General features: G+C 50.5%; 2 long non-coding RNA genes and 6 pseudogenes across 5 annotated transcripts, besides 30 other annotated features; 6 read left to right on the top strand and 2 right to left on the bottom strand.

Annotated features, from left to right (window-relative positions):
* ENPP7P9 (ectonucleotide pyrophosphatase/phosphodiesterase 7 pseudogene 9) lies at positions 4,095–4,722 on the top strand (annotated as a pseudogene).
* On the bottom strand, positions 6,014–15,358 carry LOC105374358 (uncharacterized). Its single transcript, XR_925069.3, has 3 exons — positions 14,170–15,358; positions 11,601–11,662; positions 6,014–7,966 (listed from the first exon to the last, which is right to left on the bottom strand). It is a non-coding gene; the product is annotated as an uncharacterized LOC105374358 (long non-coding RNA).
* Positions 6,176–6,739: an enhancer, noted in NCBI's record as "H3K27ac-H3K4me1 hESC enhancer chr4:3966743-3967306 (GRCh37/hg19 assembly coordinates)". NCBI's record gives its function as "activates a minimal SCP1, AML or CMV promoter by ChIP-STARR-seq in primed H9 embryonic stem cells {active_cell/tissue: H9 hESC(primed)}" and the evidence as "EXISTENCE:reporter gene assay evidence [ECO:0000049][PMID:30033119]".
* Positions 13,319–13,613: a silencer, noted in NCBI's record as "tiled region #9760; K562 Repressive non-DNase unmatched - State 23:Low". NCBI's record gives its function as "represses a minimal TATA promoter and a strong SV40 promoter by Sharpr-MPRA in K562 cells {active_cell/tissue: K562}" and the evidence as "EXISTENCE:reporter gene assay evidence [ECO:0000049][PMID:27701403]".
* Positions 15,369–15,438: a silencer, noted in NCBI's record as "silent region_15212". NCBI's record gives its function as "represses an Ori minimal core promoter by ATAC-STARR-seq in GM12878 lymphoblastoid cells {active_cell/tissue: GM12878}" and the evidence as "EXISTENCE:reporter gene assay evidence [ECO:0000049][PMID:35858748]".
* Positions 15,689–15,768: a silencer, noted in NCBI's record as "silent region_15211". NCBI's record gives its function as "represses an Ori minimal core promoter by ATAC-STARR-seq in GM12878 lymphoblastoid cells {active_cell/tissue: GM12878}" and the evidence as "EXISTENCE:reporter gene assay evidence [ECO:0000049][PMID:35858748]".
* Positions 16,189–16,628: a silencer, noted in NCBI's record as "silent region_15210". NCBI's record gives its function as "represses an Ori minimal core promoter by ATAC-STARR-seq in GM12878 lymphoblastoid cells {active_cell/tissue: GM12878}" and the evidence as "EXISTENCE:reporter gene assay evidence [ECO:0000049][PMID:35858748]".
* On the top strand, positions 16,327–29,995 carry FAM86EP (family with sequence similarity 86 member E, pseudogene; annotated as a pseudogene). Of its 3 annotated transcripts, none has more exons than NR_130741.1 (4): positions 16,327–16,431; positions 18,582–18,644; positions 23,535–23,665; positions 28,383–29,995. The product of NR_130741.1 is annotated as a family with sequence similarity 86 member E, pseudogene, transcript variant 2 (transcript). The 3 variants fall into 3 exon arrangements; NR_130740.1 differs by having other exon boundaries at positions 23,535–24,611; NR_130742.1 differs by lacking the exon at positions 23,535–23,665 and adding an exon at positions 20,536–20,616.
* Positions 23,796–24,296: an enhancer, noted in NCBI's record as "H3K4me1 hESC enhancer chr4:3949186-3949686 (GRCh37/hg19 assembly coordinates)". NCBI's record gives its function as "activates a minimal SCP1, AML or CMV promoter by ChIP-STARR-seq in primed H9 embryonic stem cells {active_cell/tissue: H9 hESC(primed)}" and the evidence as "EXISTENCE:reporter gene assay evidence [ECO:0000049][PMID:30033119]".
* Positions 25,618–26,118: an enhancer, noted in NCBI's record as "H3K4me1 hESC enhancer chr4:3947364-3947864 (GRCh37/hg19 assembly coordinates)". NCBI's record gives its function as "activates a minimal SCP1, AML or CMV promoter by ChIP-STARR-seq in primed H9 embryonic stem cells {active_cell/tissue: H9 hESC(primed)}" and the evidence as "EXISTENCE:reporter gene assay evidence [ECO:0000049][PMID:30033119]".
* Positions 26,707–36,309, bottom strand: ALG1L7P (ALG1 like 7, pseudogene; annotated as a pseudogene).
* Positions 33,321–34,066: an enhancer, noted in NCBI's record as "H3K27ac-H3K4me1 hESC enhancer chr4:3939416-3940161 (GRCh37/hg19 assembly coordinates)". NCBI's record gives its function as "activates a minimal SCP1, AML or CMV promoter by ChIP-STARR-seq in primed H9 embryonic stem cells {active_cell/tissue: H9 hESC(primed)}" and the evidence as "EXISTENCE:reporter gene assay evidence [ECO:0000049][PMID:30033119]".
* Positions 37,548–38,387: an enhancer, noted in NCBI's record as "H3K27ac-H3K4me1 hESC enhancer chr4:3935095-3935934 (GRCh37/hg19 assembly coordinates)". NCBI's record gives its function as "activates a minimal SCP1, AML or CMV promoter by ChIP-STARR-seq in naive H9 embryonic stem cells {active_cell/tissue: H9 hESC(naive)}" and the evidence as "EXISTENCE:reporter gene assay evidence [ECO:0000049][PMID:30033119]".
* Positions 38,179–50,372, top strand: LOC124900652 (uncharacterized). Its single transcript, XR_007057998.1, has 3 exons — positions 38,179–42,213; positions 47,488–47,684; positions 49,973–50,372. It is a non-coding gene; the product is annotated as an uncharacterized LOC124900652 (long non-coding RNA).
* Positions 38,388–39,229: an enhancer, noted in NCBI's record as "OCT4-NANOG-H3K27ac-H3K4me1 hESC enhancer chr4:3934253-3935094 (GRCh37/hg19 assembly coordinates)". NCBI's record gives its function as "activates a minimal SCP1, AML or CMV promoter by ChIP-STARR-seq in naive and primed H9 embryonic stem cells {active_cell/tissue: H9 hESC(naive and primed)}" and the evidence as "EXISTENCE:reporter gene assay evidence [ECO:0000049][PMID:30033119]".
* Positions 42,050–42,887: an enhancer, noted in NCBI's record as "H3K27ac hESC enhancer chr4:3930595-3931432 (GRCh37/hg19 assembly coordinates)". NCBI's record gives its function as "activates a minimal SCP1, AML or CMV promoter by ChIP-STARR-seq in naive H9 embryonic stem cells {active_cell/tissue: H9 hESC(naive)}" and the evidence as "EXISTENCE:reporter gene assay evidence [ECO:0000049][PMID:30033119]".
* Positions 43,726–44,563: an enhancer, noted in NCBI's record as "OCT4-NANOG-H3K27ac-H3K4me1 hESC enhancer chr4:3928919-3929756 (GRCh37/hg19 assembly coordinates)". NCBI's record gives its function as "activates a minimal SCP1, AML or CMV promoter by ChIP-STARR-seq in primed H9 embryonic stem cells {active_cell/tissue: H9 hESC(primed)}" and the evidence as "EXISTENCE:reporter gene assay evidence [ECO:0000049][PMID:30033119]".
* Positions 44,564–45,401: an enhancer, noted in NCBI's record as "NANOG-H3K27ac-H3K4me1 hESC enhancer chr4:3928081-3928918 (GRCh37/hg19 assembly coordinates)". NCBI's record gives its function as "activates a minimal SCP1, AML or CMV promoter by ChIP-STARR-seq in naive H9 embryonic stem cells {active_cell/tissue: H9 hESC(naive)}" and the evidence as "EXISTENCE:reporter gene assay evidence [ECO:0000049][PMID:30033119]".
* Positions 45,402–46,239: an enhancer, noted in NCBI's record as "NANOG-H3K27ac-H3K4me1 hESC enhancer chr4:3927243-3928080 (GRCh37/hg19 assembly coordinates)". NCBI's record gives its function as "activates a minimal SCP1, AML or CMV promoter by ChIP-STARR-seq in naive H9 embryonic stem cells {active_cell/tissue: H9 hESC(naive)}" and the evidence as "EXISTENCE:reporter gene assay evidence [ECO:0000049][PMID:30033119]".
* On the top strand, positions 47,481–50,123 carry EVA1CP2 (EVA1C pseudogene 2; annotated as a pseudogene).
* Positions 61,787–62,287: an enhancer, noted in NCBI's record as "H3K27ac hESC enhancer chr4:3911195-3911695 (GRCh37/hg19 assembly coordinates)". NCBI's record gives its function as "activates a minimal SCP1, AML or CMV promoter by ChIP-STARR-seq in naive H9 embryonic stem cells {active_cell/tissue: H9 hESC(naive)}" and the evidence as "EXISTENCE:reporter gene assay evidence [ECO:0000049][PMID:30033119]".
* Positions 62,288–62,788: an enhancer, noted in NCBI's record as "H3K27ac hESC enhancer chr4:3910694-3911194 (GRCh37/hg19 assembly coordinates)". NCBI's record gives its function as "activates a minimal SCP1, AML or CMV promoter by ChIP-STARR-seq in naive H9 embryonic stem cells {active_cell/tissue: H9 hESC(naive)}" and the evidence as "EXISTENCE:reporter gene assay evidence [ECO:0000049][PMID:30033119]".
* Positions 69,215–70,249, top strand: OR7E162P (olfactory receptor family 7 subfamily E member 162 pseudogene; annotated as a pseudogene).
* Positions 81,590–89,260, top strand: OR7E163P (olfactory receptor family 7 subfamily E member 163 pseudogene; annotated as a pseudogene).
* Positions 90,882–90,941: a silencer, noted in NCBI's record as "silent region_15209". NCBI's record gives its function as "represses an Ori minimal core promoter by ATAC-STARR-seq in GM12878 lymphoblastoid cells {active_cell/tissue: GM12878}" and the evidence as "EXISTENCE:reporter gene assay evidence [ECO:0000049][PMID:35858748]".
* Positions 91,140–91,695: an enhancer, noted in NCBI's record as "H3K4me1 hESC enhancer chr4:3881787-3882342 (GRCh37/hg19 assembly coordinates)". NCBI's record gives its function as "activates a minimal SCP1, AML or CMV promoter by ChIP-STARR-seq in naive H9 embryonic stem cells {active_cell/tissue: H9 hESC(naive)}" and the evidence as "EXISTENCE:reporter gene assay evidence [ECO:0000049][PMID:30033119]".
* Positions 91,696–92,253: an enhancer, noted in NCBI's record as "H3K4me1 hESC enhancer chr4:3881229-3881786 (GRCh37/hg19 assembly coordinates)". NCBI's record gives its function as "activates a minimal SCP1, AML or CMV promoter by ChIP-STARR-seq in naive H9 embryonic stem cells {active_cell/tissue: H9 hESC(naive)}" and the evidence as "EXISTENCE:reporter gene assay evidence [ECO:0000049][PMID:30033119]".
* Positions 98,009–98,973: an enhancer, noted in NCBI's record as "H3K4me1 hESC enhancer chr4:3874509-3875473 (GRCh37/hg19 assembly coordinates)". NCBI's record gives its function as "activates a minimal SCP1, AML or CMV promoter by ChIP-STARR-seq in primed H9 embryonic stem cells {active_cell/tissue: H9 hESC(primed)}" and the evidence as "EXISTENCE:reporter gene assay evidence [ECO:0000049][PMID:30033119]".
* Positions 102,994–103,507: an enhancer, noted in NCBI's record as "H3K4me1 hESC enhancer chr4:3869975-3870488 (GRCh37/hg19 assembly coordinates)". NCBI's record gives its function as "activates a minimal SCP1, AML or CMV promoter by ChIP-STARR-seq in naive H9 embryonic stem cells {active_cell/tissue: H9 hESC(naive)}" and the evidence as "EXISTENCE:reporter gene assay evidence [ECO:0000049][PMID:30033119]".
* Positions 105,989–106,929: an enhancer, noted in NCBI's record as "H3K27ac-H3K4me1 hESC enhancer chr4:3866553-3867493 (GRCh37/hg19 assembly coordinates)". NCBI's record gives its function as "activates a minimal SCP1, AML or CMV promoter by ChIP-STARR-seq in primed H9 embryonic stem cells {active_cell/tissue: H9 hESC(primed)}" and the evidence as "EXISTENCE:reporter gene assay evidence [ECO:0000049][PMID:30033119]".
* Positions 106,930–107,871: an enhancer, noted in NCBI's record as "H3K27ac-H3K4me1 hESC enhancer chr4:3865611-3866552 (GRCh37/hg19 assembly coordinates)". NCBI's record gives its function as "activates a minimal SCP1, AML or CMV promoter by ChIP-STARR-seq in primed H9 embryonic stem cells {active_cell/tissue: H9 hESC(primed)}" and the evidence as "EXISTENCE:reporter gene assay evidence [ECO:0000049][PMID:30033119]".
* Positions 107,872–108,813: an enhancer, noted in NCBI's record as "OCT4-NANOG-H3K27ac-H3K4me1 hESC enhancer chr4:3864669-3865610 (GRCh37/hg19 assembly coordinates)". NCBI's record gives its function as "activates a minimal SCP1, AML or CMV promoter by ChIP-STARR-seq in primed H9 embryonic stem cells {active_cell/tissue: H9 hESC(primed)}" and the evidence as "EXISTENCE:reporter gene assay evidence [ECO:0000049][PMID:30033119]".
* Positions 108,814–109,756: an enhancer, noted in NCBI's record as "OCT4-NANOG-H3K27ac-H3K4me1 hESC enhancer chr4:3863726-3864668 (GRCh37/hg19 assembly coordinates)". NCBI's record gives its function as "activates a minimal SCP1, AML or CMV promoter by ChIP-STARR-seq in naive and primed H9 embryonic stem cells {active_cell/tissue: H9 hESC(naive and primed)}" and the evidence as "EXISTENCE:reporter gene assay evidence [ECO:0000049][PMID:30033119]".
* Positions 112,743–113,243: an enhancer, noted in NCBI's record as "H3K4me1 hESC enhancer chr4:3860239-3860739 (GRCh37/hg19 assembly coordinates)". NCBI's record gives its function as "activates a minimal SCP1, AML or CMV promoter by ChIP-STARR-seq in primed H9 embryonic stem cells {active_cell/tissue: H9 hESC(primed)}" and the evidence as "EXISTENCE:reporter gene assay evidence [ECO:0000049][PMID:30033119]".
* Positions 116,336–117,053: an enhancer, noted in NCBI's record as "H3K4me1 hESC enhancer chr4:3856429-3857146 (GRCh37/hg19 assembly coordinates)". NCBI's record gives its function as "activates a minimal SCP1, AML or CMV promoter by ChIP-STARR-seq in naive H9 embryonic stem cells {active_cell/tissue: H9 hESC(naive)}" and the evidence as "EXISTENCE:reporter gene assay evidence [ECO:0000049][PMID:30033119]".
* Positions 117,772–118,490: an enhancer, noted in NCBI's record as "H3K27ac-H3K4me1 hESC enhancer chr4:3854992-3855710 (GRCh37/hg19 assembly coordinates)". NCBI's record gives its function as "activates a minimal SCP1, AML or CMV promoter by ChIP-STARR-seq in naive H9 embryonic stem cells {active_cell/tissue: H9 hESC(naive)}" and the evidence as "EXISTENCE:reporter gene assay evidence [ECO:0000049][PMID:30033119]".
* Positions 120,142–121,129: an enhancer, noted in NCBI's record as "OCT4-NANOG-H3K27ac-H3K4me1 hESC enhancer chr4:3852353-3853340 (GRCh37/hg19 assembly coordinates)". NCBI's record gives its function as "activates a minimal SCP1, AML or CMV promoter by ChIP-STARR-seq in primed H9 embryonic stem cells {active_cell/tissue: H9 hESC(primed)}" and the evidence as "EXISTENCE:reporter gene assay evidence [ECO:0000049][PMID:30033119]".
* Positions 134,320–134,988: an enhancer, noted in NCBI's record as "NANOG-H3K4me1 hESC enhancer chr4:3838494-3839162 (GRCh37/hg19 assembly coordinates)". NCBI's record gives its function as "activates a minimal SCP1, AML or CMV promoter by ChIP-STARR-seq in naive H9 embryonic stem cells {active_cell/tissue: H9 hESC(naive)}" and the evidence as "EXISTENCE:reporter gene assay evidence [ECO:0000049][PMID:30033119]".

Here is a 136,723-nt window from a genome sequence, read left to right as displayed (position 1 = left end):
AATAAGTATTAGAGGATTTGCAAGTGAAAGCAACCATAGAAATTCTATCATCAGGAAGGAAAATGTATTACCTGCAGAGGTAACAGATAAGACGCTAGAACCCAGAAGAGAAAGAATCTCTGTAAATATTTCCATTAAGTTAATCAAGAGTGGCTGGGTATGGTGGCTCATGCCTGTAATCCCAGGACTTTGGGAGGCCAAAGAGGGCGGATCACGAGGTCAGGAGTTCGAGACCAGCCTGGCCAACATGGTGAAACACTGTCTCTATTAAAAATCCAAAAAATTAGCCGGGCGTGGTGGTATACACCTGTAATCCCAGCTACCCAGGAGGCTGAGGCAGGAGAATTGGTTTAATCCAGAAGGCAGAGGTTGCAGCTAGCTGAGATCACACCATTGCACTCCAGCCTGGGTGACAGATCATGGCTCCATTTTGAAAAAAAAAAAAGAAAGAAAGAAAGTTAATCAGGGTGAGAATAGGATGAGTTTTTCACCCACAAAAGGAGATGAGATTCATGCATTCTTTCAACATACATTCCATCAATAGTGAGCACCTGCTCTGAGCTAGGCCCGTTCTAGGTCTCAGGAAATGAGTAACCAACCAGACATGGCCCCTGATTTGGAGCTCACATTTTAGAGCAGCTAAATGGACAGTAAACAAGTAAGCAAATTAAGATCATCTTAAATTGGGGGAAGTTCTTTAGAGAAGCACTTCCATAAAGCTGAATCTCATCATAGACTATGACTGCCAGGTGGTAGGGAAGGTAATATCTCACCTGCTTATGGATAGCAGAGCTTCTGAGGCCTTGCAAATTATTTAGTACTAAGATTTCTGTCTTAGGTCAAGTTCCCTAAAAGCAGAGCCTGAGGCAGGGATTGAGTGCATGTAATTCATTCAGGAAGAACTCTCAGGAGATAGGAGTAAGGAAAACAGGATATGGCAGGGAAGGAGCTAAGTGAAATGTGGTCTCAGCTGGAGACTGGCTCCAGTCTGATCTCACAGGGAGCTCCAGAGGATCAACTGCACCACCATGTTATCCCAGACTGAGGTCTTTTGTTCTCCTGTGTCAGCCGGTCCCTGGCCAAGGGCTGCAGACTCTCTTGGGGCCCCAGCAGGCTGGAGGAGAAGGAGCATGGTCTGTGGTCTACTCTTTTGTGCACACACACCCACCTCTTTTCCAGCTGACACTGCTGGAGGAGGAGAGGGAGAGATGTCATCTCCTCCTATGGCAACCTGTGGGATAGCAATGGCCCTTTTCCTGCTGGGTGTAATCTGCTGCCATCTCTTGCTGTCTGCAGCCTGACAGAGAAGGGTGAAGGTCACCAGGTTCCACTGACAGGGGTCTTTGTCTCTAGCAGCAACCCTAGGACCGAGGGTCCCTTGCAAGATTCAGCCACATTTCATGACTGTCTGCAACACACCCCATGCCTCTGATGGAAGGAACACAATGCCCCATGCTGCACTCATTTCTGCCAGACTACAGTCCCTGATCTCAATTTCCCTCTGCAGTCCCCAACTCTGGGGTCTGCAGACACATTTCAGATCCCTCCTTTGTACCCCCCAGGAGGCAGAAGCCAGAGGAAATAATCCTTGTCCCAATGCACCTGACCATGCCATCTCACTGCATGCTCTTTCTCCCTCTCCAGGAAAAATCAAGCTTGTTGAATACTTACCAATATGCCCACATGCATTTAGTCCCCATAACCACTTCTTGGGGCAGCATTGCCGTCCCCAAGTTACAGACGAGGAAACTGAGGAGAGCATTTATATAACATGCATCTAAGTGGTGGACAAAGGATCTAACCAGGCAGTGCGGCACCAGAGCACACATTTTTGTTGTTCAGAGAGATGGAGTCTCTCTCTGTCCCTCAAATTGGAGTACAGTGGCCTGATCATAGCTCACTGCAGCCTTGAACTCCCAAGCTCCAGAAATCTTCCCGCCTCAGCCTCCCGAGTAGCTGGGACTGGACGCATTCACCACCAACCCAGCTAATTTTTAAAAAACATTTTTCTAGAGATAGGGTCTGATCCCAAACTCCTGACTTCAAGCGATCCTCCTGCCTCAGCCTCCCAAAGTGCTGGGATTACAGTTGTGAGCCCCCGCGCCCAGCCCAGAGCACACTTTTTTTAATTTTTTTTGAGATGGAGTCTCACTCTGTCACCCAGGCTGAAGTGCAGTGGTAAAATCTCGGCCCAGAGCACACTTTTAACCACCATATCATTCTGCCTCTGGGTAGGTTAGTCAAGCTCTGTAGCTGATCAGATGTCTGTAGAGAGAAAGAGACATCAATCTCCCCTTCTTCCAAACACCCCCAAATTTTACAAGTGATTTTCTCAGATCCCTCAGCATCAGGAATGGGGATGAGCAGGGCAGCCTGTCCCCTTCCCAACAGCCCAGCAGATATCCCAAGATTACATCTCATTGGCTCTGACTAGGACATGAGCCCAAAGCTGAAGCAGTTGCTGTAGCCATGGCATGCAGCACCCTCGGTCCTCTGGCCAGGCCAGAGCTACATCCCACCTCTGGATCCTCGGGTTGAGTCAATAATCTTGAACCAGGCGCGGACTGAAGCTCAAGGAGGAGTCAGAGTAATGTGACCCAGCCGACCAGGAAGTGGGTGCTGAGCAGGCAAGCACTCATCACCCACTGCACACACCAGGGAAGGCTTGTGATGGCTTAGTCCCACCTGGGGGCAAAGAAAAGAGTGCCTGCTCCATGCCAAAATGTGATGCCCAACACCGTATCTTAAAGCCAGCTGGCTTTGTAATCCCAGCTACTTGGGAGGCTGAGGCAGGAGAACCACTTGAATCCAGGAGGCGGAGGTTGCAGTGAGCCAAGATCACGCCATTGCACTCCAGCCTGGGTGACAAGAGAGAAATTCTGTCTCCAAAAAAAAATAAATAAATAAAAAATAAAATTAAAAAGCTAGCCTGCTTAATCCTCACAAAGATGCCATCTACTTTTTGGCATTCTACAGGTAGAAACACTGAGACACTGAGACACTGGGAGATTTTAAAACTCACCACCAGCCGGGCATGGTGTCTCATGCCTGTAATCCTAGCACTTTGAGAGGCTGAGGCAGGAGAATTACTTGAACCCAGGACTTCAGGACCAGCCTGGGCAAATTAGTGAGACCTCATCTCTACAAATATTAAAAAAAAAAAAAATTAGGGCAAGGCGCCGTGGCTCACACGTGTAATCCCAGCACTTTGGGAGGCCAAGGCAAGTGGATCACTTCAGCCCAGGGATTCGAAACCAGCCTGGCCAACACGACAAAACTCTATCTCAACTAAAAATACAAAACTTAGCTGGGCATAGTGGCACATGTCTATAATCCCAGCTACTTGGGAGGCTGAGGCACAAGAATTGCTTGAACCCAGGAGTCAGAGGTTGCAGTGAGCTGAGATTGTGCCACTGCACTCCAACCTAAGTGACAGAGTGAGACCCTGTCTCAAAAAAAAAAAAATAGGTGTGGTGGGACATGCCTGTGGCCCCAGCTTCTCAAGAGGCTGAGGTAGCAGGATCACTTAAGCCCAGAAGTTCAAGGGTGCAATGAGCTATGATTGTACCCCTGCACCACTATGTATACATATATATGTATATATGTATGTGTATATATACACATATATACATGTATATGTATATATGTATGTATATATATGCATATATATATACATGTACATGTGTATATGTGTGTGTATATATATGTGTGTGTATATATATAAAAAACACACATGCACAAATTCACCACCAACAACTCAGAAATTACTGTCTCCTTCTATTCGAAGGAACTATTTTTCATTTTGCCATCTCTGAAGTTGGAATACACCTTACAATCACTGGAATGTCACGGTCTCGTTGGCAGCATTTTTCTGCTTAGTAGCCCATAAAATAATAGCACATCTTGTAACTAACAGTGTTGTAGATGCTATGAGATCCTGGGGAAGCCCAGAATCTAACTCCACCCTGTCTGACTTCAAAGACCACATATTTTCTATGCCTTTGGACTGGGGCACAGATGTAGACATCTTGAGCTTTGCTGATTGTGAGAAAGGTATAAGAAATGGCCCTGATGGAATTTTCTTCTCGTACTTGCAGGGGAACAAAGCGGCATCATTCCACTATTCCAAGGGAGGTGCTAAATTCGAGGGTGAGGCTGTCAAGCGGTCCCTTGTGGAGTCCTACACTCACCCAAACAGCAACGAGACAGAGCGGAGGGAGAACGTCGATACCGTCATGAACTGGTTCACCAAGGAAGACTTTGGCTTTGTGACTCTGTGCTACAGAGAGCCAGATAACGTGGGACATCGATTCGGGCCAGAAGCAGAGAACAGGAAGTTGATGATTCAGCAAATCGGCAGGACCATCGGGTATCTAGTGGGAGCCACAGAGAAGCACAGCCTGCAGAGCACCTCAGCATCATCATCACATGAGACCATGGGGTGACCACCGTGAAGAAGAGACCCAACGTCAACAAGATCCCTTGTCCAACTACATCAAGTTCAGGGACTTGGTCAAGTTTGATATTGTGGGCTACGTTGGCTTTGGGAAGCCCCTGCCCAAATGGGGGCAAGAGGAAGCCCTTTACCAGGCACTGAAGAATGCGTACCCTCACCTCCACGTCTACAAGAAGGAGGAGTTTCCAGAACACTTCCATCTCACTAAACATGACCGGGTTCTGCCAATCGTGATGTATGCCAACTCTGGTTACACTATCAATGGGGTAAGTTCATTCTAAAATGAATAAAGTCACCTTGGATCTAGGAGACAACCATTAGGGAAGGGTGGTTCTGCAAAAATCAAACATAAGTGCACAGCCAGGCACGGTGGTTCACGAATATAATCCCAGCACTTTGGGAGGCTGAGGCAGGTGTATCACCTGAGGTCAGGAGTTTGAGACCAGCCTGGCCAACATGGTGAAACCCCATCTCTACTAAAAATACAAAAATTAGCTGGGCGTGGTAGTGCACATCTGTAGTTCCAGCTACTCTGGAGGCTGAGGCAGGAGAATCGCTTGAACCTGGGAGGCAGAGGTTGCAGTGAACCAAGATCATGCTACTGCACTCCAGTCTGGGCAACAGAGTGAGACCCTGTCTCAAAAAAATATAATGTAATATAATATAATATAATATAATATAATATAATATAATATAATATAATATAATAAAACAAAATAAAATAAAATAAGCGCACACACTACGAGTTGTAGCCCACAGGGTCCTAAATGTTTCCCACCCTCTGCCCAACCAATGCTGCCCCAAATTACTGTTATACAAGATTAATGACCAATTCAACTTGATAAGGCTGATTTAAAAATAAAAATAAGGCTGGCCATGGTGGTTCACACCTGTAATCTCAGTGCTTTGGGAGGCCAAGACAGGAGGACTGCTTAAGGCCAGGAGTTCAAGACCAGCCCGGGCAACATAGGGAGACCCCATCTCTACAAAAAACAAACAAATAAATAAATAGCCAGACATGGCGATGCATGCCTGTAGTCCCAGCTACTCAGGAGGCTGAGGTGGCAGGATTTCTTGAGCCCAGGAGGTCAAGTCCGCACTAAGCTGTGGTTGCACTACTGCACTCCAGCTTGAGCAACAGAGCAAGACCCCGTCTCTAAAAAATAAATAAACAAATAATAAAAAATAAACACCAACTTCATTATTCAAAATTGTGCACAGCGCTTCACTAAACATTGAATAACAGTTCTTTCATTTTTGTCTTCCCAACAACCCTATAAAATAGATGCTCTTAGTTCCACCACTTTAAAGAAGAAATCAAAACCTAGAGAGAAGTGACTTGAGATTAAAAATGTAAGCTTGGGCTGGGTGCAGCGGCTCACACCTGTAATCCCAGCACTTTAGAAGGCTAAGGTAGGTAGATTGCTTGAGCCCAGGAGTTTGAGACCAGCCTAGGCAACACAGTGAAACACCATCTCTACAAAAAATGCAAAACTATAGCTGGGCATAGTGGCACGTGCCTGTGGTCCCAGCAACTCAGGAGGCTGAGGTGGGAGAACTGCTTGAGCCCGGGGGTGTTGAGTCTGCAGTGAGCCATGATCACGCCACTGTGAGATAGGAGGCAGGACTTGACTCCACAGGCAGGGCTTGGACACCAGACCAAATTGAGGACTAGCTAAAACAGGGCTGGGGCAGAAGCAGCTTTCCATCAGACATGCCCACCAGTGTGCCATGTGAGTTTACTATTGTCAAGGTAACACCCGGGAGTTACTGCCCCTTTCCATGGAAATGACCCAATGACTCAAAAGTTACTACCCATTTTCTAGAAATTCCTGCATAAACTGCCCTTTAATCTGCATGCAATTAAAAGTGAGTATAAATGTGATTGCAAACTCTCTGCCGCTACTCTCTGCCTCCAGGGTAACCCTGCCCTACAGGAGCAGTCACAGGGCTCTAATCCTGCCTCTTCAATAAAGCTGTTTTCTTCTAAACCTCCGGCTTGCCCTTGAATTCTTTCCTGGGTAAAGACAAGAACCCTCACGTGCTATTGAGAGGTGACAGCATGCTGGCAGCCTTCGAACTCACTCTCGGCGCCTCCTCTGCCTGGGCTCCCACTTCGGCGGCACTTGTGGAGCCCTTCAGCCTGCCGCTGCACTGTGGGAGCCCCTTCCTGGGCTGGCCGAGGCTGGAGCCCGCACCCTCAGCTTGCGGGGAGGTGTAGAGGGAGACGTGCTGGCAGGAACCGGGGCTGGGGGTGGTGCTTGCAGGCCAGCGTGAGTTCCGGGTGGGCATGGGCTCACTGGGCCCTGCACTCAGACTGGCCTGCCACCCCACTGGACCCAGGCAGTGAGGGGCTTAGCACCTGGGCCAGCAGCTGCTTTGCTCAATTTCTCGCAGGGCCTTAGCTGCTTCCCTGCAGGGCAGGGCTCGGGACATGCAGCCTGCCATGCCTGAGCCTCCCCCCAACCCTCGTGGGCTCCTTCGTGGCCTGAGCCTCCCCGATGAGTGCCAAGCCTCCCCAATGGACACTGCCCCCTGCTCCAGGGCGCCCAGTCCCATCGACCACCCAAGGGCTGAGGAGTGCCAGCACAGGGCGCAGGACTGGAAGGCAGCTCCACCTGCGGCCCCCGTGAGGGATCCACTTGGTGAAGCCAGCTGGGCTCCTGAGTCTGGTGGGGACTTTGAGAATCTTTATGTCTAGCTAAGGGATTGTAAATACACCAATCCACACTCTGTATCTAGCTCAAGGTTTGTAAACACACCAATCAGCACCCTGTGTCTAGCTCAGGGTTTGTGAATGCACTAATTGACACTCTGTGTCTAGCTAATCTAGTAGGGACTTGGAGAACTTTTGTGTCTAGCTCAGGGATTGTAAACGCACCAATCAGCACCCTGTCAAAACAGACCAATCAGCTCTCTGTAAAACAGACCAATCGGCTCTCTGTAAAATGGACCAATCAGCAGGATGTGGGTGGGGCCAGATAAGGGAATAAAAGCAGGCTGCCCCAGCCAGCAGTGGCAACCCTCTGGGGTCCCTTTCCACACTGTGGAAGCTTTGTTCTTTTGCTCTTTGCAATAAATCTTTCTGCTGCTCACTCTTGGGGTCCACGTTGCCTTTATGAGCTGTAACACTCACTTCGAAGGTCTGCAGCTTCACTCCTGAAGCCAGCGAGACTATGAACCCACCGGGAGGAACAAACAACTCCAGACACGCCACCTTAAGAGCTGTAACACTCACCATGAAGGTCTGCAGTTTCACTCCTGAAGCCAGCGAGACCACAAACCCACCAGAAGGAAGAAACTCTGAACACATCCGAGCATCAGAAGGAACAAACTCCAGACAAGCCGCCTTTAAGAACTGTGACACTCACCCCGAGGGTCTGTGGCTTCATTCTTGAAGTCAGTGAGACCAAGAACCCACCAGTTCTGGACACACTATGCTCCACTTCGGGGCTCCCCTGCCCTGCGTCAACTGCACTGTGGCCTGAGTGGCAGAGAGAGAGACCCTATCTTAAAAAAAAGAAAGAAATGCAGGGTTAAGTGCTGCCCCCAAGCCTGAGTGGCTGATCATTATACAGAGTACACGAAGACCACCAAAAAAGTCACCACAGAGGCCCCCTGCCGCTGGTTCTCATTTGCCCATATCAAAAAATATGCAAGCCTGTTCCTACAAAGACACACACAGATGCTCGTAGCAAAATTATCCATAATTGTCAAAAGGTGGCAACAACACAAATGCCTATTAACAACAGATGAATAAGCAAACAAGTACAGTCCACCCGTGTGATGGAACATTAATCAGCCACAATATGGAATGAAGGGCTGATTCATGCTACAACCTGGATACACCTTGAAACCATTAGGCTAAGTGAGAGAAGCCAGACAAATATTAGATGATTCTATATATACATATATATGCCCAGAATATGAAAATCCAAAGAAACAGAAAGTAGATTAATGGTTGCCAGGAGCCAGGGGTGGGGATAGTTGGAGGGAAATAAGGGGTGACTGCTAATGGATACAGGGTTTCTTCTGGGGTAAAATTTCTAAAATTGATGGTGATGATGGCTGCAGAACTCTGTGAACATATTAAAAACCACTGAATTATACACTTTATTTATTTATTTAGAGACAGGGTCTGGCTCTGTTGCCCAGGCTGGAGTGCAGTGATACAATCTCAACTCACTGCACCATCCACCTCCCAGGCTCAAACCATCCTCCCACTTCAGCCTCCTGAGTAGCTGGGACTACAGACACACACCACCATGCCCAACTAATTTTTTTGTATTTTTGGTCGAGACAGGGTTTTGCCATGTTGCTTGGGTTCATCTCAAACTCTTGGGTTCAAGCGATCCTCCCACCTCAGCCTCCCAAAATGCTGGGATTACAAGTGTGAGCCACCATGCCCGTCCAAATGATACACTTTAAATGGGTAAATTGTATGGTATATGAATTATCTTTCAATAAAGCTGTTATTAAAAAGCAGCTTTAAGGGCCAGACATAACGGCCATGCCTGTAATCCCAGCATTTTGAGAGGCCAAGGCAGGAGGATCACTTGAGCCCAGGAGTTCAAGACCAGCCTAGACAACATGGCAAAACCTGGTCTCTACAAAAAATTTAAAACTTAGGCTTGGAGTGGTGGCTCACGCCTGTAATCCCAGCACTTTGGGAGGCTGAGGTAGGTGGATTACTTGAGGTCAGGAGTTCAAGACCAGACTGGCCAACATGGTGAAACCCTGTCGCTACTAAAAATATTTTTTAAAAATTAGCCAGGCATGGTTGTGGGTGCCGAGGCTGAGGCAGAAGAATCGCTTGAACCCGAGAGGTGGAGGTTGCAGTAAGCCGAGATTACACCACTGCACTCCAACCTGCTAGGCGACAGAGCGAAACTCCATTTCAAAAAAAAAAAAAATTAAGAATTAAAAATTAGCCAGCGGTGGTGGCTCATGTTTGTAGTCCCAGCTACTCAGGAGGCTAAAGTGGGAGGATTGCTTGAGCCCAGGAGGTTGAAGCTGCAGCGAGCCAAGATTGTGTCACTGCACTCTGGCCTCAGCAACAGAACAAGACCCTGTTTCACAATTTTAAAAACTATTAAAAAGCGAGCCTAAAGAAAACACAAAAACCAATGCTAACTATGAGACAAATGAGGTTGTCTATTTTTTGTTAACTACCAACTAACAATTCATGGCAGAAACAAAGTTTAAATGATGCTATAGCCGGGCGCTGTGGCTCACACCAGAAATCCCAACACTTTGGGAGGCTGAAGCGGGTGGATCACCTGAAGTCAGGAGTTTGAGACCAGCCCGGTCAACATGGTGAAACCCCGTCTCTACTAAAAATACAAAAATTAGCCAGGTGTGGTGGCGGGTGCCTATAATCCCAGCTTCTCGGGAGGCTGAGACAGGAGAATCGCTTGAACCCCGGGGGGGCGGAGGTTGCAGTGAGCCAAGATCGCACCATTGCACTCCAGCCTGGGCGACAGAGCAAAACTCCGTCTCAAAAAATAAATAAATAATTAAATAAATGATGCTATAAACCTCATGTGAGGGAAGACTGTCCCAGGTACAGCTTGAAGAACCCTTGCTGTGAATAGGAGCCAAATGCGATAATTTTGTTTGCAACTTGCTTCATGTCAGCTTGTTGCAACTCCAGAGTGTAACAGGTATGAGAAAACTCATGCGGTTACTGTTTAATGTTGGTGGAAATATTCACATTAAAATACAACAGTTTATCACCTAAGGTATATTTTATCCCTCAAGTGGCCCGGAACACTGATTACTGCACACCAATCGCACGCCCATAGCTAAAGCCTTGCCAAGGAGAAATTCCACAGTCACCTGGCCTATTTGTAAACGTGGTTTATGACGTTTTGTAACAGGATATCTTGACAGTAGCATGAGGACATTTAACGAGACAAGAACATTCCCCACTGACCAACCAGATGGTTTCAGGGAGCAGGATGCTGTGCTCAGTTTAATCTTCTGCTGAACTGACCATAAGGCAGAAAATCCTTTCGGTCAATGCCTCTCACTGAATCCACTTCTCAGATCCCTGTACACCTGCTTGCTTTGCAGTGCAGAGTAAAGTGGGCCTTCCTTGACTCTCTTCAGGGACCAATGTGCTTGAGGCCATCATGAGGACATTCTTTTTTTTTTTTTTTTTTTTTTTTTTTTGAGAGAGTCTCGCTCTGTCGCCCAGGCTGGAATGCAATGGTGTGATCTCAGCTCCCCACTGCAACCTCTGCCTCCCAAGTTCAAGTGATTCTCCTGCCTCAGCCTCCTGAGTAGCTGGGATTACAGGCACGTATCACCAGGCCCAGCTAATTTTTCTATTTTTTGTAGAAACAGGGTTTCACCATGTTGGCCATGCTGGTGTCAAACTCCTGACTTCAAGTGATCCACCTGCCTAGGACTCCCAAAGTACTGGTATTACAGGTGTGAGGCAACGTGCCTGGCAGAGGGCTTTTATTCTTGATGGACTGCTCCATAGCCTCGGAGACAGTCGGACTTATTTCTTCAACCAGAGCAGAGCAGACAGGCAATTTCTGTATCCACCAGGCCAAATATTAGACCAACTCTTCAATGTACAGAGAGCATAACATTTCTTATATGCTAGAATATCTGTTGGTCCAAAATATAAATAAATAGTATTGTAGCCAGCCACAGTGGCTCACACCTATAATTCCAGAGCTTTGTGTGACTGAGACAGGAGGTTCGCTTGAGGTCAAGGGTTCGAGACCAGCCTGGACAACATAGAGAGACACCCCCACACCGCCACCTGCCATCTCTACAAAAATTAAAATAATTAGCTGGGCATAGTAGTGTGGGCCTGTAGTCCCAACTACTTGGGAAACTGATATGGGTGGATTGCTTGAGCCCAGGAATTTGAGGCTGCAGTGGGCTATGACTGCATCACTGTACTCCAGCTAGACCTTGTCTCAAAAAAAAAAAAAAGTGCTGCAATTGACATTATCATTTGAAAAGAGGGACAGACAAGAAAGGTATTTGGCATTTACCAAGCAATTACCCAGAATCCTCATCCCATCCTACCCCCACCCTTCCCCTAAAAATGTATGTGTATGTTTTTATACCATAAAAAATACATCTATTTGCCTCTGGAACCAGATTGCTTGGGTTCAATTACCTGATCTAGCATTTGCTCCTGATGATTCAGTGCAGAAAAGCTCTGTAATTCAGTTTCCCCAGCTGTAAAATGGGGAATGGCGCCTTTACTGGGCTGCCATGAGGGTAAAGGAGGGAACGTATATTTATGACGCATTCAGAACAATTCATGATACATAGTAAGCTCTATATATTTGAGCTTATTATTACTGTCAGTACGATTATCATCATCTTGCTGTTTCCAATGGGTACGATTTCTACATTCTCTTTCTTAAAGACCTTTAAATCCTTGGTATTCTCTCCACCACCACAGAGAGCAGTGTCCTTGTAGTTTAAATTTTCAAAGACTTCATGGATCCAATAAGCACGACATTAACTAAGGGACAGTTTTCTTTCAGTGGATTGGAATTTAAAATGGCTTTTTTATTGTTATTATTGGCCAGGCTGGTCTCGAACTCCTGACTTCAAGTGATCCCCCCACCTCACCCTCCCAAAATGTGCTGAGATTACTGGCATGAGCCACCATGCCCAGCCCTCATTCTCTTCTTTTATAAGGACACCAGTCATTGCATCTGCCCCCTCACCAGCAGCCCCCAATCCAGGATGACTCATCATTACTTGATTACATCTAGAAAGACCCTATTTCCAAATAAGGTCACATTCCTGGGTACTGAGGATTAAGATTTCCAATTTTTTCCCTGACTCGATTTTTTTTTTGAGTCAGGGCCTCACCCTGTCACCCAGGCTGGAGTACAGTTATGTGATTATAGCTTACTGCAGCCTCAAACTCCTGGGCTCAAGGGATCCCCTGACCTCAGCCTTCCAAGTGGCTGAGACTACAGGTGCACATCATCATGCCCACGTAATTTTTTTGTTTTTTTGTGTGTGTTTTTTTTTTGTACAGGTTAGGTCTCACTCTGTTGACCAGGCTGGTCTGACCTCAAGCGATCCTCTTGCCTTGGCCTCCCAAAGCACTGGGATTACAGGCGTTATCCCATGCCTGGCCCTCTTTCTACACCTCAATAATTGTATCATTAGCCTGAGCTGCGCATATTCCTTATTCTACCCATCCCTGACCAACCTCCTCCTTTAACATAACTTCCATCTCGATATGATGGGGCCTGCTGGGCACTGCAAACAGCCTAAGGAAAGTGGAAACTTTACTTAACCTTCAATTCTATTACAAAGTCTACATTGAACGTAATTCATATTTGAACTATAAAAATTTTTTGTAAGTTGACACATGACCTATAAAGGTCTCTACACCCTGAAGCAACGTTTTAGTAAGAAATCAATTGGTCCTTTTCTGCAGAAACCATTAACCATAGAAGAGATAAAGGAAAAACTTCAATGTACTGATTGAACTTCCATGCCCATAGCTTAACTTCTAAAAGGCAACCATTCCATACTGTTAAACTGACTTAGGTTGCTATTACTGTTATTAAAGAGACCTCAAAGCCAGAAGTTGAATCTTGACTGTAGCTCTTGCACGTACACGCACACTCTTGCAACTGAAACCACTCAGATTGTCCTAATGCTGCGCCCCATAACAACACCACCTGGAATTTTACGTTTGTTTTTAAGCATCAGTCGTAATCTTCACTTGCACCCGAACACACTGCACCTGTGAGAGCCACGTGACATTAAAAAAATCCCTTCAGTGAGGCCGGGCATGGTGGCTCACGCCTGTAATCCCAGCCCTTTGGGAGGCCAAGGCAGGTGGATCATGATGTCAAGAGATTGAGACCATCCTGGCCAACATGGTAACACCCTGTCTCTACTAAAAATACAAAAATTAGCTGGGCGTGGTGACGCGTGCCTGTAGTCCCAGCTACTCGAGAGGCTGAGGCAGAAGAATCGCTTGAGTCCGGGAGGCAGAGGTTGCCGTGAGCTGAGATCGTGCCGCTGCACTCCAGCCTGGCAACAGAGGGAGACTCTCTGAAACAAAAAAATCCCTTCAGTGCCTTGATCCTTCCAGATTCAGATCCAAGAGAGATGACATTTGTCCCTCACCAGAGACTGCACACCAAGATAAAGATTTCTTCTGGCCAGGCGCGGTGGATCACGCCTGTAATCCCAGCACTTTGGGAGGCAGAGGAGGGTGGATCACCTGAGATCAGGCATTTGAGACCAGCCTGGCCAACGTGTTCAAACCCTGTCTCTACTAAAAATACAAAAATGGCCCAGCATAGTGGCTCACGCCTGTAATCCCAGCTACTCAGGAGGCTGAGGCAGGAGAATCGCTTGAACCTGGGAGGTGTAGGTTGCAGTGAGCCGAGATCGCGCCATTGCACTCCAGCCTGGGCAACAAGAGAGCAAAGCTCCGTCTCCAAAAAAAAAAAAGAAAAAAAGATTTCTTCTGTGTGCATGGCTCAGCTCTGTGGTCCACTAGCGTCCTTCTTCAATCCGCTTCCAATCTACGGAATCAGGAAAGACTGAACAAACCTAGATTAATATTTTAGTATAACATAATACAGTGTTACTTACTATGGAATTGACCGTATATGCCCTTTTGCTCCTTGGAGGAAAGACAATTAATAGCTATTATGTGAGTTAATAAAATAAGCCCAGGATTTATGAGTATAACTAACCTGTTCCCATTGGTTTTCCTTGTCTCCTGCAGGCAGAGAGCTGATCAAAACAGCAAAAGCAAAGCAGTGCCCCTGGCCCAGTTCTGAAGCCAACCTTCCTTAATCACCCAGACCCATCCCTGGTTAGGACTTGCTGTGGATTCTCAGGTGACTCCATCTCAGGATACAGGGACTGAGAGGGTGTATGCAACATCTCAGACCCAGAAACCGTTGATTCTGCCTAAAAACACAGCAATAACCACATCCCACCCTCTTGATTTAAATGAAAGGGTTTGGGGGAATAAAAGATGAACCTCTTTTTTTCTTTGTCAGATCTTGCGTTCATTTGGTTCTGGTGTGGAACAACAGCTATAAGAGAACAAGTGTATTCAATTAGAATTAATTCCCCTCTCTTATTCTCATAGCTGAGCAGGGCTCAAGTGCCTCTCATCTGAAAGAGGTAATAAGATTTTATCTGTCTCCTCATCTACCTTTTGCAAGTATACTTAACAAATTCGCTCTCGGGACTCTTCCAAATGGAGTTTTATGAGGGATTTGCTAAGGTAAACGTTTTAGACTTTGAACACAGTTCAGATTTCAGGGGCAGTACTGAAATCTGAACTGTGTTGCTAACTGCCCTGCCTTTCAACTCAAGACACAATAACTTTGAACTAAAATAATTATATTTTTGTTGTTTTCCACTCTGTCCCCACGTCTCTATCACCACCACCCCCAAGCCCACCCCGCAGGAACTAAGTCCTCCTTCCTATCCCTGCAAGATCAAAACTCCTCCTGCAAGCCCCGCTAGCTCTGTCTGCTCGCCTTCGTGGCAGATATCGCTATTGTACTTTTATACTCATTTGTGTGATAAGTACTTCAATGTCTACTTCTTCCACGAGCCCCTGAGCCCCTGGAGGGCCTGGACCACACCTAGTTTTTCTCACTGTTACATCTCCCTTGCCAGACACATGGTAGGCGCTTAATAAGTATTTGGTGAACGAATGGCTTGTTTGGTGACAGTCCAAAGGCTGGGGGACAGAGGGAAATCTCCCTCCTATCGGGCCCCAGACGGGTGGCGCTGATGGAGAGGAGGCTAGGATAACGCCTCCAGGACCGAAGCGCGCACCCGTAAGGCCCCTGCCAAAAAGACCTTCCTGAAGGCGGAGGAACTGCGAGAGTGCCTACGTTGGCCCAAGGCCTGACCCGATGATCTCGGGGACCCTTGCCCTAACCGGCCCCGCCTCCCGGGCCCCAAACCCGGACTCGGCCCCGCCCGAAGCTCCGAATCCTGGGGCCCGCCCCTGGCCCCGTGTCAGCAGACCGTGGGCTCGCTCCTGGACCTGCCTCAAACCCTCCGCAGGTAAAGCCTCCCGAACTTGAGCCACACTCCAATCCCCTCCTCAAACCCCTCCCCGTTTCTCACACCCCGGACCCCTCGATCTGTCTCGGCCCCTCCCCAAGCCCAGCTCCCTCTCGGCCCCTGAGCCCAGCCCCGACCCTCCTCCCAGTCCCTTGGTCCCTCCCGACACCGGCCCCTCCCTAAGCTCCGCCTCCCAGGGCCCGCCTCCTGAGTGCAGCCCGCAGCCCAGACTCGGCCCTGCCTCCCGGACCCTGGGCCCCTCCCCACGTCGGCCCGTCCTAAGCTCCGCCTCCCAGAGTCCGAGCACCGCCTGGCCACGTGCTACGACATATCAACGCCCCACCCTGGCCCCGCCTCCTGAGCCCTTCTCAGGGTCTGACCTTAGCCCCGCCCTAAGACCTGTCTCCTGGGCTCTGCTCCGAGTCTCACCTCCTGAACCCAATCATCGTTTACCCCCACCCTAACGCCCGCCTCCAGGACTCTTATCCTGCCCCCACGCAAGGCCCCGCCTCCAGGACCCGCCAACCTGGACGCTTCCGAAGCCCCGCTTCCAGGATCACCCTGTCCCGACCCCGCCCCAGGACCCGCCAACCTGAACTCTCCCCAGGACCTGCCCCAACAACGCTTATCCTGGCCCTCCCCAGGCCTCGCCCTCATGACGCTCATCCTGGCCCCACCTTAGAAACGCCACCACCACTCTCCTCCTGACCCTGCCCCCGGGCCCCGCCCCCTCTCTGCCCCTGCGCACTACCCTGGGCCCGCCCCCTCTTCAGTCCAGGCCCGGCTTCCGCCCGGTCTCCCGGCAACGCTGCGGCCCCGCCCACGCCATGGCGCCCTAGGAGAACGCGGGGACAGAACTCTTGCTGCAGAGTTTCGAGCGCCGCTTCCTGGCGGCGCGCTCACTGCGCTCCTTCCCCTGGCAGGTGGGCGGCGGGGCGAGCGGAGAGGCCCGCGGGGCTCGCGGGAGTCCAGGGGCAGACGGGATGTGTCTCCGTGCTGAAGCCCCCGGCGCTCCCGCCACGTGAGTGCCTGGGCTCCCGCCGGTCAGGTCGGCGCGACCCGGTCCCCGTCCCTGGGGCCTGGCCAGAGTCGCTCGCACCCCTCCTGCCCCGCGGGCTGGCGGCGTAAGCTGGGGGCGTCTCCACCGTCTTGGGGGGCAGACGCGCGCTCGTTGTGGGGTACAGTTCACGATCATTTTCACGACTTTTTAAAGGCAGTAATCGTTCTGGTCACTGCGACACAGCTGCCCTCGCCCATTCTAAAAAGTCAGCGCCCTCAGGACCGCAGGTAACCACGTCCTCCTGAGTGCGGTGACCAGGTCACAGGCTGTCCCTCGTGCCTCAGTGTTCTCATCTGTATGTCGAGCACTGCACAGAATCGGCTCATGCGCTGAGGCTCTCACGCCTGTGATGGAAGAGACAGAGAAGGGGGTGGCCTCTTGTCTCCCTGGGGACCTCCCATTCTCAGCACAGGCGCATGGCAGGCAGCAGCCTCCCTTCTGCCAGCAGAGGAGCTTAATGCACCCGGACACATTTGTAATTCATGTGCGGTGAGCTCACTGGGATGAGTCAGTTTGGATATATATTCCTCCCTGGGTCTGCCCCATTTTATGGGGTGTTGCTTAATCGTTTGCGTTATTCCATTGACATGAAATATTTGCACTCAGAGATCATTTCTGGTCAGGAGAAATTTGTGCGTTTTTAACCCTAAATAGAAACCTTCCTAAAAGCATCATAGGTCTCCATTCAATATTGACTATAATTGTTCACATGCCCACGCTGAATGCTAACTTGGGCTCACCCTCAACACCCACGAGGTGGGTACTATTATTATCACTCACATTTGACCAGAGGGATTGTTTGATTAGGGTGCAGTAGTTGAGAGTTCAGACCCAGGAGACAGCCTGTCTGCTTCCAATCCTGGCCCAGCCCCTGGCCCTGTGTGACCTTGGGCAAGTGACTGCATCTCTCTGTGCTGTTGTTTTTTTCTTAATAAAATGGGGGATATAATGATAGCTACCTCTTAGGGTTGTTGTCAGGGTTGAGTACAAAAGCCTGTGGATCAGTGCCTGGCTCATGGTAAATGCATGTCGGTGTTAGCTAGTGTTTTTATTCAGTCTCGAAATGTTTAATAAATGCCTTCCGTGAGCCTGGCACCATGGATCAGCAGTACCCATGACAGATGAGGCTCTGCTTGCATGGGAGAGCCAGAGAATAAACAAAGAAATGAATAAACAAGAAAAGACCAGATGAGAGTGGCTCTAAAGCCAATAAAACAGGGAAATGGTGAATGGAGCAACTGGGGAGAAGAGTCACCAAAGTCGGGGAATCAGGGAAGCCTTCCCCAAAGAGGTGGCATTTAAACTGGGGCCTGACTGGTGAAGCAGCCAGCCATGGGAAGGGCTTGGGGAACAGGATATGCAAAGGCCCTGTGGTGGAAACAAGCCAGCTGTGGTTGAGGAACAACAGCAAGGCAGCCAGTGTGGCTGGAGTGGAGTGAGCAGGGTGGGCCAGGGGTGAGGGAGAACAGGCCAGAGAGAGGGATTAGGACCAGGTCTTGTAGGGCCTTTCACAGCATGGAAGGAGCTCTGAAGCAATGAAGTGCCTTGCCCTGTGTCACATACCAGCCGAGACAGTCTGCCTAAGTCGGGAGCCCAAGTTCGCTGCTGGGCTTGAGGCCCCTGTAAGAGGACAATGTAACCCAGGCTGGTATGGGCACATTCTGCATTTCCACTTAAACTCAGATGGCAAGCCCATCAAACCTTGGTGCCATGGCTGCCCTGGTAATTCCTGGCTGACCAGTGCAACCAGGGAGCTGGCCCATGACCTGGGTGGCAGCTAAGTAGCCAGGACTAATGCGGCCAAGAGTCACTCTTCTAGCCTTCTTCCTGTGACTCATCCAGGTGCACCCTGCGGCATCTGAATGTCAGGCTTTCAGCTGCTGTGGCTTCCACTTCCAACTGGCTCCACGTCCCCAGGGAGAGATCACACAGTGCTTTGCCAACACATTCTATTGCGTGTTTAATGTTCTTGTGAATGCACCCTTGAGATTTCTCTCTCTCCCCTCCACACAGAGCTTAGAAGCAAAGTTAAGAGACTCATCAGATTCTGAGCTGCGGCGGGATATTTTGCAGAAGGTAAGAATCCCAGAGTCCCTGGGACTCATGACTCTGCCTCCTGAATCTCTCCGGAAGACCTGAGAGAAGAACCGCAGGTGTGCTTGTACCCTTTAAAAACACCCCTGTTCAAAGAACAAAACCATTGAGTCAGCACTGCAGGTGGGTGTGGGCACCTCCGACGGCTCCAGCTCTTTCATTTTCTAAGACTTAGACAAAGACATCAGAATATACAAAAATCTGCATGAGAGGGGGGAATCTAGGGAAAGTTTTTTAAACCATCCACAGCAAAAACAGAGATGACAGGTGCAAGACAGCTTCTAGCATTTGGTAGATGCTCAGAGACTTTCTTTTTTGCATTCATGAGGCCTGTCCTGCCCACTCCTGTCTCTTCTAAACCTAAATGGGCCCTTGCTTTGCCCAGGGTGGGGTTTGGACTCAAGAGCATCTGCATGCAGGTGAGAGGCAGGATCACCACCCGGCCCAGCCGCAGCCTGACCTTGGCCTTGAGGGCCAAGTGCAGATCACCCTGCATCCTGGGTCTTCACCTTCGAAGGGCCATCAGCCCTTCTGAAAAGACAAAGCAATAGACTCCCTCCCAGAAAGAAGTGCACCAGAAGAATACATTTTCCATACAAACTCAGGGGAGGCAGACATCCTCCACCCTCACCCACCCAGCCCATCCTAGGAGCCCCGGGGAAGAATTCCTGTGCTAGAGGTGAACCAAGATTATCCACGTGGAAAAGATGCAGCCACAGCAGGGAAGACTTTCGGGGCAATACAGTAGGTCAGGGCTTCAAGCATGGAGATACCTGAAGTTATCTCGCACCCTGCTCTGAGTTTCACCCTGAGCCTCACTCTCGTAGGTGGTGAAGCATGAAATGTGGGGAGAGCTGCTTTAAAACCCAGCACAAGGCTGGGTGCACTGGCTCACACCTGTAATCCCAGGACTTTGGGAAGCTGAGGTGGACGGATCACCTAAGGTCAGGAGTTCGAGACCACTCTAGCCAACATGGCAAAAACCCATCTCTACTAAAAATACAAAAATTAGCTGGGTGTGGTTTTGCACGCCTATAGTCCCAGCTACTCGGGAGGCTGAGGCAGGAGAATCGCTTGAACCCGGGGGGTGGAGGCTGCCATAAGCCAAGATCGGGCCACTGCACTCCAGCCTGGGCAACACAACGAGACTGTGTCAGAAAAAATGAAAAACCAGCACCAGCCTGAAGGGCCTGTGTATTGCGTGGGGTACTTTTCTGCCCTTGGGCAGAATCTGCATCCCTCCCAGCCAGCAGGTGCTGCGGACCATCTCCTCCCTCTCCCTCCAGACTCCTGTTTTCCCACCGTCCCCACTCCTGCTGCACCAGTCCCTCTGCCCTCCTTTCCATGTGCTAGGCCGTGGATACCTCAGAGCTTACACCGGCTGTTCCCACTGCCTGGAACTTGCTCGTCCTGCACTTGGCTTCTCTTGGCTTTAGCTGGAGTGTCACCCTGAGCGTCCCTTCCCCTCCATCCTGTCCCCAGGGACAGATGCTCCAAGAGAGCAGTTGCTGAGTGGGCCTTCCCGCCTCTTCCATAGAGCCAGACAGTTGGCGACTGTCCTTACTGCAAACCCTGGTTCACACTGGCTCCCCTGGGAGGGAGGTGGTTTGGGCCCACATGCCCTGTGTTCCTGCTCAGAATGGGCATTAGAAATGCTGCCATAGCCTGTGCCACTGCAGTGGAAGCATTTTTAGGAAACGGCTTATATCTTAAGACAAACTTCAGATGCGTGGGGCCAGAACGCTGTGTCCATCTACATCTTTGCTGAGGGATCGGGTAGCCTGGAGTTTGCCCTCTGCTGTGTTGGCTTGAAGCTCATAGGAGACTTCAGATGGGCTCTCCCCAGCAACCAACGTTCTGTCCTTTGCCATAGACTGTGAAGCATCCTGTGTGTGTGAAGCACCCGCCGTCAGTCAAGTATGCCCGGTGCTTTCTCTCAGAACTCATGAAAAAGGTCAGTTATGGGCAGTGTCCGCAGAGTAGTGGGACAGCATAGCCACCTGCGTGCTGGAGCCCCCGTCCTTCCCAGTCTCTGGGCCTGCTTTGCAAACCCCAGCATGGCAGGGGTCTCCCCAGGCAACTGGCTGCAACTGCGTGTGACCCATGGGAGACAGTGCAGGGCGGGAAGAAGGGGAGGCCAGCGTCTCTCCCTCACTCTGCCTCCTGGGGTTTCCGCAGCAGCTGCTTCTCTGGAGCCCCAGCTCCTAGCATATGGATTCTCATTCCTACCAGGCTGGCCCAGCAAACAGCACTGGAACCCGCACCCACACCCTCTGTCCTGCCCGCCAAAGGGTTTGGAGTTTCCTGCTCTTGTCCATCTCTGGGTTGCCCCACAGGCCCCTGTTGGAAGGTTTAGCTCTTGCCACACCTTTGGAACTAGTTCCTCTGGTGAATTCTCTGCATTGATCCTGCTGGAATGAGCTCTTTCCTGACTGATACAGGATGGATTTTATTTTTTACTTATTTATTTATTTTTTTGAGACAGTCTCACTGTGTTGCCCAGGCTGGATTACCATGGCATAATCTCGGCTCCCTGAAACCTCTGCCTCCTGGGTTCAAGCAGCTCTCATGCCTAGCCTCCTAAGAAGCTGGGACTACAGGCACACGCCACCATGCCTGGCTAATTTTTGTATTTTTAATAGAGACAGAATTTCACCATGTTGGCCAGGCTGGTCTCGAACTCCTGACCTCAGGTGATCCACCTGCCTTGGCCTCCCAAAGTGCTGGGATTACAGGCAAGAGCCACTGCACCTGGCCTAGGATGGATTTTAAAGATGGGCCTGAACATGCAGGGTTTGACATGAGGATGTCTAGAGGCCGTTCCTCACTAGGCAGTAGCAGACCTGCTGAGTGAAAGGGCCACACTTTTAGCAAATAAACAATCCCCTGCTTCTCCAATACCTGCTTTCTCCCTAGTCCTCCCCAAAAGGCTGCATCTGTGGTCACCAGCAGGTCTGCCCTGTGCCACCAGGAGAGGGCAGCGGTCATCCAGTGTACCCTGTTGCTGCCCTGTGAATCTTAGGACGGGGCCAGCCGTGGAGAAGCAGCCTGCTGACAGCCACAGCCTGCAGCATGGGCCGCCCTCACAGTTCTGCCTGGGCTCACTTAAAAGCACCTTTTGTTTTCCTCCTCTCTGTGTTTGATCCAAACACAGAGCTCTCTGTCATGGTCAAGTGGCAGCTCTCATGGAATTCTTGTCTCCTGCCCTAGACTACACCTAACCCTACCCTCTCAACACCTCTTGTTGAAGGCCCTCCCATCCAGGTTTCCCTACCAAGTGAATTTTTTTTTTAGAGATAAGGTCTCTTGCCCAGGCTGTCCTCGAACTCCTGGGCTCAAGCAGTCCTGTCATGTCAGCTTCTAGAGTAGCTGGAACTATTCGGCACACACCACCACGCCCAATGAAGTGAATATTTTATATGGCAGCTGGCCGGTATTACACCATTCCATCCCAAATCTCCCCTCCAAACCTGGCGAAAATCATCTGGCCATTTTTACAGATTAGAACGAAAGCAAACAAGCTCTCACTCAGCCTGCCCCCAGCACGAGGCTGTCCACACAGAGCCTTTGGACGAGCTGTACGAGGTGCTGGCGGAGACTTTGATGGCCAAGGAGTCCACCCAGGGCCACTGGAGCTATTTGCTGGTATGAGAAGGGCACCCTCCTCCCCCTCACAGCCCAGATACCCTTCCTGCACAAAGTGAAAACGTGGGTGTGGGTTCAAATCCTGACTCACCCATTCTGCAGTCTTAGATATGAGGTCCATTAACCTTCTTTAGCCTCAGTTTCCCTGTCTGTAAATCAGGCACTTCAACAACAACATCATGCCTCGTGCGGTTGTTGGGCATTTGTCCAATGGGTGGCACACACTACCTGCTTCACAAGGACCTGGTGCCCAGTCCTCAAAGAACACCTGACAGGGCTGGGTGTGGTGGCTCACGCCTGTAATCCCAGCACTTTGGGAGGCCGAGGCTGGTGGATCTGAGGTCAGGAGTTCGAGACCAGCCTGGCCAATATGGTGAAACCCTGTCTCTACTAAAAATACAAAAATTAGGCTGGGCGTGGTGGCTCATGCCTGTAATCCCAGCACTTTGGGAGGCTGAGGCAGGGGTATCACCTGAGGTCAGGAGTTTGAGACCAGCCTGGCCAACATGGTGAAACTCCATCTTTACTAAAAATACAAAAATTAGCAGGGTGTGGTAATGAGCACCTGCAATCCCAGCTACTCTGGAGGCTGAGGCAGGAGAATCTCTTGAACCCAGGAGCTGGAGGTTGTAGTGAGCCAAGATCGGGCCATTGCACTCCAGCCTGGGCAACGAGAGTGAACCTCTGTCTCAAAAAAAAGTACAAAAATTAGCCAGACATGGCGGCACGTGTCTGTACTCGCAGCTACTTGGGCGACTGAGGCAGGAGAATTGCTTGAACCCAGGAGGCAGAGGTTGCAGTGAGCCAAGATCATGCCACTGACTCCAGCCTGGGTGACAGAACTGAAAAAAAATAACATAAAACATAGATACAGAAAACCACAAAGGACAAACACAGCATATTGAATCATCACAAGGCAGCCACCCCTTCATAGCCACACCCGGCCCCTGGCCACCACTGACCAGTGCTCCATCGCCAGAATTCTGTTGTCTCAGGAATGTTCAATGAATGGAATCCTGTATGGCCTGAGATGAGTGTCTTTCATGCCACATGACACCCTTGAGGCCTGTGCAAGCTGATGGCATGTCAACAGTTAGCTGTTTCTCATTGCTGAGTAGCGATTGGTCCTGTCATGGTTTATTCAGCCATGTGGTGGATGGCTACTTGTCTTCTATGCCACTTGTCTTCTGATTGCTGGACTGACTCTCTCGCCCTCTCTTGGTGCAGCCCTCGGGAGGCTCGGTCACACTCTCCAAGAGCACAGCCATCATCTCCCACGGCACCACAGGCCTGGTCACATGGGACGCTGCCCTCTACCTTGCAGAATGGGCCGAGAACCCAGCAGCCTTCACTCACAGGTGACCTCGGGGCGCAGGGCAGGGCACCGAGGCAGGCTTACCCTGGTGCAGTCACAGACACGGTCCCCTTTCCTCCCACCAGGACTGTCCTAAAGCTTGGCAGTGGCGCCGGCCTCACAGGCCTGGCCATCTGCAAGATGTGCCGCCCCCGGGCGTACATCTTCAGCGACTGTCACAGCCGGGTCCTCGAGCAGCTCCGAGGGAATGTCCTTCTCAATGGCCTCTCATTAGAGGCAGACATCACTGCCAACTTAGACGGCCCCAGGGTGACAGTGGCCCAGCTGGACTGGGACGTCGCGACGGTCTGTCAGCTCTCTGCCGTCCAGCCAGATGTTGTCATTGCAGCAGGTAATGCCCAGCCCCGGGCATCCTGTGCAGGCGGTGTCCTTGCAGCTCTACCCAGCTCTTGGCTCTGGGAAAAGGGAACAATGGATGCTGTCAGGCATGGACATGATGGGGCTTCCAGAAGAGTTACTCTGGGCCTCCAGGCTGACATCAAAGGACAGGGGTGCCTCTTAAGGTGACCTTCAAGCCACAGCCCTCTTGCTGGAGACAGGCATACTCCCGTTCCAGTTGTCACCACATGGCTCTGTCCCAGAGCCATGCCCTGTGTCCTTCAGAGACCACCGGAGGAAAACAACCACTTCTGGGATGAGGACAGGGCACTTGAGAGAAGGTGGTGTTTGGCTGGGCCACCGAAAACCCCTCGCCCCTGCCAGCACACTCAGTCCCCTCTCTGATGGAACAGAGCTCTGCCTGTGGTCCTGGGTCCCAGCCCTGAAAACCACAGGTCCAGCGGTGGCCAGGGACACAGGCCCACCCCTGCAAGCCAGCAGACAAATCAGCGGATACCTGAAACACGAAGTTCATGGCAGATTCAGGCTTTGTGTCATTCAAAGCCCTCTAGATAGGCCGAAAACCAGAGCTGGTTTTTTAAGGAACACCAGTGAGTCTGGACATTTTTTTCTTTTGCTTCGGTCTTTTGCAGCTTTCTCTAAGGGTTCTCCTTTTTCACCGTAGTAATTGCCTTTCCATCTAATGGCCCAAATGTTTAAATGGCATCTAATAGTCTCATATGACCGCTGCCTCTCTGGCCTCGCCCTGCTGCTGTGGTCAGCATGACCTGGAACTTTCCACTTGTCCCTTTCAGTAACCTGAAGATTTCACCGTAGACGTGCTGTATTGCCCAGAAGCCATCGTGTCGCTAGTCGGGGTCCTGCGGAGGCTGGCTGCCTGCCGGGAGCACCAGCGGGCTCCTGAGGTCTACGTGGCCTTTACCGTCCACAACCCACAGACGTGCCAGCTGTTCACCACTGAGCTAGTTGAGTCCCCACGCCCACCCGGGCCTGCATGGTCCCCGAGCTGTCCCTGCAGGACTCCAGTGGAAGTGAAAGAACTGGGCGCCGGCGTAAAGCTAGCATGCCCCACACTCCCACACCATGCGGGGAACTCGGGCAGAGGCCGGTGAGCAGGGTGGGCTTGGAGCATGGGGGGCTTGAGGCAGGAGGAGGGCAGCTCAGCACAGGAAGGAGGGTCTGAGCCTAGCAGCCCTACTGTGTGCTTCAGAGCAGGGTTCCCTAAGCCCTTGGGCCTCTGTTTTCTCATCTATAAAATGGAGGTGGTGGGAGGGGCAGTCGGGGTCAGGGCTGGACACAGCTGTGGCCAGCAGGATGCTGGAGCACAGGCTGTACAGGCGGATCCACCACGCCACTGTCCTGAGCACCCAGTCGGTGGAAGACAAGCAGAGTGACTGTAGAGAAGGGGAATTGGCCCTGTAGTGGGCCAGCCACTGTCCTTAGACCTAACATTTGTCAGCCCCCAGCACCTGTGAGGGTGTGCTGTCCTTGTCCCATCTCAGTGACAAATACACTAGGACACACGGAGGCCAAGTGACCCCCGAGCTCCCGCACACTGCAGCCCGGCCACCTGGCTCGCAGGTCTCCACACTACATCCAAGCCCCCCATTGCCACCAGCCTTTGCCCCAGCTCCCCCTGAGCACAGCCCCTCCTGGCAGCCATGTGCACAGATGCACGCACAGCAGCCTCTGCCTGCACACAGAGACACGGACGACCCAGTGACTGTCCACGTGGGGCAGCCCGTTAACTACAGAGTAAACAAACAAGCCGGCACACGAAGGCGTACTGGGTTCCACGACAGAGTCCTGCACAACCTCGCACAGGAGGCTGGCCGGGTGCGGGGCCCAGGCCTGTCATCCCAGCACTTTAGGAGGCTAAGGCAGGAGGACTACTTGACCCCAGGTGTTCAAGACGAACCTGGGCCACATAGTGGGATCCCGTATTCACAAAACATACAGAAACTAGCCAGGCGTGGTTTCACACACCTGTAGTCCCAGCTACTCGGGAGGCTGAGGTGGAGGATGGCTTGATCCCAGGAGGTGGAGGCTACAATGAGCCCTGATCTCACCACTACACTCCAGCCTGGGCAACAGAGCAAGATCCTGTCTCAAAAAGGCAAAAAAAAAAAAAAAAAAAAAGGAAGTCTTTCTTCAGATACTTACGTGAAAAAATACCTGCAATATCTTTTAAGTGAAAAAAACAGTGCCAAGCAGCACACATAGTATAAGAACCCACCCACCATTTTTTTTTTTTTTTTTTTTTTGAGACAGAGTCTGGCTTTGTATTGCCCAGGCTGGAGTGCAGTGGTGCCATCTCGGCCCACTGCAACCTCTCACCTCCCAGGTTCAAGCTATCCTCCCATCTCAGCCTCCTGAGTAGATGGGACTACAGGCAGGTGCTACCACACCTGGCTAATTTTTTTATTTTTTGTAGAGTCAAGGTTTTGCCATGTTGGCCAGGCTGATCTTGAACTCCTGACCTCAAGTGATCTGCTGCCTCAGCTTCCCAAAGTGTTAGGATGACAGGCGTGTGCCACTGTGCCCAGCCCCATTTTTGTTTAAAAACTAATAATAATCACCCAGACATGGTTATGACTACCTATATTCCCAACTACTCAGGAGGCTGAGACGGGAGGATGGCTTAAGCCCAGGAGTTTGTGGCAACCTTGAGCAACGTAGCAAGACTTCATCTCAAAAAAAAAATTATCACAATCATCATTTTCACATAAGTATACCTATAGGAGAAAACCTAGAATATATATATAGCAGGCTTGTCCAACCTGCGGCCCAACACAAATCTGTAAACTTTCTTAAAACAGTACGAGGTTTTTTTGTGAATTTTTTTCTTTTAGCTCATCAGCTATTGCTAGCGTTAGTGTATTTTATGTGTGGCCCAAGGTGATTCTTCTTCCAATGTGGCACAGGGAGGCCAAAAGATTGGACATCCCTAATACACTCGTTAACAGGTGCCATCCTTGGATGGCAGGATTATAGAGACTTCTACACATTCATGTCTGCACTACTTCATTTTTATAGATATGCATTTTCCACTTGTAACAAAAAACTGTGATTGAAAATCATCCCGGGTCACAGTGTCTCACACCTGTAATCCCAACACTGTAAGAGGCTGAGGATTTGGGAGGCTGAGGTGAGCGGATCACTTGAGGTCAAGAGATCAAGACCAGCCTGGCCAACACGGTGAAACCCCATCTCTACTAAAAACACAAAAATTAGCCAGGCGTGGTGCTGCACGCCTATAATCCCAGCTACTCGGGATGCTGATGCAGGAGGATCACTTGAACCTGGGAGGCATCGCAGTGAGCTGAGATTGCGCCACTGCACTCCAGCTAGGGGAACAGAGTTAAACTCCGTCCAAAAAAAAAATAATAAAAGAGGCTGAGGCAGGAGCATCATTTGAGGCCATGGGTTCAGGACCCCATCTCTACAAAATAAAAAAATTACTGGCATGGTGGCACGCACCTGTCATCCCAGCTAGTCAGGAAATGGGAGGATTGCTAGAGCCCAGGAGTCAAGGCTGTGGTGAGCAATGACTGTGCCACTGCACTCCAGCCTGGGTGAAAGAACAAGATCGTATCTCAAAAAAAAAAAAAAAAAAAGAATCATTCTGGCTAACGGCTCTTCAGACATCTGTGCTTATGAGAACACCAGCCCCTTCTAAGCTGTGTGTGTGTGTTTTTGTTTGTTTGTTTTGTTTTGTTTTTTTTGGTGTTTTTTTTTTGAAATGGAGTCTCACTCTGTCACTCAGGCTGGAGTGCAGTGGCACAATCTCAGCTCACTGCAACCTCTGCCTCCTGGGTTCAAGCAATTCTCCTGCCTCAGCCTCCCAGGTAGCTGGGATTACAGGCACCCGCCATCATGCCTGGCTAATTTTTGTATTTTTGTAGAGATGGGGTTTCACCATGTTGGCCAGGCTGCTCTCGAACTCCTGACCTCAAGTGATCCCCCCACCTTGGCCTCCCAAAGTGTTGGGATTACAGGCGTGAGCCACTGTGCCCGGCCGCTTTCTAAGCTTTGTGAAGAGTGGGTTGACTGGGCAGCCAGGTAGATGTGGGTTCAGAGCTCTGCTTCTGTCCCGCTGTGCCAAGTGCTGGGGCAGACGCCAGCAGAGAGTGGACAGCGGCACGGTGCCTGCTGCTAACCATTTCTATGCAAAACCAGATTTCTGGTCCCATCCTGGAGGCCAATTCTAGGTACCTGGGTGGGACTGGGAAACTGTGAAACAAGTAGACTGACTTGGACACTCCCCCACCACACCACGCCTGTCCTAGCAGCCCCACACAATACGCTCATGTCCTGTCCCCAAACACCGCCATCCTCAAACACATGTGCTCTGTTTCCAGGCCAGGCCAGGATCAGATGGGAAGTGGAAGCTTGTCATGACCAGAAACTGTTTCCCTACAAAGAGCACTTGGAGATGGCAATGCTGAACCTAATACTGTAGGACTCACACGCGACTTCAACGGGATTGTGAGGATCAAGTCACTCTCATGGGAAGAATTTTTACATGGGAAAGCGGATAAAACTTTCATTGGACTGGAATGTTTGGAGAATATTAATTTCCAAATCAGGAACCACAAACTGCCCTCTAATAAGACATCGGCTATCTAAGCGTGTGGGTGCCCCCTTTCTGCCAGCAGTTCTGGTTCTTAAGAAAATCACCATAAATCAGACATGAAAATTCTGGCTCTAAAAATAGCATTTTCTTTGTGCAAATAAAAACGTGTGTATCAAGTATGATGTTCCCCCAACGTGGACACACCCGGTTCCTCACAAAGCCAAGCCCGCTGCAGCTGCCACATCCCTGGGCTTACTGTGCAGCAGGTGCTTTTTTCAAGACAGGAATCAAAATATTAGGAACACGGCAGAAAGGCGACACCTGGAGACCAAACGCAGGATGAGGAGTACTGCAGAGGTCACAGGGAAGTCACAGAACAGTAGTACGCTAGCAGGGGCATGGGGCGTGAAGAACAGAAGAAGAGAGGAAGTGTTTCCAAGCCTCCAAAAAAGAAATCAGAGCCAACCACAGCTTCCCGGGTCACAGAAGCAATTCACTCACCAGGCGGCACCACTGCCGTCATTTCAGCTTCTGGCCACTGGGAGGCGCTGCTTGAAAGGGTTTGCCCTGAGACTCCAAGAAGAAGCTGCGGGAAGGACAGCAGGGGCCCTGGGGTTTTAGCCTCTGGCCCAGGAGTTATGTGTCCATAACCAAAGGGAGCACAGTCTGCACCCAGCTCTCATCCCATCGGAGCTGCTGCGACTCCCGCAGGTTCTTCCGGAACAGGTTTAGCTTGCCTGCAGGATCAGGAAAGTTTGAGAAAAGCATCTGCATAATACTAAAGAGCAGAGCTTACCTCATTGCCTGTCCCCACCGCATCCCAGGTCACCACCTGGCTGACCCCAGGTGCCCGACCCAACAACAACCCCTACCAAGTTCTTAACTCCCTCACTTGGACTCGAGACTCTTCACGCCCCAGCAGCGCTCCGCCTCCAACTTGACATCACGCTTTCTGGGAACTTCCCCGCATGTCCCACTTTCCCACACTTGGTGTCCTGGGGCACCTCCCGGCCTCTTCATGCTGTATGCTCCCCTGCGAGCACCCTCCTCTTGGCCTCTGGCCAAGTCCCACCCATCTGTGGGTAACAAGGGGGTGTCGGTGTTCTTTTCAGCCTTGCTAAACTGTCTGAATCAAGGATCACAAACTACAGCCTGCAGGCCAAATCCAGCCCACAGCCTGTGTTTGTAAATAAAGATTTATTGGAACAAAGCCACACCCCTTAATCTACAGATGATCTGTGGCTACTTTCACACCCCAACAGAGTACCATGGTTCTGACAGAGACTAGGGGACCCAGTCTAAATGACTTCCGACTTGGACCTTTACTGAAAATCCTGCCAGTCATTCTGTTGGCAAGAACGATGTATTACTTTTTGCAATAAGAAACAAGTAACATTTGCAGAATTCCACCCATCTTTCAAGGCTGGTCCCAGAAGCTCCCTTTGCCCACTCACCTACCTGATCCTGCTCACTTCCTAAACTGCAGCCCGGCCCACCCGGCTCCAGCGTCATTTGTGGAGTGTCTGTTCCATAAATCCAGCGGGCAGGCGGGCAGGTGGGGTTGTGTCCTAACTTTCCCGAGCCTACTGTACCGAAACGGGACAGCAGAGTAGGCCAGCCTCTGTGACCTCTGCTCCCTCCCTAGCTTTTCCGCCAGACCCCACATGGTCCCACCCCGACTGTGGGAAGCAGGGATCAGGGAGCGTGGCTCGGTGCCAGTCTCCAGAACCCTGCCCACCCTGGCTTAGTGGCAGATGTGGCTACCTGCAGCTGAGCTGCCAGTTCCTCTGAGTCCTCAAAGACCAAGCCGTTTTCTTGATGTTTCACCAGCTCATGTAAACTGCAGAGAGAACCAAGGGAGCCTGAGAGCTGCCTGGAGAAGACACCAGACCCCTGGGGTGCCCACCTGGGCTCCCCTCGCACCCCACGCTCAAGCCAGGCTGGGGATTGGAACAGGGGGTGTGGTTTCTGGGAGCTGGTTCTTAGATTTGGCATCTGAAGGGTATAAAGGCCTGGGGGAGTGCACATCAAAATGGCCAAACCGATTTGAGGAGGGAGCCTTAAGGAGGGTTTGTACCTTCTGTGCTGGATGCTCTTCAAGGACTGAAGAATTATTTTTGTATGTTTTTCTTAATTCCATGGCTGTGGAACAAGTAAGGCAACCCCCTGGAGACTGGTTCAGCACATAAAAGATGACTTTTCTAGGGCACCAGATTTGATCAAGACGTTCCCTGAGCTCAGCTCACACGAGGGGCTTGAATCCCTGAATCCCATCCAGGAGCCGGCTCCTGAGCAGGGGCCAAGGGCTCAACTTGTGCTGGGGCTACTGCTTCTAGAATCTCCTCTAACGCCACCCTTCCAAACACCCATCTATGCTGGGTGCAGTGAGGCCACAGCATGACACTCATTTAACTCATTCAAACCCACCATGTGAGCTTGGCCAAAAGGGACATGGTGGGAGAGAAAAACAAAGAAAACCATGTAAGCCTGCAGGCAATTCCCGCCAATTCTACTCTAGGAGCAAAAGCCCCGAGTGGAGTTCTAGTATTTAAGGTGCTTTCTTTTTTCATATTAGGTTGGTGCAAAAGTTATTGCCATTTTTAATGGCAAAAACCGTGATTACTTTTGTACCAACCTAAATATAACATGAGTTCTAAATGGAAGCAACTACTTCAGTGAGGCTCAGCCCAGCCACAGTAACCACAGGGCTCCTCCTCATGGCCTCCAGTGTGTGCTGGACTGACCAAGGGGCAGGGCCTCACTGTGGGCAGCTGGCTCTGCACTGTTTCCCCCTCAGCGGTGGATCTGTGAAGCTATCCCCAGAAAGATTCGGGTTCTGCTCCTACCACTTGAAGTTCACAACGCACACACAGGCAAACAGCTCCTGAACATGTCCACCACCTTCATGGGCAGGTCCAGGCCACTGGAGGACGTGTCTAGACAGACACCCAGGTCCACCGACCCTGCTAGGCAAGAGGGGTGCGGTCAGAGAGCTGGTCTCTGCCCTGGGAACACAAATCCTCCCAGCACAGTGAGGCAGCATCCCCCGAGGGGAGTGAAAATCAGATAAGGCCCCCCGCAGCCCCAAGCACAAGTGGCTTAAGCTGGCCAAGCAGCCACATGGTCTGGCTGGGACATCTGAAAATGTAAGTTGACACTTTTTCTACGTAATCACAATTTGGTTTTTTTGTTGTTGTTGTTTTGTTTTGAGACAGAGTCTCACTCTGTCACCCAGGCTGGAGTGCAGTGGCACAATCTCAGCTCACTGCAACCTCCACCTCCCAGGTTCACCTCCCGCATGTAATCCCAGCATTTTGGGAGGCCAAGGTGGGCGGATCACCTGAGGTCAGGAGTTCAAGACCAGCCTGGCCAACGTGGTGAAACCCCATCTCTACTAAAAGAAACACAAAATTAGCGAAGTGTCGTGGCAGGTGCCTGTAATCCCAGCTACTCAGGAGGCTGAGGCAGGAGAATTGCTTGAACCTGGGAAGGCAGAGGTTGCAGTGAGCCAAGATCGTGCCATTACACTGCAGCCTGGGCTACAAGAGCGAAACTCCTTCTCAAAATAATAATAATAATAATAATAATAATAATAATAATAATAAACCACAGCACACCCACTACAAACCAGCTGTCAGTGTGAAAATAAAGCGAAACGGCTTAACATTTCTAAAGACTAGCTGGGACCAGGCGTGATGGGTCACGCCTGGAATCCCAGCACTTAGGGAGGCCAAGACAGGAGGATCACTTGAGGTCAGGAGTTCAAGACCAGTCTGGCCAACATGGTGAATCCCTGTTTCTACTAAAAATACAAAAATAAGCCAGGTGTTGTGGAGGGCTCCTGTAATCCCATAATCTACTCGGGAGGCTGAGGTGGGAGAATCGCTTGAACCCAGGAGGCGGAGGTTGCATGAGCTGAGATCGTGCACTCCAGCCTAGGCAACAGAGCGAGACTGTCTAAAACAAAGACTAGCTGGAGAGTCCTGCCAGGAAAAGGCCTCAGCCTCCAACTGCTCTGCTCACTAGAAGCTGGAAGATGCGGCTCTAGAGACGCATCAGGACCAAGACACAACTCCCCACTTGGAGAAAACAACGGGGAAAGAGACGGAGGCAAAGCAGAACCATCTCACTGGGAGAGGCGACGCTGTTTGACACATCGTCCCTGTACCTCCCAAAGCCACTGCCTTCCTACACCTGGGCAACAGTGGCCCCAACCCCAGGCCCAGCCCTCCTGCAGGAAGGAAGAGGACTGAATGGAGGGCGTGGCAGGCTGAAAGGATGTGACCTCCTCAAACCCCTTGGTAAAGGGCCTCTGGGGCCACCTGGCTGGGAGGGGCTGGCACACCAGAAAGTAGCCTCCTCCCGGGAGTTCAGCCAGAGCCCAGGTCCCGTGCCCAAGTGGCCTCCAGAGCCACCTTTTCAGAAAAAGTACATCCTGCCCACCCCTGTTCCCCCTGCTTAAGGCCCTGCCTCCTCCCTGAGCCTCCCGCTGGCCTCTCACCTAGAAGCGGGGGTAGTCCTCGGCCCTCCAGCCAGGGGGTGCAGACCTGGATGTGCTGGAAATGCTACTGGTGGATGAGGCGGCTGTAATACTCCCTCAGAGGCCCTTTGCCTTCACAGAGAAGAGGAGACACTGCCATGGACCCGTCTCTGTCCCTGCCACATGGCCCCAGGCTCAAGACACTCCCCCCTAGGAGGGATCCTTTTCCCAGAAGCTCCACCCCTCGGCAGCTCCAGTCAGGCCCCATCTGGGCCCTTCCAGAAGCTACCCAGGAGCCCCGAGACATGCAGGGGTGTGTGCACCCTGACCCCTGAGGCATAGTCCTGCACCTGCAGCCAGCTGGCCTCGGGCTGCAAACATGGCGGAGTAAGCACTGGCCTGGCACCCGACCGCCCACTGGGTGGATCCAGCCTTCTGTCTGTGTTGTGCGCAGGGGACACGAGGACTCCCCCTTCCCTGGCACAGCCCCCAGAGCACATGGCGCAGGTTCCAAGACGCCCCTGCCCTGCCACAGCCTCCAGAGCACATGGCGCAGGTTCCAAACCACTCCTGGGAGCCTAGAGGCCAGAGGAGGGAGGAGAGCAGGAGCAGCAGCTGGCCCAGACCCCGCCTCTTCCCACACCGCTTCCGCTTTTCTCCCTCCTCACTGAGTCACCTTGAAAGGGCTCAGCAGCAGTAACTGTGGGACAGGGGCTCTTCCGTTTAAAAAATTAAAAGACGCTTGGTTAAGGCACCAATGACATGGCCAGACACAGTGATTCATGCCTGTAATTCGAGCATATTGGGAGGCCAAGTTGGGTGGCTCACCTGAGGTCAGGAGTTCAAGACCAGCCTGGCCAACAGGGTGAAACTCCATCTCTACTAAAAATACAAAAATTAGCTGGGTGTGGTGGGCCCCTGTAGTCCCAGCTACTCGGGAGGCTAAGGCACGAGAATTGCTTGAATGTGAGAGGTGGAGGTTGCAGTGAGCCAAGATCACACCACTGCACCCCAGCCTGGGCGATAGAGACTGTGTCTCAAAAAAAAAAAAAAGACACCAGTGATGTAACAACAACAACAAAAAAGATGCTTGGAAACTACTGAAAAAGTAGAAAGCTTGGTATCTACAGATTCAAATCTGGGCTCCCTGCCCTGCTGTGAAACCCTCTGAGCCTCAGTTTCCCCCATGTCAAGCAGTATAAGTCCCTATGGCAGAGAGCTGCAGTGAGGATTAAGGAGACAAGATCGTGGGAAGCACAGGGTAAAGGCTGCGTGCCCCTCCCCATCCACCATCCCCCAACCACACAGACACCCAGGGGCCCAGGCGGTACCTGTTATCACACAGACGAGAGAAGGAAGGTTGTGTCCGTCAAGAGTCAGTTGTTCAAACTCTGTGTTTAAAAAAAGAAACAATTCTACACGGAATTTCTGGTAGAATTTTTTTTTTTTTTTTTTCCGACAGACTCTGGCTCTGTCACCCAGGCTGGAATGCAATGGCGTGATGTCAGTTCACTGCAACCTCTGCCTCCCGGGTTCAAGTAATTCTCGTGCATCAGCCTCCCAAGTAGCTGGGATTACAGGCCCCCACCACCATACCCAGCTAATTTTTGTATTTTTAGTAGAGACAGGTTTCGCCATGTTGGCCTCGAACTCCTGCCCTCAGGTGACCTGCCTGCCTCGGCCTCCCAGAGTTCTAGGATTACAGGTGTGAGCCACCATGCCCATTCAGAAAAAAACTTTTAAATAAACAATAGCCAGAGTCACCTGTTCAGGTGGAGAAAGAGCACTGCTCTGGTGGGGAGGCCACCAGCCTCTGTGAAATACTCTCCTGGAGGGGGCATTTCAGCCTGAGGGCCTGGTCACTCAATGACCCAACTGGGGATTCAAGGCGGCCCACCTCCACCATCCCCACTGTCCCCAGGCTGCCCCACCCAGTGGCCAGGGACAGGAACATGCTGCAGGCCAGGCAAGCAGCTCACAGCTCAGTGGCCCCCGACAAGCCCAGAGCTCCTCACCGCAGCCACACACCTACTTTCTAAAGCTGCCAGCAGGATGGAGAAGTCTTCGTCCTCTATGAGAAGAGAATTGAATGTCAGGGTCCTGTTTCTAGACACCCCTCTTACAGCTCTCACGACCTCCCCTTCTCATTGAGACCGTGGCAGGGTGGGGGCATGAAGGACTGGCAGGTGTGAGGACAACACAGGTTGGCCAGGTGCCTGTCACACCAACCCCAAGTGTTGCAGGGGTCGTGCAGACCTGTCCAGCCTGTGCTGCTGACCAGCAGGGCTGGCCGCTCGTGGAGACGCATCACCAGCCCGCTCCCAGCATCCCTCTTCATGAAGGCCGACCGCTCCGTGGCTGGGTCCTCAGGTTCTGAGCTGAAAGAGCAGGAAAAAAGCTTGTGAGAGGCCACAGAGCAGGCCCAGGACCCAGGACGGGCATCTCCTGCCGTGGCAAGGCCTGCAGGCTCCCAAAGGTTGGGGTGCCCGGCCACATCAGCAGCACCAGGTCACCCCTGCCATCCGAGGCCTGGGCTTGCTTTCTCTAATATTGTTGCTGGGTGATAAGTTTACAACAGCAAACAAGACTGACTCATTCCTTTTCTCCACGGGACTTACTGTCTTATCATCCCCTGGACTCAAGATGAGGGTGCAGGGACGCCCTCCCACACCACCCCAGCTTACACAGGGGCACACCTCAGGGTGCGTGGACCTGCACAAAGGTCCCCTCCTTAGCCCCATGAGACACCCCAGGGGACACACAGGTCCACAGGTCCTGCCACAGGCCTGGGAACCCATTGGCAGGAGAGTAAGACAGCGCAGGGGTCCACAAACATTTCTTAAAGGGCCAGAGAGTAAATACTTCAGGCTTTGCGGGCCACAGGTTCTCTGTTGCAAAACACGATTCTGCTATTGCAGCTCAAAGGCGGCTGTAGACAACTCAGAAGTTAATGAGTGTGCTGTGTCCCAATGACACTTGATTTACAAAAGCAGGAGACTGGCCTGTAGCCTTACTTTGCCAACCCCTGGGTGAGTGGGTTCCCAGGTCTGCAGTGAGAAGGGGACAGGCCAGGGCAGTGGCGAGCAGGAGAGAAGGCAGCTGAGGATGGGAGGCCTACCGGGCCCTGAACGGAGAGTGTGTGCCGCTGAGCTTCATGAAGAGCTGGCGCTGCAGGTCCAGAGGTGTGTCTTGAAAGAAAGATGCCGGCTTGTCATAGACGGTCACAGCCCTGCAATGAAATCATGGCAGGGCTATTGGGAGGGCTGAAGAAAGGCCTCAGGAATGGAGGACTCAGAGGCTCCAGGAAAAGAAGGACGCTTGGGGAATCCAAGTCTCAGGCGATGACAAGAAGAAGCCTTGCAATTACTTGGGAATGCACAGAGAGATGTCCTAGGACCAAAAGTGCCTGGACACCCTGGCTGGCTGGGAAAGAAACTCTGCCCCCTCCTCTCCCGGCTTCTCCAAATTTTCCCATAGTGTTGCCAAGCATTAGTCCAGCGTGGAGACTACTTTTTGCTCAAACCACTCATTTGGGTCCCGCGCCCCATGTAACCCATCCTCAGCAAAACAACCTTTATTTCTTTCTTCCTGGTTTCCAGAAAGTTCCCCTAAAGCCCTAGGAATCACCGAATGAAAGGGGCTTTTTACAAACAGGAAACTTAAGTGGAGTGCCAATACACAACATGAATTGCACCAGGCTGGGTCTAAGATAAAACCAGACTGTGGACAGCAGGACAGAGAAGACCCACATGGCTCTGCACTGCCGGGGTCTGTTATGGTGTGGAGGAATGTCTTACTCTGTTGCTCCTGTGGGTGTAGCTAAAACACGAACCAGGAGTCTTCATCCTTAGAAAGTAGTTAGACAGACACCTGAGAACCAATCTCAAACTGCAGCCTTCCACAGAACCTTCTGGAACCTTCCCGAATGCAACTCATTACTGCCAGAGGGTCTTTGATGAGAGTCTACTCTCTACCATTTGTCTTCAAAGAGAATACCCACATATTCTCTTTCCATGGAAAGGTAAGTTATTAGAGTTTATGCAGTCTGGTGTATTAATTGAGAGCTTCAAAGAATGTCACTTTTTCGATTCAGTCTCACAGACTGGGTTAAAAAGGCAGTGTTGACTATTAAGTTGTAAATTACTATAATGATCATTATTATTATTCAAGCAAGCTGTGAGAAATGAGCATTATCTCACAATATCTGCATTTTAGTGAACATGAAGGAAGGGTGTATTTGCTGGAATTACAGAAGCCTGAGAACCACAGGGGAATTCTCACTGCAGGGTATTCAGGGTCAAAGGCTCATTCTATTTTGTATGCTCAATCCTTCCTCAATTTATTTTTATTTCTTTCTTTATTTTTTGAGACAGGGTCTCACTCTGTCGCCCAGGCTGGAGCGCCTTGGTGCAATCTCAGCTCACTGCAACCTCGCCTCCCGGGTTCAAGTGATTCTCCTGCCTCAGACTCCGGAGTAGCTGGGATTTCAGGCACCCAACACAAACCCCAGCTAATTTTTGTATTTTTAGTAGAGATGGGATTTCACCATGTTGGCCAGGCTGGTCTCGAACTCCTGACCTCAGGTGATCCACCCACCTCAGCCTCCCAAAGTGTTGGGATTACACACGTGAGCCACCACACCTGGCCGGGCCTAGGTTTTTGAAGAAGGAATTGAACTGAGTGTAGGCCAGGTTGTACTGCTGAAGGTCTTGATGTAAACGGTCTGTTGGAGGTCAAGTTCTGTTTAGCGGGGGTAGACTATGTGACAAAGTGAAGAAAGGTAATGGTCTAAACGCAGCAAAAGTTTCATTCCCACTCACGTGACAGTCTGTGGAGCAGGCAGCTCCTCTCCTCATGAACCTGGGACCCAGGTATCTTCCATCTTGTGGCTCTGCTTCTCCAGAGCCTTGTCATTTTTTTCATCTAGCTATGGTGACAAGATCTTTTGGATAAGCCATGAATATTAAACCAAAGGCAAACTCTGAAAATTGATTTGACGTGTGGTCAGCTGCTCATTTAGCACAGTCCGGGGAATGCTGGGGTGACAGACAAGAAGGTTTTCATGAGGAGGTTGAAGAGATCTAAGTATAGGGGTGCCAGCCTGGGCACTTCAGAAGGGGCACTGGCCTAGGGGTAGAAGCAGGGTGACCCTGATTTCCCTGGGGTAGGGTGTGGCTCACGACGGGGTGCTGAGAACCCACCAAGAAGGCTGGAACTTTCAGTACTCATTGTTTTATGAGGGCCTGCCTGTGTGCCAGGCGGGAAGCACTGACCAGAGGCCCAGGGCAACTGAAGGGTCTCAGCCTGGTCTCTTGGTGCCTGGGGGGTACACTGTACAAGCGATGATGTAGTTCCAAGGGGCAGGACTCTGACCCACACTCCTGGTGCCAATGTCCATTTTGCTACTCATGTTAGATTTTGCTTCTTTAAGTGAACCTACTCAGGATAGCTGGGTTCTTGGCCATTCTTCCAGTGGTTTTCAAGGGTGAAAAAAGGAGTTTCAGCAAGACAGCTAACGTCTGGATGAGTGAGCCAGGAAGGGTCTGTAACCTTCCTCTAGAGAGCACTCTGGGCTGGTGGGCGCGAGGACTCCAGTTTCATGCACGTCCGTGTGAAGAGACCACCAAACAGGCTTTGTGTGAGCAATAAAGCTGTTTATTTCACATGGGGGCAGGCAGGCTGAGTCTGAAAAGAGAGTCAGTGAAGGGAGATAGGGGTGGGGCCGTTTTATAGGATTTCGGTAGGTAAAGGAAAATTACAGTTAAAGGGGGGTTGTTCTCTGGCGGGCAGAGTAGGGATCACAATGTACTCAGTGGGGGAGGTTTTGAGCCAGGATGAGCCAGGAGAAGGAATTTCACAAGACAATGTCATCAGTTAAGGCAGGAACAGGCCATTTTCACTTCTTTTGTGGTGGAATGTCATCAGTTAAGGCAGGAACCGGCCATCTGGATGTGTACGTGCAGGTCACAGGGGATATGATGGCTTAGCTTGGGCTCAGAGGCCTGACGTTCCTGTCTTCTTATATTAACAAGAAAAATAAAACAAAATAGTGGTAAAGTGTTGGGATGGTGAAAATTTTTTGGGGGTGGTATGGAGAGACAATGGGCGATGTTTCTCAGGGCTGCTTCGAGCGGGATTAGGGGCGGCGTGGGAACCTAGAGTGGGAGAGATTAAGCTGAAGGAAGATTTTGTGGTAAGGGGTGATATTGTAGGGTTGTTAGAAGAAACATTTGTCATTTAGAATTATTGGTGATGTCCTGGATACAGTTTTGTATGAATTGAAAAACTAAATGGAAGAAGAGAAGGAGAAAAACAGATATTAAAGGTCTAAGAATTGGGAGGACCTAGGACATCTAATTAGAGAGTGCCTAAGGAGGTTCAGCATAGTCCTGTCAGCAGAGATTGTTTATTTACTTCAAGAGTTAAGAGTGGCAGTTTGGGGATAGCACCAGGAGATATCAGCTGTGATGACTTGGAGAAACAGTGTAAACCGGCAGTGTAAACAAGAGAAGGGCATGTATGAGTAGTTGAGAACGGCAAATAGGAGTTTGACTAGACAGAAGATAGTAGGGATGACAAGTTTTTTGGGGCACAGTCTAAGTTGGTCTGGTGTCTGGAATGACACTGGGGCCAATAAAAAGGAGCGTCTTTACAGGAGCTCAAATGGGCTGTATTTTGTAGCATTCTGAGGACAGCTCTGACTTCTGAGAAGGGAAAGTGGTAAAAGTGTTGTACAGTCCTTTTTAAGTTGGAGGCTGAGCTTAGTGAGGTGTGTTTTTAAAAGACCATTAGTCTGTTCTACTTTTCCTGAAGACTGAGGACTGTAAGGGATATAAAGATTTCACTGAATACTAAGAGCCTGAAAAACTGCTTGGCTGATTTGACTAATAAAGGCTGGTCTGTTGTCAGACTGTATAGAGGTGGGAAGGCTAAACTGAGGAATTATGTCTGACAGAAGGGAAGAAATGACTGTGGTGGCCTTCTCAGACCCTGTAGGAAAGGCCTGTACTTATCCAGTGAAAGTGTCTACTTAGATTAAGAGGTACTTTAGTTATCTGACTCGGGGTACGTTGAGTAAAACTAATTTGCCAGTCCTGGGTGCGGGCAAATCCCTGAGCTTGATGTGTAGGGAAGGGAGGGAGCCTGAATAATCCCTGAGGAGTAGTAGAATAGCAGATGGAACACTGAGAAGTTATTTCCTTGAGGATAGATTTCCACGATGGAAAGAAAATGAGAGGTTCTAAGAGGAGGGCTAGTGGCTTGTACTATAGCATAGCCTGCCTTTGCTGGTGTGTGGTGATTAGGCCTGGTGGAGCTGCCGTCAATAAATCAAGAGTGATCAGGTTGAGGAACAGGAAAGAAGGAAATATGGGGAAATGAGGTGAATGTCAGTTGGATCAGAGAGATACAGTCATGGGGGTCAGGTGTAGTATCAGGAATAATGTGGGAGGCCGGACTGAAGTCCGGGCCAGGAACAATGGTAATTGTGGGACTTAACAAAGAGTGAGTACAGCTGAAGGAGCCGGGGAGCAGACAGTAAGTGCATCAGGTGTGAGGAAGAAAATAGATTTTGGAAGTTATGAGAAATGTAGAGAGTGAGTTGTGCATAGTTTGTGATTTTGAGGGCCTCTAAAAGTATTAGGGCGGCAGCAGCCGCTGCACAGAGACGTGAGGGCTAGGCTAAAACAGTAAGGTCAAGCTATTTGGACAGAAAGGCTACAGGGTGCGGTCCTGGCTCTTGTGTAAGAATTCTGACCACGCTAACCATGCCTAGGAAGGAAAGGAGTTGTCGTTTTGTAAGGGATTGAGGTTTGGGAGATTAATCAGACACGATCAGCAGGGAGAGCACGTGTGTTTTTATGAGAATTATGCTGAGATAGGTAACAGATGAGGATGAAATTTGGGCTTGACTGAAGTAATGGGGGCTGTCTGTGAAGCTTTGCGGCAGTACAGCCCAGGTAATCTGCTGAGCCTGATGGGTGTCAGGGTCAGTCCAAGTGAAAGTGAAGAGAGGCTGGGATGACAGGAGCAAAGGAATAGTAAAGATACCAAGTTTGAGATCCAGAACAGAATAATGGGTTGTTGAGGGAGGTATTGAGGATAGGAGAGTATGTGTGTTTGGCACCATGGGGTGGATAGGCAAAACAATTTTGTTGATAAGAGGCAAATCCTGAACTAACTTGTAAGGCTTGTCTGGTTTTAGGACAGGTAAAATGGGAGAATTGTAAGGAGAGTTTATAGGCTTTAAAAGGCCATGCTGTAGCAGGCGAGTGATAACAGGCTTTAATCCTTTCAAAGCATGCTGTGGGATGGGATATTGGCGTTGAGTGGGGTAAGGGTGATTAGGTTTTAATCAGATGGTAAGGGGTGCATGATAGGTCAACAAGGAGGGAGTAGAGGTATCCTATACTTGCGGATTAAGGTGGGGAGATACAAGAGGAGGATGTGAAGGGGGCTTTGAACTGGGGGAAAAGGTCACAATGCGGTGTGGCTGTAGCCCAGGAATAGTCAGGGAAGCAGATAATTTAGTTAAAGTGTTTCGGCCTAATAAGGGAACTGGGCAGGTGGGGATAACTAAAAAGGAGTGCTTAAAAGAGTTTTGTCTAAGTTGGCACAAGACTTGGGGAGTTTTAAGAGGTTTAGAAGCCTGGCCGTCAATACCCACAACAGTTATGGAGGCAAGGGAAACAGGCCCTTGAAAAGAAGGTAATGTGGAGTGGGGAGCCTCCGTATTGATTAAGAAGGGGATGAACTTACTTTCCACTGTGAGAGTTACCTAAAGCTCGGCGTCCGTGATGGTCTACGGGGCTTCCGAGGCAATAAGGCAGCGTCAGTCTTCAGCCGCTAAGCCGAGAAGGGATCAGTCAGAGAGGCTTGGGCCAGAGTTCCAGGGGCTCTGGGAGTGGCTGCCAGGTGAGTTGGACAGTCCGATTTCCAGTGGAGTCCCGCACAGATGGGACGCGGCTTAGGAGGAATCCTGGGCTGCAGGCATTCCTTGGCCTGGTAGTCAGATTTCTGGCACTTGTAGCAAGCTCCTGGGGGAGAAGGTTCTGGAGTAACGCCTGGCCACTGCGGTTCAGGCATTTGGAAGTTCTTGTGTGCTGGAGATGTGGCTGGGGTTTGTCTCACAGTGGAGGTAAGGAATTACAGCTTTTTTTCTATTATTGTACACCTTGAAGGCGAGGTTAATTAAATACTGTTGTGGGGTTTGAGGGCCAGAATTTAATTTTTGGAGTTTTATTTAATGTAGGGAGCAGATTGGGAAATAAAATGTATATTGAGAATAACATGGCCTTTTGACTTTTTAGGGTCTAGGGCTGTAAAGTGTCTCAGGGTTGCTGCTGAACGAGCCATGAACTGGGCTGGATTTTTATATTTGATGAAAAAGAGGCTAAATGCTATCTGATTTAGGATAAAGAAAAAAGAGCATTAACCTCGACTATGTCTTTAGCTCCAGGCAACTTTTCAAGAGTAAATTGCTGGGCAGGTGGGGGAGGGCTAGTCATGGAATGAAACTGTAGACCAGACCGGGTGTGAGGAGGGGAGGTGATAAAAGGATTGTAGGGTGGAGGAGTGGAGGCTGAGGAAGAATTGGGACCTAGCTCAGCCTGGCGAGGAGCAGCCTGGGGAGGAGGGGAGAGGTCAGATGGGTCTGTAGAAAAGGAAGATTAGAAAGACTCAGCGATGCTTGGGTTTGGGACTGAGGGGACAGGTGGGAGGGAAAGGAGGAAGATTTGGGATGAGTTGCTTTGGGCACAGAGACTAGGAAGGGACCGATGTGTAAAAGAATGCCTGGACGTCAGGCACCTCAGACCATTTGCCTATTTTACGACAAGAATTATTTAGATCTTGCAGGATGGAAAAATTGAAAGTGCCATTTTCTGGCTATTTGGAACTACTGTTGAGTTTGTTTTGGGGTCAAGCAGCATTGCAGAAGAAATAAGATGCTTAGATTTTAGGTCAGGTGAGAGTTGAAGAGGTTTTAAGTTCTTAAAAACACAGGCTAAGGGAGAAGAAGGAGGAATGGAGGGTGGAAGGTTGCCCATAGTGAAGGAAGGAAGCCCAGAAAAAAGAGAGAGTAGAGACATGGAGGGAAGCGGTTCGGGGGTTCTTACCCTCCAGAAAAGTGGGAAAGGGGTCGGGATGCAGAGATACAAGGTCCAGGCATGGAAATAAGAGATCGGGGTACAGAGATATAAGAGGTCAGGGTGCGGAAATAAGGGATTGGGGTGCAGAGATAAGAGGTAGGGGCTTGGAAATAAGGGATTGGGGTGTAGAGATACGAGATTGGGGTACTTGTGCCTCCCCCAGAAAAGCAGAGAAGGGGTAGAGACATGGAGAGAAGGGGTTGGGGTACTTACCCCTCCCCCAGAAAAGCGGGACTTGCCGCTAAGGGTGAAGGACCAAGGCAGGCATCCCTGCGTGGTCTGACACCTTTGAAACATGGGGGAATATTCAGAGAGGCATCCCTGTAATGATTAAACACCAAGGGAAGGCTGCCTTCCCAGTCCATGACCAGCGCCGGAGTTTTGGGTCCACGGATATAACGTGTCTCCTTTGTCTCTACCAGAAAATGAAAGGAATTGAAATCAAGAGAAGGGAGAGATTGAAGAGTGGAAAGGAGAAAGTGGTTGAGGGACAGTGAGACAGGTTGGAGAAGAGTGTAAGAAGAGGCTGCTTACCAGATTTAAAATTGGTGAGATGTTCCTTGGGCTGGTGGGTCTGAGGACCTGAGGTTGTAGGTGGATCGTTTTCACGGAGCAAACAACAGGAGGACATGGGATTGATCTCCCAAGGGAGGTCTCTGATCCGAGTCATGGCACCATGCGTGTCTGTGTGAAGAGACGACCAAACAGGCTTTGTGTGAGCAACATGGCTGTTTATTTCACCTGGGTGCAGGTGGGCTGAGTCTGAAAAGAGGGTCAGCAAAGGGAGATGGGGTGGGGCCGTTTTATAGGATTTGGGTAGGTAAAGGAAAATTACAGTCAAAGGAGGGTTGTTCTCTGGCAGGCAGAGTGGGGGTCACAAGCTACTCAGTGGGGGAGGTTTTGAGCCAGGATGAGCCAGGAGAAGGAATTTCACAAGACAATGTCATCAGTTAAGGCAGGAACAGACCATTTTCACTTCTTTTGTGGTGGAATGTCGTCAGTTAAGGCAGGAACGGGCCATCTGGATGTGTACCTGCAGGTCACAGGGGATATGATGGCTTAGCTTGAGCTCAGAGGCCTGACACCCAGGGCAGGCTGGCTCAGCCCCTTTGACTTCAGATTTCAGAGAAGGCCAGGGAGCTGGATTGGGTGCCTAGATTTTCTGAGAATTATGTTTCTGAGAGGATTTTGAAACCTAAACAGGAATACTTTACACACAGGTCATCAAGCAGGAACTGGGAAGTTCCAAAGCTGCCCTCCTTCACGCCACCTCCTCCCTTCAGAGGCCAAGGGCGGCCAAGCTGTCTCCCACACACCTCAGTGAAAAGTCACTGGCTCTCCTCCCAGCCACGTCGCTGTGACCTCGTGAGGTGTGAGAAGGAGGAAGGGGATCTATGTTCTTGATGAACCTTCCTTCCTCCTTGCCGAGAAATAATTTAGGCCCCTGCGCCTGCTGGGCCTCAGACCTTCTCAGAGCCCAGGGCCCACTGTGGCTCCTGCAAGCTGCCTGGGAATTCCACGGAGGCTGCCTGGCTGCCTGTCTTATTCCCAGTCTGCTGCAACCCATTCCCTAAGCTTGGGTGGCTGAAAACAACAGAAATTCATCCTCTCACAGTTCTGGAGGCCATAGTCTGAATCCAGGTGTTGGCAGGGCTGTGCTGCCTTTGAAGATTCTAGGGAAGAATCCTGCCTGACTTTTTCCAGTTTTGGGTGGTGGCCGGCAATGCGCAGCATTCCTTGGCTTCAGGTGCATCATTCCAGCTGCACACGGCTGTCTTCCCTCTGTGTCTCTTCTTTTCTTCTTATAAGGATACCAGTCATATGGTGTGAAGGGCCCACCTTACTCCAGTATGTCGCCAAGTTAATTTGTTACATCTGCAACCACCCAATTTCCAAATGTCACATTCTGAGGTTCCTGACTGAAGGGGTGGGTTGCCCCTCCACACCTGTGGGCGTTTCTCGTTATGTGGAATGAGAGACCTGGAAAAGAAAGAGACACAGAGACAAAGTATAGAGAAAGAAAATAGGGCCCAGGGGAAGGGCGTTCAGCATACGGAGGACCCCTGCCGGTACCGGCCTCTGAGTTCCCTTAGTATTTATTGATCATTATCGGGTGTTTCCCGGAGAGGGGGATTTGGCAGGACAATAGGGTAATAGCGGAGAGAAGGTCAGTAGGAAAACACGTGAACAAAGCTCTCTGCATCTTAAACAAGGTAAAGAATTAAGTGCTGTGCTTTTGATGTGCATACACATAAACATCTTAATCCATTAAAGAGCAGTATTGCTGCCAGCATGTCCCACCTCCAGCCCTAAGGTGGTTTTCCCTTATCTCAGTAGATGGAATATACAATCGGTCTTGACACCAAGAGGTTCCATTGCCCAGGGACAAGCAGGAGACAGATGCCTTCCTTTTATCTCAACTGCAAAGAGGCCTTCCTCTTTCACTAATCCTCCCCAGCACAGACCCTTTACGGGTGTCCGGCTGGGGGACATTCAGGTCTTTCCCTTCCTAGGAGGCCATATATCAGGCTATCACATGGGGAGAAACCTTGGACAATACCTGGCTTTCCCAGGCAGAGGTCCCTGTGGCCTTCTGCAGCGTTTTGTGTCTCTGGGTACTTGAGATTAGGGAGTGGTGATGACTCTTAACAAGCATGCTGCCTTCAAGCATTTGTTTAATAAAGCACACCCTGCACAGCCCTTAATCCATTTAACCCTGAGTTGACACAGCACATGTCTCAGGGAGCACAGGGTTGGGGGTAGGGTTACAGATTAACAGCATCTCAAGGCAGAAGAATTTTTCTTAGCACAGAACAAAATGGAGTCTCTTATGTCTACTTTCTACACAGACACAGTAACAATCTGATCTCTCTTTCTTTTCCCCACACTGATGAACGTGAATTTGAGGGGACACCATTCAACCCACAGCAGAGCCCCACCATCACCTCTCTGCACAGGGCACCTGCCTGTCTTTCCTTGCCAGCACCAAGACAGAGCCAAGAGTGATTTCTTGAAATGAAACTGCATCCTCTCATCTCAATAAGGCATGGCCTCCCTAGTGGGAGATGAGCAAATGAAAGCCTCCCTCAGGATGGTCATCCACACGTCCATGGGACACTCACCCCAATTTTTTTTCCTGGTTTATAAAGGTGCTTCAGGACCTCTTGGCTCCTGGCCAATACGTTAGTGCTTCCTGAAGGGGAAAGAGCCCTCCAAACCATTCATTGGGCCATCCCAGACCAAGGTTTCTGACCCAAACATTGAAACAGGAGGAGTTCCCTTATCCCCCTTGCAGGGCATGATACAGGGGCATGGCTCACTTCTCAGTACCCTGTTGCTCAAACCCCTAGAGGGAGCGTGCAGATGGGCAGGTCGTGGGGAGCGTTTCTGGGCTCTGGCCCCACAGCAGCGTGTGGAATTGGGTGTTTACAGCTCCTGAAGCCCCAGTGGGCATGTGTTACAGTGGTATCCTTCAGTTTTGCCATCTGCAGGCGGCATGTGTTAATCAGCTCAGTTAGGCCCTCTGCCTTATCACAAAGACAGAGGGCTTTCTGTATCACGGGTTCTTGCCCTAGTGTACTTGAAAAATCAGATCGCATGTGGACTTGGAGAATGAATGCAAGATTTTATTGAGTGGAGGAGGTGGCTCTCAGATGGATGGGGAGCCAGAAGGGGGATGGAGTGGGAAGGTGGTCTTCCCCTAGAGTCGGGCTGCCTAGCAGCCAGACTCTCCTCCAACCGCCCCCAAGTGAATTCCACATCTCCCCACTGTCAAAAGCCTGCCAGCATCTGCTGATGTCCATCAGTGTGCTCTTCTGCTTCTCTGCTCCTCTGGATGTCCAGCCACTTGTGTCTGTGCCCACTAGGGTCTTGGGTTTTTTATGGGCACAGGATGGGGGTCATAGCAGGCCAGAGTATTCTTGGAAAATGCAACATTTGGACATGAAAACAGGAGTGCCTGTTCTCACTAAGGTGCAAGGGCACAAGCCCGAGGGTGGAGCGCTTGCCAGGGACCCCACCCTTCTCTAACCAGCATTCCCTTGCCCCCCTTCCATATCAACATGAAAGCTGACATTGGCTCCTGTGCCCCACCTCTGGGCCTGGTTTGGTGACCTCTGCACCAGAGCTTCTAGGGAGGCCCTACCCCACATGTTGTTAACTCAACAACCCTTCCCCAGGGGAACCAACGTCCTCCTGTCCCCAAACCCAAGGAGGGGTGGTGGGTTCCTGGGCCTCTTGTAACCCGACTGAATATTTTCCAGGTTACCTAACCAAACTCCTGTAAAACCACACCACCTATGCCTGTGATGGGGACTATCTGAATCTACAGTGCCCTCGGCATTCTACAATAAGTGTCCAATCGGCATTTTATGGACAAGATTACCCAATGTGTAGTTCCCAGAAGCCTGCCTGCCAGAGGGAAGACAGCTTAACTTGTGTGGCACCCACCACCTTCCAGGTATTGCCTTTTATAGACACGTTAAGATGATACAGTTTCAACAGACACTCTTTCTCTCTCTCTGGGTGTAAATATATTTGTGATTATATAGTTTAATCCAAGCAAAACTGATCCATGAAAAATCCCAACTTATACAGATCACCAGATTTGTAGGTGAGCTATTATTTGCTTCTCAAAGGATTTGTTACCCAACAAAACTAAATAGAATTCCTACCTATTGTAGAGCCCCCTTTGTACACTTCAATATGAATTTATTTGTAGGTTTACTCCTTACTTCAGTATAGCAAAGTACAACCAGGATAGATTCCAACCTCCAGGCCCATATCTCCCATAAATACTCCTGTAGAAAGAGAAGGTGGGTTCTTTAATGGAAACCACAAGTATCTCTTTGAGGCAGACATCTGAACTCATGACCAACTTCTTAGAAAATGTACTCAAAGGGCCAGGCGCAGTGGCTCATGCCTGTAATCCCAGCACTTTGGGAGGCCAAGGCAGGTGGATCACAAGGTCAGGAGATTCAGACCATCCTGGCTCACATGGTGAAACGCTGTCTCTACTAAAAATACAAAAAATTAGCCGGGTGTGGTGGTGGGCACCTGTAGTCCCAGCTACTCCAGAGGCTGAGGCAGGAGAATGGCATGAACCCGGGAGGTGGAGCTTGCAGTAAGCAGAGATCGAGCCACTGCACTGCAGCCTGGGCAACAGAGCAAGACTCCGTCTCAAAAAAAAAAAAATCAAATCATTATTAAACATTTTTGCTAATTAAATGGTTTTGGAGTACATTCTTTTAAAAAAACAATTAACTATGTTTTCTTCAACACTGCACACGTAACGCCAACTTTGCATGACATTGCAAAGAAAGATTTTACTATATTAAGCAGATTAAACAAACAAACTTTTCCTTGAATTCTTTAGGAACAAAGTACAACCTGGTCCAAATCATCCTAACCTAGAATGCACCATCAGCTTGACAGTCAGTTGTTCCTGGATTTACCAGATTTGGGGCAGACTTTTCATGCTTCTCTAAAGAGGGATTCTTAACTGACACCGTGCCTTGTTTTTGCCCTTTTCCTAGGAAAGGAAATGATTTTATTTGGTATCATATCATCTTTCTTGCTTTTTTTTTTTTTAATTAGAGATGAGGCCTTGCTACATTTCCCAGGCTGGTCTCCAAATTCTGGGCTCAGCAATCCTCCTGTCTCAGCCTCCCTCCCAAAATGCCGGGATTACGCGTGTGAGCCACTGTGCCTGGCCTCTTTCTTGTCTTTTAAACAAATAAATGTAAGCTGGCATGGTGTGCATTCATATATTCCCAGGTACTTGAGAAGCCGAGGCGAGAGGATCCCTTGTGCCTAGGTTTGAGCCCAAGAGTTCAAGGCTGCAGTGAACTATGATTGCACCACTGCACTCTAGCCTGGGTAACAGAGTGAAAGCCTGTCTCTAAAAAACTAAACTAATGCTTGGCGCGGTGGCTCACTGCTGTAATCCCAGCACTTTGGGAGGCCGAGGCGGGCAGATCACGAGGTCAGGAGATCGAGACCATCCTGGCTAACATGGTGAAACCCCATCTCTACTAAAAATACAAAAAAAATTAGCCAGGTGTGGTGGCATATGCCTGTAATCCCAGCTACTCGGGAGGCTGAGGCAGGAGAATCGCTTGAACCCGGGAGGCGGAGGTTGCGGTCAGCCGAGATGGTGCCATTGCACTCCAGCCTGGGCAACAAGAGTGAAACTCCATCTCAAAAAAAAAAACTAAGCTAAACTAACATAATAAATAATTCGTACACACAAGGGGATGCCAGCTGAGGGGCTGGAGGTGAGGTTTAACTGGGCTCTCTCCAGAGAGAGAAAGAAGCTTAATGCTTCTTTCAAGTAATTTCTGGTCTGTCTTTACCTATGTGGATCCCAAGCCAACATTTGAGAAAAGGCCCCCTTCAGTGAAGGAATGTGTGACCTTAAGTGCTGAGCGAGAGAAACTTGCTTTCTAGCCAGGCCCTTCCTGGGACCTAACTCCATGTGTCTGCCTCCTTAACGCCAGCACCTCTCCTCCATTTGCCCCTTAGTATCATTCCCAGGGTCTTTGCCCTTGTCAACAGGTTGCTTCCCACCTGCTTCCTGCATAGGGCTTTGTTTTCTGGGGTCAGAGACAGCATGAGCCCACAGGGCCATCCCCACTGCCCCCTTCTCAGGGTGCAGCCCTGGGGAAATGAGCAGTGGGACTTGGACACAGCTCATCAATTCCTTCTGGGGGAAGCTGATGGTGCCTTCAATTTTTGTTTCTGCTTCAGATGAATTAAAAAACAAAACCGTGTGTGAAGACAAGGAGCTGAAACTGCACTGCCATGAATCCAAGTTCCTCAACATCTACTCTGTGACCTATGGCAGGAGGATCCAGGAAAGGGACATGTGCTCCTCCAAGGCAGAGCGGCTCCCCCCCTTTTCAGTTTGTGCTTTTGTATGGGTATTAGCCGGGGTTCTCTAGAGGGACTGAACTAATAGGATATATAATGGGATATATATATATGATTGTGGAAGTCAATACTTAATAACACAATCACAATCTTGTGATCGTGAATGTTAATACTTAATAAACTCCCATATGTGTGTGTGTGTGTGTGTGTGTGTGTGTGTGTGTGTATAAATGCTTGTAAACAGTAATCTGCCAAAAATAAATAAGTAAAACAACAAGAACTGGCCGGGCACAGTGGCTCATGCCTATAATCCTAGGACTTTGGGAAGCTGAGGCGGGTGGATCACGAGGTCAGGAGTTCAAGACCAGCCTGGCCAACATGGTGAAATCCCGTCTCTACTTATAATACAAAATTATCTGGGTATGGTATCGCATGCCTGTAATCCCAGCTACTTGGGAGGCTGTGACAAGAAGAATCACTTGAACCTGGTAGGCAGAGTTGGCAGTCAGCTGAGATCTCACCAATGCACTCCACCTTGGGTGAGAAGAGTGAAACTCTGTCTCAAAAAAGAAAAAGAAAAAAAAAAGACACGGTCCTGTTTTCATGGGGTGAACAGTTGAGGGAGAAAGGCAAGCATTAACCAAATAGGCAGACACATCATCATGCCCTATTGTGACAAATGCTATTTTAGAAAAGGGAAGAAGACTATAGCAGTGGAGGGGGCCTAATTTAGCTTGGGGGTGGTGGTTTAAGTCTTCCAAAGAGAACCATCCTGTAGGGTGAACACTAGGGTATGCACACTAGCTGCACTCTAGGGGCTGAGACGCTGAGATTGCTGAGTGGGAGAGGAAAGGTGTTGATGAGGAGGAAGATGGCCCTGGTTTAAACTGCTGAGAACAGGGTGCTGCACACAGTAGGAGCGCCATGAAGAGTGGTCCCCAGTGTTCTCACCAACATATCTGAAGTGGAGCAGGACGGTGATCAATCACACCCCTGTCCCCGACCTCATTCTGAACCCGTTTGAAACGAGCAGATGCAAAAATCTGACAAGTGTGTTGACAACGGTGATTTTAAAGGTCCTAAGAGATTCTCTGGATTTCAGAACCAATTTCCCATAGTAGAGGGGCACATTCCCTGCAGTGGCCTGTGTCATACACAGCCAATTTCACCTTTTCACTGCCTGGTTATTCTGCAAAGTGCATCCTAGAATGACCTTCCTCTCTGAGCTCCTCTTCAAAATTCTGATTCTTTCTCAAACTGTAAAGCCTCTGGCATTTGCCAAGAGCCAAGGCCCTCCTGAAGCCACAGTTTGAGAACAGCCAAGAGGCAGACATGAGAAAGAAGTCCCACCCCTGGCAGGGAGAGCTGACACTTCCCGGGCTACTGCATCCTTCTCAGGGCCCAGAAATGAATGAGAGGTAATTAAAGCAGAAAGCATTTTGCAGCAGCTCCGCTCAGCTCTCCGAAGCTGCCATGGTCCCAGGATCAGTGGTGTGCCCTGAGGACAGCCAAGGGACATTCCTCGAGGCCCTAGAAATCATCAGCCACCTCCAGCAACTTCACCGGGCCTCCCTGGGAAGTCTCCCTTGCTGCTGATGGGCACGAAGGCACCAGGGCCTCCTGTACATGGAAAACTCACAATCTAGGAATGTCCTGTGGTTGTTGATCCTGGGACATCCCCAGAAGAATTTAGTTAAGCCCTCCAAGAAAGGAAACAAGGTTTTCTTGCTGCTGAAGATGTCTCACTTGTTCTTTTTTAAAAAAGCAGTGCAATTGAATTTGCAGTTTGTTTTTGCTTTCTTTCCATTTCCTGTTGCTACATCTCCAAGATCTCAGCTGCGCTGAGGAACAAACAAAAATAAGCAATTTTATGCAGGAGGAATATTCGGTTTCCACTCCCTTCTCCCAGCCTGCGGCAGTGCTTGGCCTGCAGAATTCTTGCTCTGCCCTCTGTTTCAGCGGGTGTTGTCATCTGCCAGCTGCTTTGCCTGGGGGTTCTGACATCTCAGGGCTTATTCTTAGCGTCAGTCTCAGCAGAGTCTTAAACCACGTTCAAAGGATTCGGTCCCGCTGCCATCCTCTCTGCATCTTTCTGTAGTTCTTTCTGATAATATTTAGCAAATCACTTTAACACAGAGTCTTCGAATTCTTTCCAGATTTACGATGGAAACACAGAGGCAAAGAGCTTGGGGTAGAAAGCAGAAGAGCAGGTGCTGGAAGAGTTTAATGGTGGATTTTGAGTTGGTCACAGTCATTTTGCTTTACTAAGTCCAGGGAAGCTCATCTTCAGAGTTAACCACTGTGTGTGTGTGTGTGTGTGTGTGTGTGTGTGTGTGTGTGTATATATATATATATCACACACACACTGTGATATATATATATATATACACACACACTGGTATATATATATATATTTATATATAACCACTGTGTGTGTGTATATATATGTATATATATGTGTGTATATATATGTGTGTATATATGTGTGTGTGTGTATATATATATACACATATATATACACACACATATATATATATACACATATATATATGTATATTTTTGAGATGGAGTCTTGCTCTGTCACCCAGGCTGGAGTGCAGTGGCACACTCTCAGCTCGCTGCAACCTCCACTTCCTGGGTTCAAGTGAGCACGTCCGGCTAATTTTTGTATTTTTTAGTAGAGACAGGGTTTCACCATGTTGGCCAGGCTGGTCTTGAACTCCTGACTCAAGTGATCCACCTGCCTCAGCCTCCCAAAGTGCTAGGATTACAGACGTGAGTCACCATGCCCGGCCCAGAGTTAACCACTCTATTCAGGTGTTGTTTATTTTTCTTAAAATTCTATTACACGTGAATAAAATTCAATGCTTTTTAGTAAATTTAGAGTTGTGCAACCATCACTACCCTCCAGTTTTAAAACATTTTTACAATCCCCCGAAGCTCCCTTATGCCCATTTGCCATCACTGCCCCATTCCCAACACCCCGGTCCCAGGTAACCACGCATCTACTTTCTCTCTAGATTTGCCTTTTCTGAATATTTCATACAAATGGAATTATGCAATGGATGTTTTGTGTGTGTGTGCACGGCTGACTTCTTTAACTGAATGTAATGTTTCAGAGGTTCATCCATGTTGTAGCATGTATCATATCAGTACTTCACTTTTTTTTTTTTTTGGAGTTGAAGTCTCACGCTGTCACCCAGGCTGGGATGCAGTGGTGCGATCTTCGCTCACTGCAACGTCTGCCTCCCAGGTTCAAGCAATTCTCCCTGCCTCAGCCACCCAAGTAGCTGGGATTACAGCCGTGTGCCACCACGCCCAGCTAACTTTGTATTTTTAGTACAGACAGGGTTTCAAATATGTTGGCCAGGCTGGTCTCGAACTCCTGACCTCAAGTAATCTGTCCACCTCGAACTCCAAAAGTGCTGGGATTACAGGTGTAAGCCACCATGCCGAGTCTTCATTCCTTTTTATTACTGAGGTGTATTCTGCTGGATGGATATATCATATCTTGTTTTTATTCTCCATTTTTTAAATATTGCAAAATTGGCCTAAAACCACCTCTCTGGAGCATTTGATGATCACGTGGATACCATTGGGTTGTGTGTAAGTGTGTGTATCTAACAGGGAGAGGGAGTGACTCTTGCACCGATTTGGAAAGTGATTTTAAAATCTTATCTACATTGCATTTAAAAATATATTGAGTCCACATTTTAAAAATATACCACGTATTTAAAATATTTCTTTTTGGCTTTTAGTTCCCAAGAACATACTCACAGTGATTGATCCAGCCATTGGTAATCTAAAACCTTCTTTGAAGCAGAAAGATGGTGAATATGGTAATTTTTATGGCTTAGTACCAGCATTTCTCTTTAAGTAAAGGTAAACAGCCCCTGGGTGACCACAGCTGGGCACACCTTGATTAGAATGGAAGGGGCTGTCAGGAGTTGTGTTTGAGGTGACGGTCCTGGTGATGATAGTGCTTTAGCCAATAGTTGCAATGAAGACCAATTTATTTTGTTTTGACTTTTTTAACATCAGAATTAGGATAACCCTCCCCTTCATTCTCCTCTCACTTCCTAAAAGGAAAATCACTTTGAAAAGACATCTGCTCAGAAATAAATTTGGGCTTCCTGGGTTACACAATGAGCTTTTTGCAAAGCTGAGCCCATTGGAAACTGCGTAGGCACCAGTGCCGGGTAGCACCTGAGGACCTCTGTACCTCTGTACACGCCACCTTCCTCCTTAGTTTCCTTCCTCCCTCCCTTCCTCCCCCCCTCCCTCCCTCCCTTTCTCCCCCCTCCCTCCCTTTCTCTCTCTCTCCGTTTTCTTCCTTCCTTCCTTCTTCTCCTTCCTCCTCTTCTTTCTTTCTTTCTCTCCCTCTGTCTCTCTTTCTTTTTCTGTCTCTCTTTCTTTCCCTCCCTCTCTCCCTCTTTCTCTTTCTTTCTTTTTTCTTTTTCTCCTTCTCTCTCTTTATTTCCCTCCCTCCGTCCCTCTCTCCTTCTCTCTCTCTCTCTCTCTTTCTTTCTTTCTTCCTTTCTTTCTTCTTTTTCTTTGGAGTTTTGCTTTTTCTCACCCAGGCTGGAGTGCAGTGGCACAATCTCCACTCACTGCAAACTCTGCCTCCGGGTTCAAGTGATTCTCCTGCCTCAGCCTCCTAAGTAGCTGGGATTATAGGTGTCCACCACCACACCTTGCTAATTTTTGTGTTTTTAGTAGAGATGGGATTTTACCATGTTAGTCATGCTGGTCTCGAACTCCTGACTTTAGGTGTTCTCCTCGCCTCAGCCTCCCAAAGTGCTGGGATTACAGGTGTGAACCACTGCACCCGGCCCCTCCTTAGTCTTCACTTGGCTTTTGTAAATGGGGTGGGGGGTGGGGGGGTTGAGGGGGTTGAGCATTTGGATTTTCTTATCAAATCTAGAATGGAATTCAAACCCATGGGGTCCCTAATAGAAATCGCAGAGACCCAGTAGAGCATCTAAGATGTTAGACTTTGGTGAGAGTTTTGTCTCGTGTTACCTTTATTGTAGGTATTAGGTCTTTCCCCCCTAAGTATAAAAGTAAAGTATGTTTGATTTGAAAACCACATGAAACACCCCTAGTCCAAAAGCTCGGAGAGAACTATGGTAATGTTCTTCTGTGTCCTTCTAGCTGGTCACTTTGGCTTTCTGGCATATTCTGTGTTCCTTAGCTCCACTTCTCTTTCTTTTTTTAAAAAAATCAACTAATTAATTAACTATGATTATTATTTTTCTAAAGACAGGGTTTTGCCACGTTGCCCTGGCTGGTCTCGAACTTCCAGGCTCAAGCAATCCACCCACTTCATCCTCCAAAGGTGCTGGGATTACAGGCGTAGGCCACCACACCCAGCCTCCACTTATTTTTCTAACAGGGTTCCCACCCGATCCATAAACAGCCTGGTCCCCCTTCAGTGGGGGCATGAGAGCCAGCACTGTGCCATCTTTCCTCAAAGGCATCTGTCCTGTCTGACATGGCTAGGAGTCCCCCAAGGCACCACCAGGCTACCCTATCACAGGCTAGCTAAGCTCCATCCAGCACTGTAACCAGGATCTAAAAGTGGATTTGCCTCACGTTTTGCTGTAGTTTCCAAAAAAAAGTAGCCCCATAACACCTCCCTCTGTAATGGAGGCTTGTTTTATCTCTGGCCACACAGCGGACAGCAACTCCATGCTTAACGTGAGATATTATTGGCCGGGGGTGGTGGCTCACGCCTGTTATCCCAGCACATTGGGAGACCGAGGCAGGCAGATCGCCTGAGGTCAGGAGTTCGAGACCAACCTGGCCAACGTGGGGAAGCCCCATCTCTAATAAAAATACAAAAATTTGCTGGTCATGGTGGCATGTGCCTGTAATCCCAGCTACTCAGGAGGCTGAGGGAGGAGAATCGCTTGAACCCAGGAGATAGAAGTTGCAGTGAGTGGAGATCGCGCCATTGCACTCCAGCCTGGGCAACAAGAGTGAAACTCCATCTCAAAAATAAATAAATAAATAAACAATTAAAATAAAATAAAACGAGATGTTATTAAGCCTCCAAGGGGCATGATGAATATCACTGTCTTTAGGATGGGAAAATCCATTTGTTCCCTTCCGCAGTGGAGTGGAAGACCAGCACCTGAAGTTGGAACCAACACTTAAAACAATTTCTAATCCTTTTTGTACTTTAATATTTTCGGGGACTGCTTATTATTTAATAAGTGCTCTTCCTGGGTTAAACTTCTATAATTTATCCAGAGGCCCATTTGTTTGATTTCTGTGACTTTTAATTATTCTGGCTGTCCCTGGGGTAGGAACAGCAGAGGTCTCTTAGAATAGGCATACTATGAACAGCTGTGATTAATTGGTTTTGCATTTTTCATGAAACAGGTATGAACTTCGACCCAAGCGAATCGAAGGTTCTGAGGAAAGATGGAATCCTTGTTAGTGACTCTCTGGCAGCCTTTGCTTACATTAGAGATAGGTCAATGAATCAAAGCTTCCTAGAAAGCTGATGGATTTACTAAAGTCTTGTTAATAAATGTGCTGTTCAATTATAACACTCAGATAACTAAAGGACAATGACTTCAAGTTTGACATGCCAACCACCGCTTCTAAGATTCAGAAACACAGAGGCCTGAGTTCAGGCACTGTCACAACCAGGCAGTCAGCAAGAGAACCACATAAACAGACAAAGTCACACTATTTAGGAGTTGAGCTCCACAGATGTCATTCACTTTTGAAAAGTAGAAACCGGAGGAATGTATTTCTCTGCTCTAAAATTTGGGAAGGAACTAGAATTATTGAATTCCAACCCTGGCTGGAAGAAAAATGAGCCAGAAGGTCACTTAGTAAACAAGACAGATGATGCCCCATAAAGACAGAACCACTTTCTGGGTCATGAGTGTTATTCCTAATGGTTGCCAAGGCTTCCCTTGTTAGTCTTCCCCGTGAGTATGAATCAGACTCAGCCCTCATGAATTAACGGAGCAAAAAGGCTTATACCAAGGTCGGCCACACCATGGGGACCTCTCCATTGAGGGGAAGGTATCTACAATTTTTCCTCACCACCCTCTCTGCTTAAGATAGAATGCATCTTGGAATGTCATCTGCAAGTTTCAGCAATGCCTGCCTATGTTCAGAGAAATAAAAACCAGAGACTTTCAGTAAAATACATGTTAATATAACACATAACAGTATTACTATTCAAGGCCTGTGAAGATAGGCCTATTCGGGTTAAGCCTGTCTCAGAGGAAAATAGAGGCTTAGGGAATGTATTTGTCTGTTCTCATGCTACTAATAAAGACATACCTGAGGCTGGATAACTTATAAAGGAAAGAGGTTGAATGCACTCACAGTTCCCCATGGTTAAGGAGGCCTCACAATCTCGGTGGAAGGTGAATGAGGAGCAAAGTCATGTCTTACTTGGGAGCAGGCAAGAGAGCTTGTGCAGGGGAACTCCTCTTTATAAAACCATCAGATCTCGTGAGACTTATTCACTATCATGAGAACAGCATGGTAAAGACCCACCCAATGATTCAATTACCTCCCACCAAGTCCCTCCCATGACACATGCGGATTAGGGGAGCTACAATTCAAGATGAGATTTGGGTGGGGACACAGCCAAACCATATCAGGGAATGATCTCAATACATGAGATGCAGAGTTCAGTCTTGGGGTCCCCTGATGTTCTGTTCTCCTCCTGCATTAGGATTCCTCCTGTGTGTGTGTGTTGTGTGGTTGTTGGTTTCTTCTGTGGGTCCTCTCTTTTCTAGCCACCTTCTCATTTTCATGTCTTGCTGTTCCTGATCATTGTCAATGTTAAGAACCGTAAGGATTTTTCTTGTCAGAAATATCCCCATATTTACAAAGACCCCAGGGAGCTTATTGGAGAAAAGCCAACATGAAAATCCTCCAGACAGAGAATAACAATTGAAGGGGAATGAGTCTGACATTGTGCTCAGTGAGCTGTGGCCGTGCTGTGTGCTTTACCCCAACTACCTTGTCGGTTCCTCTCAACAACTGCCTCAGCCAGCCCAGCTGCCATAACAAAGTACCCGAGACCGGATGGCCTAAATAACAGACATTGATTTTCTCACTGTTCTGGAGGCCAGAAGTTCATGATCAAAGTATCCACCATCCCTTTCTGGTAAGGGCTGTCTTCCTGGCTGGCAGACAGCAGCCTTCTTGCTTGTCCTCACATGGCAGAGAGGGGGAGAGACAGAGACAGAGACATCTCTTCTTTTTATAAAACCACCAATCCTATCAGATTAGGATTCCACCCTTATGACCTCCTTGAATGTTAATTAGCTCCTAATGAGTGAATTGGGGGGAACACAATTCAGTCCACAGCAACAACCCTGAGAGATGGGACTCTGGTCCCCTGTTCTGCACTTGAAGCCGGTGGTCAGAGGAGTTGAGCCATTTGCCTGAGGACACCGTGGACAACGGCAGGGCCAGGATTCAGGCTCAGCTAATACAAGGCTTGCACTCCAGCTACTCTGAATTTTGAGGGATGCAACCACCTCCCCATTCTGTTCCTGAGTTGTCTAAATTAGCTTTCCTCCATCCCTTTCTATCCTTTTTTGTGATTATCATTCCCAGAAATCACAGGATAGAGATATTCGTTTAGTGACTGTCTCCTCTGCTAGTGGCTCAGCTCCACAGGGGCAGGTGCTTTGTCATCTTATTTCGTGTGGTGTCCCTGCATCTAGGATGCGGTGCTGGTACAGAACAGGTGCACAGTCAGTAGCTAAGGAACAATTGAATGATGACTGCTGATCTGGGCTTATGAGCTTTTTCCTGTGCCTTATTGTCATCCAATATTTGCTATTTATAAGATGTCAGTTTTTTTTTAATGTAAGGAGTTGATGAGCTGTTATTTGGTTTTATTGAGGGGTGTGTTGGGACATTTCTCTCAGCAAGCCTTGGCCACGCCTCCATATAATGTCCAAGAGAAAGAGTCTCTAAATACACTGTGTTGGATGTTACCTAAATGAAATCACCACAAGAAGCTCGTGACTCAAATCACAGAGGCTCACAAAGCCCTAGTAGAACAGGCGACTCTGAGCTTGCCTGTGGGTTTTCTTGGTGTGTCTGCATCGCTGTGTGGGTGGCCACTCTACAGGTGAGAAGCATGCAGTGCGTGCTCGGGGGTCTGCAGGCCAGTGTGCCGCAGAGGTGCTTGTGGACATCAGGCTGGGCCATTCCGACCTGAACAGGCAGTGGTCAACAGCCAACGTCACACAGTGCTGAGCGCCATCCTCCATGCTGCTGGAGAGAGGTGCCCAGACAACTCTCAGTCGCATCCCCGGCCCCACTGTGGGGATATGACCCACGGGATGAGCTGGGGTCTCTAGGCACCCCCAAAGTAGGAGCAGCTGGGAGCCAAGAGTGTGAGCAGGCAGTTTCCAGCCCAAACCACCCAAATAGGTGGCAAATCGAGTGAATTCAAAAGTGCATTTCCCAGGTCAGGCTGCAAGTAGCTTTGACACAGTAGTGCGGTCCAGTGTACATGGGGACAAAGAGATGAGAAACCAAAATCGAGAGGTTTGTCCCCAGATATTAAAGCACAGAGGCTGGCAGAAGGGAGAGGGAGATGAACAAGTGTTCCTGGTGAAATGTCTCCTGGGGTCATTTGAATGATCTGTGAGATGGCTTCCCCAATATTGAAAAAGCTTCTTAGGCATGTTTGAATTTACTGTCATTTCAATAATACAGACTTACTCCCTGAATTCATTCTAGAATCAAGAACGTGAGTCTGAGGAAGCTCATAGAAAGAAATTGGAAATTAGATAAATGGAAAAGGAGTGGTGTGTGTGTAAGTGTGCATGTGTGTGCACGTGTGCACGTGTGCATGTGTGCACGTGTGTGCTTGTGCATATGTGTGTGCATGTGTGTGCACGTGTGTGCATGCGCATATGTGTGTGCGTGTGCATGTGTATGTGTGTGCACGTCTGTGTATGTGTGCAATTGTGCATGTGCGTCTGTAAGCATGTCCATGCGTGTGTGCATGTGCACATGCGTGCATATGTGTGAGCATGTGTGTGCGAGTGGATGTGTGCATGTGTGTGCGTCTGTGTGTGCATGTTTGTCTCTGTGTGCATGTGTCTGTGTGTGCATGTGTGCGTCTTTATGTGTATATCTTTATGTGTATGTGTGTGCATGTGTGTGCACGTGTGTTTTTGTGTGTGCATGTGTATGTGTGTGCATGTGTGTTTGTGTGTACATGCGTATCTGCGTGTGCACGTTTGCATGTGTGTGCCTGTATGTGCATGAATGTGTATATCTGTGTGTGCATGTGTGCATGTGTGTGTGCATGTATGTGCGTGCATATTGTGCGTATGTGTCTGCATGTGCATGTGTGTTTGCATGTGTGTGCATGCATGTGTATCTCTGTGCATATGTGTATCTGTGTGTGCATGTGTGTATGTATTTGTGTGCCTGTGTGTGCATGTGTCTGTATGCATGTGCATGTGTGTGCCTTCGTGTGTTTGTGTGCATGTGTGTGTACCTGTGTGTGTGCATGTGTGTGCCTGTATGTATGTGTATCTGTATGTGTGTTTGTGTGTGTGTGTGTATCTCTATGTGTGCTTGCATGTGTGTGTGGGTGCATGTGTGTATGCATGCATGTGTGTGCATGCATATGTGCGTGTGTATCTTTGTGTGTAAGTGTGTGTTGGAAGTTCTTAGCAAGGCAGTGTAATAGGTGGCGCGGCATGAACCATTGTCCCTTGGCAGATTGTGCCCCAGGAGACTTATGTATTTAGACAGTCTTGCATGAGAATATGACCTCTCCTACTCCACCAAATTACTGTTTCATTGACATCTGGCTTTGGGTGTTTCCCTCATATGTGCCTGCAGGCATGCCTTTTGTGGCCTAATATTTCCATCGCTGCTCCTGCCCCCTTGGGACAGTGAAAGATATGTCGTCAGCCTCTGGCAGGCCCTGCTGTGGGCTTTTGGGGCACCTTTTGTGGTAAGGGGTAAGGAAGCTGGGCAGAAGGGACAAGCTTGCAGCCTGGGATGTCCTGTGTTGGGAGGCATTATTGTTTCATAAGGGAGGAACTCCAGGGCCACAGACAAGCTCATACTGAAAGAGAAACACAACAACACGCTCCAGAGTCAGAGCTATGTGATTCCCCGACCAGGGAGGACCACTGGAGATCAGCACCACCTTGTCAGGGAGATGTGGATTCGGATGTGTTCCCACGGTCTCCAATCTCTGGTTCCATGACAGAAAGTTTCTGTCACACCCCTAAGTGCTGTCAGACCAGCGCTCGGTATGCTTTGTGCTTTCCTCTGGACAACCATCAGGCCCTGACTGCTGCCTTGATCCTCTCAACCGCTATAGGGCCCCGACAGGGGGAACCCTCGCCATGGCCTCTGGGTGTCTTATCTGGACATGACGAGCTGGAGTGTGTGTTTGCCCCAAGTCAGGATCTAAGAGTGGAAAGGAGCCTTAAAGGCCATAGGACCCCCTTTGGAGGTTCCCAAGGGCATACGGCAGCTGATCAAATGAAAGTCATTCACTCCAGCTGGGGATGAACCAAGGCTAAATTTAAAACAATGCCGGCAATAACACAGTGTGAAGATTCTGTTCAATCACAAGGAAAACTCTGTTTTTCCAGAATACAGAATAGGAAAAGGAGACACAAAAGTATAAAGTAGTCCAAGTGATTCTGGAGAACACTTGACATTCCCTTAGTGTAAAGCCTGGGACCATGGAGAGAGCCCTGGCCTGAGCTTGGGGTCCCAGCCAAGTGGTGGCTTTCCACAAGTGACTTGACTACAACAGGAGGGGTTGGACCAGCTCATCACTAGGATTCCAGATGACCAACATCTGGTGAGTTTGTAACTTCAAACTAGTTGATCCAGATGACTCGGAAGCCTCCTTCCCAGGGACCTGCCAAACATGGCCCATGTTACCCAGCTCTGGCGGCTGCATCTCAGCAGAGTCGATGCAGACTAACCCTAAAGAGTCTCACTTAGCAGGAGGCAGGCCTAGGCCAAGAGGCACCTGGAGTCTTATGAGAGAGAAGCTCTCCTGGCAGGAGAACCCAGACACCCAGCTCCCAGGAGAAGAGGAGAGAGAAAAAATGGGAACTGATTTTATGGAGCCACATCTCCAGGGCGCCAAGCCGAGGGCTCAAATCCATGATTCCCTCCTTTTATGCACTCAGCAAATATTTTCATAATGCCCACTCTGTGCCAGAGATGGCACTGGGGATTTGGCAAAGAACAAGACGGTTCCAGCCCCTGCCCTGAGGGAGCTTGCATTCTAGGTGGAGAGAAAGGATGGCACCCACTCAGCAAGTGACTGAGGATTGTAAGTTGGGCTGTGAAGAAGACATTCAAGATACTCTGAGACTAAATGACAGGGGACCTGGCTAGGCCAAGGCAGGGGGAGGTATCTAGTAGTGCTGGATGAAGAGGGAGGAAAGAACTTTCCAGGCTAACAGAAGAGCACATGCAGAAACACCAGGGTGCGCAGGCATCTGATGCAACAAGAGTGAGGAATGGGAGGCCAGAGCGGGGAGCAGAGAGGAAACGGAAGGTCTCGGGAGTTGAACTTGGGGAGGGTGAAAAGGGCCAGGTCATAGCCGGCTTCCTAGGCTGTGGTCAGGACTTGACTTTTATTAGGATGGTGCAAAAGTAATTGTGATTTCCGCCATTATTTATTTTTTTTTTATCAGAGTCTGTCTTGGTCACCCAGGTTGGAGTGCACTGGTGTGATCTTGGATCACTGCAACCTCCGTCTCCCAGGTTCAAGCCATTTTCCTGCCTCATCCTCCCAAGTAGCTGGGACTACAGGCACATGCCACCACCCCCAGCTAATTTTAATTTTTGTATTTTTAGTAGAGATGGGGTTTCACCATGTTGTCCAGGCTGATCTCAAACTGCTGACCTCAAGTGATCCACCTGCCTCGGTCTCCCAAACTGCTGGAATTACAGGTGTGAGCCACCATGCCCAGCCAATTTCTGCCATTACTTTTAATGGAAACAGCAATTACTTTTGCACCAACCTAATAGCTTAGGAGACGGAAGAGGTCATCTATATGTTTTAAGTCAGACAGTGGTGTGACCCAACGGGTATTTCTAAAAGATTACAGAGGCCATGCAGGAAAGATGGTTTCCATATGGTCTGTGGTTGCTTTTGCACTACTACAGCAGAGCTGTTATATTTGCAACAGAGACCACATGGCCCATAAAGCTGCAATAGTTCCTATCTGGCCATTCACTAGAAGAGGGGGCAAGAGAGCAGGATGGGGCCCAAGTGCCTGCAGGGAAGATGGAGCAGAACAGTGTTTCATCTCTGTTTTTCAGATAATTTCATGAGGTCGAAAGACATCTTAATGAAAGTGAAAGTACAAGGTAGTTACCAGGAGATATTCACACCACATGCCATGTCCCACACCTGCAATCCCAGCTTCACACCAGATGCAATGGCTCACAGCTGTAATCCCAGCACTTGGGGAGGCCAAGGCAGGAGGATCACATTCAGCCAGGAGTTTAAGACCAGCCCGGGCAAAAAAGTCAGACCTCATCTCTACAAGAAAATATAATAAAAAGTTAGCCGGGCATGGTAGTACATGCCTGTAGTCCCAGCTACTCAGGAGGCTGAGGTGACAGGATTGTTTGAGCCCAGAAATTTAAGGCCGCAGCATGCTGTGATTGTGCCACTGCACTCCAGTCTGTGTGAAAAAGGGAGACTCTCTCTCTTTCTCTCTTTCTCGCTCTCTCACACACTCTCTCTCTATATATATATATGTATATATAGATAGTCACAATATATTTGCTGTCAAAGTATTATCATCAAAAGTCTATAGAAAATATACACGTCCTTGGGCTGGGCACAGTGGCTCAATTCTGTAATCTTAACACTTTGGGAAGTTGAGGCGGGTGGATCACCTGAGGTCAGGAGTTCAAGACCAGCTTGGCCAACATGGCAAACCCCATCTCTACCAAAAATACAAAAATTAGCTGGTGTGGTGGCACGCACCTGTAATCTCAGCTACTAAGGAGTCTGAGGCGCAAGAATCGCTCGAACCCGGGAGGCGGAGGTTGCGGTGAGCCCAGATTGTGCCACTGCACTCCAGCCTGTGCAACAGAGTGACACTCCATGAAAACGCAAAACAAAACAAAATAAAACCAAATAAAAAACAACAACAAAAGCAAACAGGCACTTCTGATGCAGGCCGCAACACGGATGAACCTTGAAGACATCATCGTCAGTGAAATAAATAAATCCCAAAAGGATAAACATGCCCAGGCTCAGTGGCTCGCACCTGTAACCCCAGCATTTGGGGAGGTTGAGGCAGGCGGATCACTTCAGGTCTGGAGTTCGAGACCAGCCTGGCCAATATGGTGAAAGCTCGTCTCTATTAAAAATACAAAAATTAGCTGGGCGTGATAGCACACGCCTGTAATCCCAGCTAGTCGGGAGACTGAGACATAAGAATTGCTTGAACCCCCGATGTGGAGGCTGCAGTGAGCCAAAATCATGCCACTGCACTCCAGCCTGGGCGACAGAGAAAGACTCTGTATCTAAAAAAAAAAAAAATTAAACGCGGTATGATTCTACTTATCTATCAAGTGTCTAGAGTAGTTAGACTCCTAGAGTTGCAAACTAGAAAGGTGGCCCCCAGGGGTGGGCGAGAGAGAGGAGTGGAGAGCTTGGTGAATGGGTGCAATTTCCATTTTGAAAAACAAAACTGTTCCGGAGATGATGGCGGTGATGGTTGCTAAACAATGTGAACGTACTTAATGTCATTAAACTGTAAAGTGAAAAAGAGTGGAAACTGTAAATGTTTACACTGGCCATTCTATATGAACTAATATATATTTATAATTTTTCATATTTATACGTGGTATATTTTCCCATAATGAAAGATGAAAATTAAAGCAGTTGGATTTTTAAAAAGAAAAGAAAGAAGTGAATAATACATACCAGCTTTCTCCTGATTAGAGGAAGAGTCCCAAAGCTTCTATGGACAATCATTTTCTCTTCTTGTTCTTGCATGGTGATGAGGAAATCCTTAGAGGTTGGGGAACTTGGGTGATTTTGGCTAATGAGGAGCTCTGTGCCTTGAGCCCCCCAGGCCACAGAACAGTAAATACTCAGTCTGTGCCTCCAGCCCTGCAGTGTGAGGTTGCAGTCCTGTGGGCTCCACAGCCGTCACCTGTATCAGGAGCCTCATGTCTCACCCTGTCTTCTTGCCAGCCTTGAGGATGGAGTCTGAGCATCCATGGTGCACCACGCAGGGAGGACAGTGGACCTGTTCTCTGTGGTCATGGCCCAGGAGAGGGGAAGGGCAGTTCAGTGAGTGTAGGCAAAAGAAAGAGAGATCAGACTCTTACTGTGTCTATGTAGAAAGGAAAGACATAAGAGACTCCAATTTGAGAAAGACCTGTACTTTCAACCATTGCTTTGCTGAGATGTTGTTAATGTGTAGCTTTGCCCCAGCCACTTTGACCCAACCTGAAGCTCACAAAAACATGTGTTGTATGAAATCAAGGTTTAAGGGATCTAGGGCTGTGCAGGACGTGCCTTGTTAACAAGATGTTTCCAAGCAGTATACTTGGTAAAAGTCATCGCCATTCTCTAGTCTCAATAACCCAGGGGCACAATACACTGTGGAAAGCCACAGGGAGCCCTGCCCTTGAAAGCAGCGTATTGTCCAAGGTTTCTCCCCATGTGATAGTCTGAAATGTGGCCTCGTGGGATGAGAAAGACCTGACCGTCCACGAGCCCGACACCCGAAAGGGTCTGTGCTGAGGTGGATTAGTCAAAGAGGAAAGCCTCTTGCAGTTGAGAGAGAAGAAGGCCACTGTCTCCTGCCTGACCCTGGGAAATAAATGTCTCGGTATAAAACCCGATTGTACATTTGTTCAATTCTGAGATGGGGGAAAAACCACCCTATGTTGGGAGGTGAGACATGTTTGCAGCAATGCTGCCTTGTTATTCTTTACTCCACTGAGATGTTTGGGTGGAGAGAAACATCAATCTGGCTTACGTACACGTCCAGTCATAGTACCTTCCCTTGAACTTCATTATGACATAGATTCTATTGCTCACATGTTCGTTGCTGACCTTCTCCTTATTATCATCCTGCCCTCCTACTACATTCCTTTTTGCTAAAATAATAAAAATAATAATCAATAAAAACTGAGGGAACTCAGAGGCCAGTGCTGGTGCAGATCCTTAGTATGCTGAGCGCTTGTCCCCTGGGCTCACTGTCGTTTCTCTGTACTTTGTGTCTGTGTCTTATTTCCTTCCTCAGTGTCTCATCCCACCCAACTAGAAATACCCACAGGTGTGGAGGGCCAGGGCACACCTTCAAGTGAGTGTTGAGGGACGGTCGGGAGCCTTGTTTGGTTTCCTCCTCCTCAGGACAAACAGGAGAGTGCAGTGGGCAGATGGGAGGAGACCAATGTGCAAACTGTCCGCTCAGCAGACTGTGCAGTTTCTGTTCTTGGTTGTGCTGGGGATCTCAGAAATCTTATTCAACACTTTGCTTTCCTCCCCCACTGGTTGTGCTTTTCATAGACATCTCACCCATGATAGCAGGGAATCAGTACCTCTAAACTATTCCCTAAGAACAACAAAAAGATTATGAAGGTGATGATGAGGATAAAGAGGAAGACGACAGACACCATGGCATCATGAACTCTTACTGAGGGCTTCCTAAAGGCCAGGCTCTGAGCTCTGTGCTCTATGCAGCCTGTTTCATTTCATCTGCGTAGTCTCCACGTTATTAGTGCACATTTCAGGATGATTTTACAGACTAGAAAAGGAGCAACACCTTTTCATATAACTCGTACTAGATCATGAAGTCAAAAAGGGTGAAGTCCAATTTGAACCAGACAGTCTAAGTGCAGACACATGGCATTTGGCCAGTCCTCTCCCTGTAACCAACCTGCCCTCTCAAATCCTCGTCACTCAGGCGGATGCCCCTGCTCACTGTGCCCTTCCCTTTGGGGGTTCCTTGTAGACCACAGCTAGACCAGTGGGTGCCAGAATCACTGTGTCAAGTATGGAAAGGGCAGCTGAGATCACATCGAGGATTCCAGAAAGAATTGGCACAGGATCATTCGGGACGCATCTCTCCCTTGCCCCTGTTCCTGGCTTTCCTTACAGCTCTCGACTTCCTCCAAGGAGTCATCAATTCGGAGTTTGGCTTCCATTCCTACTGAGGAAGCTGGAAAGCATTTCAAAAATGCTCCTCCGATGTGCCTGTGGTTAAGACCTCTGAGCTCTGCTTAAAACTTTTGGAAGCTGGGAGCGGTGGCTCATGCCTGTAATCCCAGCCCTTTGGGAGGCTGAGGCAGGCGAATCACAAGGTCAGGAATTCGAGACCAGCCTGGCCAACATGGTGAAACCACGTCTCTACTCAAAATAGAAAAAAATGAGCCAGGCGTAGTGGCGGGCGCCTGTCATCTCAGCTAATTGGCAGGCTGAGGCAGGAGAATAGCTTGAACCTGGGATGCAGAGGTTGCGGTGAGCCGAGATCACTCCATTGCACTCCAGCCTGGGCAACGGAACGAGACTCCATCTCAAAACAACAAAAACAAAAACAAAAACCAAAAAAACCCACAACTTTTTGAGAGTTGGAAGTCCAGGGAGTATAGTACCCGGGACTTCGAGTCTGGCCATGAATTTTGAATACCACCCTTTCTACTTCTCTGTATGGCAAGGGGTGAGATGTCCATCCTCTGAGACTCAGCACTCTCATCTGACTTGATTTCCAGTTGATCCGATGGAAGTGAGTGTTGATTAAGCTGATCGTGGGCGCCCGCTGCGTGATCTCTAGGTGACGGATACATAAAGTAAAGGCAAAGTGAATTTTAGATACATTCCTTAAGATTTTCAACTTCAACTCCACACAATTCAACGGAAATATCCCCTGACCTGAAGTTCTGGTTTCCCTGCATTCCAGACAGGACATTTTGTTTTGTCCTTCTCTCAGTAAGTACTGAGTACTGTGAGAGGAACAAGTGAGTCTCTTTGGTTTCTGATTCCCCAGAGCCTATATCTTGCTTGGCACATAGGAGACAGCAAAAGTCAAAATCTATGTTAATGGTTGAATTGACCCTTCCTTGCTTCATCAAAATTGGCTGTCATCAGCGTGACTTTGGCTTACTTGATTCTTTTTGGTTTTTGTTTTTTGAGACGGAGTTTTGCTCTCGTTGCCCAGGCTGGCGTGCAGTGGTGTGATTTCGGCTCACTGTAGTCTTTGCCTCCCAGGTTCAAGCCATTCTCCTGCCTCAGCCTCCCGAGTAGCTGGGACCACAGGCGCGCGCCGCCATACTGGGCGAAGTTTTTGTATTTTTAGTAGAGGCGGGGTTCCACCATGTTGGCCAGGATGGTCTTGATCTCCTGACCCCGTGATCCGCCCTCCTCAGCCTCCCAAAGTGCTGGGATTACAGGCATGAGCCACCGCATCCGGCCAAACTTTCTGATGAAAACTCTAAGTCCACCTAAGCTAAGGACAGGAGTTAGAGCTTCCATGAATTTTAAAACAAGACCCACTGATTTGAGTAAGCAATTACTCTCTTGAAGGAGAAAAGTCCGAAAACAGAATGATGAAATCACTAGGACCTATTCTCTGCTTATGAACTATCAACTTTCATTTCATTTCCAGATGGCATGGTCTCAGCTGTTATACAGCGTTTACAAATGTTCTAAATCAAGGGAATTTGTATCAATGTAGTAGAATAAATAAAATATTTGAGTTCTTAATTTCCTTTAATTAGGATAACCTTTTTCTTAAAGTGAAGACAATGGTTTTATTACATCTTGTTCTTCGGAAAAGATAGGCTGTATTTTCCAGCAATTACCAATTTGTTATATATGATGATCTGGTTCTTGGAACGTTCTTGAAGCTAGTGTCTCTAAGGCAGGTGTGTACAGCAAGACGTGAATAACACAGCAATCGATGTTGAAAGCATTATAAGGCAATTGAGCTTGTCAGAACTACAAAATATTGCTGAGTGTGGATTGCTCTGAAATCTGAAAACATTACTTGTGAATTGCTTATAACCAAAATGCAGACACAATGCTGGGTATTGGTTTACTTGTTTCCGATTTTTCAACCCTCTTTTCCAGGCAAAAGGTGTCCAAACTATAGAGACCCACAGAGTCTAACAGATGTCTCTATATTCCTCTTCCTCGAACTCTCAGAGGATCCAGAACTGCAGCCGGTCGTCACTGGGCTGTTCCTGTCCATGCGCCTGGTCACGGTGCTGGGGAACCTGCTCATCATCCTGGCCGTCAGCGCTGACTCCCACCTCCACACCCCCATGTACTTCTTCCTCTCCAAACTGCCCTTGCCTGACATCGGTTTCACCTCCACCACAGTCGCCAAGATGATTGTGGACATCCAGTCTCACAGCAGAGTCATCTCCTATGCAGGCTGCCTGACTCAGATGTCTCTCTTTGCCATTTTTGGAGGCATGGAAGAGAGACATGCTCCTGAGTGTGATGGCCTATGACCGGTTTGTAGCCATCTGTCACCCTCTATATCGTTCAGCCATCTTGAGCCCGTGATTCTGTGCCTTCCTAGATTTGTTGTCTTTGTTTTGTTTTGTTTTGTTTTGTTTTGTTTTGTTTTTCTCAGTCTTTTAGACTCCCAGCTGCACAACTTGATTGCCTTACAAATGACCTGCTTCAAAGATGTGGAAATTCCTAATTTCCTCTGGGAACCTTCTCAACTCCCCCATCTTGCATGTTGTGACACCTTCACCAGGAACATCAACATGTATTTCCCTGCTGCTGTATTTGGTTTTCTTCCCATCTCGGGGACCTTTTCTCTTACAATGGAGTAAAATTGTTTCCTCCATTCTGAGGGTTTCATCATCAGGTGGGAAGTATAAACCTTCTCCACCTGTGGGTCTCACCTGTCAGTTGTTTGCTGATTTTGTGGAACAGGCGTTGGAGGGTACCTCGGTTCAGATGTGTCATCTTCCCCGAGAAAGAGTGCAGTGGCCTCAGTGATGTACACGGTGGTCACCCCCATGCTGAACCCCTTCATCTACAGCCTGAGAAACAGGGATATGAAAAGTGTCCTGCGGCAGCCGCACGGCAGCACGGTCTAATCTCAAGACCTTCTTATCTGTTCCATTCCTTTTGTAGGGTGGGTTCAAAAAGGCAGCAAGGTCACATAAGAATGATATCACAGGGTGAACACCCACTGTGACATTACGAGAATACCTCCCTAGGATATAGAATATACTGTCACAGAGTACACACACATGGGGTACACCCACTGTGATATTAGAAGCAATATCTCCCTAAAGTAGGATGAAAAATATCACAGGGTGTGCACACTGTGTGATATGAGGAGTCATATTTACCCTGGATATCACGACTCATATCAAGGGTGTACACACACCGGGTACACGCACTGTGATATCAGGAGTTGCATCTCCCCAGGATATTACGAATAATATCACAGGGTATACACTATGTGTGAACATCCACTGTGATATTTGAAGTCATAACTCTCTATGAGATTACAAATAATATCAAAGTGTGTACACCCCTGTGACATATTAGGAGTAACATCCTTCTAGGGTATTGCAGATAACATCACAAGGTGCACACCTTCTGTGACCTTTTGTGCACACTTTGTGCCATTCAAGGGAACATCCCCCTAGGATATTATGAATAATGACACAGGCGGTTGACACACATGGTGTACATCTCCTGTGCCATCAGGAGTAATACTCCCCTAGGATATTACAAATAATATCACAGCAGGTGTACACATATGGTGTTCACCCCATGTGAACATTAGGAGGAACATGCTCCTAGGGTATTAGGAATAGTATCACAGGCGTTGAATATGCATGATATATGCCCCCAGTAACATTGAAAGTAACATCACCCTAGGATATTACGAATAACATCACAGGGAGTACACCCCGTGTGACATTAGGACTAACATCCCCCGAGGATATAACGAATAATATCAGGGGGCATACAGACATTGTGACCTTAGTGGTAACATCTCTTTAGGATATCACCAATCACATCACAGGGTGTCCAAAGACCGTCATATTAGGAGTCCCATTTTCCTAGGATATTATGGATAATACCACAGGAGGTGTTCACACACCCTGTGTACACCATGTGTGTACACCCAATGTTATATTTGAAGTCATATATCCATGGGATCTTACGAATATTATCAAAGGGTGTACACCCCATGTGACATTAAAAGAAACATCACTTTTGGATATTCCGAATGCTATCACAGGGTGTGATATTAGGAGTGTGATATTAGGAGTAACCTCTTCCTAGTATAACCCATGTGATATTAGGAGTAACCCCTTCCTAGGATATTACGAATAACATCACAGGGTTTACACCCCTGTGACTTTAAAAGCAACGCCCCCCTAGAATATTACAATAATATAACAGGGTGTACAACCCCTGTGACATTACGAGTAACATCTCCCTAGGATATTTCGAATGATGTCACTGGGGGCACACCCTCTGTGATATTAGCAGCAACATCTTTCTAGGAGATTACGAATGATATCACAAGGTGTACACTCACTCTGATATTAGAAGGAATATCTCCCTAGGGTATAAGCTATCACATCACAGAGTGTACACACATGGTGTACAGCCACTGTGTTATTAGAAGCAATATCTCCCTATGATATTATGAAAAATATCACAGGGTGTACCCTCTGTGGGATACTAGAAATAATGTTTACCATGGATATTACAAATAATATCACAGGATGTACACACATGGGGTACACCCACTGTGATATTAGGAGTTATATCTCCCTAAGATATTACATATAATATCCCAGTGGGTGTATCCCATGTGTGTACACCCACTGTGATCATTAAAGTAATAACTCTCTATAAGATTACAAATAATATCGAAGGCTGTACACCCCCTGTGACATTAGGAGTAACATCCCCCTATAATATTGGGAGCAATATCACACTGTGTACGCCCCTGTAACGTTAGGGGTAACATCCCCCCAGAATATTACTAATAATATCACAAGGCGTACACACATTGTGACATTAGAAGTAATATCCAGCTAGCATATTTCCAGTAATATCACAGAAGGAAGACACATGTGACATTACGAGTGACATCCCCCTAGAATAGTAAGAATGCTATCACAGGGTGTACACCTCCTGTGATATAAGGAGAATCATCTCACCAGAATATTACAAATAATGTCACAGGGTGTTATCTTCTGTGACATTAGGAGTATAGACCCCAGGGAAATTATGAATACTATCACAGGGGGTACACCCCTGTGACGTTAGGAGTAACATCCTTCTACAATATCATGAATAATATCATAATAATAATGACACCCCTGTGTCATTAACAGTGCAATTGCCCTAGGATATTATGAAATAGAACACAGGGACTACACGCCGTGTGTCATTAGAAGTCACATCCCCTGAGGATATAAGGAATAATATCGGAGAATGTACATGCATTGGGACATCAGTAGTCACATCTCTTTAGGATAATACGAGCAATATCAAAGGGTGTGCAAGCATTGCGAAATTAGTAGTGAACTCCCACTGGGATATTATGAATTTTCTGACAGGGTCTACACACCCTGTGACATTAGTAGTCACGTTTTCCTAGAATAAGACGAAGAATATTAAAGGGTGTACAGGACCTGTGATTTACGAGTAACATTTCTATAGAAGATTACACGGAATATCACTGTGTGTACACCCCGTGTGACGTTAGGAGTCACATCCCACAAAATTATAACGAATAATTTCACAGGGTGTGCAACATCTGTGACATTAAAAGTAACATTTCCCTAGAACATGACGATAACATCATACAGTGTACACCCTCGCTGATATGAGGAGTGGCATCTTATAAGGGTAATACGAGTAATATGAAAAGGTGTACAAACCCTGTGACATAAGGAGTGACATGCCTCCAGGATATTCCGAATCATACGAAAGGGAAAATACTCCGTGTGACAATAAAATCAACCTCCCCGTAGGACATGAAGAATAATAGCACAAGCTGTACACACATTGTGACCTTATTATTACCGTACCGCTAGGGCATTGCGAATAATATCAGAGTGTGTAGAGACATGTGAAATAAGGATTCACGTTTCGCAACAATACCACGAATAATATCACAGGGTGTATAACCCCTGGGACTTAAACAGTGACACCATCCTAGAATATGGAAAATAATGTCCCGGGGTGTTAACTAAGTGTGGCAGTAGAGAAAATATAATAGGAGAAAGGGAGTAATATCACCCCCTCTCGACATTGGATATTACGAGCCACAACGCAGGGGGGTGAGGGCGCCCCCCGCAATGCGGGGAGTAGTAGCACCCGCCTCTCCTCCCCGGATATTACGATCTAAATCGCAGGGGGGCGAGGCGCCCCCCGCGATGCGGGGAGTAAGAGCCAGCCCCTCTTGCCCCCCTGGCTCTTAGGATCCGCGCTGGACTCACCTCCTGTTTGTCATATTGTGAGTAATATCATCTCCCACTCTGGAGATTATGAACTGTTTCACAGACGGGTGTACACCCTTGGTGTACAGAGGTTGTACACCCGTCTTTATTGGGAGTCATATCATCCTCTTCCTCCTTGTATTTTAAGAACACTATCATAGGGGTCTTTCTACTCCCTGGGATATCGGGTGTCATGTCCTCCTCTCCCACGTTGCTTTTAGAAACAATATCAGTGGGGGCGTGTCCACCTTCTGTGATATTGAAAGTAATATCATCCTCTTCCCTTCAGAATCATGGGAATAATATCCTTGGGGGTGTCTACTTTCTGCCATATATGTAGTCATATCACCCCTTCCGCCTTGGAATATTTTTAAGGACCATCTCACACGGGGGTGTACACTTCCTGCGATGTTGGGAGTAATAGCATTCTCTTCTTCCTTGAATATTAGGAGCAAAATCACCGGGAGGATGCACACCCAGTGCTATATTGGGAGTAACGTCATACTCCACCCCCTGGAGATTATATTCGGATCTATATCACCGGCTGGGTGTACACCTACTGCGATATTAAACGTAATATCATACTCTCTCCCTCCCTGGACATGAGGAGCAATATCACAGGTGGGTGTGCACCCACTGAGGTATTAGGACGTAATATTAGTATGAATTATTCCTCATTTATTGTTAACATGAATATGAATAACCGATATTAATATCAATATTAACAAATAATTGCTAATAAAAAGTTTTCTGTTTATTAATATTAATATTATTAGGGGCTAATATTACTGTTTTCTAATGAATAAGATCAATATCAGTTATTAATGTCAGGCGTCTTTAATCATTAATATTAATCATTTATTGTGATCGTTAGTATAACTGTTTAATATTAATTATCATTATTATCGGTATTGATTTTAAAAATTATATTATGGGTTATTAATATTGATAATTATTAGTGTCAATTAATAATTGAGATTATTAATTGCGGTAAGTCGCATTGCGCCATTCCACCCCTCCCTCGGCAGCTCGTTTGCGACACAAAACGGGGACACAAATGCCCCTGAGAGAGCAGGGGTATACTGCGATAGATGAGGATGGTCACGTGGTGGAGAGGCGTGTTTTTGGGTACCAGCCCTTCACCTGCGTCGACCTTATCTACTGGAAAAACACTACACCACCCTCTACCGAAAAGCCACAAGCCCTACTTGATTTGCTCCAAACTGTTATCCAGACCCACAAGCCCACCTGGGCTGATTGGCACCAGTTGCTCATGTTCCTCTTTAACAGCGAAGACAGGCGGAGAGTCCTCCAAGCAGCAACTAAGTGGCTAGAGGAACATGCTCCAGCTGATTATCAAAACCCCCAAGAGTATGGAAGGACCCAGTCCCCAGGAACCGACCCCCATTTGGACCCACATGAAAGAGAGGATATGCACAGGCTAAACCGAGACAGGGAAGCTCTCTTGGAAGGATTCATGAGGGAAGCTCGGAAGGCCACAAACATTAACAAGCTCTCTGAGGTCATTCAGGGAAAAAAAGAAAGTCCAGCCCAATTCTACGAGAGACTGTGTGAGGCTTATCATATGTATACTCCCTTTGATCTCGATAGCCCTGAAATCAGCTCATGATTCCCATGGCTTTAGTCTGTCAAAGCGCAGAAGACATGAGAAGAAAACTGCAGAAACAGGCTGGGCTTGCAGGGATGAATCCATCCCAATTACTAGAAATAGCTAGCCAGGTGTTTGTAAACAGGGATGCAGTAAGCCCTAAGGAAAATGGCAAAGAGAATGGAGGACAGGCCCGGCGACAAGCCGCCCTGTTTGTCAGCTGCGGCAATCAGAGGGGTCCCCCCAAAGAGGCAAGGGAAGGGGGGCCATGGGAAGGAAACTCAGCTTGGCTGTCAGAGTTTGCAGCGTACCCAGTGTGCTTATTGTAAAGAAATAGGACAGTGGAAGAACAAATGCCCTGAGCTCAAAAGAAAACAAGGTGACTCAGAGCAGGAGGCCCCGGACAAGGAGGAAGGGGCCCTGCTCAACCTGGCAGAAGGGTTCTTGGACTGAGGGAGACCGGGCTCAAGCGTCCCCAAAGAGCCTCTGGTCAGAATGACAGTCGGGGGTGGAAACATTGACTTTCTTGTAGATAGCGGTGCTGAACATTCGCTAGTAAACGCCTCGGTCGCCCCCTTATCCAAAAAGACTATTGACGTCATCGGAGCCACGGGGGTTTCAGCAAAGCAAGCTTTCTGCTTGTCCCGGACTTGTCCTGTAGGAGGACATCAAGTCATTCATCAGTTTTGGTACATGCCTGACTGTCCCTTGACCTTTTTGGGAAGGGACTTGCTCAACAAGCTGAGAGCCACTATCTCTTTGACAGAGCATGGCTCTTTGCTACTCAAGTTACCCGGAACGGGAGTCATTATGACCCTTATGGTCCCCGAGAGGACGAATGGAGACTGTTGTGAACTAAGCCGGGCCAAGAGAGAAGACCAGCTCTGGCTAAGCGGTGGCCAAGAGTACGGGCAGAAGACAACCCTCCGGGATTGGCCAGTTAAGACTGGGGCCCAGCCGGTGAGGCAAAAACAGGACCCGGTCCCCACAGAAACCCTTCAAGGTATCCAGGTCCGTCTCAAGCACCTAAGAACTTTTGGAATTATTGTTCCTTGTCGGTCTCCATGGAACACTCCCCTCGTGCCTGTTCCCAAGCCACGGACAGAGGACTACCGGCCGGTACAGGATTTGCGCTTGCTTCATCAAGCTACACTGACTTTCCATCCAACACTACCTAACCCGTCCACATTGCTGGGGTTGCTGCCAGCTGAGGACAGCGGGTTCACCTGCTTGGACCTGAAAGATGCTTTCTTTCCTCTCAGAGTAGCCCCTGAGAGGCAGAAGCTGTTTGTCTTTCAGTGGGAAGATCCGGAGTCATGTATCACTACTCAGTACACTTGGACCAAGCTTCCCCAAGGGTTCAACTACTCCCCCACCATCTTCGGGGAGGCGTTGGCTCGAGACCTCCAGAAGTTTCCCAGCAGAGACCTAGGCTGCGTGTTGCTCCAGTAGGTTGATGACCTTCTGCTGGGACACCCCACGGCAGTCGGGTGTGCCAAGGGAACAGATGCCCTACACCGGCACCTGGAGGACTGTGGGTAGAAGATGTCCACGAAGAAAGCCCAGATCTGCCCACAGCAGGTACGTTACTTGGGATTTACTATCGGACAGGGGTCGGAACGCAGCCCGGGATCGGAAAGAAAGCAGGTCATTTGCAATCTAGCAGAGCCTAAGAGCAGAAGGCAGGTGAGAGAATTCTTAGGAGCTGTGGGGTTTTGTAGACTGCAGATCCCAAACTTTGCAGTATTAGCCAAGACTTTGTATGAGGTCACAAAGGAGGCGGGGACTGGGAACCTTTGGAATGCAGATCCCAACAACAGCAAGTCTTTCATGAGTTAAAGGAAAAACTTCTGCAGCCCCAGCCCTGGGGCTATCCGATCTGACAAAGCCTTTTCCATTGTATGCATCAGAGAGAGAAAAGATGGCAGCTGGACTTTGAACCCAAACTGTGGGGCCCTGGCCGAGGCCGGTGGCCTACCTCTCTAAACAACTAGATGGGGTTTCTGAAGGATGGTCCCCCTGTTTGACGGCCTTGGCAGCAACTGCCCTGATAGTACAAGAAGCAAATAAGCTGACTCTTGGGCAAAACCTGAGCATGAAGGCCTCCCGTGCTGTGGTGACTTTAATGAATACTAAAGGACATCATTGGCTAACGAATGCCAGACTCACCAAGGACCCAACTTTGCTCTGTGAAAATCCCCGTATAACCATTGAAGTTTGTAACACCCTACACCCCGCCACCTTGCTCCGAGTATCAGAGAGCCGTGTCGAGCCTGACGGTGTAGAATTGTTGGACTCCATTGACTCTAGCAGACCTGACCTCCGGCGCCAGCCTTGGGCATCATAGACTGGGAACTATACGTGGATGGGAGCAGCTTCTTCAACCCCCAAGGAGAGAGAGGTGCAGGGTATGCAGTGACAACCCTGGACACTGTTGTTGAAGCCAGATCATTGCCCCAGGCCACTTCAGCCCAGAAAGCTGACCTCATTGCTTTCATTCGGGCCTTAGAACTCAGTGAGGGTGAGACTGTCAACATTTACACTGATTCTCGGTATGTCTTTTGAACCCTTCAAGTGCATGGAGTGTGATAGAAAGAAAAGGGCCTATTGAACTCTGGGGAAAAAGACAGAAAATATCAACAAGAAATCTTGCAATGATTAGAAGCAGTGTGGAAACCCCACAAGGTGGCAGTTATGCATTGCAGGGGACACCAGCGAGCTTCCACCTTGCTGGGTTTGGGGAATTCCCGCGCTGGCTCAGAGGCTCGAAAAGCAGCATCTGCCCCCTTCTGGGCATCAGTGCTCCCTCAAGCACCTGATCTCGGACCTACTTCTTCTAAAGAAGAGAAGGACTTTCTCCAGGTAGAGGGAAGGACAAGTGATGGAGGAAGGATGGATTCGGTTACCAGATGGGACAGTAGCTGCGCCACAGCTGCTAGGAGCTGCAGTTGTACTGGCTGTGCAAGAAACCACCCATCGAGGTCAGGAGTCACTGGAAAAGTTGTTAGGCTGGTATTTGTACATCTCGCCTTTGTCAGCCCTTGCCAAAACGGTGAGGCAGCGGTGTGTTACCTGCCGACAGCATGATGCGAGGCAAGGTCCAGCCATTCCGCCCGGCATACGAGCTTATGGAGCAGCCCCCTTTGAAGGTCTCCAGGTGGACTTCACAGAGATGCCAAAGTGTGGAGGTAACAAGCATGTACTAGTTCTTGGGCGCACCTACTCTGGGTGGGTGGAGGTCTGGGTCTTCGTCCCCAAACCTGGATGTTAGCAACGAGATCACAGAGGGGGTGTACACACCCTGCGACATGGGAAGTAATATGATCCTCTCCCCACCTGGATACTGGGAAAGATACCACAGCGCGGGTATACATTTCCTACGCTTTTGAGAGTAATATCATTCTTTTCCTTTCTGGATATTAGGGAGAATATCACAGGGGTGCTGTACAATTACTTCGACATTGGGAATAACATCATCCTCTATTTTCCTGGATATTGGGCACAAAAACACAAAAGGGTGAACAATCCCTGCGATATTTGGAGTAATATTATCCTCTCCCCTCACGATTATTAAGAACAATATCGTAGGGGTGGGGGATGTACACCCCCTTTCATGTTTCATAACATCCTCTTTCCCCCTGGATATTAGGAACAATATCAGGAAGGGATGTACAGACCCTGCGACCTTTGCTGTCATATAATTGTCTCTCCCCTAGATACTGGGAAAAAATGTCCCTGGGGATGTGAACAGCCCTGCGATATTGAGAGTAGTATCATCCTCTCCCCCCTTGCATATTGGGAACAACATCACAGGTGGGGTGTACTGCCTCTGTGATATTGGGAGTGAAATTTTCCTCTCTTCCCCTGGACATGAGAAAGTGTATCAGAGGGGGAGGGTGTACATTCCCTGTGATATTCAACGTAACCTTATCCTCTCCCTCCCAGGGTATACAGAACAATATTACAGGAGGGGTGTACACCCTCTGCGATATTAAGAGTCATATCATCCTCTTTCGCTCTGGATATTAGGAACAATATCACAGGGTTGTGTACACCCCCTGCGATATTGGGAGTCATATCATCCTCTCTCCCTGTGGTTATTAGGAAGAGTATCACAGGGCTGTGGAAACCCCCTGCGATACTGGGAGTAATACCATCCTCTCTCCCTCTGAAAATAGGAAGATTTTCACAGGGGTGTGTTCACCGCCTGCGATTTTGGGAGTAAGATCATCCTCTCCACCCAGGAAATGACTAACAAGGTCATGGGGGGGTGTACTCCACCTGCGATATTGGGAGTAATGTCGTCCTCCCCAAACCTGGATGTTAGCAACGAGATCACAGAGGGGGTGTACACACCTTGTGACATTGGAAGTAATATGATCCTCTCCCCACCTGGATACTGGGAAAGATACCACAGCGCGGGTATACGTTTGCTACACTGTTGGGAGTAATATCATTCTTTTCCTTTCTGGATATTAGGAGAATATCACAGGGGTGCTGTACAATTACTTCGACATTGGGAGTAACATCATCCTCTATTTTCCTGGATATTGGGCACAAAAACACAAAAGGGTGTACAACCCCTGCGATATTGGGAGTAATAGCATACTCTCCTTCCCTGGATGTTAGAAAACAATATCATCAGGGCTGAACACCCCCCGCGATAATGGGAGTCATGTTTACTCTTTCACAGGCCATTTGGAACAATATCACAGGGAATGTTTACAAACAGGGGTGGTGTACACCCCCTGTGACATTGGGAGTAACATCATTCTCTCTACATCCGGATATTAAGAACAATATCCCGGCGGGAGGTGGTACACCCCCAGTGATATTGCGAATAATGTCATCCTCTCCTTCCCTGGATATTAGGAACAAAATCTCAGGGGGGTGTACACCTTCTGTGATATTGGAAGCAATATCATCCTCTCCCCCGCTGGATATTAGAAAAAAATATCACTCACGGTGTACCCCCACTGTGATATGAGGAGTAATATCTTCCTAGGGTATTACGAATAATTTCACAGTCTGTACACACATGGTGTATACTTACTGTGATATTAGGAGTAATATCTACCTAGTAGATAACAAATAACATCGCAGGGTGTACACCCACTTTGATATTAGCTGTAATATTTTTCTAAGTTGTTACAAATAAGATCACAGGGTGTACCAACATGGTGTACACTCACTGTGATATCAGGAGTCGTATCTCTGTAATATATTATGAATAATATCACAGGGTGTACACCCACTGTATTATTAGGAGTAATATCTCTGTAGGATATTACAATTAAGATCACAGGGTGTACAGCCACCGTGATATTAGGAGCAATATCTTCCTAGGATATTACAAATAATATCACAGGGTGTACGCCCACTCTGCTGTCAGGAGCAATATCTCCCTAGGATATCAAAAATCCTATCACAGGGTGTCCAATCTCTGCCTTCCACGTTCTAAGGGATTCTCCTGCTTCAGCCTCCCGAGTAGCTAGGGTTGCCCGCACCACACCCGGCTAATGTTTTTTTATTTTCACTGGAGACGGAGTTTCACCACATTGGCCAGGCTGGTCTGGAACTCCTAACCTCAGGTGATCCATCAACCTCGGCCGCCCAAAATGCTGGGATTACAGGTGTGAGCCATGGTGCTGGGCCAAGAGTTATAGATTCAATTCATTTGGAAACCCAGCTCCCATCTTTGAGCGTGCATGTACTTTTATGAAGAAATGATGTCAGAAAACCGAAGGATGATAATAAATACGAAAAGTAACAGGCATGTGAAAAGGTCTTCCGATTGAGAACTATAAGGTTCGATGTCGTTTTCAGATAATGGGGTCCTAGCTCTTGTGTTGTCCTTTTACATATTCTACATCAATGGAAGTTGTAGCACGGTGTCAGAATAAAGTAGAGTGTATTTCACGGCTTCTTAATTCCTTTCAATTAGACTGAGGTCTTTTTCTTAAAGAGAGAAAGACATTGTCATTGCATTGTATTTTTTCTGAAAAGAGTAGGCCATATTTTACTGAGATCACGGATTTGTTATATATGACGTTTTGGTCTTCTAATATTCTTCAGTGGATTTTCTCTAAAGTAGTATGTACAGAAAGCCTTGTATAGCAAAAAAGTAAATCACGTAATAATTCTGAGATTTTTGGAATTGTCACAACTGAGAAACATTGCTGGCGGTGTATGGTCCGCAAGTGTGAAGATGTTCCTTGTGAATTGCTTGCATCCAGCATTAAGGGCTGGTTTTTATCTTTTATTTTTCCAATACTCTTTCCTTCTCAAGGTGTTCAAGACACACAGAGCCACAGAATCTCACAGGTGTCTGAGAATTCCTCCTCCTGGGACTCTCAGAGGATCCAGAACTGCAGCCGGTCCTCGCTTTGCTGTCCCTGTCCCTGTCCATGTACCTGGTCACGGTGCTGAGGAACCTGCTCAGCATCCTGGCTGTCCGCTCTGACTCCCCCCTCCACACCCCCATGTACTTCTTCCTCTCCAACCTGTGCTGGGCTGACATCGGTTTCACCTCGGCCACGGTTCCCAAGATGATTGTGGAATGCAGTCGCATAGCAGAGTCATCTCTCATGCGGGCTGCCTGACGCAGATGTCTTTCTTGGTCCTTTTTGCATGTATAGAAGACATGTTCCTGACTGTGATGGCCTATGACTGCTTTGTAGCCATCTGTCACCCTCTGCACTACCCAGTCATCGTGAATCCTCACCTCTGTGTCTTCTTCGTTTTGGTGTCCTTTTTCCTTAGCCTGTTGGATTCCCAGCTGCATAGCTGGATTGTGTTACAATTCACCATCATCAAGAATGTGGAAGTCTCTAATTTTGTCTGTGACCCCTCTCAACTTCTCAAACTTGCCTGTTCTGACAGCGTCATCAATAGCATATTCATATATTTCGATAGTACTATGTTTGGTTTTCTTCCCATTTCAGGGATCCTTTGGTCTTACTATAAAATCATCCCCTACATTCTCAGGATTTCATCGTCAGATGGGAAGTATAAAGCCTTCGCCACCTGTGGCTCTCACCTGGCAGTTGTTTGCTGATTTTATGGAACAGGCATTGGCATGTACCTGACTTCAGCTGTGTCACCACCCCCCAGGAATGGTGTGGTGGCATCAGTGATGTACGCTGTGGTCACCCCCATGCTGAACCTTTTTATCTACAGCCTGAGAAACAGGGACATACAAAGTGCCCTGCGGAGGCTGCGCCCCAGAACAGTCAAATCTCATGATCTGTTCCATTCTTTTTCTTGTGTGGGTGAGAAAGGGCAACCGCATTAAATCTCTCCATCTGCAAATCCTGCCCCTTAGTCACATTATTTTTGTGGCTTGATGGCTTTTATTCCTTTCCGCATTTCCTTTGTGAATATTGCTTTCTTCGTTATGCCTTTCACTGGAATGGGTGAGGATTCTGGGATCCTTTGTTTAGCAGAAACCTCATGACAGAATCCTCTATACCTAGGCAACCTCTTTTAGTTTCTGAGCAATAACCCTGTTATCCAGCTGGAATCACAACCATCTTTTTATATACACGAAGTCCTCACTTCATTTTGGAATTCCCTGAAAACTGACTTTATGGAAACAATGTACAGGAGGTCCTCCAACACCATTGGTTGTTCAAAGTTGTGTAGTTACACTGTTGATGAAAAATAAGTGGTTTCACTATACATAATTTTGCTTCAAGGTGAAGTTTCCAAGAGACTTTCAAAGATGTTAAGTGAGGACATACTGTACATCAAATTCATATCCTCTTCCACAGTTCATGTGGAATTTCTTTATAAACTGCTTCTAGAGAATCTATTTAGGCAGGTTATGTGTAGAGATCCATGTCGCCATTCCTCAATCTTGGCTTTGAGTCCAATCACCTGGGGAGCTTACAAATGATGAGGCCTGGGTCTCAATACCTGAGATTCTGATTTCCTTGCACCTGTGTGAGTATATGGATTTTTTTTTTTTCTTTTAAAGCACCACAGGTGGTTCCAATGATGAAGTTTTTAGAGGCATCAAGCTCCAATGAGTAAGAACAGAAATTAATTGTAATATGATTTCTTCAAATATTATCTTCAAATGCATTGTCCATCAACACCATACAAATGTTTCTTATGCTGTTTTTTCTTACCATTTCGCATTTTCTATTTCTTTCTTTTCCTTTTTTTTGAGTCAAGAGTTTCACTCTTGTTGCCCAGGCTGGAGTTCAATGGCACGGTCTCGGCTCACTGCAACCTCTGCTTCCCGTATTCAAGCAATTCTGCTGTCTCAGCCTTCCAAGTAGCTGGGATTACAGGCATGCGCTACCATGCCTGGCTAATTTTTTTTTTTTTTTTTGTATTGTTAATAGAGACGGTGTTTCTCCATTTTGGTCAGGCTGGTCTTGAACTCCCGACCTCAGGTGATCCGCCCGCTTTCGCCTCCCAAAGTGCTGGGATTACAGGCATGAGCGACCGCGCCCAGCCACCACTAAGCATTTACATTTTACATTTGTTGAAGTTATAGATTTATACACACATTGATTGCTGCTTTGTTATACACTTGCATATACATAAGATGGGAAATAGAAAAGAACAAAATGGGCACAGTATCCCTGAAGTTTCACATTCCGAGACATTTTAAAAATATTTGCTCTTCAGAAATTTGTTTCAATGAAGAAACTGGGGTATACACACCCAGTGAAGTATTGTTCAGCCTAAAAAGGAAGAAACTCCTCTCTGCTGCAGACAAAATGGATGAGATTGCAGGTCTGTATATTAAATGAAATAAGCCAGGCACAGAATGACAAATATTTCATGTCCTCACTTCTATGTAGGAAGAAAAAAGGAAACCTTGGCCAGGTGTGGTGGCTCAGACCTGTAATCCCAGCACTCCGGGAGGCCGAGTCGCACGGATCACTTGAGTCCAGGAGTTCGAGACCCGCCTGGCCAACATGGTGAAACCCCGTCTCTACGGAAAACACAAACAATGAGCCGGGCGTGGTGACGCGTGCCTGTAGTTTCAGCTACTTGGAGGGCTGAGGCCCAAGAAGGGCTTGAACTCGGGAGGCAGAGCTTGCAGTGAGCCCGGATTGTGCCTGCGTACTCCAACCTGGGCAACAGAAAGAGACTCCATCACACACCTACACACAAAAGGAATCTCAGGAAGGTGGAAAGTATAAAGGTGGTTAGCAGACGCTAGGAAGACAAGGGGTGGGATAGGGAATGAAGACAAGTGGATAATTGGGTCCCAAAATAGAGAAAGATGGAATAAGTGAGTTCTAGTGTTTGATACTACAGTATGAAAATTTTAGTTCACAAGAATTGCTTGCATATTTCCAGATGCTTTGGTAAGAAGCTTCCTAACTTTCTCATTATGCTGGTTTTTAAGCTCTTCTCTTTCTGCTCTTGAAATCATGCTGGTTTTTTGTTTTTTGTTTTTTGTTTTGAGATGGAGTTTCACTCTTGTTGCCCAGGCTGGAGTGTCATGGTGAAATCTTGGCTCACCGCAACCTCTGCCTCCTGGGTTCAAGCGATTGTCCTGCCTCCACCTCCTGAGTAGCTGGGATTACAGGCATGCGCCAGCACACCCAGCTAATGTTGTATTTCTAGTAGAGACGGGGGTTTCTCCCTGTCGGTCAGGCTGGTCTTCAACTCCTGACCTCAGGTGATGCGCCCACCTCGGCCTCCCAAAGTGCTGGGATTACAGGTGTGAGTGACTGCGCCCGGCCCATGCTGTATCCTTATCTGTTGTCTGTTGTTGTTTGTTTGTTTTTGAGCCCAGAAATAACTTCTCACCTATATGTTCCAATGATTTTTCACATGAGTGCTAAGAAAGCTCATTGGTGGAAAAGCAGCCTTTTCAAGAAATGGTGTTGGAGAAACTTGATTTCCACATGCAGAAGAATGAAGGTGGACCCTATGTCACACCAGGTGCAAAAATTCACACAAACTGGATCAAAGACCTCACCCCAAGCGCTAAAAGTATCATACGCCTAAAAGAAAACATTGGCCACACTTTCGTGACATCAGATTGGGCAATGTTCTCTGGGATATGACACCAAAAGCATAGGCAACAAAAGAAAATTAGATTCCTTGGATTACATCTAAATGACAGACACTTTTGTGCAGCAAAAAAACACTGTGAACTGAGTGAAAAGATAACCCATGGATTAGGAAAAATATTTGCAGAGCATATATCTGAAAAGAGGCTGATATCCATCATATATAAAGAACAGCTAGAACTAAACACCAAGACACCCAAAGCATCCCATCAACAATGGTCAGAAGACTTGAGTAGACGTCTTCCTGAAGAAGATATAGCAATGGCCAATAAGCATCTAAAATGATATTCAAAATCAGTCATCATAGGGAAGCACAAATCAAACCAAGAATGTGATACCACATATTAGGATGCATATTATAAACAAACAGGCATTGGTGAGACCAGAGGGAAGTAGCAATGCTCGAATATGATCGGAGGGAATGTAAAACCATGAAGGAACGGGGAAAATAGTATGGCGTGTACTGGAAAAATTAGAAACAGAATGATCAGATGTTCCCGCAGTTGCATTTGTGGGTTCCTACCAAAAAGCATTAGAAGCTAGGAGTGGAAGACAGATTTGTGTACACCCATATTCATAGCAGCATTATTCACAACAGCTGAAATGTGGAAGCAACCCAAGGGTTCGTGGACAGATGAATGAAAAAGCACACTGCAGTTCCTTCATACAATGGAAGACTATTCAGCCTTCAAAAGGCAGGCACTACTGGCCAGTGCGGTGACTGACGCCTGTAATCGCAGCGTCTTGGAAGACCGAGGTGGGCGGATCACCTGAGGTCAGGAATTTAAGACCAGCCTGGCCATCTTGGTGAAACCCTCTCTCTACTGAAAATGCAAAAAATGACACGAGCGTGGTGGCTTGTGCCTATAGCCCCTACTACTCAGGAGGCTGAGGCACAAGAATGGCTGGAACCCGGGAGGTGGAGGTTGCAGTGAGCCCAGTTTGTGCCACTGCACTCCAGCCTGTGCGACAGAGTGAGACTCCATGGAAATACAAAACAAAACAAAGTCAAACGAACAAACAAACAAACAAAAAAAACAGAGAGGCACTTCTGATGCAGGCCGCAACATGGATGAACCTTGAAAACATCGTCAGTGAAATAAATAAATACAAAAGGATAAACACGCCCAGGCTCAGTGGCTCACCCCTGTAACCCCAGCACTTTGGGAGGCTGAGCCAGGTGGATCACTTCAGGTCTGGAGTTCGAGACCAGCCTGGCCAATATGGTCTCTATTAAAAATACAAAAATTATCTGGGCGTGGTGACGCACTCCTGTAATCCTAGCTACTCGGGAGACTGAGACACAAGAATCGCTTGAACCCACGATGCAGAGGTTGCAGTGAGCCTAGATCATGCCACTGCACTCCAGCCTGGGTGACAGAGAAAGACTCTGTCTCCAAAACAAAAAAATTAAACATGGTATGATTCCACTTATCTATCAAGTGTCTAGAGTAGTTAAACTCATAGAGTTGCAAACTAGAAAGGTGGCCCCCAGGGGTGGGCGAGAGAGAGGAGTGGAGAGCTTGGTGAAAGGGTGCAATTTCCATTTTGAAAGATAAAACTGTTCCAGAGACGATGGCGGTGATGGTTGCTAAACAATGTGAACGTACTTAATGTCATGAAACTGTAAACTGAAAAAGAGTGGAAACTGTAAATGTTTATAGTGGCCATTCTATATGAACTAATATATTTATAATTTTTAATATTTATACGTGGTATATTTTCCCATAATAAAAGATGAAAATTAAAGCAGTTGGATGTTTACAAAGAAAAGAAAGAAGCGAAGAATACACACCAGCTTTCTCCTGATTAGAGGAAGAGCCCCAAAGCTTCTATGGACACTCACTTTTCTCTTCTTCTTCTTGCATTATTATGAGGAAATCCTTAGAGGTTGGGGAACTTGGGTGACTTTGGCTAATAAGGAGCTCTGTGCCTTGAGCCCCCCAGGCCACAGAATAGTAAATAGTCTGTGCCTCCAGCCCTGCAGTGTGAGGTTCCAGTCCTGTGGGCTCCACTCCCGTCACCTATATCAGGAGCCTCATGTCTCACCCTGTCTTCTTGCCGGCCTCGAGGGCGGAGTCTGAGCATCCATGGTGCACCACACAGGGAGGACAGTGGACCTGTTCTCCGTGGTCATGGCCCAGCAGAGGGGAAGGGCAGTTCAGTGAGTGTAAGCAAAAGAGAGATCAGACTGTTACTGTGTCTATGTAGAAAGGAAAGACAGAAGAGACTCCATTTTGAGAAAGACCTGTACTTTCAACAATTGCTTTGCTGAGATGTTGTTAATGTGTAGCTTTACCCCAGCCACTTTGACCCAACCTGAAGCTCACAAAAACATGTGTTGTATGAAATCAAGGTTTAAGGGATCTAGGGCTGTGCAGGATGTGCCTTGTTAACAAGATGTTTCCAAGCAGTATACTTGGTAAAAGTCATCGCCATTCTCTAGTGTCAATAAACCAGGGGCACAATACACTGTGGAAAGCCACAGGGAGCCCTGCCCTTGAAAGCGGCGTATTGTCCAAGGTTTCTCCCCATGTGATAGTCTGAAATATGGTCTCATGGGATGAGAAAGACCTGACCATCCCCCAGCCCGACCCCCGTAAATGTTCTGTGCTGAGGTGGATTAGTCAAAGAGGAAAGCCTCTTGCAGTTGAGAGAGAGGAAGGCCACTGTCTCCTGCCTGCCCCTGGGAACTGAATGTCTCGGTATAAAACCCGATTGTACATTTGTTCAATTCTGAGATGGGGGAAAAACCGCCCTATGGTGGGAGGTGAGACATGTTTGCAGCAATGCTGCCTTGTTATTCTTTACTCCACTGAGATGTTTGGGTGGAGAGAAACATCAATCTGGCTTACGTACACGTCCAGTCATAGTACCTTCCCTTGAACTTCATTATGACATAGATTCTATTGCTCACATGTTCGTTGCTGACCTTCTCCTTATTATCACCCTGCCCTCCTACTACATTCTTTTTTGCTGAAATAATAAAAATAATAATCAATAAAAACTGAGGGAACTCAAGGCCGGTGCCGGTGCAGATCCTTGGTATGCTGAGTGCCGGTCCCCTAAGCCCACTGTTGTTTCTCCATACTTTGTCTCTGTGTCTTATTTCTTTTCTCAGTCTCTCATCCACCCGACTAGAAATACACACAGGGGTGGAGGGGAAGGCCACCCCTTCAAGTGAGTGCTGAGGGACGGTCGGGAGCCTTGTTTGTTTCCTCATCCTCAGGACAAACAGGAGAGTGCAGTGGGCAGATGTGAGGAGACCAATATGCAACCTCTGTGCTCAGCAGACTGTGGAGTTTCTGTTCTTGGTTGTGCTGGGGGTCTCAGAAATCTTATTCAAAATTTTGCTTTCCTCCCCCACTGGTTGTCCTTTTGATAGACACCTCCTCACCCATGATAGCAGGGAATCAGTCCCTCTAAACTATTCCCTAAGAACAACAAAGGGATTATGAAGGTGATGATGAGGATAAAGAGGATGACGACAGACACCATGGCATCGTGAACCCTTACTGAGGGCTTCCTAAAGGCCAGGCTCTGAGCTCTGTGCTCTATACAGCTGGTTTCATTTCATCTGCATAGTCTCCACGTTATTAGTGCACATTTCATGATGATTTTACAGACTAGAAAAGGCGCAACGGAGTTTCATGTAGCTTGTACCAGATCATGAAGTCAAAAAGGGTGAAGTCCAATTTGAACCAGGCAGTCTAAGTCCAGACACATGGCATTGGGCCAGTCGTCTCCCTGCATCCAACCTGCCCTCTCAAATCCTTGTCACTCAGGCCGATGCCCCTTCTCACTGTGCCCTTCCCTTTGGGGGTTCCTTGTAGACCACAGCTAGACCAGTGGGTGCCGCAATCACTGTGTCATGTATAGAAAGAGCAGCTGAGATCACATCGAGGATTCCAGAAACAATCGGCACAGGATCATTCGGGACACATCTCTCCCTTGCCCCTGTTCCTGGCTTGCCTTACAGCTCTCAACTTCCTCAAAGGAGTCATCAATTCGGAGTTTGGCTTCCATTCCTATTGAGGAAGCTGGAAAGTGTTTCAAAAATGCTCCTTCCATGTGCCTGTGGTTAAGACCTCTGAGCTCTGCTTAAAACTTTTTGAAGCTGGGCGCGGTGGCTCACGCGTGTAATCCCAGCCCTTTGGGAGGCTGAGGCAGGTGAATCACAAGGTCAGGAGTTCGAGACCAGCCTGACCAACATGGTGAAACCCTGTCTCTACTAAAAATACAAAAAAAAAAAAAATTAGCCAGGCATGGTGGCGTATGCCTGTAATCCCAGCTACTGGGGAGGCCGAGGCAGGAGACTCCTTTAAAGCCGGGAGACAGAGGTTGCAGTGAACCAAGATCATGCCACTGCACTCCAGCCTGGGCAACAGAGCAAGACTCTGTCTCAAAAAAATAAATACATAAAAATTACGAAAAAAAGTGCTTAGATGGGCTTGGCAAACTTTAGCCATTAGCTCACGTACCACTTTGGAAGGGCATACCTTCAGTCACTTCACCCTTTAATTCCTTTGCTCAAGACTAAAGTTCTGAGAGGAAGTCTAATCAGCTGAGTTGTGTCCATGTGGGCAGTGCAGGAAAGGGTGCAGCGGGAGGCGGCTCCAGGGACGTCTTTGGCTTCCATCATGGGGGAGCAGGCGCGTGGATTATCCACCCTAACAAATTTGGACAAAGGAAAACGAGGTTCTCTGAGGAAGGAGACATAGAGCCCAAGGAGCTAACCAAGAGACAAATAGTCATCCTGTCTTGTCATTTTCTTTTACACATGTGTGTACATTATCTTACACTTATCACTTTGTTTTCTTTCTCTCCTTTAATTGCAGCCTGCTGCCAAAAGTTAAAATAAAATGAACATATTGAGATAGCTCAGTAACTGACTTTTGGTCAATTGCCTTTTCATATAGTGAACAGCTGCCCAAACGATTGTCTCTGTCACTGTGCAAATTTGCAAGCGTTTGCATGATCACTCCCAATCCCCCAACACAGGGCTGTGTTACAGCACAATTTAGTTCAGTGTTTTGCTCTCTGCAACAGGGAGGTTCTCATCCATTGCAGGTTGCAGTAAAAACAGGGGTACCATAAGCAACCACCTCTTTCCTCAACGATGTGATGGAAGCAAACGCCAAGTAGCTCCATGTATCCAACTTAAAAATATAAAAAGTTACGCCCGTGGGCTGTGGTGCCATCTTTGGTTCAATGTAACACCAGGGGTGAGAAACAGACAACTTCTAGCCTCCAAGGAGACCCTGGGGCATGGCGGCAGACCCTCGCTGCACTGAAGGGTGTCCGGGGCTCCAGGACTCAGGCAGCCAGCGGTGCGGCCCCACCTCTCCACCGTCCGCCTCTGGGAGCCTCGGTTTCCTCAGCAGGGATCATGACACTTCATGGCTGCTCTCATGGAGGCGGAGGCTTTGTCATCGCCTCTTTGTGGATAAAGGAAATAAGGCCCAGAGACGTTGATTAACCACCCAAGGTCACACAGCCAGAATCTAAGCCCAGGTCTGTCCAAGGCCTATCCAGCTCTTTCTTCCAGGAAGGCCCTCCCTCTTCCTTCCCGTCTCCCCGTCACCCATCTCTTTCCTCCTCCTGTCCTCTTCTCACCTCTTCTTGCCTCCCCTCCCCTCTTTCCTCCCTTCTTCCCCTCTCCTCCCTCAATTTCTCCTTCCTTCCTCTCTCCTCCCCAAGCTCTCAGGTGAACGTGCGTCCCACCTCTTATGGCGAATGGACAGCAGGTGGCAGCAAACCCCGCCTTCCTGCGCGGGAGCCGGCCTCAGCCCGTGAAACGATGAGAACTGGGCTGCAGAGCCTGAGCTGGGCGGGCGTGAGTTTGCAGATCTGCAGGAGGAACCCGGTGCAGGCGCCTCTGGCAGGGGTGGAGGTTGGGGTGCCCAGGCCTGGTGGCGGGGCGGGGCAGGGGGGTCACCTGCAGGCGTGTGGCCGGGGGAGGGACGGCTCCCAGCTCAGCATCTGGGCAGAACAGCTCCTTGGGGGTGGGAAGGTTCCCCGCAGCGCTTCATCCTTCTAAGTGAATATGCAAATCCCCTCCTCCCGCTCGAGAGGGAACTTCTGCGGACCCTCCTCAGGCAGCCCCAGGGCAGCAGCCCGTCCTCTGGGCGCCATCCTGACAGCGCCCTGGCAGCGCAGCAGACGCTTAGTCCGCACCTGTTCTGGACAGGGGTGGGAGACACCAGGATTGTGGCCACAGGTCCCTACCCAACATGGGTACCTAGTGAACAGAGCGCAGCCTGCCCAGTCAAAGGGCTGGGCCCTTCCTGCACAGGGGTCGCCTTGCTTGGGTGCATCTTGAAGGAAGGTCAGAGACACCCAAAAGGACTGGGCTGAGGGAGCAGCGTCTGGGTCCAGGGCACAGCCTGGGCAGAGGCCAGAGGGCAGCAGGCCTGAGTGTGGGATGCAGATCTTGGGGTAGAGGCCAACTCCACGCAGGGAGGCCCCTCCCGCCGGCGGGTGGTCATGGCTGATTTGAGCCTGTTGTTATTGTTGGCAAATTAACAATACACTGTTAATTGCATGTGGCTGAAAGTAAAAATTAATAAGGAAACAAGTGGGCCCTGCTGAGCTGCTCGCGTCGGGGCTGTGGTTCCCACGCTGGGGCTGCGGCTCTCGCGCCGGGACTGTGGTTCCCACGCCGGGGCTGTGGCTCTCGCGCCGGGGCTGTGGTTCTCGCGCCGGGGCTGTGGCTCTCACGCGCTCCTCCTCGGCTTCCGAACCGGAACACAGCTGCAGCCTCTATAGACTCCTTCCGTGGCGCTTCAGTGCTGAGCCCTAGCAGACTCCTCCTGGCCAGACTTTCCTGGCTCCTCTGATACCTCATTGCCACCGGGCCTCCACCCGGGGCTTTGGATTCATCTCTGCTGGTTTAGGGAGAACCTCTGACCTCTGCTATCTCTCCCCTCCGTGAATGATCCGGTTCCTCATCCCCCACCTGTGAGTTCTGACTCCTCGGCCGCCTTCAGCAAGAATCTCCTGCCCTTAACTTCTCATCTCAGTCTTTTGCCATCCCCCGAGGCCCTTGGCTATCAGCCCCCACTAGTCCTTGTGGCAGGGGCTATGAACCCCCTCCTCCTTGGCTAGAGACTCCCGCTTGTCCTCGTGGTCTTCGGCGTTGAGCTCAATCTCTCCCTGTTGTGGTCATCCTGACGGCTGCTGCGATAGTCTTGAATAGAGTCTTCCTCACTGTTTTAAGTGTCAGGATCGTGTTCTATGTACTCCCACCCCCGGCTTCTCCTGCCCCCTCAGCTGGCCCGGCATTTTCCCTGGGAGCCTTCATCACAGGTCAGTGGATGCCATATGTTTCTGAGCCGGGGTGTGAACTCTGTTTCCATTCTTAGATAACTTGTTCTCCCTGTGACTTAAGCATGACCTTATAGTTTAATTTTCTTCCTCTATGGGGGACCTATTCGTGAGTGTAATAAGGGTTTTCTGCATCCCTGTATTCCAGATGTATATTTCCAGGATACAGGGCTGCTTTTAAGTACCAAAATATTCATATTTTTGTTGGTATCATGCCAATACTTCAGTATGTTGAAAGTTCTGAGACCTGATTCCATTTACACAAAGTAGAAGAACAGACAAAAGTAATCTGTGCTGTGAGTCAGAACTGGCATCACCTGTGGGAATAGGCGGGGCCCGAGGGGGCTCCTGAAGTGCTGGTTCCCTAGTGTGGGCACTGGTTACTCAGGAATCTTCACTTTGTGCATTTCCCCAAGCTGCAGCCTTAGGGGAAGAGTGTCTGACCTGTTTTGTGGTCCTCTCCCTATCCCCATTTTTCTGCCCCCAAATGCTTTACAGACTTGACACTCATCCAGCAGTGCTTTTTTCCAATGCCCAAGCATAGCTCTCAAACGTCTGTCCCATGCATTTTCCTTTTGAGCTGCTCCCCGGTCCCCTATGTCACACCACACTCAGGCTGCAACGGGCTCTCCAGGCCTGGGCACCGTGTATGTCCCCACACTCCCCATGAACTGGTTCCTGGGTGAGAGCCACTAGCTCTCAAATTGTGAGCCCCCTCACTGAGGTCCGTCCCTCATTGACTTACACCTTCTAGAGCAAGCTTGTCCAACTGTGGCCCATGGACTGCATGTGGCCCAGGACAGATTTGAATGCAGCCCAACACAAATTTGTAAACTTTCTTAAAACATGAGGGGTTTTTTTTGCAATTTCTTTTTTCTTTCTTTCTTTCTTTTTTTTTTTTTAAGCTCACCAGCTATTGTTAGTGTTAGTGTATTTTATGTGTGGCCCAAGATAATTCTTTTCCAGTGTGGCCCAGAGAAGCCAAAAAATTGGACACCCCTGCTCTAAAAGTCTCTTAAGGAAAGAAGCATGGAATGGAACTTGTAAATTCCACTTATTCTGACAATATCTTGATTCATCCCTCAAACCTGATTGATAGTTTGGCTGGGTATCAAATTCAGGGCTGAAAATCATTTTTACCTTGGCCCATCCAAGGCCTTGCTCACTGACTCACAGCCTCCAGTGCTGCCCTCCAGGAGTCTGAAGACCTCGGAGTCTCTGCTCCAAGTGTGAACCTTTCCTTTGTCCCTGAAGTGCTCAGCTCTTTTCTTTGTTCCTACTGTTTTGAAATTTCACAATATCAGTGCTGGGACCTTGGTAGGACCTTCAATCTGGCAAGTTATATTCTTTAGTTCTGAGAAATTTTCTTGAAATAATCAGGTAGAAATTGTTTTCACTTTGGTCTTCCTTTTTCTCTTTCAGGCACTCCTGCTCACTGTATGGTCTCTGTGGAGTCTCCATTTTTAACATGTTTATCTTTTCTATTTTCTGTTACTTTGGGGATTTTTTTTGTTCTATGTTCTAAGATAGCCCCACACATTTTATTTCTGTTAAATTTGTTTTCCTTCTGAAGTCCTCCTCAACTTCAGATAGAATAGATATTAATACATATAATAGATATGGATGGATATACATTTGCAACAGCTCATGTGTATTCTCTGCCCATTCCTTTTGTAGAGCACACTGTTCTTGTTCTATGGAAGCAACATATTCTCTCTCTGAGATTCTCTTTTGCTCCCTGTGTTTATCTGTTCTGGTCTCTGTTCCTCATGGTACAGACATTCCTTGACTGTGCAGCAATCCTTGGTCATCTGTATTAGTCAGAGTTCTTTGGAGATTACATATGCCTATATAAAATAAGATTTATTATAAGGAAGTGGCTCATGCAATTATGGAGGACAAATCCCACAATCTGCATTCTGCAAACTGGGGACCAAGGAAAGCCAGTGGTGTAGTTCAAAGGCATAAGAGCTGAGAGCCAATGGTGTAGTATCCCATCTGAGTTTAAAGGCCTGTGAACCAGCAGCATCGGGAGCAGGTTCTTCCACCCAGCTCAAACATTCAGGCAGAGTAAGAGCGAACTCAACCTTCCTCTGCCTTGCTCTTTTGTTCTATGCAGGCCCTCAACAGACAGGAACGGTGCCCGCCCACACTGGGGAGTGCAGTGTGCTCACTCAGTCACTATGCTAACCTCTTCCACAGACAACCCAGAAATCATGTTTCACCAGCGATCTGGGCATCCCATGGCCCAATCAAGTTGACATATAAAATTAACCATCACACCATTCACCCCTGCTTGAGGATGAGGCACCTGAAGGCAGAAAGAAAGGTGGGTGAAGAAGGACATTGAGTAAAGGTAGGAAGACAGCCAGAGAGTGAGTCAATAGCTCTCTGGTGGTACCTGTGAGGCAAGCACTGCTGTTCCCCATTTTACAGATGCTCAAGGTCACACAGTCTGTAGAGAGTAGATCTGGTCATCTCTGTTAGTTCTAAGGTGCAGCCCTGGGATGCCTGCTCTCACACCCTTGTCTGGCCGGAGCTCTGCAGTGCACTTCACGTGCTTTTGTCACCCTGACGGGTTTGGAGAGCTCTGCAGTGCGCTTCACATGCTGTGGTCACCCCGCAGGGTTCCCAGAGCTCTGCAGAGCCCGTCACGTGCTGTGGTCACCCCGCAGGGTTCCCAGAGCTCTGCAGAGCCCGTCACGTGCTGTGGTCACCCCGCAGGGTTCCCAGAGCTCTGCAGAGCCCGTCACGTGCTGTGGTCACCCCGCAGGGTTCCCAGAGCTCTGCAGAGCCCGTCACGTGCTGTGGTCACCCCGCAGGGTTCCCAGAGCTCTGCAGAGCCCGTCACGTGCTGTGGCCACCCTGAAAGGTTCTCAGAGCTCTGCAATGCACTTCACAGGCTGTGGTCATCCCAAAGGGTTCTGAGAGCCCTGCAGTGCACGTCACGTGCTGTGGTGACCCCGCAGGATTCCAAGAGTTACCCCGCAGGGTTCCAAGAGTTCTGCAGTGCGTTTCATGTGCTGTGGTCACCCTGAAGGGTTCTGAGAGCTCTGGGGTCACATGAGCTCTTACTTAGGAGTAAAGAGTTTTTTGTTTGTTTTGTTTTATTGCCCTGGAATTCAGAGGACTTTCCAGGGTCTGCATAGGGCAGAGAAGCTGGTTCAGGGTTGCAGCTGGCTTGAGTCTCTTTGTCTCCCACCCTATCTAGTGGGATCTGTTGTGTCTCTGTGGCAGAGCTGTCCTTTCCATCCTCCGGCAGCCGGGTTCCAGCAGCAGAGGCACCGGCATGCTTCCACTCACTGTGGCTGCACACTGCAAAGCGAAGTCCACTCCAATAGCAAGACCATCAGAACGGAGCCCACACATAGAGGTCTCTGTCTTCACATCATGGCCATTCTGGGCGGTGCCTTTTCTCACCATACTCTGGGTTCACGGCTCTCTCCACTCTATTCCTACCCTCCATTCTATGCAAATGCTAAGCCTCTCCTTGCAGAGACCCTGGGGACCAGCATGGGCAGGGCAGGGGGACAAGCAGCTGCTTCTACTGTGGCCAGATATGGCAGAGGCTGGCAGAAGAGGAGCTGCTTGGTCTTAGCAAGCAAGGAGTAGGGCAGCAAAGGGGTGATGACTCCCGCAGTGCCCAGTCCTGTGCTAAGGCTACAGAATCACCTTAAAAATGACTTCTTGTGTGCCCAGATCTTGGGTTCTAAAACCATTTAAAAAAAAAAAAAAAAGGAACCACGGCTGCTTGGAGAAATGGCTGATTCTAGAACTGGAGCAAAGGGAAATACAAGAGGGGCCTGGGGCACCGTTTCACCCCAAAGAGCAAGGAGGTGCTCAAATGAAACTGAAACACCCAAATCACACTGATGGGGCCTGTCAAAGGGACAGGAGCCAGCACAGAGAGCTCCCAAGGGCTGAAGCTGGGGCTACTGAGCAACGGAAGGAAGCACCACTGGATTATCAGGAAAAGCGCACGACGGATGTCCACAAGCCCACACTGGCAGAAACAAATGGCCAAATAAATAAATAAATGGGGGTGGGGGGCGAGGGGACAAACCTCCATGCAGAAGGATGCCACATAATATAGGTAGATGCTCCGCCCTCTGAGAGCTGTGGCATAGCTCCCCATGCCTTAAGCCTCGGCTGCACAGTGACTTCCTGCCACAGAGGACAGTGTGGAAATGGGGAGAAAGAAACTTCACAGTGGAGAAACCTGACCAACACCCCTCAGCCAGGTGACCAGGGTCAAGGTCCACAGTCCACAGTCCTAAGTGTGCCCTTGGTACAAGGTGATGGGGATGGCACGGCACCTCTCTGGTTTTCCCCACCAAGAACCCATCATAACCCCAATCTAATCACAGGAAACACATCACACCAGTCCCTATTGAGGGACAGTCTACAAAATCCCTGAGCAGTCCTCCTCAAAACTGTCAAGGTCATTGGACACCAGGAACGTCTGAGAAACGGCCCCAGCCAGGCAGAGCCTACGGAGATGCGAGCAAGTGTCATGCGGGGCCATGGGTGGGATCCTGGGACAGGGCATTGGGTAAGAACCGAGGCAATAGGGATTTGGGACTCTGGTTAGTAACAACAACGTGTCGATACTGGTTCACTGATTGTAACAAATGACCACACTGCTGCCAGATGTTAGTGATGGGGAAACAGTGGAAGATATATGGAAAACCTGTACTATTTTCTCAATTTTTCTATAAATATAAAACTTAAAAAATAAACATTATTTTAAAAAGTAATTCTAATGATAGCACTAATGGTCGGGTGGGATGTTCTCATTCACAGGCAAAGACACGGAGTCTCTGAGAGGTGAGTGCTTCCCCCACCCCAGGTACAGAGCTCTGAGCGCCGAGGCGTCGGAGGATGGTGGCTGGAGGCTGGTGTCATAAAGGCTGGCATCCCGTGGCTGGCTTCCCAAGGCTGGCGTCCCGAGCCTGGCGTTATGAACGCTGTGGTCCTGAGGCTGGCGTCCTGGGGCTGGCATCATGAAGGCTGGTGTCCTGAGGCTGGCCTCCCAAGGCTGGTGGCCCGAGGCTGGCACCACAAAAGTTCTTTCTGTGCCTTGGGCAGCATCTTCAGGAGGAACCGGATCAGATCTGGGCAGCGGGTTTGGGCCTGCAATTCACCCCTTCCATCCTTGGGCCGCCCAGCCAGACGCTAGGTCCCGCATCTTCTTCTTGGCTTCTCAGGGTTTCATCTCCCCAGACTGCATTTCCGTCCGCTTTTCCATCCTGTCTCCCGCCCAACCCTCCCTCTCTCCCCTTTCCCTGATCAGCTCCTCCCTGCCCCTGCCCCACTGCCCGGCCCCACCCTGACCATCCCCAGAGCTGATCCTGCCCTGGCCAGGTTCCAGAAGGCACCTCAGGGGCTCACCATGACGGGTCCCATGGAGTCTGCCCTTCCTCCTTCCCTGGCATGTCTTCATACATGAAGACGCTGACCTGGCCTCCAGTGAAATATTTAAACCAAATGCATCTGCTGCGAGGTAGCAGGATCTGGGGTGGAGGTGGTTGGCTCCGCCCCTGCCTGGCTGGCTCAGAACACAGAGAAGCCCAGGGCTGGGGAAGGGCGGGGAGTGCGCGCAGGGACAGAGACTCCAGCCATACAGGGGAGTGGCCTCCCCTCTTCACACAAGAGGGCAGGGCATGGCTTGGTGGGGAGGGGCCTTCTGAGGGAAGCGCCCTGACTGTCCGAGAGTGACCCTCCTCTGGGGTGGCTTTTGGATTCTGCTGCCCCATCTGCCTAGACTATGGGGAATGTTCCAGCACATTCCCCAGAGAGGGCACAGGCCCTCCCTACTCCCCTCAGTAGGGCCCCCAAGCCCTGGGGAAGCAGCAGGGCAGTGGAGAAACAGGAACTCAGATGGTCTTCCCCATCTGCTGCCTAGCAACGCCCTACCTGCCCTTTGATTCAGCGTTTGTGTTGCCTCTTCCAGGAAGTCCTCTCTGATAGCCCTCGGTTGGGCTATGGCCTCTTCGACAGCTGTCACAGCCTTTAGGGTCACTGTGCAAATTAGGAAGAAGCGTCTCCTCCTCCAATCATCTCATGCCTCTGCTGCGTCCCCTCCTCCAATCATCTCATGCCTCCGCTGTGTCCTCTCCTCCAATCATCTCATGCCTCCGCTACGACCTCTCATCCAATCATCTCATGCCTCCGCTGCGTCCCCTCCTCCAATCATCTCATGCCTCCGCTGCGTCCCCTCCTCCAATCATCTCATGCCTCCAGTGGGAACCTCGTGATGAGCATGCATCCGATTTTTACTATGCGCACAGCATCCTTCAGGGTGCCCCTCTTCCCCCGACCCCTGCTCTTCTCACCACCCTGGTCCCACCACCATCCAAGAGCCAGCTACCCCAGGCCTCAGGCTGTGTATGGCCCATCTCTGTGTCTACAGGACAGGGCGGGCACGCAGTAGGTATAGTGGGGTATCCTGGGAACACCCAAGCTCACCAGGACAGGCTCTGGCTGTGGCTCAGGAGGGGAGGGCGCTGGGCTGGGACTGGAGCTGGACAGGGTGGCACGGCACTCCCCAGAGACTGCAGACAAGTGTGCCGGGCAGGCCCTCCCTGCAGTTCTCCTCTCACCCATCCACCCATCCACCCATCCTCCCTCTGTCTCTCTGCCCACCCCTGCGCAGAGGGGCCACGGGGCAAGCCCGCTGAGCTCAGGTTTTCAAAACACAGGAATGGGAGGGCAGGTGACAGGGTTGGTGACAGCAGTGCAGGGTGCTTGGAGATGTCCTAGGGTAGGGCTCCCCCAACCCTGCAGCGCCACTCTGCGAGTCAGCGGCCTCCTTCTCCATTAGAGAGGAGGAAATGAGGCAGGAGGCGGCCAGCCCTTCTCCCACGTGCAGCCGGCAGGGCCCCCAGACGCTCCAGCCCCAGGACAAACTGCCTTGTACCGTGCGTTAAGGCCATTTCACCCGGGCTCGCAGCCCGCGCTCCGCGTCTCCAAACAGAAGGCCCGGCTAGGAGCTGCGCGCACCTCGGAGGCCTGGGCAACTTGGACCCAGTGCCGTCTGCGCCTCCGTTTCCTCATCAGTAAAAGGGACCGTAATTCCTCACCAGGACATGACCTCGAGCCCACCGAGAGCCCCCACGGCAGGGAAGTACTGGGTTCCCCTCTGTCTCCCGCACGCTGCCGGGCGCAGGGTTGGCGCACAGTAGGTGCTTCCTCTGTGAGTGTTCGAGCCGCGCCGCGACGGCCTGGATGGCAGTGGGGGCGCGCACTCGCCCTGCGACGCCCCCGCCCCGTCCCCGCGGCCCCACCGTGCACCTCCCCCGCCCCCGCCGCCGTCCTTCCCCTCCCCCTCACCCCTCCACCGCCCCGCCACGTCCCCGCCAGCCCCGCGAACCCCGCTCCCTCTGGACAACGGCTCCTGGGAGAGCCTATTAAAGTGCAAGTCGAGTCTCCCGCTCTGCTTTCGGCTTCCTGTCCCGGTGCACACCCGGGGCTCCGCGGGGCTGGGCTCTCGGTCTCCATGGCAACCCAGGCGTCCCGCCCACAGGAACCGCCACTCAGGAGGGCTGACGCTCCACCGCGGTGGGCTCTAGACCGGCCAGGCAGCGGTCGCGCAGGTGCGGCACCTTCTCCGCAGCGGTGTGGCCAGGAGGGAGGTGGGGCGGCGTAGACCCAGATCCGGGCCCCCACCACCTGCCGAAGGGATGGGCTCCTCGAGGCTCCTCCCCGTTGCTCACCCTCGTGATGTCCCCGCGGAGCCCACCCCGGCGCACCCCAGGGCAGGTGCGGGCCATTGGAGCCAGGGTGGGGATTTTACGTCAAGGCGCACAGCTGCTCCCTCCCGGTGGAGCCCGCGATCGCCCTCCAGTCTACTGCATACAGCCCTAACTCCCACCCCGGGACAGTGACCTCCCTGCGGTTGAGGCCGGTCTGTCTCCCACCCTAAACCTCCTTCCAGGGACCCCCGGGGTGTCCCAGCCTCACCTCCTTTCCTCTGCGGCGCGGCCCTGGACCGGTGTGGACCAGGCAGGCTCCGCCAGGGAGTGCCTCCATGACCAAGTGCGTCCTGTCTCTGGCCCTTGTCCCCTCCCTCTCTGTCTCTTTCTCTCTGAGCACCTCTGTCTTTATCTCTGTCTCTTTGTCTCTATCTCCCCGTGTGTCAGTATGTGTGTCTGTCAGTCCCTGGAGCTCACTGTGTCTCCCAGTCTCTGCGTGTCTCTGTCTCCTCCTGTCTCTGTGTCTCTCTGTCTCCTGTCTCTCTATGTCTCTGTCTCCTCCTGTCTCTGTGTCTCTCTGTCTCCTGCTGTGTCTGTGTCTCTGTCTCCTCCTGTCTCTGCATAGATGGCACCCAGAAGAGTGTTCGTGTCACCAGAGGGCAAGGAGGACCCTCCCCACAGCACCTGTCCCTCCCCACCCCCACCCTCGCCGGGGGTGCCCCCGCAGCATCCCACTGTCCCCGCCATCTCTGCCTCGCCCCCTTAGTCCTGCTGCCACCCGCTCTGCCTCTCCAGAAAGCTCACCAGGTTAGGAGTCCCATGCGGCTCCCTCTAGGTTAAGAAGTGAAACTTCCCTCTGTTGGAAAGTCTTGAGCGTCAATTTTAATTAAAAAGTTAATATCATTGAAATAGGGCAAGAAACTGCTGATGAAATCTTCAATATTTTCTCTCCATCAACAGCTTTAATATTTTATGACCTTTCCAATTTGGTGGTTGTACCCTGATGTGTCAGAATTCCATGCCAGTGTCCGGGCCTGCTTCGTTTGCTGGGTCTCCAGTGTGTGGGCGTCGCAGCTGGCATTCCTATGTGACTGATGAAATCGCCCCATGAAGCTTGGGTGCTCCTGCAAAGCCCTGTCCTGGGTCCCTTGCCTTGGGCCCCATCTCCTCCCTTTCCCCAATGGGGAGGAGTGGAGGGGCTGATGCCTGCGAGTTCCCCAGCACCAGGTGATCACACGGTGTCTCCTGAAGCTGCCCAGCGTGGTGTGAGGGCAGCCCCAAGCATTTCTGAGGCAGGAAGCCTGGCTCCAGGGGATAAAGGACCGGCCCGTCCCTTCTGCTCCATTCTGCTCTGGGAGAGCTGGGGTCTGGGGCCTCCGCCTTTTGCTCCTGAAGTCTGCTTTTCTGTTGCCTGCCCAGCCTGTGGAGGGGAGGGCAGCCAGGGCTTACTGGGCAACGAGACAGCCCCTGGCTTACCACAGGGGAGGCCCACGAGGCTATCCAGGACAGCGGCAGTGACAGCCGGCCCCGGCTTCAGCCTGCCAGGCCGAAGGACCCTGGTGGCACATCAGGAAGCCCTCCCTGGGGCTGGCAGAACAATGTTGGGGACAGGGGGCTTCTGGGCCAGGCAGACCTGCCATGCTTTTGCGTTGGGGCCTGGAGTTGTGGCGAGGACTAGGTGAGGAGAGTTCATGGACAGCAGAGCCCCTGCACGTGAGCTTTCCACGTGATGTGGGGACCAAAGGTGGGGTGGGGACCATGGCTTCAGCTGTGCAGGTGCCGGTTGGCTCTCACCTGGGCTGAGTGGGGACCAAGGGGGATTGCTGTGGGTGGAATTGTGTCCCCCCAAAATACATGTTCAAGTCCTAACCAGCTGCAGCTGTGAATGTGACCGTATTTGGAAATAGGGTCTTTGCTGATGTCAGTAAGTTACGATGAAGTCATCCTGGATTTAAGGTGGCTTCATCCAATGGCTGATGTCCTTGTTAGAAGACACAGGCACCTGGGGAGAATGTGACAACTGAGGCAGGGATGGGAGCAATGTAGCCACAAGCCCAGGAACACCTGGGGCCCCAAGAGGGAGCCTCGCCAAGGCCTCCTGAGGGAGCACGGCCCACCGGCACCTTGGTCTGGCATTTCTGGCCTCCGGGATGGTGAGAGGATAAACTCTGTATCTGAGGTCACCGGCTTTATTGCGCTTTGTCGGCAGCTGTAGGAAATTAAAGGCAAGATGTCAGGTGGACCCACTAGGACCCAGCCACCACAGGGAGGCCATCTGAGAAGCTGCAGGTCTCTCCTGCTTAGTGGCTGCCTCTCCTCCCTCCCCACTGCCCTTGACACTGCTCTCTTCGACTCCCAAGGACACATTAACCCTCAGATCCCTATCTCCAGTCAGCTCTGGGGAGACACAAACCCAGACACGTCATTTGCTTGCACTGCGGGGCACTCAGAGATGGATGCCCATGTTTGGTCTGCTGCAGTGGGTCATCTGGGGAGTGGGGGTACGTGGTCATGGGGTCTGCATTCCTTGTTTCCAGAGAACCTCTATGATGTGGCATTCCCAAGTCACAGGCCCAGGCCAGGTCCTGCAGCAGGGGTGAAGTGCATGGGACCCTTGGGCCCTGCCTCTAGGGGGCTGCTGTCCCTCTGCTTGCCCCCGGTGTGAGCGCCTGCTTATGGTGAGAATGTGAACCCTTCGAGGTCCTCGGGAAGCGAATCTGGGGACCCCAAGAAGGAGGAGGTGGGCCGGGGCATTCCAGGTTCACATCTGGGGCTGGAGACTTTGGCCTGGCATGCACAGGTCTCAGCTGCCCAGGCCTGGGAAGAGCTGGCATGATGACACCCGCTGGCATGGCCTCGGTGCGCGAGCCTGGCACACAGTGGATGCTTGAAGACTGTCTGCGAATGCTCCAATGACCTTATCAGGAGGCACATCTGGTGGTTAGGCCGCTGTCCTTGGTACTGCTAGGGCTGAGTCCCTGAGGGTAGCAGCTATCTCTAGGACTGAGACTGACCCGTATTCCTTGGTGATATCCAGGAGCAGTGCTGGCAGCTGCATGGTTGGGCCTCCAAACCTCAGGTTGCAATTTGATCCCAGAGTGTTGGAGGTGGGGCCTAATGGAAGGTGTTTTCCTCATGGAGTGGATCCCTGTGAGTAGATTCATGCCCTGGGGCGGGGGTTGGGGAGTGAATTCTACTGTCTGAGTTTCCGACAAAGCAGCTACTGAAAATAGCCCGCACCCACCTCCTTCTCTGACTTCCTCTCCCGCCCTGTGAGCTCCACACACGCAGCCCCTCCCCCTCCACCGTGAGTGGAAGCTTCCTGAGGCCTCCCCAGAAGCCAAGCAGATGCCAGGGCCGTGCTTCCCAGGCAGCGTGCAGAACCGTGAGCAAGTAAGCTTCTGTTCTTTATAAATCACCCAGCCTCGGGTATCCTTTGTAGCGACACAAGTGGACTGAGATAGGCAGCTGTCGTTCAGCAGCATTTACTTTGTGAAGGCACTGGAAGCCTTTCCACTTTAGCACAGAAGACTTCCCAGGGGCCACAGCAGGTGCACACTTGTGCAGCCGACAGCGGAAAGGCAGAGATGAGTTGGCCAGTCACTGGGTGTCTTCCCCATGATGCTGGGGGCCCCTGGAAGGCAGGGCCAGCGCCTTGTCATCTCTGTACCCAGTGCCTTTTCTAGAGGAAAGGGACAATATTAGAGATTCGATGTTTTCCAAGGCAGAAAGTTCCCGAACGTATTGCAGGAGGCTTGGACTCTGCTCCTTAACAGCCAGTGTGTCTGCAGCAGCAGCTGCCCACAGTGGGGGACATGTCCCAGCCAAGGGCTGCAGAGTCCTCACAGCAGTGCCTCCTCGCCTCCAAGGCCTGGCTGGCAGGTCAGCCCGAAGAGGCTTCCAGACTTCCCCGGGCAGGATGGGCGGCACCGCCTGTGTCCCTGCCCCTCTCACCTGCTACCTTGCATCCTGGTGCTATGGCCATCACCACAGACAGGCTTACTCCCCGAGGACAAGGGCCACAGCACAGCCCTCTCCCTCACTGATTCATCCACACGTTTGTGGAGGCTGGCTCTGAAGGCCCTGGACTGCTCACCTCCACAGGGACCAAGTCTCCCTCCCACCCTGAGACCAGCCCAGGAGGCCCTGAGGCCTTCAGCCAGTATACTGGGTGGATAATGTCCCCCTCATTTCATGTCTCTCCTGGAACCCCAGAATTTGCCCTTCTCCGGAAACAGGGAACTGCAGGTGTAATTGGTTCAGTTAAATGAGGCCCTGTTTGAGTAGGGTGGGCCCTGAACCCACATGACTGGTGTCCTTAGAAGGGGGGAAGAGGCATGGACAGGCAGGGAGTGTGCGGGGCCAGTGGGGGCAGAGACCAGAGTCCTGCTGTAGCCTGCAGAGGCTGGAAGAGGCAGGAAGGAGCCTCCCTGGGGACTGCAGAGCCACCACAGTCCTGCTGGCACCTGGATCTCGGGCTTCTGGCCTCCACAACTTGGGGAGAAGCAGTGTCTGTTGTTTGAAGCTTCAGTTTGTGGGACTTGGTTTTGGCGGCCCCAGGACACGAATCTGGCCGGCATCCGTTGGAATGAGTCTATCTGAGCAGACAGAGCGGCCCCAGCCTTGCTGGCCTCCCGTTCCCGCAGCCCATTCTGTGTTCTGCCTCCCCACTCTCCTGCCGTTTTTCTTCCCATCCCTGCTGTCCCTCACATGGGGGCCACCACGCTGGACCACTGCCTTACCCTCCTGTGTCCACGTCCGTGGTGATGGAGGTGGCTTAGCAGTGAGTCCCCATCTCAGGGAATTCAAGCCAGGCTGGAAGGGGGATGACTGAAGGTCCTTTGCAGCCTGCCAGGAAGGCTCTGAGAAGTCAGGCCCAGCCCTGGGCTCCCCATGGAGCTGCCCACTCCCCTCGGGGCTACCCTCCTCCTCACCGGGGAAGATGAGGCCTTGATCCCAGAGCTCCGGGGGCCCATCTGGACTCCACAGTGGGCATAATTATCACCTGAGTTGTAATATTCTAGCCAGGATTCAGCCTTCCCCTTGCCTGTCCAGCTCACCAGCCCCGCCTTCAACCCCTACTGGGCCTGCGTCACCCCCACCTCTGGGTCAGCCCAAGATGCTCCTGGCCCTCCTGACAAAATCTCCATCTCTCAGCCTGGCATAGCTCTTGCCTGCCTGGGTGGCTGTGACTTCCATTTGGGCTGCAGGCATCACGCTGCTTTCTCCACCTGAGGCACACCTGCCACCCTTGTCCACCCAGATCACACCTCCCACCCTCGTCCACCCAGCTCACCCCTCCCACCTGCGACCACCCGGATCACACCTGCCACCCGTGTCCACCCGGACCACACCTCCCACCTTCGTCCACCCGGGTCACCCGTCCCACCCGTGACCACCCAGATTACACCCCTCCCACCAGCGTCCACCCAGATTGCCCCTCCTGCCCACGTCTACCCGGGTCACCTCTCCCACCCGTGTCCATCTGTCCCACCCGTGTCCACCTGTCCCACCCGTGTCCACCTGTCCCACCCGTGTCACCTCTCCCACCTGTGTCCACCTGTCCCACCCGTGTCACCTCTCCCACCCATGTCCACCTGTCCAGCTTTCACAACTTTCTTTCAGCTTGGGAGCTGTAATGTGTAGAAAACCTTCCTGTCCAAATGAGCTCTGACTGGCCCTTAACACAGTGGCCTGCAGCTTGGGGAAACAACTCCAGGTGGCTATGCTGGTGGGTGCTGGGCATCGGAGTGGCACGGGCAGCCTGTCTGGTTGGGGATAAGACAAGCATAAGGGCAGGATGGGCCTCAGGAGAGGGATTTGAAGGACAGGCAGGCTACCTCCTCTGGAGCATGATGCTTATTCTGTGTTGCCTGGACTGGATGCAGAGGACAGTACCCTGGGTGGGACGCCTGGACCTGCCACCCAGCTGTCACAGCCACAGCCACAGCTCCAGTCATCACAGCCACAGCTCCAGCCGTGTTCCCCCAGGGAAGGGCAGGCGAAGTTGCTCCCTCCTTTCTCCTGTGGGCAGATGGAGCCCTGTGCTCCTGCCGCCCCGGTGAGTACCTGCACAGGAAGCCTTGTGACGACCTCCCCGAGGCAGTGGGTGGGGGGCGGGGGCGCTTTCAGAGCTGGCACAGGCTGCCCTGGAGGGAGAGGGGTGTCTTCAGGGCCTGGAGCCTGCCCTGGTGAGGGTAGCCTCTGGGCCATGGGCTGCAGGAGCTGAGAGCCATGACGGCCCCCTCCCCACGCTGGCACGGCCGGCACAGCGCAGCACTGCCCGGCAGCAGGGAGGCTGGAACCCCAGACACTCATCTGGCCTGCCCCTGGACCGTGGCTACCTGGGCCCAGGCAGGGAGGTGGGAGGCAGAGACGGAGTGCAGGCCCCTCCACAGGGCCTGGGTGGCCCCGCCGCCACAGCCGGAAGGTGGGCTCAGCACTCAGCTGTGATCTCCCTGGAGCTCAGGGAGGCCATATCAACCCTAGAGCGGGGACCCCAGGAAAGGAGAACCACCTGCACCCCACGCCTTGCAGAGTCCCGGCCGGGCCTCTTCCTGCTCCAGCTCGGGCTCCCGGAGACGGCTGCTGTAAAACCCAGGCTGTTCCCATCCTACAAACAAGGAAACAAACAGCACTTGGGTGTACTCCCATTTTAGAGACCAGGAAACAGACCTGGAGAATGAGGGGCTTTGGACCAGTGCTCCCCGGGGAGGGGTAAGGGCTGACTCTGGTCAGAAGTGGGGTCAGGGAGGTGGGAGGGGAGTGACCTGTGACCTTTGGGCACACGTGTCACCTGCTTCCTGGGAGGCCAGCAGGGCTTATGCTTTTTGGTTTTCAGGAGAAGCCGTAAGGACCAGAGGGATTGAGTGACTTGCCAAGGTCGCACAGCAAGGAGGTGTGGGATCGGGCAGCTCTCCTTGTTAAGGCCGCTCCCGGGGGCTCTGTCATACCCCTGTCACCCAGCCCAGGGCCGCGGATGCCCATGGCCTTGGCCTCCCGGGGGGCATCCCTTGCAGTCAGAGCCAAGTGCAGGCTGCTCACTGAGTGGCCTGCAGGGCAGGTGTCAGCGCGGGCGGGAGACAGGGCTGACCCTCTTGGCAGAGCAGAATCAGCTTCGTCCAAGCCGGTGGATTAATCACAGGAATGAAGATTGATCTCCAACGTGCCTGGCCTCGTTACTCATGTTGGAGCTTGCAGATGAGAGGCTTCCGGCTCCACGCGGAGCTGTGACCCCCCAGGGCGGGAATGGTTCCCATTCTCTCCCATCTCAAGTGCAAAACCAGGAAGCCTGCATGCCAGGCAGAGGGACCCCTGGGGACCCTGACACACGAGGACTCTGGGGTCCTGTGTCCCCTTTCTGACCCACACAGAGGCGGCCTCCGCTTAGTCACAGCTGCCTGCGACCCTCCAGCTTCATCCCCAAACCCTGCCCACCGGGGCCCTGCCATCCTGGTGTAACTCTGACAGTGCGAGCTTTCCGGGGGTTGTGGCAAGGCTGTGAGGTGTGGACCCCCTAGAGATAGTTGCATTTAAGAAAGATCAGCTGGCCGCCTGTTAGGACAGCTACCATGAAAAAGACAGGAGATGTGGGCGGCGAGGGCCTGCAGAAAATGGGAGCCTTGGACATTGCAGCTGGGAATGTGGAATGCTGCGGCCGCTACGGCAAACAGAGCAGGGGACCTAAAGAAATTAAAAAGGGGACCACCCTGGGGCCCAGCAATCCCACGTCTGGGTGTATACTCCCAAAATCAAATCGCCACCTCGTAAAGATGTCTGCCCTCCCAGGTTCACTGCAGCACTACTCACCATGGTAAGTGTCCATCGATGGACAGATGGTAAACCGGGGCGTATATTCACAATAGAGTGTGATTCAGCCTTAGAGAAGAGGAGACCCTCCCATTTGCCACCCTGTGGATGGACCTGCATGCCTACAGCTCTACACCCTGCACCCCTGAAGCTCCTGCTCCAGTCTATTTTTATACTCGCCCAGGAAGGCACCCCCACAGGCACATAGCCATCCAGTCTGCGAGGAGGGCTGGGAGCAGCAGAGGGGTGTGTGCTGCCCCTTCGTCTCTCCTCCACTTGAGAAAAAGCTTGGCCCAACTTGGCAGATGACTTGGATAGACGTTACCCTCTGGTCATAGCCCTGCCCAGTGGCCTCTCCTGCTCTCAGATGGTCCCTTCCTGAAGTCACTGGCAGGGGATGGAGAACACCCAACTAAATCTGGCCCTGCTTCGAGAAAGAGGGGTGGGGCCTGCTGGGACCTAGATGCCCGACAAGAGTGCTGGCTGTGCCTGGGACTCTGGCATTGGTGGAGGACAGGGGAGCAGACCCTGCCAGCCCTGCAGGGTGGGCCAAGGTGGGCCGCAGTTCCCAGGCCACCCAAGCGGGGTGGGGTGTGGGGACAGGGGGAGGCTGTGCCAGCTTCCACCCCCATCTCTCCCTCCCCACCCCCACCTTTTGCAACCTCCCATGGTCTTGGGTTCCACGGGGAGCCACAGTCTGGGCTGTTCTCCGAAGCTGGACTCATTAAAGGAAGTGTTCTCATCGGCACTTTTCCAGCCCAGACGGTGGCAGCTTTAATATCCAGCAGCACAGCCTGGGGGCGGGCCTGCTCCTGCGGCTGTGAAGGGCCTGCGTCCTCCTACAATGGAGAGGAAATGAAACGCGAAGATGTTTCCCCCTCGGAACAATGGCCCAGCAATCAACCATCGGAGGGCCAGAGAGGTGCACTGGCCGAGGCAGGTGGGGTGAGTGGGCGGACCCAGGCAGGCAGCAGCTCCGCCCAACCCGCCTCCTCCTCTGGGAAATGGGAGCAACACTGGGGGAGGAGGCGATGGCCCAGCCCCGCAATGCGCATTAGCTCCGAGCCCTTGAAAAGGAAGCCATGAGTGAGTGGTGGTCACTGGAGCTGTCGGGGTCGGGAATAGCCAGGATTTCTTGAGCCAGCTCTGTGTCTGCTTTGACACTGAGGGGTGCACGGGCAGCAGTGGGGGCAGAAAGAGGAGGGACGCTGGGTGGGCAGCTGTCCAGAGGAAACTCCATCCACTGTGGATCAGACAAGGGCCTCTGACCCGCAGGAGAATGTGTGGCATAGTGGCAGGGGCCTGAGGTCGGAGCCCCAACTCAGCAGCCACCGGAGCCCTGGGGCAACTGACCAGCAGTCTTTCTGGGTTTAGTGACTGCATGCATGTGAGTGTTAAGAATGTGTGTGTAAGAGTGTGACAGAGTAAGAGCGTAGATGTGAAAGAGTGTGTATTTGTGACTGTGAGTGTAAGGATGTGTGTGCGTCAGTATGAGTGTGCATAAGAGTGTGCACATGTGAATGTAAGTGTATGTGTGACTGTAATAGTATGTGTGTAAGCATGTGAGTGTAAGCATGTAAGAGTGTGTGTAAGACTTAGCATGAGTGTAAGAGTGTGTATTTGTGTGTGAATGTAAGAATGTGTATGTGTGTAAAAATGTGTATGTGTGTGTGAGTGTAACTGTAAGATTGTATGTGAAAGTGTAAGGCTGTGTGTGTATATGTAAGTGCATAAGGATGTATGTGTGTAAATGTGTGTAAGACTGTGTATGTAAGAGTTTGCGTGTGTAAAAGTGAGTGCATGTGTATGAGTGTAAGTGTGGGTGTGAGTGTAAGTGTGTGTGTAAGAGAGTGTGCATGTGTGAGTGTGTGAGAGTGTGCACGCTCATAACAAACTCCAACAAGGTCAGAGGGAAGCCTGCTCCTCCCACCACACAGCTGGCCCTGCCACCTGCCACGTCCACACCGAGCTCCCTGGACTCCTCTCCCTGAGGCCTTCATCACTGTTGGAACCCATGCTCCGCCCCTCTTCACCCCTTTTTGGTCCCAGGACTCTCTGGGTCCCCACCTGTCTCATCCCCTGCTCTCCAAAGCCTTCTTGAGGCCTCTGGGGTCCGTCCTCCATCACTGGCTACGTCCCCAGGATCCTCGACCCCCTCACCTTCTTGTCCCAAAAGAAACCTCCCTCGATGATGCTGTCACCTCAAGGGGCACTCGGCAAATGGGTCACCCCAACCCCGGGTCCCAAATCCAAGGCCCAGGCACCATGCTGGGGCCTCCCTCGCCGTCGCCCGCTTCTAGCCTCAAGATGCGGAGTCCTTCTGATTGGGCTCCCCGTGAGCACAGCCTCCACCTCTCCCCTCCACCCCCACACAGCAGAGGGAGGGACCTGAGCCCTTCGGGGTGGGGTGGCAGCCCCTGTTGACCCCAGGCTATGGTGGGGATTTCGGCTTTATTCTGCGTGAGACAAGTCCAGTGTTGGGTCTTCAACGGAGGAGGTGCAATCCCACGGACGTTGTACAGGATTCACAGGACTCCCCTGGCTTCGAGGTTAAACAGCCGGCAGGGTCTCCAGCGTGGACACAGGAAGGCTGGTCTGTTGCGACTCCTCGAAGCACAGTGGCCGCCCTGCTGGCTTTGGGGTTACACAGTGGCTGCCCCCCAGCTTCAGGATTAAACAGTGGCTGCCCCCCGGTTTCAGGGTTAAATAGCCGGCAGGGGCTCCGGGTTGGACACAGGGAGGCTGGTCTGCTGTGACTCCTCAACGCACAGTGGTTGAGAATCACCCATCTTTTTTAGTGGGTCGCTGTTTTGTGGGTCAAGAGTTCGGGAAAGGCTCGAGGGGCCGGTTCTTGCTTGGGGTCCCTCCCGCGGTTCCAGCCAGGTGTCCAGTGGGGTTGTGGTCATCTGAAGTCTCGTCTGAGCTTGATGTCCACAGTGGCACAGTCACGTGGCGGGCAGCTCTCCTGCTCATCAGATGGGAAGTTCGTGGGGCCGAGAACGGGAGCACCCACCATGGGCCTCTGCCTGGGGCTGGAGCTTCTCACAGCTCGAGGTCTGGGGGCAGCATTGCAGGAAGGAGCCTGGGCGCTCCATGTTCCCAAAGACCAACACAGCAGCTGCCAGGCGTCTTCGGACCTAGCCCTGAACGTCACACAGCTGCTCTCCAGCTACATGCGACTGGCGACTGGTTCCAAGCCAGGCTTCAAGGCCGGCTCAGATTCAAGGGGAAGGGGATTCGACCACACCTGTCAAGGAGGAGCTGCAAGACATGCACAGCCACCTTTTAAAACTGCCGCAGGAGACTGGCAGCATCCCAGAGTGGAGAGGACGCGGGTGTGAGCCAGGGAGGCGGCGGTGCAGGTGACGGAACCGGTCAGCGTCTGGATTTAGTTTGAAGACACAGCCTGACTATGCCTGCTGATGGACCACAGTCCTCAGTCACTGGCTCCAGGGACCTGTGGGCGTCCCGAGGCCAGCTGGCGCTATCTGTCTGTGTGGCCAGCGCACAGTCACGCCCTGTGGGGTGAATGAATGAGAAGGGCTTCCCCTCCCCAGGCAGGTCCCTGGAGCACAGTGCTGGGCACTCAGCAATGCCAGGGAGGAGCATGCAACCCGGAGAATCAGGCAGGACCCAGCCTCCACGCTCTGGGGGTGCGGGGAGCTATGGGGGGAAGGGGAGCTGACCTCGTGCTTTCGCCAGGAGCTCTTTCTAGAAGCCAGGGCCAACTCCACCCCAAGGTGTTTGTGTGTGAAATTGGGGATGAGGCATATTGAATAATAGCGCAAGAAAGGGCATTACCAGCTTGCTCTTAGACCTCTAGCTGAACATGGGTGATGGTGCTAGGAACCGGCCACTGCCACACAGAGGGGCTCCAGCTGCTTCACCCGCTCACCCCAGTGGGTAAACGCAGCGGCCCAGTGCTCAGCACATACCAGGCGCTCAGCCTTGTCAGCTCAGAAGACGGAGCCCCGATGCTTAGCATATGCCTAGTATACAGCAGGTGCCAGGTGGATGCATCCCTCTACACTGAGCCCCAGTGTTTAGCCTGTGGCCAGTATACAGCAGGCACCAGGTAAATGTATTCCTCAAGACTGAGCCCCAGTGTTTAGCCTGTGGCCAGTATACAGCAGGCACCAGGTAAATGTATTCCTCAAGACTGAGCCCCAGTGCTTAGCCTGTGCCTAGTATACAGCAGGCGCCAGGAGGATGTATCCGTCAAGACTGAGCCCCAGTACTTAGCACATGCCAAGTATACAGCAGGCACCAGGTAAATGTATTCCTCAAGCCTGAGCCCCAGTACTTAGACCGTGCCTAGTATACAGCAGGCGCCAGGTAAATGTGTCCCTAAAAACTGAGCCCCAGTGCTTAGCCCGTGCCTAGAAGCCAGGTAAATATATCACTCAAGCCTGAGCCGCAGTGTTTAGACTGTGCCTGGTATATAGCAGGTGCCAGGTAAATGTATCCCTCAAGACTAAGCCCTAGTACTTAGCCCATCCCTAGTATACAGCAGGCGCCAGGTGGATGTATCTCTCAACACTGAGCCCCAGTGCTTAGCCTGTGCCTAGTATACAGCAGGCACCGTCTGGATGTATCCCTAAAGACTGAGCCCCAGTGCTTAGCTCATGTCTAGTATACAGCAGGTGCCAGGTGGATGTATCCCTCAAGCCTCAGCCCTAGTGCACCTGCCTAGGGCTCTAGTGTACATCCCTCAAGCCCATGCCTAATGTACAGCAGGTACCGGGTGGATGTATCTCTGAAGCCTGAGCTCCAGTGGCTAGCCCATGTCTAGTATACAGCAGGCGCTGGGTGGATCTATCCCTCAACAGTGACCCCCAGTGCTCAGCCCGTGCCTAGTATACAGCAGGTGCCAGGTAAATGTATCCCTCAACACTGAACCCCAGTGCTTAGCTCGTGCATAGCATACAGCAGGCACCCAGGTGGATGTATTTCTCAAGTCTGAGCCCCAGTGCTTAGCTGTGCCTGGTATACAGCAGGCGCCAGGTGAATGTATCCCTCAAGACTGAGCCCCAGTGTTTAGCCTGTGCTTAGTATACAGCAGGCGCCAGGTGGATGCATCCCCTAAGCAGCCCCAGGAATGCCTCGGGCCCAGACAGTGCTGGAGCACACACAGTGCAGGTGGCTGCAAACTGCTCCCTTCACTCACCTGGTACTGGCTGTGTGTTAACTGCTGGCCACTGGCTGCACAGCTGGGGCAGTCCAGACCCCCAGTCTAGCATCGCAGGGCTCTCTCTGGGCTCCCCGAGCCTCTCTTGCTCTAGCACTGGTCTCTGTTGAGGCAGGTGCAGATGTGAAGCTGTGGGGGATGGAGCCTTCCTAGTCCTGTTGTGGAAATTCACCTGCAACTGAGCCTCTCCTGGGTCAGCAGGTGGAGGGAGCCATACAATGCAAACAAGAAGGTACCTTCAGAAAAGGCTGTAATGGAGGAAAACAGTGAAAAGAGGCAGCAGCCAGGAGGGCTTCCTGGAGGTGGCACTGTTCAGGAAGGAGCTGTAGGACTGGAACAGCAGGCAGAACAGCATATGCACAGGCATGGGGTGGAGGAAACACTGTACTGGGTGGGAGTGAGGGAACCAGGGGGCTGAGAGAGTCAGGGAGATGGTGGTGCAGACACACCGAGGGCTGGCCTGTCACACAGGAGCACAGCACTGATGCAGAGGCATGGGAATTGTGCAGTGCCTGAGGCTGGGGGCTCTCTGCCACCCCTGAGCTGTCCCATGAAAAGCAGACAGCTGTTGAGTCTCTCTCCACCCTCCATCCTCTAATTTTTGCTACACTGAGGCCACGCCGATTTAATTAATTAATTCCCCAAATTACTGAATCAATACCTAATTACAACCACACACAATGCTGACAGCCCCGGAGCCACACTCTGCAATCACCGCTTTTACAGCAAGAAGCTGAGTCTCAGGGAAATGACATCACTAGCCCAAGCAGACGGCACCAAGATCTGTCTCCCAAGATGCTCAGCAAACCAAGAGGACAGAGGTGAAGAGTAGGAGGGACATGGGGCTGTCAGTTTGCAGTCCCTGCACCCCTGCACTCCTGCATCTCTGCACCCCTGCAGCTCTGCATCCTGCACCCCTGCATCTTGGCACCCTTGCACCCAGCACTACTTCAGCTCTGCACCCTGAACCCCGGCACCCTGCACCCCTGCGCCATAACCCTGCACCCTGCATGCATACAGCTCTGCACCCTGCACCCCTGCGTGGTAGCCCTGCACTCTGCACCCTGCATACCTACAGCTCTGCACCCTGCACCAGGCGCCAGGTGAATGTATCCCTCAAGATGGAGCCCCAGTATTTATCCTGTGCCTAGTATACAGTGGTAGCCCTGCACCCTGCACCCTGCATGCCTACAGCTCTGCACCCTGCACCCCTGAAGCTCCTTCTCCAGTCTATTTTTATACTCATCCAGGAAGGCACCCCCACAGGCACATAGCCATCCATTCTGCAAGGGGGGCTGGGAGCAGCAGGGGAGTGCGCACTGATCCTTCATCCCTCTTCCACTTGAGAAAAACCTTGCCCCAACTTGGCAGATGACTTGGATAGACGTTACCCTCTGGTCATAGCCCTGCCCGGTGGCCTCTCCTGGCCTTGCACCTGCTTGGTGACCAACTGCCTCTCAGCTGGAGAGGGTCAAAGGAAGACACTCAGAAGGAGCCTGCCTGGGAGAGCTGTGGGCCTCTCAGGAAGGGGACCCCAGCTGCTGCCCTTCTACCTCTGCTGCACCTCCCAGAGGAGACGGATCCAGCAGGACTGACCTGCTGCGGGGCTGCTGCTCTCCTGGAAGTCCTTGCAGAGCAGCAGCTGTGATGGGGGCAGGCCTGGTGGCCCCAGACTTCCCACCTCTCTTTCCTTGAGTCCCAAGACCCAGGCACTGGGGAGGAGGAGCTGAGGCATGTCGGGGGGAGAATCAGGAGCTGGCTTTGGAAGGGACAGCCTCACCATGAACTCCGGCTGAGGCTGTGCTGCTTTAGGGAAGGCGAAGGGTCCAGCCCAGCTCCCTAGAGCCATGTGCATGGACAGAGGACTCAGATGGGCTCCCAGCCTTCAGGGGCTCCCTGTCTCAAGGGCGAGCAATGATGGTGGCCTGGGCCTTTCACACATACCTGGCTCTGCCCCCATGGCAGCCCTGAAAAGGAGAGGATTATCACGCCCATCACAGATGAGGAAGCAAAGGCACAAACACTCCAAACAACTTGCCTGGGTCCTGCAGACAGGACATGGCGAGCTGGGCTTTGAACCCAGGCACCCAGCTGCCTCACTCCTGCAATAAGTGCCTGGGGTGATACTTGTTGTCCTTTGATTCTAAAACTCTGTCCCATGTTGTTTTAATTTTGCTAGAACATGGGTGTTTTCAGGTCCCCATGGCTGATGATCATCCTCTGCTTCCGAGTCCCTCTTGGTGTTTGCAGATGCAGGGCAGCTGCCCGGGCTCAGCTCACACACCATGCTCCACTCCTTATATTTGCCTTCGTCCGTGTCCATATTTTTTCCAAAAGGGAGACTGTTTATCGAGCACTTACAATGCGCTGATGTTGTTCTAGACACTTGAGAGACAGCAGTGAACAAAACAGGCGAGGCAGCCTGCCCCATGGGACAGTGGACACCCTGAGAGCGGGGACACAGTGGGCAATGTGAGTTCCCAGGCAGGGGTTGGGCTGGGAAGTGTGGGCGCTGGAACACTGGGAGATGGCCCTGCCAGGGCAACAGTTGAAGGCCGAGAGCAAGGGCATCATGGAGATGCTGGGGGCAGCAGAAGTGCAGGTGCAAAGGTCTTGAGAAAGCGGCACGTGACTGGTCTGTGGGGGAACTCCTGGGAGGCCGGTGGACGGGAGTGGAGGTGGGAAAGGGTCCAGGCGCTGGGGTCTGAGCACCCCTCGAACGGGAGGGCACTCAGTGAATGGGCACTCATGTTTGGCAATGAGCTGCTTTGAGAGTGCAGGAGCCCCTTTGGAAAATGTCCCTTTCAGAGACCACTAAGGACTCCTGAAGGAGGAAGGTGAGTGAGGGGCCAGGCAGGAGGGCCTGCCAGGGGGGAGGGTCAGGGCCCTGAGGCTCTGTGACCTAGAAAAGGTGGTAAAGAATTGTGTGCACCCACCTTGCACCCCCAGGGCTGGGCGTTGGGCGTTGGGCGTTGGTGGCGTTTCATTGATTCTAACTTCAAATCCAGGCTTCAGAGCCATTGTGTGATTTATCATCTGGGCTAGGTCAAGATCACATCGCTGAGAAGTGGCTGGATTGGGATTCAAACCAGCTCCACCTGACTCCAGCACCGGCTGTTCACTTGACCCTGTCCACCGTTCAGGGAAGAATCTCACCAGCTCCCTGGGCCTCAGTTTCCCCATCTACAGATGGTGAAACTCACAGGAGGTGAGGCCAAATACTCACTGAGGTCCCTTCCTCTCTGGCAGAGGGAGCAAGTAAGCACATTGTGGAGGAACAGAATAAAACACGGGGTATTTGGTCTCTCCCCCGATCCAGTGCCTGAGGAGCAGCCCAGCCTACCTACAATCATGCATGATTCAAATGCAAGCCTGCAGACGCACGGGAGCCTCGCAGCCTGCCAGATCCAGCAGCGAGCGCTCAGCACCGACAGAACCCACTTCTCTCTGGTTCCCGACTGGGCACACATTTCTATTTTGGTGTTTATTTTATTTATCTCATTAACTCCCTCCAACACCACAGCACAACCCTGGGAAGCGCTGACCTGCTGTCTCTTAGCAATAAGTGCCGGGCTGTCTGTGCAACCCAAGCCAGGCTGGTGGACGGGTGAGACCAGCTTCCCTCCTGCATGCTAGCAGCAGTGCTTGGACACAAAGCCCATAGCGACTGGTGCTGGCTCCTGCTGCTCCTGAAATGAGGTGTGGGGGCCACACCTCTGTGGGTGATCAGCATCCCCTGGCACCTCCGTGGGTGATCAGGACTCCCTGACACCTCTGTGGGTGATCAGGACCCCTTGGCGGTCTGTGCAGGGCGGGATGAGCCCCTCATCTTACAGAGGGGGATCCAAGGCTGAGGACCCATGGGCCCTGCCCCAGCTCCCAATCTGGGCAGGCGAGAGCCAGGACTGAAGCCTCGACCCTCGGGGTTCTTCCCCAAAGCTCCTCTTCTCCCTAAACTTGGGGTGCCGTGGCCAGAAGCCTGACTCAAGGACAGAATGTCTTGGTGCTGTCCTCCCCAGACAGCCCCACCACCCCCAGGCTGGAGCACCATGCATAGTCTCCCTCCCTGCTCTCTATAAAACCATCGTTTTGTTTCTGATTTAGAAGATACCATGTTCATTGCAGAGAATACTGGAAACACACATAACTATGAGAAAGCAAATAAAAGTCACCTGTAACCCCACCCCCTAGAAATGCCTGCCCTAGCTATTTTAGTTTGTGATTTCTAATCTTTCCAAATGCTCAGATCTCTACAAAGAGAGATGCGTGCATGGCTAGGCATACAGAAGGCACAGACACCCTCGACAGTTCCCTACAGGGGAGCCTGTGCTGTGGCGTGAGCCGCCCTTCAGTGTTGTGCTAGTCCCGGGTGCCCTTTGAGGCTGAGAGGCAGGAGGGCTTATGAGACCTCGTCCACTCCTGATCATCATTGCTGTTGGGAGAAAGAATGGCATTCCTACAGAGAAACAGATGCCCCACACCTCTGTCCGTCTGCTGTGTCACTCAGGAGATGATACACCAGCCCTCCCAGGACCAATAGGCGTGGAGTGTGATTGTGTGGAGAACAGTGCTGGCACTGGGCATGTGCGGCACAGAGCAGGTGCTCAGTAAACATCAGCAGGAGGCATGGTGAGTGAGGAGCCGTGTGAAGGAGGCAGGTGCTGAGGGGCTGGGGGCCGGGCAGGGCACTAGACCTCCCCCACCAAGTTCCTGCCCTGGGTGGGCAAGTGGGGCTCTGTGGCAGTGTCTATGATCTGGGTAGCAGAGGGGACTCTGTACCAGTTACCTACAGGCATGATAATTCTGCCTAACAAACAGCCCTGAATCCCAGGAGCATAAATATGCCTTCACTCAGCCCCTGAGTCTGCAGGGATCTGCTGGCCTGGGCTGGGATAAGCCGTAGGTTGGCCTGCGGGAGAGAGAGTCGCAGGGGGCCACTTCTGCCTGTCCCTGAGCCGGATCAACCCAGCTTAATCCATGCTGGCCTCCAGTTCAGGTCCTCCAGTGTCTCTTTCCCACTTTCCCTGCCTGAGCCCTGCTCTCTGCAGGGTCCTGTACCCTTGGACAGCCCCAGATACTCTGATCGGGGAGAAAAGTGGGTGATGGGCTCTGTTACACATAGGCCCTGGGGGTGATGGGAGAATTAACCAACTCATAATCTAACTCCAGGTAGAGCCCTACTTCTTTCTATCTGACTTGTTCTTTTGAAAAATTTCAAACCTATAGAATAAATGCTATCTACTCTTCTCCCCAATTCACGGATGGTCAACATGTTGCTACATGGCTTTCTACCTGTCCATATACATTTTGAAAGTGAGTTTCCTGTAAGTATCCACTAAAGCCCAGGACACTCTCCTACCTAACCCCACTAACCTGAAAATTTCTATTTCAGTTTTCTGAAAAATCCCATACCTGACAAATTTAACATTGATACTGTCAACTGAAGAATGGTTAGGCTCCTAAGTTTGGAAAGGAGAGCTTTGTTTCTCATAAAAATGGTAGCAGCCTGCTGGGCAGCCATTCTGACAGGCTGGGAAGCATAGCCTCAGGTCAGAAGCAGGAAACAGACATTTCGAGAATGGGAAGAATTAGACAAGGGGTTATGGTGAGTAGGGTGGCCAAATATGCATATTCAGTGAACTACAGGAGGAGTCATGAATATTTATGAGAGGAGAAATGTATGCGTGTGCACTTGAGCTTCCTACCTCTCCATGGGACCCATGCTCAAGACATGGCAGCATGATCTGAGGGTGGACTTTTCTACCCTCTGATGTGAAAAGGTGAAGCGAAGGACACAAAAACCCTCACCGTGCATCCCCTGCAGACTGACCAGAAACTCTCTGTGATCCGTGGTCTCTCTCCTATCAGGAAGGAACTCAGGTGAGTTGCTGTGTCAAACCTGTAAGGGGTGCGGGGCGGGGCGGGGCGGGGCGGGGCGGGGTGGGGGCAGGTCAAGCATTGGTTGTAAGCAGGGCAGAGTCTTTTGGAAGAGCTGGTTTCTCTGCCGCCCTCAGGGAGGCAGCCCGGTGGCAGTTAATGAGGGAGGGAGGCATATGACGAGGCAGGTCCAACCTCCTGTCCTGCTGTGGGTGGGAACTCATCTCCCAAGGTTTCTCTAGGGTCCCATTGGCCAAGAGGGGTCTGCTCAGATGGTTGGGAGGCTTAGGATTTCACTTTTCTTCTCAATTCTCTGTAATTGTTATGGATTGAATGTGTTGAATTCATATGTTGAAGTCCTGCCGCCCAGTGTGATGGTATCAGAAGGGGGCGTCTTTGGAGGTGATTAGGCTTAGACCAGGGCGTGAGGGTGGGTCCCATGATGGGATTAGTGCCCTTACAGGAAGAGAACGAGACCAGAGCTCTCTCTCTCTTTCCATTAGCGAGGACTGGGTGGTTTGGAAGCCTGGAAGACAGCCCTTGCTGGAACCCAGCCCGGCTGGCAGCTGGCCTCATCTCAGACGTCCCGCCTCAGACCCGGAGAACTAGGTGTCTGCTGCTGAAGTCCCAGCCCTGCTATTCCATCATGGCAGCCTCAGCTAAGACAGCAATGATCTAATATTCATCCACGTTCCAATTTCCCCAGTTATTCCAAATTATATCTTTTAGATAGAATTAACCTGTTTGTTTAAATCAGTACTTAATGAGGACCACGCATTACATGTCATTGTCATCTCTCTTTAGTCTCCTTCAGTTTAGTTTCATCTCCTTCCCTGTCATTTTTGGTCTCTCACAATGTTCACAGGCAGTGCCCTCCTCTTCTAAAGACAAAAGAGAACGAGCTAAAGGCTTCTCCTGCCCCCATATCCCTCTCCACACAGGAAAGAGGGGACCCAGTGCCTGCTGGGAGAGCTTCTGCAGGAGAGGGTGTAGCTTGGGGCTGCCTAGGGCTCTGGAGAAAGCAACTGAAAAGAAGATGGTCAAGGTCAACTTTAGATAAAGGCATGCAGCCAGACATCTTCTCCTTCCTCTCAAATGCACTCAGAGCACCATTATAGCCGCGCCTCTCCTGTTCCCAGCAGCCCAGACACAAACAAACAATGCGAAGAGATGAAGGAGCCCTGAAGACCTGGCCTCTGCAGCCTCCCAGCAGCTGGGAAGCATTTAATTGCCCGCAGGGCTTGTTATGCAAATGAGTCATTGGCTGCTCTAGTCTCGCACAGATGTCTGATGAGGCGGGCTCCTTGGCTCAGTCCTTTCTGAAACAGACAGAGTTTATCTGTACCCTCATTTTACAGATGAGGAAACTGAGTCTCAAAGAGGGTAAGTATCCACCCAAGGTCACCAACTGGCAGATGTTAGGTCCGAGCTGATTTAGGCCTCAGAGGGAAGGGGTGGCCTTGGCCTAGGAGAGGGTACTGGCCTCCAGGGAGCAGACCCCTGGGTCAGGCAGTTGTGGGAGGCATGGACACACTCTGGTGGGCACAAGGAAGCTTGAATGCAACACTGCACCCAGCTGGCACCAGAATACATTCCTCCTTTAGTCTACAGTTGGCATTCATCAAGTGCCAGCTGTGTACCAGGCTCCATGATGGGTGGGTGACCCAGAGATCAGTCAGATCCAAGCCCTGCACAGGCCATCTGCAGAGAATGCTCCGGGAATGTTGGGTGATCACTGAATCAATAAATACATCAATGAATTAATGAATCAATTAGCAAATGATATGGGCTTTGACGTATGGATGGGGCTTTGCACAGTTCATGTGTGGGGTGAGGGTTGCATGCGTGGCCCCGGGACATAGACCGAGTGTGTTTTCCTGTGTAGAAGCAGGATCCAGGAGTAAAGACCCAGCAGGGCCAGGGATGGGTGTTCTTGGTTCCCCTGACCCCACCCTCACCTCCAGGAAAGTCACCACTCTCCTGCAGAGAGGAGTTGGGGAGAAAGCAGGGACAAGAGTAAGGGAGCAGCATGGCTCCCCAAAAAAGCAGAGGCTCCTGCCAGAGGGCAGCAGGAGCTTGGGATGGCCTAGGCCTAGACACAGGGCATGAGCAGCTCACAAGAAGCCTGGGCTGAGGTTTGGCTTATCTGGCCCAAGGCCAGGGGAGGGGAGGAGAAGAAGGAGATGTCCACGGTACAACAGGCTTCCATCCCATTCTGCTTATCTATTGCTGTGCAACAAGCCCCACTAAAACTCAGTGGCATAAAGCAACAGTGGCTGATGAGTCTGTGGTTTGACTAGGCTCAGCTGGGTGGCTCTTCTGTCTTTGCAGTTGAGGTCTCTCATGGGGCTACAGTCAGTGGGCAGCACAGGCTGGAACACCCAAGATGGCTTCACTTAATGTCTGGGGCCTTGGTAGGAACAGCTGGTAGCCTGGGCTCTGAGGTAACAAAGGGGCCTCCCCTCTCTCCATGTGGTCTCTCCAGCAGGACTTCTTACCTGCTACCTCCCAGCTCCCAGGAGTGGATGTGTCATGCTTTCTTAAGGCTTGGTCTCAGAGCTGGTGCAGTGTTGCTTCCTCTCTTTTCCACCAGTGATATGGATTGGATATTTGTCCCCTCCAAATCTCATGTTAAAACGTGATCCCCAATATTGGAGGTGGGGCCTGGTGGGAAGGTGTTTGAATCATGAGGGTGGATTCTTCATGAATGGCTTGGTGCCCTCCCCACAGTAATGAGTGATTTCTCATTCTTTTCATGCGAGAGCCAGTTGTTTAAAGGAGTCTGCCATCTCCCGCTACTCTCTCTTGCTCCCTCTCACATGTGACACACCGGCTCACCCTTTGCCTTCTGCCATGATTTTAAGTTCCTGAGGCCTCACCAGAACCTGAGCAGATGCCAGCACCATGCTTGTACAGCCCACAGAACTGTCAGCCAAATAAACCTCTTTTCTTTATAAAATATCCAGTTACAGACACTCTTTTATAGCAATGCGAAATGGATTAACACCACCATCACATCATAGGGCCAGCTCAGATTTGACACAAGAGGGAACTGCCAATGGTGTTAGTACTGGGAGCATGGCCCACCTCAGGTGACAAGTTGATTGTGAAGGGCTTTACTCTCTATGCAGAAAAGGGAATGGTTGAATCTTCAGTAGTCAGTGTGCTTTGGAGAGAACATTTGGTGGCACAGAAGTGGAAGCAGAAGAAGGCAGTTGGGAGGTTGCTGCTAGAATTTAGGAGCATCCTTTACCTGGAGGACAAGGCTAGGGTGGGAGGAGAGAAGCACATTTGAGTCAGGGAAGAGCACATGGAAGGGACATGTGGCAGGAGGGCTGTGGTCATTAAAGGAGGGAAATCAGAACAGCTGGGCCCAGAGAGATGGGAGAGACTGAAGAAGGGTGGCCAAGGCCACCCTGCAGGGCTGGAGGCCATGGGGAGGGGCATGGGGCTCACCCAGGAGGCTGGTGAGCTCTACCCTCTCTTCCAATTCTTCCAAGGCACTAAACCCACCCCTGAGGGCAGCACCACCCTCAGGACCCAGTCACTTCCCGAAGGCCCCACCTTCAAATACCGGTGCACTGGAGGTGAGGGCTGTAACATATGAATTTGGGGGACACAATAGCAGGTGGCTGATACTGATGGTGGTAGCAGCCTGTCTGGAGCAGAGGGTCTCCAGCTGCAGTGGGTGAGGTGCAGCCATGGCTGCAGGCTGCGTGGAGCTGGCGGGGGCCAGGAACAGGTGGGAGCCCCGCCCCCTACCAAGTTAAAGGAGCGGGAGCCCCATGTTCCCAGGCACAGCTGCAGCTGCCCATCCACAGCTCCAGACTGGGGCATCTCTGTGCTGTCAGTGGCCCGGGAAAACCCCCATAAGCCCACAGGCTTGGAAGTATCTGCTCCTGCTCCCTGGCCTCTCCCTGTTCCTGGCATCCACTCCAATTTCAGAGCAAAGTTGTGGCTGAGCCTGGGCCCTGTCACAATCCAGCCAGGTGTGCCTACCCTGGGGGCAGAACTGACCATGCCAGCCCCTTGCCACCTCAGCCCCTTCTGGACCTTGGGCACTGACTAGCACAAGAGGGAGGTCAAGCGGGGACTGAGGGTGGCTCATCGCAGGCCTGCAGGTGCCCCCCGGCACAAACAGCCTGGTGCCGTGGATGACCGGTTGATGGTGGCTGAAGGCAGACAGGCTCCTGGGTGGAAAGGGGTGGGTCCCTGGTGAAGCCCCATCTCCAAGCCAGGGCTGGCCTGAAACCTGGGGGCTGGGCTGTCAGTTCTGGGTAGAGTCTGCCCCTCAGAGTGAGAACTTGTATTTTTTCTGGGCCCACCCATGGCTGCCCATGGACCAATCAGCACACACTTGCTCCCTTCTGAGCCCATAAAAACCCAGGACTCAGACAGACTCACACAGACATTGGGACTACTAGCTGTGGGAAGGAACTACTCACCTGGGGTCTCCTGAGAGCTCTTCTGTCACTTAATGAAACTCCTCTCTGCCTTGCTCACCCTCAAGTTTTCCATGTATCTTCCTGGACACAGGACAAGAACTCAGGACCTGCCAAATGGTGAGACTGAAAGAGCTGTAACACAAACAGGACTGAAACATGCCCCCCGCCACCAACTGTCCACATCATGGGCGATGAGGAGAGAAGAGCTGTGGCCCTTCAGGGAGCCCAGGCCAGGGCTGTGACACCCTCTTTGGGGCTCTGTGGTTCCTGGTGTCTCCAACCTTCCAGCACCACTGCGTTTCCCTTGTCCAGACACAGGTGTCCACAGCGGAAGCCAAGAGTGATACATCTGGTCCAGCCACATCCTCTCAGGGAGCCAGCACCTGTGTTGGCACTGGAGCTGCCCACCCCGCCGCAGCAGTCGGCATGCCTGGCTGTGTGCAGTGGCTGGACATGGCTCTGCGCTCGCTCACACATCCCTCACCACTCTGTGCCTGGCTCACCATTGGCAGGCGTGGGATCCGGGCCGGTAGCAGGAGCAGAGGCAGCAGCAGCAGAAGGTACCACCAACCACAGAGGTTTCCACAGAGGCTGGCAAAGTTACACCCCAAGGATTCCATGACAATACTGTGATCCCACCATGACCCCCATCTGTCATTCCCACTGAGCTGTAGGCACTACATCACCAACCCTGGTAACAAGCAAAGGGCTCAGCTTACAGGAGATACTTGGTTCTGTTGTGAGGTTAATGAGAGACTGAAACTTATTACCCCCTTCCAGATAAGGGGCTTAAACCAGGGCCTCTCCCGTCTGGAAAGCCTTCTAATCAACAAGCACTGAATTGCTGCAGGCAGGCATTGCAAGGGCCAAAGGATGTGTATTGTACCACATTGAGCCAAAGCTGAGACTCAGGTGACATTCTGCTTTTCTGCTATCATCCTTCAGCCATGGACCCTTGCATCTGCTTAAATCTTCTTTTTGAATTCAAAGAACATGTCTTTTGCAGGGCCCTAAAGACAGTCCTCGGAGAGTGTCAGCCATTTTGGGGATTCTCTAACCAGTTTTAGGAAAATCTCATCTATGTTTAGGACCAATAACAGCTCTACTCCTCTCTCTCAAGTTATACAAACTTCATCACATCTTCCTTCGTGCCTGGTTCTCCCCACAAGTGTTGAAATCATTTTTGTGAATCACGTTTTCTCTCCAAGAGAACTCATTTGAGAAGATCTGTGTATATCCTCTTAGGGCCAAGGAGACCTGAAGGATATTTTCTTCCTTAATCAACTAAGTTACAGGCATCCCACCGGATTCACTTTACAGGCTTCAAATTAGTTTAGGAGTTTCCTAGAGTTTGCTGAGCTCAGTTCATCCTAATTGGGACAATTTCTAAGCATCACGGAAATAGCTGGCTGAGAGAGATGAGAAGCCATGAAGCCCACCCCTGCAGTGGGCATGTGTATTAGTCCGTTTTTACACCGCTGGTAAAGACATACCCTAGCCTGGGTAATTTATAAGGAAAAAGAGGTTTAATGGACTCACAGTTCCATGTGGCTGGGGAGGCCTCACAAGGCGAAGGGCACGTCTTACGTGGCAGCAGGCAAGAGAGTATGAGAGTCGAGAGAGGGGTTTCCCTTTCTAAAACCATCAGATCTCAGGAGACTTATTCACTACCATGAGAATAGTATGGGCGAAACCGCCCCCATGATTCAATTATCTCCCACCCGGTCCCTCCCGCAATATGTGGGAATTGTGGGAGCTGCAATTCAAGATGAGATTTGGGTGGGGACACAGCCAAACCAAATCGGCACATATGACCAGCCCTTCCAGCGTGCTCTCTGATATATTTTCCTCGCTCCCGAGCATGCTTGTCATGCAGAGGTGAGAGTGGGTCCCACTTAGGGTCTCCTCCACACATGGGCGCCCTGAGGCTGGCAGGTTCAAGCAGCGAAAAGCCACAAACAGACTTGAAAGATGAGCAGATGCCAGCACATTTCAGCCATGGTGGAATCTCAGAGTCACATGAGCCACCACTTGTAATGCCCCAGCCCACTGCTTGGCACATATTGGGACCCCCAAATGTTAGCTTCCTTGCCCCCTTACTTGAAGGACTGACAGAGGGAAGAAAATGTGTTTCTTGGGCAGATGGGGGACAGGCCTCATTCATTTTCACAGCATCAGAGGCAAGCACAGGGCCTGGCACATAGGAAGTACGCAGTCAATTTTGCTGTGTGACCTCAGACAAGTGGCTCAGCCTCTCTGAACCTCAGTTTCCCATACATAGAATGAGGTTGTGGTTCACAAACCAGTGTGCTCCATCATACACAGGCAGCAGTTGACTGTGGCTCATGTCACAGCCATCACAGTGCTCACGGTGAACCTGAGGCTTTCCTCCTCCCCTTGAATTGTCTAAATTATGCTTGACGGTTGAAGCAAAAACTGTAACACTCTCTGTGGTTCTCAATGTATGTGAAGGAGCTATTTAAGACAATTACATTATAAACGGAGTATGACAGAGGGACAAAGGGGGGTAATGTTTTTATACTTTACTCAAATGGTAAAATGACTACAACAGTAGCCTGTGATAAGTTATGTATACATAATGCAGTACCTAGAGCAACCACTTAAAAACCCATACAAAGAGACACACTCAAAAACACTACAGATAAATAAAAATGGAATCCTAAAAAATGTTTACATAGCTCACAGGAAAGCAGAAAAAAAAAAAAAAGAAAGTTAAAAAGGGAGAAAAAAAAATATGGCCAACTTAAGCCCTACCATATTTAGAGCTACATAAATGCAAAGGATCTAAACACACTGACATAGCTTGGCTGTGTCCCCACTCAAATCTCATCTTGAATTGTAACCCCTATAATCCCTCGTGGGAGGGACCCGGTGGGAGGTAATTGAATCGAGGGGGCAGTTTCCCCCAGGCTGTTCTCGTGATAGTGAGTGAGTGCTCACGAGATCTGATGGTTTTATAAGCATCTGGCATTTCCCCTGCTGACACTCATTCTCTCTCCTGCCACCCCGTGAAGACGTGCCTTCCACCCTGATTGTAAGTTTCCTGAGGCCTTCCCAGCCATGCAGAACTGTGAGTCAATTAAACCTCTTTTCTTTATAAATTACCCAGTCTTAGGTATTTCTTCATAGCAGTGTGAGAACAGACTAATGCACACATCAATTAAAGGCAGAGATTGGGAGAATGGATTTTTAAAAAAACCAATATATGTCATGTGCAAGAAATTCACTGCAAATATAATGAGAAGGTAGGTTGAAATAAGCATATGGAGAAAGATATATCATGCAAACATTAATCTAAAGAAAGCAGGAGTGACTGAATTAACACAATATTGTATACACAGTATAAATATCAGATAAAGTAAACTTCAGAGTAAAGAAAATATCAGAGACAGGGAGTGACATTACATAATGATATAATGTTAAAAAGATCACTCCACCAAGAAGATATAGCAATCCTAACCATGCCTGCACCATACAATACAGCTGCAAAATGTGTGCTAGAACAAAAAGAACCAGTTGTGTGTTTCTGAGGTGGTTTCTTGCTCACTTACGTCTCCAGGGGCTCTTTTGACATGTCCCAATCATAAAGGTAGTTTTGTGTGTATTCCTTCCTTTCAAACTAAGACAATTTATTTTTACAAGACAAATACTATTTGAGGAAAAATAGCAAAGTATTGCCACAGTCAATTTCAGGATGATTCATTACTCCCGAAGTTTTTCTACTCTCGTTATTGTCAGTTGTCCCCAAATGATTTTATTATGATGATCAAATTGACATAAGAAATGTACAATATAAAAAAAAATTAAAGGGATAGGATTCTTTTGTGGAAAACAATGTTTGTCTCAAAGAGCTGGCCCAGGAAAATGGGAGGTACTGCAGCCTCCCATGGGCACAGGTTTATCTGAAGAAGGGTCTGGAGGGGCCAACACATTGACTGTCCACATCTCCTAGGGAAGAATGCAGCAGGAGAGAGTTGGAGGGCATTTAATTTGGCTGGAAATATTGGTAGAGCTGTTCAGGGAGAAGAGGTAAAACATCCAAAAGGAAACTCTATTCGCAAGGGCTGTAAGATTTTAGGACCCTGGCGAGCCTTAGTGGTGGGACTTCCCACAGGAAGATGTATTACCGCTTCTGCTTCAGTGACAACCTAACGGTCAGGTGTTCTTACTCAACAAACCATACAGGTCATTGAGGAGGGATGTTTGCTCAGAGAAATCCTAATTAAACCATCCTCCTGTCTGATTTCTGCACTGGGTAGATACATCTTTGTTGTATCACATGTAAATGTGTTTGGAGGGTCAAACTTCCAGGGGAAAAAGAGCCAGTGTTGAGGTCCAGCCTACCCAATCATGGATCTTCGCTTCCCCGCAGCCAGTGTGTGCTCTGTGAGGCTTGGTCTCCTCACTTGTTGAAGAGGAATGGTATCCCTCCTATTCCTGGGACTTTTACAAGATCTAGAGGATGCGTGGGTGCCTGCCACAGTCTTTGGCATACAATAGATACTCAGGAAATGGTACTTTATTGAATGTTATAATCATTGATTTGATTTAAACATTATTTTTATACGTTTCTTACTTCTATACTAGATTGTAATCCTGAAATGAAGTAAATGATTTAACCTATCACACAAATACACTTTAAAAGGCGATATAATATTCTAACTACAATACAAAGGAAAAATGGAAGTGAGTTGCGATTTTTTTAAACTCTATATGCCAGTGTGCAGACACTGGCAGAACCAGTGGTGCAGATGGTGCAGGCATGGTGCATCTGAGATGCAAGTGCCAAGCACAGGCCAGGTGACACGATTTTCATGAAGTGTCCAAATAAGCAGGTTCTATCTTTCCTCAATTTACATGTGAATTGCTAATAGATATAACGAGGGAAAAAACAAAACAAAGCATTTCTCCTATTCTCACACACCACTCAATGTAACACTTCTGATGCCAGATGTGTGGGGGTGACATCAAGCAATTCTGCAGTGGACACCAGCCGGGTGTCCTCCAATTCAATTCAATTCTGATGCTGTCTACCTAAAGTCAGGTCCCACAGTGAGGGCTCAGTCCCACAAGACAGCCCCAACTTCAGATTCTGAGCGCAAGTCCAGGTGTGGCCTGTGCTTCTGACCAGCTGACTGTAAGTTGGGGTTCTTGTGAGTCCCCACCTTGGGTTTGATTAATTCACTGGAGCAGCTCACAGAACCCAGGGAAACACTTCACTGATGTTTACTGGTTTATGATAAAGGATACTGCGAAGGATAGAGATGAAGAGATGCATAGCGTGAGGCGGGGGGAGAGCTACAGAGCTTCCATGCCCTCCCTTCAGGCACCTCCATGTCTCCAGCTTTCCAGAAGTTCCCCCAACCCAGTCCTTGTGGGGGTTTATGGAAGCTTCATTATGTAGGCCTGATTGATTACCTCATTGGCCGTTGGCGGTCAACTCAACTTTCAGCTCCTCCTCCCTCTCCCCTCCCCAGAAGTCAGGGAGTGGGGCTTAAAGTCCTAACCTTCTAATCACGCCTTGGCGTCTCTGGGTGACCAGCCCCGTCCTGTAGCTGCCTAGGGGCTCCCAGCCCCCAGCCATCTCATGAGCACACACAAGACACTCTCACCACTCCAGAGACTCAAGGGCTTTAGGAGCTGTGTGACAGGAAGCAGGGGTAAAGACTAAAGCTATATTTCACATTATCACAGTTGCATTCCTAGAAAATCCAGCTTATTTCAAAACTATAAAAATCCTCACTGTTTGTTTGTATAGTGAAGTGAGGATCTAGGTTTAGATAGCCACTGATAGGATTTTCATGCACAATAATGCCCCATGGTATTTGTATTTTATTTTATATTTTTTAAATTGTTTTTTTCTTTTCTGACAAAAATGCCCTTCAGAAACCCCACAGTATTTGAGAAGCTTTGCAGAATGCGGAATGCGGCTTTCCTGTGGGGGTTTGTCCATGCATTATGGGACACCCAGCTTCGCTGGATGCTAATTACCAGGTGAAATCCCACCACTGGGACAACCAAGAACACCCTGAAACCTCCCCAGGGAAAAGCTCGTCCTGTTGACTTTATGGCCATTACCCTATGTGGCCCAGAGCCCAGTGGTGCTCAGTAAAAGTCTGCTGTTCTGAACCGACACCTGCAGCCTCCTGAACCATTGCTATGCACATTCATAAGCCTGAGGAATATGCTGTCTCTCTCTCTCTTTTGTTTTTTTCCTTTTTTGAGACAAGATGTCCTCTGTCGTCCAGGCTGGAGTGCAGTGGAGCGATCATGGCTTACTGCAGCCTTGATGTCCTGGGCTCAAGTGATCCTCCCATCTCAGCCTCCCACGCCACCATGCCCAGCTAATTTTTGTAGAGACGGAGTCTTTCCATATTGGCCAGGCGGGTCTCAAACTCCTGAGCTCAAGTCTTCCACCCACCTTGGCCTCCCAAAGTGCTGGGATTACAGGCGAGAGCCACCAAGCCCAGCTCTGAGGAATATTCTTGGAAAAAGTGGAAGAAATGAAGGCAGCTCCCAGCGTGTCAGGAAATGGCCATTCCAGGAGAGCGCTGTCCCTGCCTCGCATCCTCCAGAGGACTCCAGTGCAAATGATGAGGCCACCACCACTGTCCTCAAAACCAGGTCGCCAGCTGAGTCTCAGGGCAGGTGGTCCCGGCTAGTTCAGCAGCTCAGAAAGGCCATGGAGGATGGGGCCCTTTCCCTCTCTCTGCTCCACTATCCTCCGTGTCTGCCAGGCTGCCTTTGTGGCTGCAAGGGGCTGTCACCATCCTGGGGGCCTGTGCACACATGACCATATCCCATGGAAGAGTCCTCTCCCTGTGTGCTTCTGTGTAGAAGCCCATAGCGTGCTCCTCACTTGCTGTGGGCTGGACTGAGGGGTTTTCCTCCACCGTCACTGCTGCAGGACCTTCTGAGGCAGCAGCGTGGAGACCGCCCTTCCCTGGCATGGTACAGCTTGCCTGGCTGCTTCCTTCTGATGCCCACCAGGACAAGGGTTAAGTGAGGCAGTCCCTGGCCTCAGGCACAGAATTTAAGGGGTACCAAAAAACCTCAATGATCAAATTAAATATTTTGATGCAGAATTATGAAAAACCAAATGCAAAAGAAAATCTGTGATGAAGGAAATACTAACCTTCTAAAGATGAGATCTGGTCCTGCATAGCACGGCTCCCCTTGCTCACCCCACCCCAGTCCCTGGTCCTGCATAGCACGGCTCCCCTCGCTAACCTCACCCCAGTCCCTGATTTGTCTGGTCCTCGTTGTTTGAAACCATGATATTTTGTTCATCGTATATTTTTCATTAATTTTGATTTTTAAGATGTGACATGAATAAATGGTTCCTCTTGGGATGAGTGCTTGGAGGCCCCTTACATTTGTGCCCAGGTGAACCCCTATTGGCTCCACCCTCGTCCCAGCCCTGTCAGTGCCTCAGCCCGGCACTAAAGAGCTGAGCATCTGCAGACGGATGCCAGTCACGTACAGGGTTTCTTTGCCAATGCAGTTGCTTTAAAAGCTCAGCAGACATCTAGATTGCTGTGTCCAGTCAATGTCATGGGATAATGACCTCAGCCAAAGATCTGGACCAGACATAACCTTTGACTGTAGGCATGCCAGCCTCCTAGGCGTGGGCCCACTGGCCCCTCTGCTCCCTGTAGCCTGATTTTTGCCAACTGGATTGTCTCTATATTTAGCAGAGGATGCTTGACAGAGGCTTGGGAAAACAGATTTGGTTTTCAATCCATTCATAGCTGCTGCTGCTCCTGAGTCTCTTGTCTTCTCCTTTGCTCATATGTGGGCCATTTCTAGACAAGCCACTCACCTTTCTGTAAGCCCTTCTGCAAGCCATTAGAAGCAGCCAACTCACAGCCCCTTGAAACCACCCTCGTTTCCCTGAGAGCTACAGCTTCAGCAGACATGTCGTATGCAGCCCAGGCTTAAATAGGTGACAATTCAGTCAAATGGAAGATCAGTTTTTCTGCTTTTCACCAGTTCCACATTTTAGAGTTTGTTACTCCTACTCTTCTGGTACCAAATTCCATTAGTGGTCAGAGTTTTGACCTGAAAGCAACAGAAACCAAGTTGGATTCTAAACGGAAGAGGAATTATGATGATGACTCTTGAGTCATCCAAAGATTTTCCAGAAGGGGAAGCTGGGTTCAGACCTGAGCAGCTGGGAATAATACTCAATCTTGCACTGCAGAGATGTTCTGGAGGGCATTGGATGTGGCAGCTACAGCTCTGGGCCTGCATCTTGCTGCTATGGCCACCACCATTAATGTCACTGCCCCTTCTAAGGAATTCAGTGTTTTTGTAACTGCTAATGCTGTCAGAATTCATAGCTCCTTCTCCCTGCCACCCTACCCTATCCATATTTCTTGCTCCCGATTTGAAGTCTCAGGATGGAGGCTACCTGGTTTATCTACTCTGATGGAGACAGGCCCTTCCTCCTGCCAAGAGGCACATGGAGGTTGAGACTCTACAATAAATATAAAAAACTATGTGACTTTCCTAAGAGAAAGGGCAAATGTCCACTCCACTTGCCCCAAGAGATGGGCCAACATCAGTCCCTTCTCAGATCCTCTTCCCTGGCCAGGGGCGAGCACCACCTTCAGGGTCTCACTTCCCTTGGCCACAGGTCCATTGGTCTCTCTCCACCCTTCTCTCTGCCTCTTCTTCCTCCTGTCTCTCACACAGGTATCTCTCCCTGGGCTCTCATCTCCTCTCACAGTGCCCATTCTCCCCTGGGGACTCACCACCACCCCTGGCTCCCCTAACTGCCCTATCTTCATTTCTAGCCCTGACCTTTGCCCAGGCCCAAGACTCCCATTTGCTCTGCCTGCTGGGCTCTTCTGTTTAGTCACCTCCCCAGGCACCACCTGAACTCAACCCAGAGCGTGGATCATCTTAGGGCAAGGACTCCCAGGACACTTTTTCCTGCCTCTCCTTGTTAACAGGCAGGAACTAGGCCTCACCACAAGCAGGCCCTCACTTGGTGCTGAGCTAACAGGGACTCCACGCTGCCCTGTGGCCCTGACATGAGAGGTGCTGCACAAGGAACCCTCCCCAGAACAAGGGAGGTGGCTGGGCTGGTGTGGTGGTGGCCATGTAGGCTGCCCTCCTAGAGGCCCTGGCAAGGCACCACCTGCAGTCATGAGGAGGGGACATCTATGGTGTGAGGAACTGAAATTGATGACACTTGTATCAGGCACAGCCATGAACTCACCCTTGGATACTGCTGGCTGCCAGGTGCACCCAGGACATGCCTGGACCCCTGAACCTGCGAGGGGGAAACTGTGAACTCCACACTATTGCCTGGCCAGTGGGACCCAGGGAGGCTCTCTGCCACAGCAGACATGGAAACTGCAGCTGTGTGAGAGGCTGGCGGTACAACCTCACGGTGCAGGGACTTACCCCCATCCCCCTCAGATGAACTTTGTGCAACAGGAGGCAGAAGACAAGGGGTTCTTTGCCCTCCTCCCTCATGGACTAGCCAAGAAGTCCTGCATGACCAGGCAGAGAGCCAGACCAGCTTGTCAACCTGCCCCTTCACTTGCTTTCTGTCCCCTCTTCCCTCTGTCCCTCACTCTTGCTGCCTTGGGACTGCACTCACCTAAAGCTCTGGCAGGGAAATGTGGCCTTGGCATAGGAGGCAGACTTAGGGTGGCTCCCATGACCCTGTCTCCTGCTGTCCGTACCCATGAGTGTGGGTGAGACCTGCAGCTCACCACTGATAGAGGATGGCAAAGCAGATGGCAGTATCCATGGCCACGTGCCATCCCATGAGATGCCATCTGTCTATCACATGCCATAGGGACCCTCCTCTCTGGCTTGACAGCCTCCATGGCCTTGCTAGGGAGGTCCAGTGACAGCAACTGCAGGAGGCCTCCAGGAGCCAACGAGCAGCTGGAACCTCCAGACTTACAGCTGTGAGGAGCAGATTCTGCAACAACCTGAGAAGTTGGGAAGCTGATTCTTCCCCAGTTGAGCCTCTGATGAAAATGCAGCCTGGCCAGCACCTGTCTGCAGCCTGGGGAGACCCCTATGCAGAGAACCTGGTAAAACAGGGAGGCAGTGAGTGTGTGTGGTTCTGAGCCACTTCATTCATGGTGGCTTGTTACATAGTAGGAAGCTGACACACCAGGTTCTGTTCTCAAGGGAACCTAGACTATGACAACATCCAGCCCCTCTGATCCGGCACTTCATCTCCAGGAAGCCCACATAGCCTCGCATATGTTTCACAGGAAAGAAAATGTATACTCCCCTCCCAAGGAAGGAGGTGAGTGTCGTGACAACGATGAACTGCACATGCTGGAGAGGGAAGCAGCATGGTGGCCCCTGTTTTATAGATAAGGAGGGTGGCTGGTGGCTTGGTAACTTGTCCTGAGCCAGCAGCTGACCCCAGGCACCCGACTCCAGGGCCCAGTCATGAGCCCAGGCCTCTCTAGCCATTAATGTCAGGGATGTTGCCTCGTGCCCCTACCTACCGCAGGCTTAATGTGGGGGATGCTGCCCCATGCCCCTCCCTACTCTGGGCTTAATGTGGGGGGTGCGTGCTGCCCCGTGCCCCTTCCAACCCCAGGCTTAATGTGGGGGACACTACCTCACGTCTTTCCCCATCCTGGGTGGGAGTTTGGGCCCACAGGCACTGTCCTTGACCACACTTCCTCCTTTGGTCACTAAAAAGTTCCGGGTAACTGATCTGTCACTGACTGGAGCCCTGTCCCCATGCTGGGAAGGCCTGCCTCTCCATCCTTATCCATGCCCCCTCAAGACTGTAGAACCAAGAGGACCACATGGGCCTTCCCTGGTGGAGCCTGGATATAGTGGTGGAGGAGGCATTGTGCTGAGGTCTGGGATGGGCACTAGGCGTAATGGGAGGTGCCACAGAAAGGGTGATGCAAGTAACGCTGGGCCATGGTTACAATGGGGGCGAGTCACAGGAATGCAGAACAGAGGGGCACCACCCCGGAAGGGCCACGAGGTGGGTGGGATCAGCAGGGATCAAAGCAACACTGTGGCAGGGCCTGGGGGAGTGTGGCCAGCAGAGATCAAAGCAACACTGTGGGAGGGGGCATGGTCAGTAGGGATCAAAGCAACACCTGGGGAGATGGAGCTTGGTAGGGGGCATGGTCAGCAGGGTTCAAAGCAACACCACAGGAGGCAGAGCCTGGGGGGAGGCGTGGTCAGCAGAGATCAAAGCAACACTGCGGGAGGGAGCATGGTCAGCAGGGATCAAGGCAACATCAGGAGGCAGAGCCTGGGAGGGGGCGTGGTCAGCAGGGATCAAAGCAACACCTCAGGAGGCGGAGCCTGGGAGGGGGCGGGGTCAATGGGGATCAAAGCAAAACTGTGGGAGGTGGGGTTAAGAGGTGGGCGTGGTCAGCAGGGATCAAAGCTATACCGCAGGGGTGGGGTTATGAGGTGGGCGGGGTCAGTGGCCCGGGATGGGGCACGTGTGGTGGTGGGAGGGCTGGAACCCACTCACTGACACAGGCTGGTGAAAATGGAGAGAAAGTTAGAGCTCAGCAAAGTTAGAGCTGAGATGGGGGCGTAGACATTAATATGCTCTTAAAATAAGAACGCCCAGAAGAGGGGACTCATCAGCTGCCTGCTTCCAGATGTCAAAGCCTGGTTATTTTTAAGGCAACACCATCAAAGCAAAGCGTGCTGGAGCCGTGGGGAGGCGGCTGTCGCTCAGCAGCAAGGGGCTCAGGGAGGTTGGGGGAAACGGTGCTGCCCAGGAGATGCCCTCAGGGCAGTGCCCACCGCTGTCGGGTCACCTGGAGGGCTGGGGGCACCCAGGGTGGGAGTCCCAAGCCCCCATTTCCAGGCCAGTTCCATGCTAGGCAGCCTGGACGAGGGTGAGTGGCCCTGCCTGCCTGCACTCCCTCCTCCAAAACGGCCAGGCTCTTCTCACCCTGAGGCCATACCGGGCCATTGTGAAAACAGCAGCAGCAGCTGTGGGCCCGCTGGGAGCCGGGCTCTGCACGTTGCAATGTTCTTTCAAGTCTCACAGCAGCATAGGAGGGAGGTACGGAGCCATTCCGAACCGTGGTTTCCTCGTCTGGAAAGGGGAACAGCAACAGCGACTTCCTTGGAGGGTAGTGGTGAGGGTTAAACAGGCAGCATGCACACGGGGGTACTCAGAACCCCAACAGGTGCAGCGGGCAGACACTGCTGTTCTCAGTGATTATCGCCTCCTTTTGCATGTGAAAAAACAAGGCGCAGAGAGGCTGAGCTGCCCAAGGCCCAAGGCCCAAGGCCACAGAGCTGGGTTTGATCTGGAGGCTGATTTGGAGCTGGCACCCCCATAACTACTGCTGCGGTGCCAGCAGAGTGACAGGAGATGAGTCTCTGTAGCAGGTGTCTTCCAGCTCAGCCTGTGTTTGGTGTAACGTCTCTTCTGAGAGTGTTGGAAGCTGCAGGTTTGGGATAAGTTGGGGTCTTGCTCAGTGTCCCTGGCTGTGAGATCCCTGTTCCTGCACGGTCCCACCAGGAAAGTCGGTGGACAGGTAGATGTGATAGTGTCTGGCCTGGTGGCTCCTGGTGGGGCCAGGTCCCCTCCAGGTGTGGAGCCTGCCAGCCAGGCTCTGGCCAGTCCGGTCCCCAGGAGGCCCAGGAGGCCCACTTCTTGCTTTGTCCCTCTGGTTTTGACAGTCTCCCACTCTAGGGCCGCCTGCTGCTCCCCAGGCAGGTCTCGGGCTGCAGGTGCCATCCTCAGATGCTTGTGTCTGGGGCCTCATGGGGGCACCCTGGCGCTAGTTCAGGGGCAAATGTCTGTGACTTTTGTGTTTTGCTGACTACACACCCTGACTCCACACCCTGTCCATTCGGAAGCACTACAGCGCCCTGTCACCTCCACCTCATCCTGGTAAGTCCTTGTTTAGATACAAAGGGACACAGGGAGGCGGCTCCTGGAACTTCACACAGACACCTGTCACCGGAAAGGGGAAGGCTGGGCCGAGGGTCGGGTGGTCTCTGGTGCAGCTATAGCCAGCTGTCTCCCTCTGTCTCTCCCCGCTTCCTCTCTCCCCTCCTTCCTTTCTCCCCTCCTTCCTCTCTCCCCTACTCTCCCTCTCTTTCTCTTCCCTCCTTCCCTCTTCTCTCTCTCCATGTCTGTCTGTCTCTGTCCCCT

The sequence above is a fragment of the Homo sapiens genome, chromosome 4 (genome assembly GCF_000001405.40).
Source record: "Homo sapiens chromosome 4, GRCh38.p14 Primary Assembly".
Taxonomy (NCBI): domain Eukaryota; kingdom Metazoa; phylum Chordata; class Mammalia; order Primates; family Hominidae; genus Homo; species Homo sapiens.
Note: the sequence above shows the minus strand (reverse complement) of the source record. Positions and strands in the feature narration are given on the sequence as shown.